The sequence below is a fragment of the Rhopalosiphum padi genome, chromosome 2 (assembly GCF_020882245.1).
Source record: "Rhopalosiphum padi isolate XX-2018 chromosome 2, ASM2088224v1, whole genome shotgun sequence".
NCBI classification, from domain to species: Eukaryota; Metazoa; Arthropoda; class Insecta; order Hemiptera; family Aphididae; genus Rhopalosiphum; species Rhopalosiphum padi.
Genome location: NC_083598.1, coordinates 43,228,437 through 43,372,615, shown reverse-complemented (window position 1 = coordinate 43,372,615; position 144,179 = coordinate 43,228,437). Strand labels below are relative to the sequence as shown.

The 144,179-nt window shown below is 27.0% G+C and overlaps 8 protein-coding genes across 17 annotated transcripts; 4 read left to right on the top strand and 4 right to left on the bottom strand.

Moving 5' to 3' along the window:
- The first annotated feature begins 25,782 nt into the window (after positions 1 to 25,782).
- Positions 25,783 to 32,807, top strand: LOC132919510 (uncharacterized). The gene is made up of 3 exons (XM_060981172.1): positions 25,783 to 25,927; positions 29,597 to 29,754; positions 31,349 to 32,807. Exons 1-3 carry the CDS (start codon positions 25,907 to 25,909, stop codon positions 32,406 to 32,408), a joined length of 1,239 nt encoding a protein of 412 aa, XP_060837155.1. The 5' UTR covers positions 25,783 to 25,906; the 3' UTR covers positions 32,409 to 32,807.
- A 4,416-nt stretch (positions 32,808 to 37,223) lies between these two features.
- Positions 37,224 to 42,344, bottom strand: LOC132921824 (targeting protein for Xklp2-like). Of its 3 annotated transcripts, none has more exons than XM_060985047.1 (9): positions 41,856 to 42,343; positions 40,708 to 40,849; positions 39,642 to 39,985; positions 39,238 to 39,337; positions 39,106 to 39,175; positions 38,878 to 39,045; positions 38,577 to 38,783; positions 38,313 to 38,512; positions 37,224 to 37,625 (listed from the first exon to the last, which is right to left on the bottom strand). In XM_060985047.1, coding segments are annotated over exons 1-9 (1,335 nt in total). In that variant the 5' UTR covers positions 41,959 to 42,343; the 3' UTR covers positions 37,224 to 37,624. The 3 variants fall into 3 exon arrangements, with proteins under 3 accessions (XP_060841030.1, XP_060841032.1, XP_060841031.1); XM_060985049.1 differs by having other exon boundaries at positions 39,765 to 39,985; positions 41,856 to 42,342; XM_060985048.1 differs by lacking the exon at positions 37,224 to 37,625 and having other exon boundaries at positions 38,312 to 38,512; positions 41,856 to 42,344.
- Positions 42,345 to 44,154: 1,810 nt separating this feature from the next.
- LOC132920391 (nuclear pore complex protein Nup153) lies at positions 44,155 to 58,040 on the bottom strand. 2 transcript variants are annotated; one of them, XM_060982751.1, is made up of 12 exons: positions 57,704 to 58,040; positions 57,312 to 57,528; positions 57,117 to 57,239; positions 55,219 to 55,347; positions 54,712 to 54,795; positions 54,142 to 54,248; positions 53,849 to 54,058; positions 50,297 to 50,451; positions 47,004 to 49,368; positions 46,804 to 46,931; positions 46,640 to 46,736; positions 44,155 to 44,295 (listed from the first exon to the last, which is right to left on the bottom strand). In XM_060982751.1, exons 1-11 carry the CDS (start codon positions 57,725 to 57,727, stop codon positions 46,667 to 46,669), a joined length of 3,612 nt encoding a protein of 1,203 aa, XP_060838734.1. In that variant the 5' UTR covers positions 57,728 to 58,040; the 3' UTR covers positions 44,155 to 44,295; positions 46,640 to 46,666. The 2 variants fall into 2 exon arrangements, with proteins under 2 accessions (XP_060838734.1, XP_060838733.1); XM_060982750.1 differs by lacking the exon at positions 44,155 to 44,295 and having other exon boundaries at positions 44,723 to 46,736.
- A 222-nt stretch (positions 58,041 to 58,262) lies between these two features.
- Positions 58,263 to 89,993, top strand: LOC132920392 (sushi, von Willebrand factor type A, EGF and pentraxin domain-containing protein 1). Its single transcript, XM_060982752.1, has 13 exons — positions 58,263 to 58,624; positions 65,261 to 65,470; positions 79,489 to 79,701; positions 82,315 to 82,538; positions 83,214 to 83,425; positions 84,110 to 84,342; positions 84,435 to 84,611; positions 84,677 to 84,856; positions 84,925 to 85,107; positions 85,198 to 85,355; positions 85,539 to 85,698; positions 85,776 to 85,857; positions 87,788 to 89,993. The coding sequence occupies exons 1-13, from the start codon at positions 58,582 to 58,584 to the stop codon at positions 88,170 to 88,172; spliced, it is 2,460 nt and encodes an 819-aa protein (XP_060838735.1). The 5' UTR covers positions 58,263 to 58,581; the 3' UTR covers positions 88,173 to 89,993.
- A 960-nt stretch (positions 89,994 to 90,953) lies between these two features.
- Positions 90,954 to 96,497, bottom strand: LOC132920390 (ATP-dependent DNA helicase Q4). The gene is made up of 14 exons (XM_060982749.1): positions 96,238 to 96,497; positions 94,908 to 96,150; positions 94,683 to 94,819; positions 94,518 to 94,611; positions 94,221 to 94,450; positions 93,900 to 94,154; positions 93,539 to 93,838; positions 93,345 to 93,456; positions 93,110 to 93,285; positions 92,735 to 93,046; positions 92,499 to 92,649; positions 91,951 to 92,137; positions 91,757 to 91,883; positions 90,954 to 91,693 (listed from the first exon to the last, which is right to left on the bottom strand). The coding sequence occupies exons 1-14, from the start codon at positions 96,328 to 96,330 to the stop codon at positions 91,448 to 91,450; spliced, it is 3,663 nt and encodes a 1,220-aa protein (XP_060838732.1). The 5' UTR covers positions 96,331 to 96,497; the 3' UTR covers positions 90,954 to 91,447.
- Positions 96,498 to 99,368: 2,871 nt separating this feature from the next.
- LOC132920207 (rhotekin-like) lies at positions 99,369 to 134,115 on the bottom strand. Of its 6 annotated transcripts, none has more exons than XM_060982396.1 (10): positions 116,157 to 116,359; positions 112,439 to 112,619; positions 102,963 to 103,144; positions 102,664 to 102,879; positions 102,419 to 102,598; positions 102,230 to 102,324; positions 101,920 to 102,140; positions 100,892 to 101,046; positions 100,719 to 100,831; positions 99,369 to 100,386 (listed from the first exon to the last, which is right to left on the bottom strand). In XM_060982396.1, the coding sequence occupies exons 2-10, from the start codon at positions 112,595 to 112,597 to the stop codon at positions 100,169 to 100,171; spliced, it is 1,539 nt and encodes a 512-aa protein (XP_060838379.1). In that variant the 5' UTR covers positions 112,598 to 112,619; positions 116,157 to 116,359; the 3' UTR covers positions 99,369 to 100,168. The 6 variants fall into 6 exon arrangements, with proteins under 6 accessions (XP_060838379.1, XP_060838380.1, XP_060838384.1 ...); XM_060982397.1 differs by having other exon boundaries at positions 101,920 to 102,137; XM_060982401.1 differs by lacking the exons at positions 112,439 to 112,619; positions 116,157 to 116,359 and adding an exon at positions 134,097 to 134,115.
- LOC132920209 (uncharacterized) lies at positions 132,461 to 134,874 on the top strand. The gene is made up of 6 exons (XM_060982402.1): positions 132,461 to 133,075; positions 133,508 to 133,754; positions 133,823 to 134,042; positions 134,110 to 134,360; positions 134,440 to 134,539; positions 134,662 to 134,874. The coding sequence occupies exons 1-6, from the start codon at positions 132,858 to 132,860 to the stop codon at positions 134,778 to 134,780; spliced, it is 1,155 nt and encodes a 384-aa protein (XP_060838385.1). The 5' UTR covers positions 132,461 to 132,857; the 3' UTR covers positions 134,781 to 134,874.
- Positions 134,875 to 136,016: 1,142 nt separating this feature from the next.
- On the top strand, positions 136,017 to 140,604 carry LOC132922177 (sugar transporter SWEET1-like). 2 transcript variants are annotated; one of them, XM_060985541.1, is made up of 7 exons: positions 136,017 to 136,426; positions 136,488 to 136,579; positions 138,545 to 138,622; positions 138,688 to 138,811; positions 138,882 to 139,037; positions 140,032 to 140,151; positions 140,209 to 140,604. In XM_060985541.1, the coding sequence occupies exons 2-7, from the start codon at positions 136,512 to 136,514 to the stop codon at positions 140,296 to 140,298; spliced, it is 636 nt and encodes a 211-aa protein (XP_060841524.1). In that variant the 5' UTR covers positions 136,017 to 136,426; positions 136,488 to 136,511; the 3' UTR covers positions 140,299 to 140,604. The 2 variants fall into 2 exon arrangements, with proteins under 2 accessions (XP_060841524.1, XP_060841525.1); XM_060985542.1 differs by lacking the exon at positions 136,017 to 136,426 and having other exon boundaries at positions 136,433 to 136,579.
- Positions 140,605 to 144,179: the final 3,575 nt, after the last annotated feature.

Here is a 144,179-nt window from a genome sequence, read left to right as displayed (position 1 = left end):
TATGATATATTTTAATATACTATGGTTTTACTTTAGTACAATGTTTATACGTATACGCACCAATAATAAAATATGTTTTGCTTAAAATCATGTTTGTTAGTGATTGGGAAAGGTACCTTAGCAAAAACAAATAGCAGCTAAAAAGCTAGTTGTAATTAAAACAAATTTAAAAATATAATACAATTTCGGGCTGCATAAAATTCTGAAATTTTATCACAATAGACTATAGAGTATAGAGGACTTCGACATTTGATCCTCCGCACTTCGCATGGTATCTACCTGTGCTCAGCAGTTTCTGTGTATTTTGAATAAATTGTCTTTATGATGTTTCGATTTTGTATAGCCAATTAATCAATAGTTAAATACAGCCAATCGTTTTTATACATTTAATAAGTGGAAAAGATCGGCGGTAATTGTTCGAAATTAAAATAATAATGTGATTATCCGCTAGTGAGTAATTCTTGATACCCGCTATAATAGGTGTTGGTGTGGAGTTGAATACACTGTCCACGAGTACATCAAGTGCAGCTATAATGCGGCGGAACACTTCTCGACGATCCGAGTCTTGTGTAGGTACATAGTGTATTTGCTAACTTCATTACTTCTGCAAAAGTGCAGACGAAACGCCCCAACCTAGGATTTTCTAAGTATTTTGAAAATTCTAATTTTTTATAGATGAACTAAGACTATATATTATTTTAAATACTAAACTAATTTATGTTTATCAGTGACATAAGGGATTATTGAATAACAAAATATGCCGATACGTTAGATATATATATATATATTATATGTATACATGTCATATGCGAAGTGAACTAAAATGTTAAGCATACAACATTCAGCATAAGATTATCATTGGTTATCTAGTATAATTAAATCTTGATTCGAGTTTATTTTTTTTTTATAATTAACACAATTGTATTATAAATAATATATAGTTAGCACATCATAATTAATAAACTAAATAATAATTAAATTTTAAATAAAATTTAAAAAAATATTAAATTTCTTTTACGTATATATGTATGCATATTATATTATTACGTGATTATGTACCTATCTAATTAGTTACTACTAATTAGATATTATTAAACTTCGTTGAAATAATTTAAATTTCATTATTTTTTAATTAAATTTGATATACAATATTATTATATTAATATATTTTATACATTTTTATTGCTCGATCTGTATTTTTACAACATCTTTGTTTTTAAATTATAAGTTATAACATACTGCATAATATTGAAGATAGATACTTAATATTGGGTACGGTATCTTTTAATCATTGTTTAATGATCCTTTCATAACTATATAAATAAGTTACTTAGGCAGTTATTTTTATAATTTTAAACCACGATGTACTATTTATGATCACTGTGGTTTTTATAAGTACAGTTGATTGGCTTGAATAGATAATAGTGCTTTATAAGGTCATCTAAGAAACTTTCTCTGGATACATTATAATAATACACAGTTTTTAAGTCCATCGAGTTAGTATTGTACTCCATTAAGCAATTCATCACTTGGTATATACGTATATTATTTAATATATGAAAAATATAAAATACTCTAATTTATAATGTTATAATATATTATAATATACACATTTGTGTTTGTTAAACGATTTAATTTTCTTTGCGGTATGTTAAATTATTTGACGGATGATTAAATATCTTTTGATTAAAAAATTATACGTAATTATAATAAACCGATAAAAAAACATTAATTCTTGTACAAATACTGTTTTTTCCAGTATAATTATACATTATATAATTTTTTTTAAATAAGAATAATATATAAGTATCTTCGAAGCCAGTTGTGGTGGTCAAGGGGTCAATTGTCTTACATAAATGATAATTATTGTTGGGTTTCATTTGCCCGAAGCTATTTTATTGAATCAGGAAATCTATGCCAAGTAATAGGTAACAAAAATGGGGTCACTTTGGTAAGCGGCTAACAAAAATGCAACATTTTATTTTGATAACTATACGTATTATACCATTAATAATTTATAATTAAATACCTTGTTTAATCATCATTTTATTCGGTTTGTATTATACTTTAAAACTTTATTATAAATATTGTGAACGCATATTTATACAAAACAAATACTTAACACAAAAACAAAAAAAATATGATTCTTTTAATGACAATTTTTGTACAAATTTAATTTGAGTATATCAAAGTATTTATTTTTCCTTTTTATTGTTTAAACAACATATACTATACATTTATTTACGCAAATAATTTTACAAAAACAATAGTTATTACTTATTAGTATTATAACTAATAGAGTAAAATTTTAAAAATCGCTTGAAAATAAATAAATATATATTATAATATCACATTGATTAAAAATAATGAAATATTAAATAAATATATTAAAATACTAAAAGCACAAAAACACGATCGACTGACGAAAGTTGATCGAAATATAATGAGTTCAAAAAACCACTGAAAATAGATCATTTCAAGAATTAAAAATATTTGTAGTGGGAATTGATGAAAAAAAATAACGATAATAATTGAATATGTGGTAGCTGTATGTAAATTTCGGCAAAATAACATCTTTTCTAAAATTCTATATTTAAACTGCGGTAAAAAATTTTTTAACGTTATACAAGCTGCGGAAATTTATTTTAAATAAATAATATACGTAACACATAAGTACTATGTGCATTGTGCCTATTGATATGATAACAAATATTAGGTATACGTATATACTATATACATAATACATACATCATATATACCTATAATCTATATAGTATTATGTTCATATATCGTTTAATTATTTATATTATGTTGAATACAATTATACAAATTTGTTAAGAAAAATCTAAATTTATTTTTAAGTTTAAACGCTATTTACTAAATATTAGTTCCTTTACAAGTAAAAGATCATTACAAGAGATAATACTACTTAGTAGGTACGTATTTACTATTTACTAGTGTTAATGTCAGTAGAAGAAATAGTTAAGGAATTGCTGTATCGTTTAATATTTGATTTAATATGGAACTTAAAACAATGTTTAGCTAGAATGTTAAACAATTAATAGTGTTGAACAATTTTAAATTTAAATTTAAATATGAATCAAAAATAAGTGGTTTTAACCCGTTGTTGGTACACATATAGTTCGTAACATGATTGCTACTCTATGAGCGCGGCGCTCACACTTTACTTTTTATATTATTATTAATTGATCGATTAACTTAAAAAATTAAACCATTCTAAGAAATATGTATATTTTTATCCTTTACAAAAAAGTTAATAAACACTTTTTATGTACAGTTCATAATTTATAAAATAAAAATAAAAAACTACAATCTTATTTCAAAAAATTATTTTTACTTTGTCATATGCTCGTCGTATGCTCCTTACATATTGACACGGTCATTTAATTGGTACTGTCGACTTTGTCTAACGATATCTGATAGGAAACAGCAAATAGCACAATAATTTATTTTTATATATATTTATAGACATGTTATTTGAAGGTATTTATAGTATCAGATTAATTCGATAATATATTTGTACGAATAACACTCAAAATGCTATCTGTGTGAGCGGCGCGCTCACATGTGTACCAACGACGGGTTAAAAACATAGGAATTCTCAAATAAAACACGTACTATGTACATAGTAGGTAGGTATATAAAATAAATTGCTGCAGTTTGTATAATGTATCTTATCAGTTTTGCCACATATTGTATAATATTAAAATTATTTTTCCGCAGTTTACATATCGAATTTTAGAAAAGGTGTAATTTTGCAGCAGTTTACCATCTTCCAAGTGGTAGACGGATGATTTATATAATATATAGCGAAAATTGTAAAAAACAATTTCGATATTTTAGATATCATTGTTTCGACCAATAAAGTTTCATTCTGTAAAAACTATATAGAAAATGAACGGATCGACGTAGTCAATCTTGATATCGGAGGAAGCCGAAATCGGCATACACCTACGGCAGCGATGGATATTGATTTTCATTTCATCAGAATCTATTTTCTATTGGTTTCTGTCGGGAAAAAATAAACGAAGATGGATACAGATAGCAAGTACGATATGGGGCGGACGGTTTGGTAGCGGCGCCAGGACTTACAGACAGCAACGTAGAGAATATTTTTTTCTCTTCTGATACGGTTGACCTTGGAGCCGGTTAATTTGTGTACGTCTGAAATGGAAAGTAATAGCGGAAGATGAAAATAATATACGTACATTATTCAACGGTTAACTACAAAGAACCTCGCGCATCTCGGATCTGATGGGCTGCCCGGACTTCCTATACATATTTTATACATTGAAACTGAACCTACTTCAGCTAGCACAAGGCTGCAACCAGCCACGGCGTTTCCTGTAACTACACTTAAATTATAGCCGATATGTGTATATCTGCGAGTTATATAACTGCAGCTGCAGCAGTAATTTGGTTATTTTATTTATTATTTTTTTTTATAGCTACGCGATCGTTAATATTTATGATACCAAAATATAGTAATAATATAGTGTATTATTGGTATGTTTGACTGAAGTTAAGGGGCGGGCGACGAGATTATAAAGAATCATCGATATTGCGCAACTATAATATTAAAACGCTATAATAATTAGACGTTTTTATGTACCTATTAGGCCTGTTTCAAAGCCACGTTTGTCATAAGCGAGTTTTTCAATCTACATTTTTTAAACTCGTATGCCTTAAAAGATTACATCGATAAGAGCTCAAACGCGCATTGATTGCAAACTATATCACTAATCAGAGCACCTCGGCGTACCATGCACCACGATAAATACATTCGTTAACGGCTCGGTGCCCGTTAGTATGTGTTTGTTCAAAATTACTACAGTTTTGCCAAATGTTTCATGAACATACAATTTATTACGAGAGCAAAATTGTAGAATGTTCGTCATGAGTGAAAAATAAAAAATACTAATCATAATATTAATGGATTTCAATTCAAAAAATGAGCGTGTCTTAAGGAATGTCAAGTTAAGTACATTATAATAATAGATATTTCAAGATTTTCCCGCAAAAAAAGCGACATTTGAAACCCATAAAATGATATATTATTTTAATACGATGATGATATTTAATTTTGTTGTTTGTTGGGGTATTAGTTCAATTTTGTAATTAGTTTTTTAATTATTGGTAGGAATAATATTTTACAATTAATTGGTATTGTCTAATTAAGTACTAAATATGTTTCATTGTTTAAACATTTTGACATATTTCATGTCAGTATTTCAATATTTTAAGGAATTATATCATTTCATTTCCTTATCAAAGGAAGGTATCCTTTAATATAAAAAAATTGGTATTTATACTTAGTTTTTAAATTAAGTTTTTCTTCAACTAATATTAACACCTGTAACAACCCAGATTAATCCAAATAATAATAAGTAACCAAACATTATTGTTTACATTTTTTTTCTGGTAGAATTCATCCAGCACCAGTAACCAGAAAATCAACAAATGATTCGAGTGCAAGGCCCCGGGTAAAATATTGGTCGTTGCATAATTTCCCGAATTTGCAGTGGACGTGGGTAGTACCTATAATACTATAATACATAATATATCATATATGAACTCGTATAATGTATGTAAAACGCGTAGAAACAAATAAAATGTACAAACTGGGAAAGAGCTTGTACTACGTCCGATAGAAAGTTGATCAAGAAATTCGCAAGGTCGCAATCCACCTACGAATATTCAATATCTTCCAGTCTCTTTCTCCGTCTCCCGGATAGGTTAGGTTTACGTAACATATTATGTTTTATTTTTAAGGAAAAAAAATATTTGTATACATATACCTACAGCCTACAGATATTATGGGAGATTACTTTACGTACGTGAAATTAATCATTATTTTCATTCACGTGGTAAACTAGTCGGTAATTATGTGCATGCAAATAATACAAGCAGTCCAAGATATCAATAGATTTAATATTGTTAGTTCCTAATTATCCTATGTTTATTTGTTTTCAGAATATTTTTTAACGATATTCGAGCGTCTATGAAACGTATTATTATTATTATATTTTCTTTTATTACCTACACGTGTTTTTAAGACTGTCATATTATTATTTAGTGTGTCTTTATTCATTTTGCAAATGTATATATGTATTTAATGCTGTAAAAACTGCAATACATTACAAGAATGAAACCAATTGTTTAATAGGACCCGACGGATAATATACGTTAAAAATAAACGTTATTTTATATAGAAATGATACATACGAGTATTACATGTACCAAATAATTTATAAGTACGTGATACTATTTGTTTAATGCTTACCATTACCTATATAGTTTGCGTATTTATTTTCAAACCATAAAATGATTGGTATACATTGAAATATCTAATACAAAACGTATTAAGAGTTTAGAATCTTATTAATCGAAAAACTTTTCAACATATTAATGTATATTTCATACAAGAAATATACATAAAAAATATATATAAAAATGTCAATCTCCACTAATATTCTTCTTTATCAGTCTAAAATACTAAAAGCCTTAAACGATCATGTTTAAATAGATTTAATTTATACTGACTTTCAAAAAGCTTTTAATAAGGTCCAACATCACTTACTGATTAAAAAAATATCTATATTTGGAATCCATGGAAATTTCTTAAATTGGTTATGGTCCTATTTAATAAGTCGTACTCACAGATATATATACTAAGCTAGATAGCCGACTACTTTCAAGTTTCAATAAATGAAGTCGGCCGCCATGTAGGTATAGGTTGGGCAATGTTTACAATCTGCTATCAATATAATGATATGTGATAAAGTGATAGTAACTGAAACGAATACTAACATAGAATTAATCTAAAATCGTTAAAAATTAAAAATTTAGCTATTTTAATGCAATAAAATAATAAATAATGTAAAATGCGTAATGATAAAAGGGCAATAGGTGCTTATTTTTCTAATACTATTTCATAATACTCAAGTACTATTTTTCAGTAACGTAAATTTGTGAAATGTGGAACATCACATTTGAATGAATGTGGTGTGAATGAATCAAAAAAGTATATAAGTATAAAAATATTCTAATTTATAATATTATATAAAACTCAAGTTTTCTAAAAAAAAACACGACACGACGGCTGAATGGATTAACAAAACGTTAAAGATTAAAATTTGAAGATTGGCGGCATTTGGTCTATTTTATTTATTAGTGTTATCATGAGAATTGATAAGATAAATTTGTAAACATAGCCCAAACTACATATGGCGGTAGGATTCATATTTGGTTGCATAGCCAAGTACATAGTCGGCTATCTAGTTGAGTATATATATCTGTGGTCGTACTCAAGCGGTAAAAGTGTCACATTGTATATTCACTTACTTCTCAGTTACTTCTGGTGTACCACAGGGTTCTCATTTAGGTCCTCTTTTATTAATAATATTTATCAAGGATTTACCCTCTATTTTTGATAGCATAGTCGATATACTGTTATTTGCTGATGACGCAAAAACTTTTTCTACGATTTATTATATGCAATAAAATTACAAAATAACTTGAATAAATTTGTAACTTGGAGTCATCAAAATATTTTATCATTAAATATCAATGAATGTAATGTTATTACTTTTTCACACGCAGATAATCGCATTAGTTTTGAATACAAAATTTACAATTGTTCCATCATAAGAGTTACCTCAATTAGAGACCTAGGGATTATTATTGATTGCAATTTGTCTTTCACTTCTCATATAAATGCTATAACTAAAAAAGCCTTTAAAATGCTTGGTTTTATCAACCGAAATACAATCAACTTTAAAAATATTAATGCATTGAAAACTTTATTTTTTGCGCTTGTTAGATCTCATCTTGAGTTTGGTTCGACAGCCTGGTCACCTAATTACATCACTTTTATTGGTCTTATTGAAAATGTACAACATAAATTATTAAAATTATTAAATTACAATTATCAAATGTTCCATTTACTTCAAATAACTTGTGTAATATGCGAATAATTGAATTGGGCTTTATATCTTTGGAGGTAAGAAGAAAAGTTGCAGATATTATGTTTATTTATGATTTGTTGAATGGTCATATTTTTTTCCCAGAATTGCTCTCTATGATAGAGTTTAATATAACAAATCACCGATTAAGAAATTCAAACTTATTTCATGTACCATTTTGTAAAAATAATAATAGCTCCACTTCTTTCTTCCCTACAGCATTAAAACTAGCAAATCTCATTACTGACCATGTAGATTTTTTCTTTATGTCACGTATTGTTTTTAATAGAAATGTATATTTAGTTTTAAATTTAGTTTTACATTAATAATAACATTATTATGTTATTTTTAATGTAATGCTGTTTTGTATTACTATTATTCATTTACCACTGTCTAGTTATTATTATTTTGTAACTGTATTTTCATTATTATTTTTTGTTTCAATTTTTATTTTTTATTCTTACTGTAAAATACTCAAAAATGTAAACCTGATACTGCTCATGCATAAGGGTTATTACCCGTTTATCATAAATAAATAAACTGAATCTGGGTACGACGACCCATATTTTTGTTAAACACTTTTTATTTGAAGCTAAAAATACATCAAACAGTAATAAAATATATTTTTGGTCATTCTGCAGTTTCGCTTCAAAAACGAGCATAGGCGTTTTTCGCATAGTTATCATTAAATTACATTCATAATATGATTCCTACAATAGTCCGAGTTAATCAATAGAAAAAAAAACGGAAATACTAAAATTCCTGGTATTGATGAACAAGGAGCAGATGCCATATTGCACCTTTCTAATTTCTAAACGTTTAATTTATTGACTAAGTAGTAAACAACTTATTAAATAATTCTGTATTCAGTTTGTTTGTAATTCGACAGTTTTCGAGTTAAAACAATTACCTTAAAATAAGATTGACATTAATGGCTTCTCAATACACCATTTCTACACGATCGTTTTATTCAAATAGTCTTATAGTTAATTAAACGTAACGACACGAAACGAAATTTATAATCTCATGAAATATTTTAAATAATTATTATTAACATCCAATATAATGTATAAACATCGAAAGCCCGTTCGCCCATCATATGCTCAATTGCACGACAATAAAATACAAATGTTAACGAATATTATAATACTGAGTTTCTGACGTTTATGATAAAACGGTCAGCAATACTTAGCTATATGCTACATATTATTATTAGGTATAACATATTGATTTCACTTTTCATTAATATTATTACATCCATTACGACTGTAACCGAAAAGTTTAATCGACCAAAACAAGATTTGGTGATAAATATCCGATTGTAAATGAACGTACCTATACATTATACGAAAGTTTTCTATCAAATACAGTAATACAATATATACATTTAGTTATAATGTATATTGTATAGCAATTTTATTGACAGTTAGTTATTGTGCGTGTAAACGGGGGAGGGGAGCAACTTAAATAATAATTATGTAAAGGGTCGAGTTGATAAGCGTCAAGTGAAATTTTTTGGAAAATCGTTTTTATTATATAATTAAAATTGTTGTAGTATAGTGCAGATCATTAACATTAATATTTTAATTCAGGTGAACCATTATGTTTTCAGGGATAGAAAATTGATAATTTTACTGCATAACATGGATAAAAATGTAAAATTTCTATCACCCCTAAAAGTTTGAAAATGTCACATTAACACTTTTATCTGTAATTGAACGCTAATACTATTTGAATAATAGATACCTATAATATACAGACATTGCAAATTTCAACTTAGCAGCAAATGTCACCGTTCAAGTGATTTGTTTTGTTTTTGTCAAACGCTATATTGCATAGTTAGAACATTGATTGTTATATTTTTTATTTCATGTTTTAAAAAAAATATTTTTTTCGCGAGTTTTAATACATAAAAATCGAATTTTGAACGAGTTATTAATTAATGTTAATTTATATTACTCGTCATTCAAAAAAGTAAAAAATGATATAAAATAATAGAAAAACAACATTTAAAAAAATATATGTTTATAATGACTTATAGTTAATTCTATATACATATAGGTATGTAAAAAATTTCCAAAAACGTTAATACTTTGAAAACAAGATAAGTGTTTACTTTTAAAAAAATCATCTTGTATAATTATAGGTATGTACGTGTATATAGTGGTTATTTTACATTCCCGCACTATAATATCATAATAATTATGTAAAAGAGTTCTTCCGGTCATCGTCCTTCCGACTTTTGTTTATATCTTACTCGCGGAAACGTTAATAACACGATTTACCTATTCATATTATATACTTATACGACATGATAATAATATAGTATATATATAGTGGCTTGTTATCACAATGGGACAGACAAATGAAATTCGAATCGTGCACGCAACCGGTTAAGCCGCGCGACGGCTTGTGCGACTACGATACGCGGTTATGTACCAGGTACATACGTATATAAGAACACACGTGACAGTTACGAGGGCAGAAAAACCGCACTGGATATAATACGTTCCTATATAATATAATATATCCACAAAATGATTAATTACCATTTATTCATAGGCCGTAGTGTTGTAACACTGGTCCATCTCGGGACAGCATAGGTATAAGGAATCTATATAGGTACCTATATGCAGTATAATAACATAATATAGGTAGGTACGCATCGCGTTTATGGCCGAGAAAGTCTTCTGTTGACGAATATTCTATACAATAATAATATAACGTGTAATGAACATTGCACGAAGTAGACTAGAAGTTGTGTTTCAACGCGCGTAAAATGTATATACAATATCCGAAACAAATTAAAACAAATTAAAACGTTGACACCTGATGGAAAATAGGCTACCCCATATATTAAATCTCGTGTGAAACGTGCGCACTGCGCGTATAACTATATATAATCATACTATTGATAAATGTATGATATATATACTATGTAGGACATAGGTGTTATACACTCCTGTTACATAAACAAGATTGTATCGATATTTACTATTTAGACAGGTAGGCACTCATGTTTTCGATCAAATATTCGAAAAACGTGACTTTAATATTATAACAGTTGTAATTATCTATTATAGTTATAAATAGTATATACATAATTAAAATGTATTATTTCATAAATATCCTAGGATCTATAGGTATAGGTACACTATAGTTACTTCATATTCTAATCAAATAAAACTGATAAAAATATAGAATATACAATATACTTAACTATATGGGTGTTTTATAAGCTTCCCATCATAGTTCACTGTCTAGTTACATCATGTACTTTAATTTTCGAATTTCATTCAGATAGATTAGAATTTTCAAATTGTATACCCATATAACCATTTTATCGTTTTCAATATAAGTTAATGTGACTGTAGAGCCAACCTATAATATCTATATGCGTAATTTTGTCTCTTATCAGTTATCAGTATGGGTATATGCTGCATAATACATAATGTTAGGCAGGCTTGTTTTAAATCTACAATCATCACTAATTTATCCACTAATCAATTTAAATGTCGTAAAAATGGCGTGTTATACAAGTCAAAATACCACAAAAATAAAATTAGCAAGAGTACTAATAGAAATATGTAAAATAAAGATAATATAATATTCATTCTAATCTTAAATGTACTTATTTTTAAAACAATAAAAACAATATAAGCACAATATATGATAGTTAGATATATATATTATATATATAAAAAAAGAAAAACAAAGAAGACTTGATTGACTTGATTGAAGGAACTATTCAATAAAAGTACTTCATGGCGTGGGTGATGGGAGTGATTAGTCGACTAGTAAGTCACGACATCAGCAACGCTTTAAACGTTGGCCAGGGCCACCTGGGATTGTTCGGGAAGAAAGGTTTTGGATGATTTTCTAGTTTCAGGTGGAAGCATTTGTATAGATTTTTAGCAACATTATTGACTGTCGGAATGAGGAGGTCCCTCTGGAGGATATTATTCAAAACATAGACGAGAGCTTTAGTTATCTGTCGGAGGCACTTGGATTGAAATGTTTGGATTCTGTTTATATTGAAGTTTTTGCCTGACCCCCATAGTTGAATTCCGTAGGACCAGATGGGTTTGAGGGATAGCTTGTAGATAAGGATTTTATTATGTAGAGTGACCTGTTTAGACGAAAGGAGGGGCGAAACTGTCTTTGGCGATTGTTGAGAACTAGTCGTTTGTTGCGTATGTGGGTAGCCCATGTGAGACGGCGATCCAGGTATAGACCTAGGTAACGAAAATTTCCGGTAGTTAGGAGAGGTTGGTTGTTGAGTATGATAGGGGGGGCAGGTTATGGGTCTTAGTTAAATGTGCAGTGGATGGATTTGAATTCGTTGAGTTTGAATTTCGTAGCTTAAATTTAACACTGTTTAAGATAAATTCTTTGGCATTATTTAATTTGTCATATAGGCAACGCCATGCAGCCATACAGGAACAGTTATATATAATAATATAAATAAGTACATCTACTATATAAAATCAAAACCCTAAAATGGATGACTTATATAAATTCACAGTTTTCAATCGATATTCACAACATTTTTGTCAGTAAATTCAACAAGATTCGTAGTTTCATAGGCTATTTATTACTTTTTAACACTTAAATGTGAATATAAAGTTGACTCACGAAGAACTATATTTTTTTTATAAGTATTGGTTATAATATTTCTGCAATGTTGCTATTGATTATAGAAAATAAAACAATTGTTATGATTGGAAATTATTTTATATCTGTATATTATAAAGGGTAAAAACAAACTAAATAAGCGTGTAAAAAATCTGTGCCGTTTACATGGAGTTTTAGAAGCGATAAATCCACGGGTAACGCTGTGCAGGATCAGCTTTTTATAATAAATTAACTAGTACTTATGTTGAAATGTTTTATAATGCTTTATTACTGTTAATATTATATCCAATATTAATTTTATAATACCATGTTTGTACAATTTTCGTATCAAATAGTAATGATTTTATTTACTTTAATTTATTAATAATGTAAATATAATAAAGTAATTTACGATTTTAAAAATGTAATTTATTATTTTTTTCATTTTTAGGATAAAGTATTTTTCTATTTAATTGTGATGTAAATATCTTACTATTTACATTATTACATTACTATATAATAACCTATATAATATACTTGCGTTACTTAACGGATTCAAAACTTTAACGGTAGCTATGTCGTAGCATAATATTAATATATATACATCAACCACGTACGTCGTACGTATACCACGCGTATTAAAAACGATGAACGCTCTATAATACTTACGTATAATATTGTAGATAATAATTATGTTTTATGAAAATATACGAAAAGGTGATGATGACAATACCTGGTATTTAAATAACTTAACTTAAATTATAATATTATATTATATTATGGTGATGTTTAATTTTTGCCAGACAAGATTATTGTTGTGTACACAGTATACATATTATAGTAAAATATGTAATGTGTATAATATTATGTACGTGATGTCATATTGTCATAATAGCTGTATAGTGTATAACATAATAGGTTATGAAATACAAAACGCCTAATTATCGTTTAATTTTAGAGCAAAGCGGATGATGGCGATTCTCCTTCGCCTCTAACGGTGTTATGTTTAAATTACGTAAAGTTTTTTTTCCCGAAATTTTGGTTTGGCAATTATTGTTATTAAAAAATTATTCCGAACCACCAAAACCACGAACTACTAATAATTGAATGCATCATACATGCGGTGGTCTAACAAAATTTGACGGGATTCAATATAAACATACATTTATACGCCATACGCGTATAATTATAATAATAATTTACAACATGAAAAGTATACACATACGGTTTTTTCTTAGCACTGACATAATATTTAATAATTGATCCCAACACGGAGTCATGCACTATGAAAATTATATAATAATTACATATTATTAACATTCGCTAAAAAATACTATCTGTATATGCGTAATAGGTGTTAAAACATTTAATTTTACGTTCACGTGGAATACCAATAATAATATTATTAAAATCATAAGTCATAAAAGATACACCTAACAATAATAATACGACTTTTTTTTCAAAATAATATATAGTAATAATAAGCCGACGTTTAAATTATTGTGAATGAATATTTTTATAGCTTATAGTTTAATCAGACCCGCCCCGGTCTGACCCGCCAAACTCGGTTGTTTGCCTACAAAAAAAATATACACTCCTCAAACATCATGTGTGATATATCACAACATATTAATAAATAGTTAGGTCTCATTTGGTCTGCTTGTGTCAAAGAGCAACGTAAGAAAAAATAATTATGTCCGCACTCATGAAACATCTTCGGCATTAAGTTTTATTAAAAATTCTACTCACAAATAATTTACTTTACTATTAAACTTTTACGTAAATCGACTGTAAACATCATTAATAAAAATAATTATAGACATAAACTAAATTATAATTATTATAATTTATAATTGTAAGTTGTAACTATTGGGTATAATTTACTAATGTATTTTATCATAAATATAGTAAGTATAGCCGCGGATCAAACGTTGAATGTTTTATAGAAAATCGCAACTGTGATTGATCTATCATCTAAGCATTTTATAATATGTACAATGTACATACTCTATAATGGAATGTCTCGAAGACATTGTTTTTCCGGAAAAATATATAACTTATAATATGAATTGATCGTTTAAATATCTTGTCTATACATAAAACGTTCTGCAAGTAGTTTGATTACACATAATATTATATAGTGTACTCCAGGTGATAATTTTAAAATTTAACACATTTTACATGATACCCCTGTACAACTTTAATCCATTCATTAAGACTGCAATTAGTTTGAAATTTGATTGTTATATTTATATTATTTTCAGAAAAATATTAAATTTAGGAATATGAAATTAAAAATGTATATTATTATACAAAAAAACTTATTTTCAAAACTATTGTTTTGTAATAATTACCTACTTAAAATAGTTAAAATTATGTGAAATTTTTTTAATAAATTATTCATACTTTTCGACATTTTGAGGTTAAAAGAATCACCATATTTATATAAGTATTCGGTATATCGTATATTATACAATAACCGATAGTGGGTTTGTTATTCCATCTAAAATATCAAATATAATATAAATAGTGTATACCAGAATAAATCCCATATCACTCATAGTAGGTATATTTATACATGGTAAATCAATATATTTAAACATGAGTTTTTTTTTTATAGTACTTAGAAAAATAATTCTTATTGAATTAGATACCTACATTTTAAAATATTTTTTTTTCAAAAATTAAAAAATTTCAATAACATTTCTTTTAACAATTTAATCTTTTAAATTGTCAAAATAGTCATTAGTCACTATTTTAATCGTAGTTTTTAACAGTTAAAATAAAATATTCAAATTAAGTGAAAATTAACTGAGTTAAAGAAAATTAAGTTTTTGATTTCATATAAAATTAAAAAAAAAAAAATAGTTAAATGTTAGAGAAGTACGCATAATGCTTTAATCAATCGCTGGTAAAAATTAATTTATCTATAAATATTGGATCCTAACCTACTCTATATAGGGCTCATTCGCAAAATTGTAACACCTTTCTTTTTCATCTTTATATTAATCTGTTGAAAAAATGTTATTTTAAATGGCTTTATTTTATTTTTCTGTAACATCCTATGAACAATAAATCTAGCCTCCATGCACCGATTTGCGTATAGCTACGGATAATGTTGAAGCTATATAACTACTGTCACTTCTTAAAACTCAATGACGCGGTCAATAATTGCTTTATTCTTTGATCCACCTGGCCTATTGACTATTTTAATTATTTACATTATTTAAGAGTTAAAATTAAGTTTATTATAAAATTCGAAAATAAATTTAATATTTCAATACTAATATACCATACGCTATCATACACTAACTAATATCTATGTGATTTGATCAATTTTCATTAAATTTAATATTTATTTTAAAATAAAATAAAAACTTTTTAAAAATATATTATAATAAGAGTGTGGGTTAATTTTTACAAATCTTGAACCACATTCGGCTAAATAGACTCTGTTGGACAATAGTTCAACGTGCACGGCGATGAGTAGAAGTTATTCGGAAACCAGCCACTTCCGGTAGTATAAAGGCACATAATAATATAAACATACGGTTATGCAGCATTATAAATAATCGTGTGTTGACGTAACAATTGTTTACCTGTAGCTTACGTATTACGCTGCACGCGGATTATTGCGGTACACACACACACAAACATTATATTTCTTACACGCATATACAAAGCACCTATCTAACCTAAGATGATGGGAATGAGTGAAGGAATGCTTAGAAACCACAGAAAAATTTGTTTATATCAGAATACTGCATCGGAGTACCAGCAGCTGTAATGATATGATAATAATATTATAGACTGTTGTCGATGTGTGCATTATGACGGAACATGTACAACTGCAGCACAACTGCGCAAGGAACTTGGGAGTTGGCGCTCACGACTGGTTAGATCAGCCGCACTTCCGGCTCACCGATTGGTCGCTTTCGCGTGTGATTTTTTTCCATTTCATATTTAACGAACATTGAACAACAATTAAAACTATGAGCTAGTGACAGGAAAATCCAAAAACCAAATGAAAAATTGGTACCTATTATACTATTTACTTAGGTGAAATAAATTTACTATTTATGAATACATTAATAATCTTGATAAAATATACACAAATATTACTTGACACAATCAATATGTAGATATATTTTATAAATTATAAACCATTCAAAAATAATATATCTAAGGACTAAGACATATTATTATAATAAATTAATTGATTTAATATATAATAAAATATATTTTTCGAAATTCAAGTATACGCATGTAAATTACTTAATTACACATAGGTTCATTTACATAAATTACAAATTTATATGAAATAAAAATATGTTTGGTGGCATCAACAGAACTTGGTTAGCCGAAAGCAACATAAATCGCATAAAACATATATTACAAAAGAAAAATAATTATGCAACTATAGTACAAGAATATACATAATACATTATTTATTATGTATAATAGGTACCTATTCAAAAGGTTAATTAAAAATCACTATATTTTTTTTTTTTTTGCTTGATGGGACTGAAATAATTTAATTATTTCAGATAATTTTGCTTTCTCCAGTGAACTACAGACGACAGACGCGAGACTATTTCGATACTTACCAATCTCATCTATAGATAATAAGATTATTTATCTATATTTATAACATTATTATGCGCTACAGCAGCTGCCGATAATTTAAGCTTATTCGTTATTACAACTATACGTATCATAGTATTAAATTTCTAACTTGCTAGTTGCTAGGCACAGTATATACGCGTACAACATTCATATCGATGTAAAATTTCTCGAAAAACCGTTAGGGGCGCCAAAGAAATTATAACAGCGCAGTTATTGTAGTTTAAATGATAATAAATAATAATATTTATGATATATGTAATATTATAATATGCAGTATAATGTGATTTAAACATTCCGATATAATATATTATAGCCGTTTGGTGTGTGGCACTGTTACAGAGTGTCGAGTAGTATACGCCGTACGCATATAACATACGATTATAATAATATAATATAATTATCGAAAAGACTTTAACGCCGCGAACTGTTCGGACAGAAGTCGACTATATATAATATATAATACCTATGTATTTTGTCCTGCTGTAGTAGAAGTGAAAGCGAATGCTCTAATAATAACAACGCAAACGATTATGTTTGATCTATAGAGACGATCGTTATTTTTTTTTCAAAACTATTATTACATTATATACTATTGTTATCAATATGTTATCATTATTCGTGATTATAATGAATAATAATATACGTACTCGCATTGTGTATAATAATGGCCAATTTTTTCGATGAGTGTTATATCGATGACCGCGATAAACGTTTGTAAACGGGCGCCGTAACTGCTGCCAGAGGCTTCCGCAAATTTTTTATTTTTAACGCGTCGAAAATTTATCAAATCGGCCATATTATTATCAATATGATTGAATTTTTCTACTTTGGAAAATAAATTATAACATTATTAATAAATTTAATATTTACTCAAATTTACGATGAAATACAACTTTAGTAGTATCCTCGTCCCTCGAAATGATAACTCAAAACAAAATGTTGAAGTTCGTTTTTATTGAAATCTCTGACACAAGTATGATGTAATTATCTATTGCTTTATATGCAGTCATCGAAATATTTCACGACAAAAATTGAATTTATTTATAATTACAACATTAATAAATAACTGTTCTATAATACCTTTGCTGCACTATTATAATGTGTAAATTTTTCCGAAAATAGGTAAAGATTCTATAGGTTCCAACATTAATACTTTTATTTGTGGCATTATCTAGTGACGCAGTTAATGTTTTTAATTACTACTTAACTTTTCACATATTATAGTGATTATGCAACCTTTATTTTTTTTTAAATATTATCTAACTACATATTTTGTTAAACATGACGTATTTATTATTATTATTATTTATTAAGTACATACTAACTGTAGTGGTTTAACCAAATAATACACGTTTGTGTCAAATCATCAAAGAATATAATATATTTGTTTTTTAACGATTTTAACTTAATTTGTTATTTTTCAAATGAAATAGAAAAATCCAAGTTTTATGATGGATTTTTTAACTAGTTAAGATCTTAGCTTATTTAGAAAATTTAACTAGTTAGTAATTTAGTAAATTTACTATGACAAATAATGTGCCCACCTTATTGGACAGATGTGTATACAACGAACGCGCCGCGCGTATGGTATAAAATAACAATAATATTATTATTATAATAATGTTTGGACAAAAATGACGCACACATTGAAACAACCCGAGGCACAAACATCATTGCGCAATCGCAGCAGACCTAAAAAACCCATAGGTATGTATGATTACGATATAACGGACATAGTTGTTAGACAATAATAATAATATATACGCCGCCTACATTACGTATAGATCGCCAAACTGGAAGTGGCTACTGCAGGATGGACAGTACTATTACATGGCACATGGTATACACGAACCATTATACATATATATTTTAAGTATAGCACGTGAGACGAATGCTCAGATCATATCGAACCCGAGTGCGCATTATTAAACAATAACATATATAATACGTCATAATATCGTACATCATATTATACCAACGGTTAACTATTACATATTTTTAACCCGACTGCCTTAAAAACATACTTAGGTGCATATATCTATAATACAAACGCTGTGCATGCAATAAAAATCCTATTTAAAAAAAATCACGATTTATTGGTTTGAGACGTAATAATAATCTAACCCTAACCTAACCACATATATATTGTGGAAATTATAAGAAAAAAAAATTACGATGGCCACATAGACACTCCGTGGTGATCGAATGTCTCATAAGAAAAATGTCGATGAATATTATTATTTAACATCATACATAATATACTATACAAGTATATAGACTATTTGTGTAAATATGCATGAATACGGATAAAATTAAGTGTTTAATTATAATTTAATTTTATCTGTTAATCATTAACCGTAACATGACTAAGAGAAAATAAATCATTTTCATAATTAAATTAAGTTTAAAACAAAATCAAATGCAAAAATGTTTTAATTGGTTAATCTTGAATCATAATGCCTTTATGATATAAGATTTATATTCATCGTACTATTTAAATTGAAAAATAACTTCAGAAATATCGTTAACACTGTAAAAATAATAATGCTTCCTATATACTACTAAAAAGTTATAATATGCACAATGCACACCTACCATCATTAAGATAAAGAATGAGATAATGGTTTTTTCCGCGTATGTATAAGTATATTATACAAGTATTATAATTATTTTTTATATAAGTAATTATATTCTTAATCAGTTAATAATCGACGGAAATGATTAATGGAAAATTATTAAACCATATAATGTCAGTCTTATTATGTTGCAGTTGCAGTTAAAATAATAATATTAAAATCGCACGAAATTAGATGAAAGTTAATTCATTTTTCGATGATTGAATCTTCGTATATAGGTATATAGCGTACATATTGCCGGAAACTTACGAAGCAAGTACTCAAATCTGCACCTACTTAGATACCACCGGTTAGGTTCTTATAGGTTAGGTAGCTATTATTTCGATTAACAATACGGATAATATATAACGTTTCCATTTGTCTGACTCTGGACGAATGTTGACGGCTCGTTTCGAGCTCAGAATAATGGAGTCTATCGTTTATGATTATGATATATTATATATAGGCACCTTCACCATACTCGTGATACGTGTCTTGTATCAACAGTGTGGATCACGACCCCGAATTGAACTTAATATTCAATAATCACTATTAATTGATATACTAAAGCTGCTGCACTGCTGTAGTAAATAATATACGAATATTATTATACGACCGCCATCAAACAATATATGATATGCACCTCAGGTGTCAACGGTAGTACCTATCAGGTCAGAGGTGATTAAAAGTTATATACCAATTGTTATTGTAGTTGTCTATGTAATTGTTCGGCTGCATATTAATACTGCAGTATAGTTGCACGTCAAAAAATTAATTCAAGAAAAAGTCTAATCAAAATTGCAACCTATAGAATTATTAATTTTTTGCATTATATTCGAGTTAATATTTCCCAAATCAAGATGTGTCTGTTATAAAATATAATATTAATTTGTGCCATAGAATTAATTAATAAAAAAACATTGTAACTATTTTAAATAAAAAGAAAACGAATGTCGAAGTATAATTAATAGTAGATGCAATATTAAATCTGTTTTATAATTTTGTAAATCCATTTTTAAGTATTATCTTAAGTATAAACATTTTAATAATTAAGAAATTACTCGTGTGAATTTTGAATTAGGTAAATCCAAATTTTCAATAAAATTATCTACTATGCATTAAAAAAAGGGTTCTCAAAACCAAATTTTGTAACATCACGGGACACTTTTTAAGTAGTATTATTAATCTACAATTTTTTTTTAAGTATGGTCTTTATATAAAAATTCCAAAATTCAGAAATTCAAGAAATTCATTATTAAAGGAAAACATTATGGTAGGTGAGCATATTCGTTTAGTAAATTGCCCTGTATATAATATAATATTATATCCATATTCCATATAGCTTTAAAATATTATTAAGTATACATTTTTAAACATTATTCGTAAATGTTAGGTTTTGAGGAAGTTATTAACAAAATACATTTCTTAATACGTATTTTTATACAGTTTTGTACATTTGATTTTTATCTGAGCTATTAAATACAATTAAAGACTTTTATTATTACCGAACAAATTTTAAAAATAATCAAAACGATACAAATATATCGAACAATTAAACTTCAGAGAATATCATATATGTGTGTATTTGAAACAGAGTATCGAATATTCGAATGAATTACATCATGTGATTCCGTGATGGGTAGACTAAATCCAATTAAAAAGCAAGTAACTAATAAGTATAGCTAATCTGGAAAATAGTAATATAGTAATTAACAATTATTGTATTATAATAGGTATAGCGTTATTAATATATGGCTACACAATATTTATACACAACACTGCAGTATCCAAACGAGTTATAATATTCTAAAACAGGATACATATTGGGTCATACATATGTGTTGGCGGAAACGAGAACCAACCACCCGGGGGTCAGACGTGTTAATAATTGTTCATTATTATTATGTTTTTATGTATTTATGTTATATATTTTAATATTATAATATATTGCCACGTTCCGTGGTCGTTGCAGGTATATTTTTAGTCAATTTAAACATACAACCATACTCATATTTTCAAAAGTAAATAAATAAAATGTAAAGCTGCAGCGCATTCTTAAGCAAAAAATATAGGTCGTTAAAATCGAATAAAATAAAATAAATTTTGCATTTAAATTACAAAATGCTTGGAGTGAGAGAACGTGAACCAATGTTAATTGTGTTAAATTTTTTTCAAAATGTTATGTATTATACATTTTTAATATTGAGTTAAACGAGAAACTAATACCAAATATTTTACATAGATAGGTATAACAATTGAGATAGAATCAAAAATGTTTAGTTTGAATCTAATGTGATTTACATAGTTAGGTACCTAATTTTATTGAACAAACATACAACACCGGAGTTTTGCTATATTATAGTTTTGACGTAATATAATATGTCAATAATATACGCACACATATCTTTACCTGAGTTATATTCAGGAATTCAGCATACAATCTAGTAGTCTTGTTAAGTATTCAAATACTTTTTTTATATTTTAAAATTTAAATACTTTTTTCATTCTATTGTTTTACTCCAAATTCTAATTACCAATATTTAAAAAATGTCGGATCACGCTGAATTTTTTTTCAGTCACGACCTTGTGATAAATACTGCAAAAGTATACTTATCCAATATCTTGTAGCTATTAAAGTATTATATTTATTAACTCAAACATTTATAAATAAGTTTAAATACCTATCTATTTGCAAATTATGTTAATAATATATTAATTATCAATGAAAATAAATATTTTAATATACAATATATTAATAAACTAAAAAAAAAAGTATTTTGAATACTTTTGAAAAATTATCTTAACAAGACTGCAATCTAACGTATGTAGTGTGTGTATCGGTTGCATTTACGCTGCCAAAATTCTATGCTCGCAACTGATAATATTTTCGAGCACATCATGACCATGCTTCTTGTACCGTAAACTTGCATAATTTTTTTAATGCGTTCAACGACGCCAAGAAACGTGAATTGTATTGTTATGCCCAACAACTGGAATATACTTAAAAATTACATACACTATACATTTATTATGCATCACATACAAGCATACGTGCACGATGCATCGGTACTTGTACTCAATTATTTATAATTAGATGCAGTTTACGAGTGCCCACCACGAAACGACAAATGAAATATAGTTCCGGAGCATCCTAACAGTCATCAAAATATTACAGCAGTCAATAACATTACGTATTTTTTTAAACATACTAAAGTTTTGTATTTAACAAAAAATTAAAGTTTTCTTTTAATAAATCGCATTAAACATATGTTTTTATATTTTATACATATATATGTATACATTTTAAACAAACGATTAGAAACACGAAATATTTCAAGTTTATATTTGATAATTACAAAATATAATATGATAGGGATAAGCTTATTTTATTATTATTATATATTATTACGGATAAATTATAAATATCGAAGTATAATTTTTATAAAAATAAAAGTATAGTTTAAGGTTACGTGTTCATAAATAATAATACTATAATAAGATTCAATTGTTGTGATAATATATCGTTCATTAGAATTAAGTATAGCATCAAGAAATATGTAAGTAACAATATTCTGCAACTGCCACGCATTTAGTGATACGTCTATATAAATTTATTTTTAAAAAAATCGCCACTCCTACAACTGATTTTTTTTGTATAGGTCTTGAATATTTATGACATTTTATAATAACAAAAAATAAAAATAAAAACATGCATCATCGCGTGGTATTTTATTGAAAATATTAGAGAGTGAAATGAGTGAAACTTGTCTGAACAGTAAACTATAATAAACTTACACCTATATGTACTGAAATAACGTTAAATGTTTTATTAAATATAGGGTTATATACCATTAATACTTACATGTGATTGATGACTTAATTTTTAATGACCAAAAATCTTTGAAAATTAAATTCGAAAAAACACTATATTTTATTTTGTCACACGTTTGTCGTAAACAAAAAACGTGTATGTAACTTTCAGATTTGTTACTTAAGCAAATCGTCGTATTATTATTATACCCACTTTTGTTGATTAATAAGAGTGTGAAATTTCAATTTTTTTTCTCCTTGTACGTGTTTATAATTTATTATTCTTAGTTCCTACTTACTAACCTCATAAAAATAATTAATTTTTACAATTAAAAATAGTTTTAAAATGAGGAATTATCTAAGTACACTTATCACAAAAACAAATATTTCTTAAGCATTTAAATAGAAATCTTATGTTCTAATCAGTTATGTATTTATTTATTTACAAATTAGTACAATATAAAAGGTAGTACTTATTATAGTTTCATAATTTACCAAGAGGTACCTACTCATAAACATAAAGTATTCAAACCATTTTTCGTCTTGAATAATAATATTAATTTTAACAATTTTCAAGCCCGACGTAAAACGATTTTCATTTGAGTTAAATTAGAATAATATATTTGTTTGATAATTTTTTACTATTCTAATTCTATTAAGAATATATTTAGATAATCGGGACATCCGTTGAGATACTTTAAACTTTACCTACCACGCATTAGCTTGTAATGAAAATAATTACAGAGGTGGTTAGAAACGGATTTACTTGATAACACACATAACATATTGTGTAACTGTGTAAGTAAAAGATATGTCTAGCACAGCATTGTTCTGAGTTGAGGTCTGGAAAAAAACATATGACATTTTGAAATAAAACCAAGTATGTTTAATATTAAGCTTGTTTAGTCTTAACAGCAGCTAATTAAAAATTAAAATAAACTTAGGTTTTATTTATTTTTAAAGATAATTATAATTTTGTTTTAGAAATATTATAAAATATGAGTAGTACGGTTAATTTTTGTAATTGATCATAATATTATGATGGTTTCTATAAATTAAACAAATTTGAATTTGTAATGATTGTACATTAAGCTAATTGAATTGTATTACTATATGGTCATTACTCATTAGTCATATATACATACTTATAGTAAATTATTTCGCTTAAAGATTAAACAAATACAATATTAACATAACTGCTCTAAAATTGTTTACTTTGCTGGCTCAATCGTCTATGTATAAGTGACATATTATTATATTATTGTTCAAATTGTACGATTCTATAGGATACGTCATGGATAATAAGATAAAATTTAAGATTTATTCTGTAGTCTATTGTACACTAAAAAAAAAAAAAACATAACAAAATCAAAGATAAAAATAATAAATATATAGGTACTATTATAAAAACTGTATATTTTTTAGATTTGAAAAACGGACGTATTTGACGTTTGAAAAATGCAATGCAATAATCACAATAAATTTAAATCACCGGAGAAAAAACGCAATATAACATCTGTGCACGTATATTTCGGTATAAGACACGTGGTCGTCATAAAACTTCGAAATGCCGCAAGAGCCGAAAAAACTTCAAAACACTGCAACGATATCGTATATTATGCGTGTAGTAATGATAAACAATTTTGCAGTATCACATATTACAATAAATAATATGAGATCGTTTGAAATCTCGTCGTCGACTGCGTATAGCACTCGTCCGCGCGAAAATGATCGATACAACGAGAACGCGAACTGATCGAGGAAGCGGACGAAATGAAAGACCGCGCGTCCTTAAACTCGTCGCGTGTACCATAAACTTGTGTCGCGATCGAGTCGTATATCTGCATATAGTATACCTATACAATTACCGAGTATTACACGATTAGCAATAATTCGACGACGACGACGACGTCACATCACAAACAACCATAATAATAATAATACATTTCGTATGTTTGGTGCGCTGCGAGTCTCCACTGTCCAGGTATACCTATACTCGCGACGCGCGCGTGAAAGTCATCATTCGCCTTCCGCAATAGCGGCGCGGGAAGAAAGTGCGTGCGTATTTTCGGTCTTCTTTTCGGGGGAGGATATGGTAGGGACAAACGACCTTGCCCCGTCGACGGCGGATCGACTCGATATAAAACGGTTCGGAGATCTGTTACTACATGTCAATCGGCAACGGACTTGCAGACATCGTGGTGGCTCGCAGCAAGTAAACACACACAAACGCACAAGCACTGAACACGAATCATTATGGATCGCCACCAAATAGTGGTTAGTAATATACATAATATATCATATTTTATTATATCACGATATCGATTAATAATATTATTACGCTATAATATAAACAATATTTTATAAAACTCATTTGATATAATCCGCGTTTTAAGATCAACAATATAGCCATTGCATGTGTTTCGGGGAAAAAAAAAAAATAATAACCGTTCGTTTTTTATATTATTTTTCGTTTATTGTGCGATGTCATACATTATTATTACGATCAAGTTTTCGGATTTTATTTCTTTGTACGACGCCGGCACAGTGGGTATATAATTATTATCAATTGACATTTTCCAAAACCGTGCGTCAAACTAAAAGTGATAACCGTTTTTTTTTTTTTTTTAAAGCGTAATACTTTTATTTGTTATTTTTTTTTAGTGAAACGATACTTAGTACATATCGTACCTCTTATTATTAATATTATAAATATATAAAACGAACAGAAGTTTTTGATTACCAAAGTTTTTCTAAACCTCTCATCACGCAAAGCATGCTTTTCAAAAATCACGTTTCATTATAAGTGCATTATAATTGTTGTCTATATAGTATACAGTATACACCACACTTATTGTTCTATATATTATATGTTTATTGTGCAGACATATTTGAAGAGTAGATATATTGTATATTATATCAGTACAGTAAGAGTAGTGCACTCTGAAAGCGCGTTTAATTATGATTTGATTTTATATTATAATATATTTTTTTTTTCGTTCACAATAGAACATCACGACACTATATATATATAATATGATATTGTAATATTTATTTCACAATTTCTCTTCTTCGCGTTTTTGTACACTTGTCTACGTATACATACAACGCATAATGGATATCCTTTTCGTGTAAACATCATTTCCCGAAATTCATGCGTACATATATATATAAATATTTCTTACTAAATAATAATAATAGTGTAGTAATAGCACTTTATATTTGGACTGGGCTCGCGCACAACACAATAGTGTTCTAGCTTGCAAATTGCTTTAGTCTACCGCGCGCATGCGACCGTTCTCACGCGCGCTTTCCCGCGTTCTTCCGGAGACTTTAACGCCGGGGTTACAGTTCTCTCTCTCTCCGCGGTATTCCTCGATAATACGACTTTAATGGGTAGAATATAATTTTATCGTGAACTAGCATCACCCAATACTATGTGCAAACTCTACGAAAAGAACATAATTTTCTCCAAATACTAAATATTTTCACCAAATATTCGTTTTTATGACTGTTACACCCTTGTTTTTCTATAATGTGGTAACTTTATGCACATATATAGTAGGCTAACTACCAATTTTTTTATTTTACAATTTCTTTCGTCATTAACTCAATTACTAAAAAACAAATCAAATTGTCTTTTTAACCAAGTGCGTTATATTTACAGAAGGATGTTTTTTAATAATGTGTTCATTATAAGTAACGCGCGCACATATTGTGTATACGTAAGCGAATTATTATAAATATATAAACAAACTAGATTATGTATACAATTTATAGTTTGACAGATGTAAACGAGGGCAATTTAGCGAAACTTGATTGTGAGCATTTTTTAGACGATTCATTTTGAACACGTTCAGGATTTTAGGTCAATGTGACTGGTTTTTCATCTGTTGTAGGTATATAATTATATAAATAGGAATACAGATTTGAGCACCTGATCGATTGAGTTCCACATACCTCCAGATATGTGGCTACCTATACGTAATATATAAACTCGGATATACTTACTCAGATTTTTGTCGAGGAACAACATATTATAAGTTATATATTATTTTGATCGACCCACAAAATTTCCAACAAATTATTCATATTTATATAGGTACATGTTTACCGTTAACCCTTTACATCAAGCCACCCGTTATATATATGTTGACATTGTAGACATAATAATATGGTATTATTATGCACACAAATTGTATTTATTTATATGCGTATATACTCACACCGAAATCGGAAGTTAATCGAACTGGACAAACTGCAGGTTTTCACTCAGATACGCATTAAACATGCCATTTTAAATTAATGACCTGTTAATTGTAAATTTAAATTAGCTTAAAACTAATTTTGAATTTTTTTATTTGTAACGGGAAATTGATTTCATACAATAGGAACTTCTCAAAATATTACTTTAGGCCAGATCTACAAAACTGTTCTATAAGCACACCCATGCCCGCGAATTCCTCAAATATTATAGGTTAAATTCAACGTTGGGGACTTGGGGTTAGGTACATCCGCGCTATTTCGATATTACTGCCCCGCTCAACCTGAGAGCCAAATCTTTATTTTAATATATTTTTGTCGTGTAATATATTAGTATAGACATCGGTGAATCGACAATACAGTATACAGCGATATTTTTGTTTTATAACATTATTATAAAAAGTATATAATTACCTATTATATCTATTCGCAAAAAAAAATAATAAAACATCGATACTCTATTATTATTTTTCAATCGGACACTGTTATATACTAAAATTCCTTCGTATACGATTATCCATATATTTTTACACATTTTATTGATGTCACTATGTATATCTAATCCATCGCCGACATATATAATTACACGCATAAAACCGTTATATAACGCGTGTTATGTGCGCGACTCGTCCGGATATAGCCGCAATATCTTAAACCGTGTACAATAACTACAATATTATTCAATTCAACTTTGCGGCCCACCGTTGCATGTCCGAGGGATAAATATACGATTACGAGTGTCGAACTTTCACCGTAAACATCGGATCTCGCTTCATCTACACGCGTTATGTCGATACGAATAAATAATAATACTATATCGGATATAAAATCGTTACGCAATGATGAAAAAAAAACTGCTCGCAAAGAAGGGCGACATTGAAAAACAAAAAAATTAAAACGCGTCGAAACACGCGCTTCTTTTTGCCCGGGATGCTTTCACCGGTTACGCCATACGCCCATACCATATACTACTATTACTCTCCGCGTTAAATTATGGACCAGATATACTTCACGTTTGACCGGCGCGCTTGATATTTTTTTTCAATTTTGTTCTACTACGCCATACCAGTGACGCGACTCGATTAAAATATTTCTCCGATAACGCATTCATATTAGGCATATCGTACATATTATGTAGTTATATATAGGTACATAGTCATAGGTACCTACCTATAGGTATATACTTTGACACGCAGATCTATTTTTGTATATTATATATAGAAACGATAATAATAATATATTATTGTTTATGTATACACGCTTACCTTTATCAATATAGACATAATAATATAATATGATATTATGTATAATAATATTATTATTTTGCGCGTAGCTCCGCCGCCGAATGAGTGTATATATTTCGAGTGAAAGTCGAGTTCAACTTTTAGTCGTGATTTCCGGATATTAAAAAAAACAGCCTCCTACCCGAGAGTACTTGAGAGTCAACTACTTATGTTGTTGTATATAATATATTTCCCTGGGACGTAAACCATATTATATATAATAATATTATAAACACGCGCATTCGCGGAACAGTGAAAGCGGCAAAACGCGTATACTTAAATGACTACCTATAATAATATATATATATATATATACTTATACATTGGCGGCGTCGTTACATATATTTATTATATATTAATTTTTAACACGTTTTCAACCCCTTTTTCCTTTCTTTTCTAGGTGTTCCTGGCGTTGTTCGTCCACGTCACCCTCGTCTGGTCAAAGGCGGTCGACTTGCCGCAACAGCAAGTGGCCTTCCCGAACGACGACGCGTCATCAACATCCCTCAAGCGTGAAAAAAAGTCGCCAATCAATGATTACGCACAAACCGGTCTGCAGTAAGTACACACATTCCGTCGGGAAAATTACCCCGATTTTTATACATAGATATACCTATATAAGAAGGTTTAATGGTTATAAGATGCGTCTTCGAAATACTTCAATTCCATAGATCGTTCAAATAATACGTATAAACGCGCCACAAAAAACTAGTAAAAAATTAGAACACGGTGTAGATTAGACGTAGTTTTTTTTGTTTTTTCTAATCCGACTCAATGTCGCTGAACCTTTGGTGACCTTAAAATCTGATTATCGGCTAGTCGTCGTCAACGTCTTCCGGGAACGATTCGTTTTTTCCAGTTATATTATTCTTTGTGCTCATTTTCAGCAAACGTCCTACTGCATATGCAAATCACGTTTTACTAAACTCGTTTTTGAAGAAGATATTGATAATAGTAGGACATTATTATACGTATTATATAATAAATTTGTGAAATGTAAACGTCGTCACAAAATGATAATCCGTTTTTAACGGTAATACGAAACAGTTATATGGCATGATATGTATAAAAATGTGTTATAGATGAAATACCATAATTTATTATCCGCGCAAATGCCGTGATTTCTTAATTCTTCTGAACGCGCATTTTTATAAAATATCACATACTCACTTAACAATTGAAAAAATATGCATACTATTACAATATATCGACGTTTTATCTGCTGGCATCAATAGTTATTGTATTTGCATCCACCCGTTACCCATAAAGCCGTAACTTACGTTTTCACCGAACGCATTTATCATGTGTTGAGTAACGACTATTTTAATAAGATAACAGGTGGGTGTTTTTTTATTACAACACTCGAAATTCATATACATATAATCTCCTAGGGAGTCTTACGATTGTTCTGCAGTACGTTCAAATCGAAATAATACAACCACGCGAAACGATGACAGTCCTTATCGGTTTTCGGCACAAAGAGAAATCCACGTGAAACCGATCCTCTGCCTATAGACGTCCCGTTTATTTTTATTATTATTTTTTTTTTTAATTCAATCGATTTATTATTATTATCATAATAAATATTGTTTGCCGAATAAATTACAAAGTGTATCTATAGAGAAAACTGTGAAAAATCGATATCCGCCATGTATGACTTTCAATGCGAAAACGATGACAATAAAAAGAACAACGCGAGTACGTATATTATGCCGTATATATACGGTACGACTATGGCGCCGAATTTTCATAACATTCGAACAATCAACAATGATATGGGAAATCAAACGCGGAAAACCTATTGTAAAATAAAACGCATGTGGAATATAGATTTTTCTAAAAAATGACTTTGTATTCGATGATGAATAGATGAAAGAAAGAAAAAAGACAGAGTTACTAAAGAAATTGACTATACCTACGCGCATATATTGACATATCATCTCTATCATAGGTATCATACTATCATATCATAATAGGTATGTTAAATAATAATAATTCGTTAGGATGACTTTTACCTCGCGGTATGACTATTCACTATATTTATATAATAAGATACACGCAACAACGAGCATAATATATCAATAGTATAAATATATATATATATATTTATATAGGTACCTAACACGTGTTTTATTTTGTACTGTATATATAGGCAACCGGCAGTCGCACAAAGCCGCATTGGAGTGCCAGATCACGGTTATGGCGTCGATGACCACCACGACCACCATCACGAACACCACCATGAACCCCTGAAAGGCTACTGGAAGAAGAAGCTCATCTGGAAGCCCGACTGGGTGAAAACATGGAAACCGGGTAAGAAACAGATCTGGAAGCCCTCATGGAAGAAAATCTACAAGCCGATATGGGTGCCGACGAAGAAACAAGGCTGGAAAGAAGTGCACGTACCGGTCTGGAAAAAAGTATACAAGCCCATCTGGGTGCCGATCAAGGTTCCAGCTTGGAAAGAAATACAAGTGCCGGACTGGAAGAAGATATACAAGCCAGTGTGGGTGTCCATCGACGTGCCAGCCTGGAAGGAAGTGAAGGTGCCCGACTGGAAGAAGGTCTACAAGCCGGTGTGGAAGCACATCGAAGTTCCCGCATGGAAGGAAGAACAGGTACCCGACTGGCATAAGATACACGTCCCCGAGTTGGTCAAGGCGTACGTGCCCGGATCCAAACACCTTGGCAAGGACTACCACGGATGGGAGTATGAAGCGCACGACCTATGGAAGAAGAAAGTCGTATGGAAGGTCCACTGGAAGAAAGTGTGGAAGACAGTGAAGAAACAAATCTGGGTTCCGTCCAAGAAGCTGGAATGGAAAGAGGACTGGGTACAGATTTGGAAACCCGCGAAGAAACAAATTTGGGTCAAGGATAAAAAATTAGAGTGGAAGGAAGACTGGAAACAAATCTGGCGCACCGAAAAGAAACAGATCTGGGTTCAAGACAAGAAGCTCGAATGGAAGGAAGATTGGAAACAGGAATGGAAAACAGAAAAGCACGAAATCTGGATCCCGGACAAGAAATTGGAATGGAAGGAAGACTGGAAACAGATTTGGATACCCGACTGGAAAGAAATTTGGCTGCCAGCGTGGAAGAAAATCTGGAAGCCCGTGTGGATATCCGAATGGTTCCCGATAGAGGAACACCATCACCACCACGAGGAGCACCATGATTCTCATGGTCATGATGGGTACAAGAAAAAATGAAGACTGAATTGTTTCGAATAATCGCATCACAGACTACCCATGTTGTGTACATATACCTAAATACTTTGTAAATATTGTTATTATTATATATTAAGTTGTTAAACTGTTTTATACTTCTTATCATTAGCATTATTATAAATGTAAATCAACATTGATTTTAACTGACGAATTCATTTATCATATTATATTATCATGTGTACCTATACATACTGTAGAAAAATTACCCTTCGTCTTATCATTGAAAAATATACTATGTTTTAAAAAATCCTTATTAGTGTATTAAGCCATTTAAAATCAAAATAATTGTTTTCATTATATTAATATTTTATATATTGTCATTAATAACAAATATATTACTGCATTTTTAGGAAATAATAAATTGACATGAGCAGTATTCAATTTTGAGTTTTTTTTTTATTTATCTAGTATCTGTGTCACCCGACATATCTATATTACTATTATAACAATTACTTGAATTACTAATTAATAACTAATTACTATAGTTGTGGTTTCTTTATTGAAAAGTTGTAGGTACCTACCTGCTATACTGCCTATATACTCATCATTAAATTAAATATTAGGAAATGATTTAAATAATTAATAATGGTAATACATAATAAATATATGTAATAATAATTATTAGAACAAATAGGTATTGTAATTTTTAATGTTAATTAATATTATAAAAAATTGTGAACATCTATAAAAATATTCAAAATAATAAGACAAATACCTATATTTTCAATTTGGCAACAAAATTTAACTAACACAATTTTTTTTATAACTGTTGGTACCTACCTACCTACATAAATGACATACAATATACATTATACAAATATTAAGTGTAACAATATAACCAACACATTACACATCGATACATAAATTTTTCATAAAACAATAATTATTATTAACATAATATTATAATAAAAATATATATAATAATATTATTATACTAATAAAATTAATCTACAAACTTATTAATATCAAGCAAAAAAGTGACACCACTGGGTATCTTCTTTCATACGGCCAATGCATGCTAATCATATTATGCTATATTGCTATAACCATATTGTACACACTATATCAACACAAACGTTTAGTGTAAAACAGCATATTATCATTTATATAGTTCTGAATTCATATATATCTTCCTACTAAATTATTAAAAATATATACATATAGATACGAATACCTATTATCATAAATTGATTTGTTCGTCTTCGCTCTTCCGCATATTTGGCAATTAACATCGCCTATACATAATATAGGTAACCACGATGTAAACGTGTATAGTGTATATCCAAAATTTCCTTAGGTATATACTTTCCTACGGGTGCAGTTTTTACAGCCACACAGGTTTAGGTACCGTTGCACGTTGTCGTAGTGAAAGTTCATTTAACTTTAATGCTCCAGACACCATTTCCGACGCGTGTATATTATATTATACCTACTCACAATGACAATAATCATATAATATACAACGTCACGGAACATAATATAATATACAAATACCTGGTGTTCTGGTGATCCAGCCAACAACTTATTTTATAACTCGTTTTTTTCTGAAACATAAGTGAATATTTTATGCACCTAATATAAACTGAATTTAGGACGACAAGCTCATCTCGGACACGTTAAAGGGACGAAAAATTATTGGACACATATAAAAGGATAATAAAGTGGTCTCTTTCCAAGGGTAATAAATTATTGAAGGTGAGCCACTGCTATATAGTGCTATACACTTTTGAATTAAAATAAATTTTATTAGTATTTGCCAGCTTGACATTACATATAACTGTATATTCGACTTTTGATACTGTTTATAACATAGTCGTGGTAACTGGAAATAGTTTTGCACGTGTTAATCATAGCATGTGTTTGTCTCCATCTTACAAACGTAGAAAAGGCAAATTTGATTTCAGTAAAAAAGATCTTGTGTTAACTTTGATATTAGAGAAAATTTAGCTATGATAAAACTTAAGGGAAAAAACATCTATTCTCTGTTATTTCTCGTTGGATTTTCACAATCTTTTAAATTATGATTAGGTGTACCTACCTACCTATGTAAATTACTAAAACGTGTAAAACATAAAAATAGGTATACTCATAACTAGCTTAAACTTCTATCATGAATTCATGAAACATGTTCAATACACATTATCAACCAATTTGCTTATTTTATATGTAGATTGTAGGTACAGATGGTAAATGTTCTATATTTAAAAAAAAATCGCTTAAAAATTAAAAAATCGTATAGAAAACCGACAAGAGATAACGATTAACAGATATTGTTCATTAAGTTTGATCATATAGACCAATAATCAATTCATTCAAATATAAAATCAGAAATACAAAAAAAATTAAATTTGTTAATAGATATATATAGGTATATATGTATATTATGTGCTCTTGTTGTTCCTAACTACCTACATTTGAAAGGGCTGGTGAAGCCTATAATCTGGACTTATTATTTTTACTACTTAGTATTGATTTTAATAAGTAGGTAAATAGGTACTGGTACTGGTAACTGGTTCCTCTACGTATATGTTAAATTTTACATAACACAGCCAGTCTCGATAAATCAAATCTCGAGGTGGATAAAAATAAATCGAACTAAGTATTTTTTTTATTTTTTGAATCAAACATCAATAAACAAACACTTGTAAGGAAAAGAAAATATTAGGTACAAATTAATTATGAAGATTTTTTTAATTGTTGACGTTCGAGTTACGGGGAATTGGCAGTACCTAATATTAAAGAAATGTATTTTTGGACAATTAGTTAAAGAAAATGAGCCGGTAAAAATGTTTGCTGCGCCCGACATGTAACTCTACACACGCCTATGAGCAATAACATATATAGGTAGGTATTATCTAATTAATACTTAATAAGTATGTGCATACAAGTATTCAACAGCTATAGGCACGTGTTAACGTGTAATGACTGTAACGAAATAGTGAAATACACGTCAATCACACGGAACAATCGTCGGAACGCGCCTGCTGGAGAGCATAATATAATATATAATGTAGTAATGTACATTATCTCATGTCTATAAAATATACGTATACATCTGAGAACAGACGTTTTGAAGTCTTAAAAAAAAATTAAACACAGTATTATATCTGTATGTCACTGAAGTGTACGTGTATAAATGTATAATAATACTATCACTGTAGTCTACTGTGTAATTGTGCTAGACGACAGTTAATAATAACAGACACGCCCTTGACGTTCAAAAACCAATAAAATAAATATATGTATATATATATATATATATTTATTTCATTTACACTTGGATCAAAACGATCGTTTATATACACACCCAATTACTCGAATGTTTGTAACATAGAACACTTATATATCTCGGTTTTATATTATGTAATAGTAATTCTATTAACTATTAGGTGCCACAGCTTAGATAAATAATAAATACACAAAATAGGGTGGTATTTAACTACATCAATTGATATCTTGTAAAAATAAATAAATATTTACTTTGGGAACCATGACTGTAGTTTAGAACTTAATACAAGTAAAGCATAGGCATGTGCTGACTCTAAAAGTGGGTAGTTCCCATATTTATCATCGGCCTTCTGATCAACCGTTTTGTAAATAAAACACATCTAAATGTTATATATATATAAGGGTATATGGAGGTATACCTAAATAATATTTATACACATATATTTTTTTACGAGCGTAACCGTTTTTCGTCAAATATTTTATTCCGATTTCCAACAAAAAAAAATTAATAAATTATTTAAAAATACCTAGGTATTTTTTGAGAACCCTCTTATATCAGTTACATCCCGCGTTATATATTTTATGGAAAAAATCAAACATAAATTACAGATTAGATATTATGATGAGTACCTATTAGTTGAAACTAAGGTCTACGACAACGTAAACAAAAAATTTTGAAAAAAATTGAAATTATATTAAGTAACCGGGGCATATTATGCTAATATACAATTTTTAATATTTTACTTGCGTATACGTCTAAAACCGGCATTACTCGGTGGAGGTGTTACAATAAATAGTGCGCTGCTAAAATGTTTACAAAAATAAATAGGAGTAACATAGGATATAGATAATAGTTTATGATTAATATCTGTGAAACAAGGTGAGGCGCATACATTATAATCATTACTATTTGATAGATTTAGATTCAGAGGTTCTCAAAAAATGTATCATTTTTTTTTGTTGCAAACATCAGTCATTTTAAATACTTTTTATTAAACAGGTACTACTAAATTAAAATAAAATATAACTATCTAACAAATAAAATAATTATAATTTATAAATGTATTTTATATACTTAAGAGAGATATTCGTCTATTACACATATTATTGAATTCATATACTACTGCATTTACATACCTTCAATACCTTTTCTTGTTCTGCGAAAAGCAATAATAATGTCTACAAACATTCATGACCCATTGTACTGCATAATTTGTTTTTTACTATGGTTAATTTTGAAAAACGCGTTCACACGTATAGCTAGTTACAGGAATGATTGTAAATTTGTAAACATTTTTAAAGTTTTAAAAACACAAGTATATATTGTGGAATTTCCAGTTGTTTTCAACCAATCAATCCATTCATAAACAAATTCACTAGTAGCACCATTTAGTTGCAAAGCATTTTGATACTTTTTTAAGTTTCAGTACTGTAATTAAATTTTCCATTGAAACTTTGGAAAATATTGACAAGATTTTTATTTACAAAATAATTTTAGAAATGTTAAATTATGTTTTATTAAACTTTCTGTAAAGTTTTAAACACCGGGTATGTTTCATAGTATAAAAATAATGTATAGTAATAAAATTTATTATAATATTATAAAAATATAGTACAAAATAAGTGCTACTTTATTAAAAGAGATAATTATGTCATACATCATCAAACTACATAAATAGAAAAAAAAATAGAAAATTTAGGTATACAATTTGGTATAACAAAGAAGACAAATTTTACTTAACAATATTCCTTATTTGTTTCACGTTTATACTATTTAAAGCAAAATGTTTTCCCTCAAACTTAATAATTTTGCTATTCCCAAGTCAATATATTCAATACATTTGATATTTACAATACATTTGTCTTACTATTTTTCACTATTAAATAAAAAGATTTAAGAATTTAAAATGAAAAAAAATGAACACTATAAAAATAAATGTTGGTATTCAGGTAATTAGATTTTTCAGTATTCTGAAAAAAAAAAGAAAATTTTTAATTATGTATTTGGTTATTTAGAAATATGATTTGTTAATAAACTATGAATAATAATTAAAATAAATTATAAATTATTATGGAGTAATCATAAGCATAATTCAATATAATAATTAGAGCCCAGATTTTTTAAAACTGAAAATATGTAAGTCTGTTATTTAGCCCTCCTTTTAACCAGTATATATATAAATTATATATATCAGATTTAAAATCCAGACCCTAAATTTTAACATATTATAGTAAATAATATATATAAATATGCAAACAACTAAATATGAGTAATTGAAAAATTAATTTTCAATAATATTGCTACATATTAAATGTATTAATAATATTTATTTGTATTAAGAATTAAAAGAGTATAATAAATATCTTTGGATATCTTGCAATTCTATTTTTGTGGTTTTAATTAAGAAATCGAAATTCCTAAAATAGAAGTAAATATTTGAAGTTTAAACAGTAATGTAATTAATTTTCCTTCTTCATTTTTAATGCATACGTATAATACAGACAAAACAATTAAAAAAAAATAATATAATTAACTTGCTGTAATGTCTTAAAACAAACAATATATATATGTATTAAAAACTGACTTATATATGCCTAATGAGTGATAAGTGATGCAAATTCTATAATAAAACTATACCTAAATATGAGTTAACTTACTAGACTTGTTCAGATATGGAGTTTAAACAATTCCTATTTGGACGAATTGAAAACCTTGGGCTGTGTGGTACAGTAATTGGTCTTCCAGATTTTCTTATTAAGACGGGCTTATATTTTTTAATTGGTTCTGGTTTATGAATAGTTTGTTGACGCATATTTTTAATCAAATCCATTTCTTTTTTTTTCATTTCTTCTTGTCTCTAAAATATAATAAATGAAAATTAAGTTAGATACAATAATACCTATATAGAGCAGCAATATTACCATTCTTGTATTTTCTTCATATTGAGAAAACTTCTCTTTTATTTCAAGTTCAAAAACCATCCATTCTTGAGCACGTCTTTCAGTATTTAAACGTATATTTTTTGGTTCAGTATATTTTTTTTCGTGTTTAGGAACAAATGGTTTTTTTTTTAAAACTGTAGCTGGTCGTGCTTTAAACGACCATGGTTGCTCTGTACTTTTCACAACCTGTAAGTTCATTATATATATATATATATATAAAAAATGTTTTACTTCCAGTCATCATTTCTCAGTATAACAGTTTTTATAAATATTATCATACTTGAGGTTTGGTAGCACACGATTTACGAGATTCAAAGCTAAATGGTTTTGGAACAGTGTGTAATTGTTTTTCTAGAACTTTTATACCACCATGTCCAAGTTCTTTATTTTCAACCACTTGAACTCCACCTTGGGAGTTGAGAACTTTTATTTTTTGAGTTTTATTAGGCTAAAAATTATAAAATATTAAATTTCTAACATAAAGTTAAATGAAAATAAATTCTATTACCACTTTGATACTGCTCGTAGGAATATTTATATTTAGGTTATTAAAATTCTGTTTGTTTTCATTACTGCTTCTAAATTAAATTGCACACAAATTAAAAAATAAAATGAAGAGTTTTAAGTTAAAAAAGCTTACTTTGTTGGTTTATTTTCAATAATATTAGTAGTATTATTTGAGCTTATACTTGGCTCAAAAGCACCAGGAAAAAGACTTCTAGATTTAAAAACCTTTGAACCTAAAACAAGTTAAAATGATCAAATCTATCATATTTAATAAAGGTATTTTACAAGTTTTAATTATTGTAGTACTAAAAGTAGTAAATTTAACCAAATGGTTGCATGCAATAGATAATTGATATATAAAAAAATATCAAACTAAGTAATAAATATATAAAAACTAATAGTTGTGAAACATATTATTTATTTTAATAAAGCCAAGTTTTTGTTACAAAATATAAACAAGAACTACCTACAACAGAATTGTATGGGCTAATAGAAAGCAAGAAGACACTAAACGAGCACCGGATGAAAGTGACTCACCAGCTGAGACAGTGGGTTTAGAATGAAACCTAGGCGGTGTGTTGTTGAAGTAATTCCTGACTTTTTCAGCAATACTCATGAATTTTTTTGAACTTTTATCTAATATAAGATTTTCTTGCGAACCTGATTTAATGTGTTCATATTTGTACTCGGATTTAACAACGGAACGAGTACGCAAATCTAATTTAGGTGTGCTTTCTAGTTCATCTAATCTAGTAATCATAGCATGATGTTTGATCCGCGGTAACTCTACTTCAATTCCTTCCACAGTAATTGAATGTCTGTTATGTAATTTTGATGTTCTTGTTTTCTTTGCAGAACGAATTAATTGATGGGCCAATGAACTGTTAAAATATAACTTATTAATATATATATATAAATAATATTTACGAATCTAATATTTAATTAGAATTAAAAACATACACACACAAACAAGGTGATTATTTAAACATGCTTACCCCATTTTTATGCTTAAATTATGTATATATTCAAATTCTGATTTTTACATAGTTTCAAGTTGTTAAAAAATAATTATTTTTTTACTTTTTTACTTTTTTGAGTGGCAACATAGTTTTAATTTTATATTCCAAAGCAGAATATTTTTCTGAGTATTTTGATACATAAAAATCAAATTTAAGGCGAGTAGTCTATGAGTTATACATTTTTAAAGTTTAGACAAGCGGAGTGGTGTGGTACCGGGTTACCCCACAAAATCTTTATCCACTGATCCCCATGTCAAAACTTTAAATACATAAAACTCATAAACTACTCACCCTAAATTCGATTTTTATGTATCAAAATACTCAGAAAAATATTCTGCTTTGAAATATGAAATTAAAACTATGTCGTCATTTAAAAAACTTAAACAAAATATAAGGATAAAAAATATTTAAAATAATTTTTTAATAAAAAAATTTTTTTTTTAACAACTTGAAACTATGTAAAAATCAGAATTTGAATATATACATAATTTAAGCATAATAATGGGGCGAGCATGCTTAAAAAATCACCTTGTATATACATAAAGAATTATACTACTTAAAAAATTGATAAATAAAATATTTACTTAATATTTTGATCATCAAACTGATCATCAGGTGAAAAATTTTCCTTATTCTCCTCTAGAACATCATTGCCATTCACAGTTGGTATTTTTATAATTCCCAAATTTGGTTCAGATTTAGCACTTTCCAATTTTTCGACCATATCTAATAAAATACAATTATTATTATTAATTATACATTTTAAGTGGATATACCTATAGAGTATTCAAATTAGAAAGTTTTTCAAGAATTAAGAATGTAAAGATAATGTTCAGTAATACTAATATCTATCAAAATAAATAATTATTAAAAAAACAGGATAAAAATAGTACCTACAATTGTTACAAGTTTGAAAATAAATATATAAAAAAAAGGTACTATTAGTGAAATAATGTATTGTTTAAAACACCCAGATTATTTTCGTCAAAAGACAAAATATGCAGATTTTCTTTTAATTTTTAATTTTTTAAATAAAAATTTTAAAGGATTCAGAGTACTATGTATCCTATTCTTAATTTCAAAAAAGAAAATAACAATTTTATGTGACATGCTTCAAAAGTTTACCGGCACATCGCTAATACAGTTGTCAACTGTTAAATCACATTAATTAAATAGCCAACAACCATTAGAGGCACGATAGTAAAATGTTGTTTAACCAGTAGTTGCTTCTTGGTAGAAAAAGAATTCAAATTGGCAGTCACTGTTAAGTATCTTATCTTTTAGACCAAAATATTGTATACCTAATATTTAATAACATAAGTTACTGTATAAGACTATGATTAATCTTCAACATATTTCATTAAGTGAATGGGTATAATTTAAATAATGAACAATGTATAGGTAGAAATAAAAAAAAAGTTAATACCAATGTTAATTGTCTATATTGTGTAACTATATTTATTTTTAAAACTATTGGGTATTTTAATAAATTATCTCGGTTAATTAAAATAAGAAGGTACTAGAATTTTTGTAGCTGACTATCATATGATAAAAACAGCTATAAACAGGTACGCACAACTTCAAACAGACATTTTATAAAACAAGAAACCCTACCGTTGTCTCATTTCCGATACGTTACAGGTTATAAAAAGAAAAAAATGTATTGTTTTCCTTTGAGTAAGTACCTACAGTCTTACGAAATTTCACTCAAAATCTACCTTGCCATACTTACCAAAAAATCTGTCGGCACCGTCGTCTTTGGCATTTGCAATCTCGTACAGATTGACGAATGTCTTGGGAGCGTCGAATTCAAACAAGTCATCGTCTTTGTTCATGGTTCTAAATGATTATATCGAATACTTACGTACAGAAACGTCTGCAGACTATTTGCCTACAGTGACGATGAATAAATTGTGCAAATTTAAAAAAAATAATAAAAAACACAGAATATCCAAGTGCACGTTAAAACAATATAATATTGAGAAAAGTGGACAGTGATGTTACGGTTAAACGAAACGATAACGTGAGATACACCAGACACATTTACACAACAACAAATGTTCAAAACGCAGTAAGCAACGTTTAAACGCTAACTTACAAGTAACAAGTGTTTTACTTTTACAATTGTAGTTTTACTTAAAACTTCTTTAGCGTACGAGACAAGAATAAGACGGTGTACAAGGTACGACACTCCAATGGAAATCCGTCAGTTTATCAATTTGTTCGTTTTCTCATAATTGGTCGTTATTACAAACGTACGAAAAAGTACAGGTGACCCGATTGGTTGTCGGTGCGCACTGCTACCAACAGACGCGCGTGATTTTAACGGTTCGAACCGGTGACAAGGAGATTACACATTTACACATTAGATATTGTATTTTAGTGTTTAAATTGTTTTTGTTGATGTTGATGGAGTTAGATCGAAAAATTTTATGTTTATAACTGAAAGTAGGCAAATATGTATTGTATACGAGCGCATTGCCATTGCGCAATTGGGACACCCATGCCCATTCAAATCGTCAACTATAATACTATAATGATTGAGAAATACTGAAAATGGAATTTTATTTTAACTTCGATAGGAGTTAGGACACACTAGGACTCTATCAAAAATGTGGCCTTTTATTCTTGGAACGCACTCGGGGAACTCCCATCTCGACGGTAAATTACATTTGTCATGAGGGGACAGATATGTTACGATATATTATTTAAGAATATAAAACACAATATACTTAACAGCTATAAAAACAGTACAAAGACGGTAGACTACAGTATATTATATACCTAAATTAGAATCTGATTTTACGACTTGACCTCTATTATAATTTATGGGTACCTATTTATGACTTTTTTAGGGTGTATTGAATTATGTATACTAATATGTTATAGATTTATAAGGCCCGATAAACTAGTAGATCCTCAAGATCCACGAGTGACGAAAGTGTATTGTATAATAATTGTTACCTATTTAATAATGACATACGTATTAGGTTATAACTTATAAGTTATGATATATATTTTATATTGTAAGATTAATATAAACTTATTGAAAAAGACGCCCCCCTCAACATCAAACCAATATGAAAATAAAATAAAACATTCCTTTATCCGGCTTATTCCTTATATTTTTAATTTTTTAGTTGAAAAAATAATTAATAACGAACTCCACGGGTACTAAGAAATTGATTAAATTACATTACAACGTAAATCTGCTTGGATTTTTATCATAATTATACACTAATTTGTCAATTTGTGCATATATGTTAAATTGTCAAAATTATGTTATGTATCAATGGTCCACATTTTCAACCGTGTATTTAATGTGTATATAATTATTATGTAAGTACCTAAAATTACATTTTTTTTGTATTATGGTGAAGGTCTTTATTGTACAACAATAGGTTAACTGTAGTAGGTATTTGTAACTGTCTAAACTGAAACATTTTTTTTAGCAGATTTAATAAATAATTATTATTGGCTAAAGTTATTGTAGTTTAGTGTAGGTAAGTACCTACTACCGGTTTTATTCGTTCAGGATAAATTAATATTTACATATTTTTGAAATCAAATAGATTGTTTTATCAATTATTTTTATTAAAATGTTTATGAAGATAATAGAGTACAGTAATGTTATTTTGGGTAAGGAATTTTATTTATTTTTTTAAAAAAATGTTTAATTAAATATAAATTAATTTTGCTGATTCAAAATAAAATACGACGTTTGCTCACACTTAGTAAAATTGACAATTTATTTTTTATATATTATAGATAATACTTTATAATTAAATCATTATAAAGCAATTGTGTATTAGTAATAGTATATTATTTACATACCTATGTATATTAATGTGTCTGGCATTAAGCCTCAGAAAATGGAATTTTTATCTACAAAACATAAACATAACTTTTTGATGTAATTGCAAATGAGCTTCTATATTTAAATTAGATTGTTTTATAAAATATTTTCAAATATTTTTTATGTGAATTCATGTACTTACAAAAATAAAATATTCAATATACATTTTTTTTTAATAAATACTTATTATTCTTTTAACAGGTCCAAATTTCTTCTCAATTAAAAGACAATATTTTAAAACATATTTATATTCATTTTGTTTAGTAAAAATTAATTAGTCTGATGTCTTTTGAATTAGCATAAAATGGAATTTAACCTGCAAACATTAAAATTTGTAATGGCAACTCGTAAGTATGAGTAATATTAAAAAACAATTAATTCAGTATTTTATGTTATGTAAAAAAAGCCACCTATTACGCAATTAAGAAAATATCATTGTTAATTGTTAAATTTTAAAACATTTCTAAAACACCCAACATATTATGAACCAGCGGCGGATTGGACCACCAGGATACCGGGAAAGTTCCCAGTGGGCTTATAGTTGTGATATTTAACTCTGGGCCGATTTACTTAGTAATTGGTGGGCCTGTTACACAGTAATATTCTAGGCCGGATATTTTAGTCAATCTGCCGCTTATATGAACATATTTTCAGAATGTCACTTAAATCAACAACTGAAATTAAATAGCACTCAAAGATACAGTTGTAAGATGTTAAATACTAAAATAAATAAATGAATGATGTTTAAAAAATAAACAAAACATATAATTTTATTATGTATTGTACCTAAATTACAATTTTTTAAGAAATGTAATGTTAACTATTATAAAATTAAATTTATAAAGACTTAAAGTACACTTATGTTAACTAAAAGACTGTACACTTTATAAAGAAAAATAGGCTACATGAAGCTCAAATTAGCAGCCTTACTCCTAAAATTACTCACTTGGACAAAAATAAATTATATCCTTACATCACAGTCAAATTAGTTTATTTCCACTTATCGGTTTACAAAATATTAATCAGCAACACTTTACAACAAATGTATATATATAAAAAAAAAGACAACAATATAATAATAACTACTTACTGATGCATAACTAAGTAAATGGAAATAAACAGTCTGAAATTTAAAAAAATTCTAAAATATCATTTTACTTTTTTTTTATATATAGCATATTAAATGTATATTTAAGTTTTTAAATTAAAAATACATTTATTTCAAAGGAGTGAGCCTGCTATAGTTTTCGATAATTATCACCGAACATAGCCTGACCCACAAGAATATCACAGACATCCAAGCCATTTGGCTAACTTTTAACTAGTAATGTAATAGTTATTTTTTACATTTTACTATACAAAAATAAAATATAATACCTGTATATTTAGGAATTATTTTGTGAAATAAAAATAAGGGACCATTTGAATATAAATCATACAGTATAACCACACTTCTGTTGCCAATAGAAATTCCTTGGGTCAGACTTAGAATATTACACTTAAAACAAATATAACCACTAAAAGAAAAGAAACATATTATTTAACATATATAATAAACAACATTTAATAAAAAATGTTGTGTTCTGTATACCACGAGAGTTATTAAATAATAACACTTTATAATTGTTTTGTATTATAACAATAAAATGGCACATAATAGCCATTAAATGATAATTAAATTAATTAAACTCACTAAAACAATATAGTTGTACATCCATTTAATAAATTTTTATCATTTTTAAACAGTTACATGTTTTTTTTTTTAACATAAAGCAAATATTTAACAATAAAATATGTTAATGTGTATCAATGTATTAAATTAACGAAAATAAAATATATACGTTACAAACGGTTTGAATATGATTTTAAAAGTGAAAAGGTGGCGCACAGTAAGAAGAAAATACTAGTATTTTAAATGTTGAATTAGTTAATGATATTTTTATAGTAAATAATTTTCAGATTTAATTTAATGAATTAATTATAAGTAACAAAATTAAAATGGCTAAAAAATAACTAGCAAAAATAAGAAACATAGAACAATTATTATGTACATAATTAAGATATAAAACATTAGCATATTCTTAATTGCATTGCGAGCTGTAGTGAATTATGATTTTTTTATTTTTATTTTATATATATAATTTTTAAGTTATACCTATAAAAATAAGTAAAATTTCAACTGTTGGAAACAAATTCTTAGAGAAATGCATACATTTATTTAATTATAAAATTTCTTTTAAATAAGTTACACAATTCAAAATATCAAAAATTAAAACATAGACAATAGTTGATTATAAATTTATTTATTTTTTACTAAAATAATATTTAAAAAAAAACCCATTTGACAGATAGTTTAATGTAGTTAGTAGATAGTTTGATTCAGATAGTTCAAATTAAAATTAAAAACTAATTCATTAATATGTTATTAACATATCTCCAAATTCTGTGCGCCATCAAAATATGTTGTCAAATGTAATTTTATATCCAAATAATAATTGTTTATCTGTTTAAAAAAATATTGACCTCAACCTGTTTTTAAATAAGCTATTGTTAACCACAGAATATTATTATACAAATATAATGACAAGAATCAGTTCAAACATTGAACAATTTTAATATTACATTTATTTTTGTTACACAATAAAAACAATGTAACTTACAAAATACACAAGCAGTATATCCATGTTTTACCGAATCCTTCTAACAGGTTTTAAAATTTTTCTTTTAGTAGGTGGCTCAGTTGTTTCTGGTTTGGCACTAATAATAGAAACTTTTATAGATAAAATACTTTAAAAAATAATTAAATAAAATGCTTAATACTTACGTAAATTGAGTAGTTGCTCCACCAGTAAAATTAATTGATATAGGTGCATTAGGATCTAATTTAACAGATGGTTTGATGCTTGGTTGATTGAATATATTGTTTGTTGTACATTTAGTCTGATCATCACCCTATAATTATTAATAAATTGGTTTTTAATGTTATGTTATCATATAATATACAACTTATGATGTGATTATTACCATTGCAGACATTTTTATAGGTCCTCCAGCATTGGGAACACTAAATACAGGTGGAGATTGTGCACCAAATGAAAACCCAACATTTGTAGAATTGAAAGAATTTGACGTTTGAGCTAATGGTTTTTTATCATTGTCATTAGAAGACTTTGAGAAAAAACTGCTTGGAACCTGAGGAGCTAATGAACCAAATGAAAATTGAGGTGTTAATGTAGATGAACCCAATGTTGCTGGAGCCGATGTAGTAGTACCACTACCAAAAATAGAATTACTTGCACCAAAAACTGGAGCAGTACTAGGAAAACTACTACTACCCATTATTGGTGAACTAAACGATTTGTTATCATTAGTTGCTGATCCAAAAGTAAACATTTTAGGACTTTTTTGGTCAACAGGCGCATTTTGATCTGGTTTTGCTAAAGAACCAAAACTGAATAACTGAGAAGTCTTAATCAAACCGGGTTGTTTTTGATCTTCATTCAAAGTTTCATTAAGATGTGAATGTCCATTTACTAACTGATTTGTATTTTCAGTAGCAGATTGAACAGGCTGAATTGAACCAAAATTCATTATTGGCTTAATTTCAATTTTTTTTACTTTGTTATCCCATACAAATTTCTCTTTAGATAGATCTTCATTTTTTTGACCAACATTAACTAATGAATTTGAGGTACTACTGTTAGTTGCAACAGAACCAAAAGATATTTTAGGACTGCTATTTTCATTTGTATCATTAACTTTACGCTTATTACTTTGGCTTTGTAACTCTAATGATTTTTCTAATTCTTCATTTTTATTATTTACTAATGATTTAAATTCATTTGTGGATTGTTTAATTATATTATTATCAACAACAGGATTTTGATGAACAGATTTTTCAATTTCAACTTTATCTGAACCAAATTTAAATTGTGCAGTTGGTTTATTAGTTGTGGCACTAAGCCCAAACTTAAACTGACTATCAGGTTGATTTGGTTTAGTTTCAACACCGAACTTAAACTGACTATCAGGTTGATTTGGTTTAGTTTCAACACCAAACTTAAACTGACTATCAGGTTGATTTGGTTTAGTTTCAATACCGAACTTAAACTGAGTTTCAGAATTATCACTTTTATTGATATTTGATTCCTCGTTTAATTTCTTTACTGGCAAACTTGATAAACTATCAGTGCCAAATTTGAATGTAGTAAGGGGTTGATCAGCTTTATTGTTAACTAAGCCAAATTTAAATTCATTGGCAGTATCTGATTTGGCATTATCAGAACTTGCAAATGGTGCAGCGCTTCCAAATTTAAACTGATTAGATGGTTGAACATTTTTACTATCAAATCCAAATTTAAACTGACTGGCGCCGGAATTTTCAAAGGTGTTGTTATTTAATCCAAATTTAAATTGAGTTGAAGGCAAAGATTTATTTTCAGGAGCAGACCCAGGCTTTGCTGTTCCGCATGAAATACAAGTAGTACAATCACTTTTATTTTTTACCCAACAACCATCACAAGTCCAAGTATTACTTTGTACCACAGTTTTCTTTGTAGTACCAGGCTTTTGTGTTTGGCATGCGACACATACTTCAATTTCATTTTTATTGGGAACCCAACAAGTTTCACAAGTCCATGTACTTGATTTGACAGATTTGATAACATTTAATACTGGTGTTTGTGTTTTTTCACACTTGGGAGTTTGACAAGCTATACACTTTATTATGTCAGCATCATTTGAAACCCAACATGCATCACAAGACCACTTTTTTAATTTAGATTTTACTGGTACTAATTTATTTGTATTATTACTTTCTAACTTTTTAGGTGAACGCTCAAGATCCATATTCACTGATTTTGTAGATTCTAATTTAGAACCAGAGCACGGCGGCAATGATATTTTTGAAGTATTTTTAGAATTATCATCAACAAACCTATCAAGTTCTGACACCTTGTCATTTTTATTTGAAATATCATTATTCGTGGCTGATACTTTAGTAGATTCATTTACAAAGGTTTCACTTGTAGAAATATTAACATTTGTACTTGGACTTTTGGTGCTAGGTTGATCTTTATTATTTACCTCTATATTAGTATTTTGTGCTTTCTTCAAAGTCATTTTTTGATTTTTTCTACACGTTTTCTCTGCAAATTGTGAACTAAACTGTTCTATTGTTAATGGTTGATTGAATGTGAATTCATTATCCTCAGCATTAGTATTTGACAAATTGATACTTGGCAATGAAGTCATTGCTAGAGAAACCTTAGGCAAATTGACTTCAGCGGGCATTTCAAGTTCATCAGACTTAAGAACACGGCCTTTTTTTGAAAGATTCACTCGAAGTTTTCTTGTAGTATTTGAATCAACTCGGCCAGAATAATTTGATCTATGAAAATAAGATTATCTTAGTTACATTTTATTTATTAATCAAAACATACAGTAAAAAAATGTTTTTACTGCATCAGTAACTGATAGAAGATAATATTATATTATAAATTTAATGTAACAGTATACAGTAGTCACAACTTATTGGAATTTTAACAGACCGTTCCTGATTTACAAAAATTAACAATTATGTTGTTTATTTCAACTTAATTACTGAAGAATAAAATGGGCAACTATTTTACTTAAATTTTGAACTAACATGAAACAAAATAATTTGTATAGATATGATTATATAACTCAACTCAAATATGGATGCTATAACATTGATTATAGGTTTTAACTTGACAAACTCTTGTATAGGAGATATTCATTGCAAATATAGAAATACATCTTTAAAATAATATTTACTTTTCATAGAAAGGTGCTAGTGGTTTTCAAACTGGGTGCCGTGAGTATCCACTAAGTTTGCCGCGGTTTTTCCATAAATTAACAATTGCATTGAATTGTGATATAAAAAATGCAGGTATGTGTCAACTATTCGTCCAAGAATTAAAAATATTTGTTAGCCTATCAATCACATATTCCTTATTAAATGTATATATAATTATAATTAATTCAAAACAATTTTATTCATCTAAAAATAAAGGTCAGTGTGCCGTGAAATTTTTTGAAGTGTATGGTGTGCTGTATATAATAAAAATTTGAAAACCACTGGTATATAGACTGTCTACTACAATTTTGTTCTACAGTGTCTATATTGTCATCTTATTAAACCATATAAGAAGTTTATTGCTGCTTATATTTTATTTTTTAATGTTTCATTGAATAGAAAAAATGATAATCAATTTGTTTTAATAAATATATGGTAATAAGCATAAGCATAAAATAATAGGAATATTCGTTTCAATTAAGTCAAATGTTTTACTTACGAGATTTCACTGGATTTGCAATCAACTTTCTCAGGTGTTGTTTCAACAATTTTGACTGTGGATTCTACTTTAATAGGTACGGTTTTTTGAACTGCTTTATGCCTTTGGTGCACTTTAGGTTGAATAATAAATTTATTTTCTTCAATTTCCTTGTTCTGAAACAAATAAGAACAAACTTAAGTTTAGCAGATTGTAATGACTGTTATTAGTTTTAAAATTACAGTAAATTAAATTATTATAAAAACTATAGATTTTACTTTAAAAAATATTATATTTATTTAGAACTACCATAAACTACTAAACATAAAATATCATTTTTCTCAAAATAGCATGGAGGGAAATTAAGGCATTCTTCCTTAAATTAATTAAAAATTAATAAGAATAATATAATAATAAAAATATTTAAACAAAAGAATTTAAATTTAAAGCAAGATAAACATTTTGTCTGAATACAAAACACGACATAGCAAAAAAATCAACATGATCCATTATACTGTTAGCCAAAGACAGAGCTCTGAGGAAAAACGAGGTGGAAGTATAATTATTTTCTGAAAGAGAAACATGAAAAAAGTTAGATTTTCTTAATACGTGAGTTTGTACATTAAAACCAATGTGAGATAATAATTCTGGAGAATAGATAAGACCATTTAATAAGTCATATAAGAACATAATATCCGCAAAATTTCTCCTCAAATCACAAGACGCGATCCCCAATTGGGAAATTTGCAATTTATATGATTCTCTTGTGATGGGTATAATTAATTTAAAGCATAATAGTTTTAAAAACTTATACTGAACATTTTCAATTAGACTGGTATATGAAAAATAATGTGGTGACCAGACAATTGATCCAAACTCAAGATGAGACCTAACCAGGGAAAAATATAAAGTTTTTAAGACATTGGTATTTTTAAAATTTATCGTGCTTCTATTAATAAAACCAAGCATTTTAAAAGCTTTTTTAATAAAGGTGTTAATATTGATGGAAAAATCCATATTAGAATTAAAGATAATCCCTAAATCTCTGATGGAAGAAACTCTTGTAACTATAAAACTATCAATCAAATAATTATAAATGATTATATTATTTATTCGAGAAAATGTTATCACACTGCACTTATTTATATTTAATGGAAGGTGATTAACACGACTCCATTCAATAAATTTATCTAAATTTGACTGCAATTTTAATGCATTATTTGGTGATTTAATAACTGAAAATAGTTTAGCATCATCAGCGAATAAAAGAATATTAACTGAGCTATCAAAAATAGATGGTAAATCATTAATAAATAATATAAATAAGAGAGGTCCTAAGTGCGATCCTTGAGGTACACCAGAGCTAACCAAAAAATCATTAGAAACATAACTATTAATTTTTACTACCTGGGTACAATAACATAGATAAGATTTTAACCAATTAAAAAATGTACCATGAATACCAAAACAAGATAATTTATATAATAAAATGTTGTGGTTAACTTTATCAAACGTTTCTGAAAGTCTGTATAAATAGTGTCCAATTGAACACGTTGATTTAAGGCCGAAAGGATTTTCTCCTGAAAAAGTAAAATATTAGTAGAAATCGACATTTTGGGTCTAAAACCATGTTGGTTATTAGAAATGAGGGGAGTCATAATTAAAGACAACTTTTTTGTAATTAAAGTTTCAAACATTTTCGGAATAATCGACATTTTGGAAATCGGTCTATAATTTGAAACATTATGTTTATCACCTGATTTATGCACTGGTGTTACAAATGATTTTTTCCATATGTTAGGGAAATAACCTAAGCCTAATGATTTATTGAAAATCATATGAAGTGGACGAGCAAGAACAGAGCTACAAGTTTTTAAAAACATAAGTGGAATACCATCAGGTCCAGTGCCAGCATGAGCATTTAAAGAATTTAAATAATCAACAATTTCATTCAGATCAATAGTCCAGGAGCATAAATTCAAATTATTAGATCCATCAGAAGGAAGAGGAACAACTCCATTGAACAGTGAATGATCTTTAGTACAGACACTGGAAAAATAATGGTGGAAGATGAGTTATTGTAATTTACACAATTAGGAACAGAATTATTAAGACTTCTTTAGAGAGTTAACATAATTCCAAAAAGGTTTGATATTAGTTTGAATACTGTTTTCGATATTGGAAATATATTGATCATGGAATATAGTAATCAAGTGTTTACATTTTTTTCTAAGATTAGAGAAGTTATTATAATTAGCATCCGAAGGAAATAACTTAAATTTTTTGTGGGCACATTTTTTTTTAATTATACAATCTCTGAGTTCAGCGTTAGCCCATATAAGTGAATATTTGTTATATATTTTAATTTTGGGCACAAATAAAGTAAAAGAGTGATAAATAATTTCATAAAATTTTTCGAAAAGCGATTCAAAAGATAAATTATTATTCAGATTAAGATCAAAATCAATACTCCGTAGAAAATGAGAAATATCATAAAAGTTACAGTTTTTAAAGTTATAAAAGAGCAGAGATTCAAAATGTTCATTAACCAATGCATTATTAAATTGTATTATAAAATCTAATGGTGGATAATAATTATCAATTATAGGAACAAGAGATTCTGACGAATGCAATATTAGTAAGTTCAGCATCAGCACTAATCATAATGCAATCAAGAGTATGACCACTACAGTTAAGTACATGGTTTACTTGTTTCAAACTTAAGTAATTTAAATAACAGTTAAAAATTAGAGTACCCGTAATATGATTTTGAGTGATTGGATCAATAGACCAGTCAAACTGATTTAAATTATAATCACCAGTTATAATATAATTGTAATCGGGGTACATAAGATATATAGACTCAATGACCTCAGTGTTTAGAATATACGTCACAAGAACTGTCAGGTGGAATATATATATAACCTAAAATTATTTTAACATAATTCAAAATAAGTTTCAAAAAAACTTACTCAATACCCAAAACACTAGAGACATTTAATATGTCAAAACTTATTATTTTATTTACTGCAATTAGAACACCACCACCTCGTTTTTTTCCATAAGACAAATTATTACGATCATTACGATATAAATTATAATTAGTGAAACCAAGTTCAGAGTCAAAAACATTATCATTTAGCCAAGTTTCAGTTAAACAAATTATATTATAATTAACATTCAACAATGCATTACGTAAAATTTTTACAAGTTTAAATAAATTTAATTCAATTTAATATCTTTTAAGTTGTTGAATATAATATTCTTGCACACCTCTCTCCACCCCGGTCATCCAGCATTCATTACATCAATTCGCATCAAATATCGTAACCTCACATCTCGAGTCATCCGAAAGGTAAGTGAAAATTCATATAATAGATATTTTAAAAATATTAATTTATTCAAAAGGAAAAACTCTTTTAGCCAACCCCGTAATTTATCTTACAAGGTGATAAGTTAAAGACAAACATTAAAAATAAATAACATTTAAAATACTATCTCTTAATAATAATTATATACCATATTTTTAACTCATTACATACATTTTCTTAAATTATTATTTATTTGACTAACCTTAGTAGAAATATGTTCCAAGAGAATAGATGAGGTTGTTCTAATTTCACTATTATTTGTAGAAGATATTGGTATCACTGCTTTTCTATGAATTGGTGGAGTATTACCTAAAATTTTTGATAAGCTTGAACGTGCAGAACTGCCCCCATACATAACTTGAGAACAATTTAAAGGTGACTTTTGGGCAAATAATTTTTGGCGCTCTGACAACTGAAAATGATAAACACATTCAATTAAGATAAGTACTCAATTCCTTAAAATAGAAATTGATAAATACAAAATAGTGAACTTACTTCTCCATAATTGACAAATGTATCCCATCTAAATGATGCTGAGGGTATGTGGTTTGTCGATGTTTCATGAAATTTTAATGAAGATTGTTGATGTGATTCATTTTCCCCTAAAATTAAATAAATGATAAAATAATTGAAAACTGATTTGAAATAAACAATGAGCAAAATTATTTTGTCAACAAATGATAGATAATTGGCTGGGTTGGCTTAGTGCTTCAGCAAGAATGAAATGCAACAGATTAGGATTAATTGATATTTTTATTTCAAATATTAACTTACAAGAACTTCATAACAATAAAGTATCACAGAAAATAAAAAGGTTAAGTTATCAAATCTGATGGTGAATGTGTAAAACTAATATTAATATATTACATAAAATAAAATGTAGATTCTTAGTAAAAAAAACTATGTTTTTAGTTTCCGAAATAATTTTATAATTTGTGATAATTTAAAGGACACATATTATATCTCTATGTTAAATAGAAAGCCAATTCATATTTGTGTAGTTATAACTTTATTAAAGGCTTATTTCTAGAAAAATATAAATAAAGCAACAATAAACAAACTTACTTGGCTTAATCAGTTTAGATGAAGTTGGTGTTAAAAATTCATTACAAGTAGATGATTTACTTAAATTTAATGATCTTTTTAAATCTAAAAAATAAATTTAATTATAGTCATAACATCATACATGTAAAATTATTAATTGTATTAAAATATAAGTAGCAAAACTTTTTTCATTATTATCAGTAACTTAATGTCATAATTTTGTATTATTAATTCCATGGTTTCATAAATTTAACTCAGCGAAATACATTTTCTTGAACATGGAATTGTTTTAAAGAAAAATCATCCTTTCCTAACCAATATACTAAAAAATAATTTTACATATTTATTGGAAAGTATTATTTAATATTTTAATATTAATTTATATTAAACTAAATAAAATTAATATAAAGTAACTTATCGTTTTTAAACATAATAACTATAGCATAAATTAGGTGAAGGATATATTTTTTTTTTTTTACCCTTCTCATGTATTTCATAATCAAAGAAAATAAAAACTATAATACTTACTTATTGTAACTGGTTGCTTATTTGCTGTAACTATTGTGGGTGTTGATGAAGCAAAATTGAAAGCTGTTTTTGAACTTGGTCTGTTAATATTTGACAAATCTACCACATCAGATTTTCTTTTAAGAGAACCTTTATTTAAAATGATACAGTAATTTTAGTATTACACATCAACCAACTCTGGGAGGTTACTTTGTATAAAATAAACTCTTGTACTACGCTAATAATAATAATAATAATAATAAAGCCAATAGTATATTAAAAGTGTAAAAGTATAAACATATCTATATAGGTAAATATAAATAAATTGGAAAGGTTTAAGTATGAGTGAATAAGCATATTAGTATAAAAAAATGTGCATTTATTTTTAATTTAATACTTTCAAAATATATACAAAAAATAGTATAATGTAAATGCAGTATAAATTATTTTGTCTTAATGATAATACATTGTTGGATCCTCTCTCATTTGTTGTTGCTTTTGGTAAGTAAATTAGAACTAAACTACTAACATACCAAATTACATTAGTATACTAGTAGTAGTGCCATTGGAGTATATAAATGGTCAATATTTCTCAAAATTAAAAAAATAAATAATGTTAAATATTTGCAATTTTAAAATAGTGATATCGTATAATGAATACTTTGTCTTTGAATATGTCAATTATAAAAATTTAAATGTGAATGAATCTAGGGATCTCTTAAGCATCCTCATAAATAGGTTCCTAAAATAACAGGTAACATTATAAAATTATTAATAAGTTATAGTAAGCTAATTCAATGATTAATAATAATATTAACAAAAAAATTATCATTTTATAACCCACCTATTTCAAAAATAAAATTGTATTATTAGTTTAATATAAATGCAATAAAATACCTAATTTAGACTATTTCTATTAGCTGGATTACCTAGTGTTTCATATTTTATCATAGGAACCAAATTGTACGCTACTCATTTTAATCACAATAACAAGTAAATGCATATTTTGTACTATAAAGCAACAAGTGTTAAAAACTTATAAATTAGATGTCAAATAAAAATAAAAAATATGAATGAAACACAAGCAACTATTCAGATATTGAGCTTAATTAAAAATATCATTTTTACAACAAAAGCCACATTGGATATAAGGTAAGAGCAAACCAATGTAATGAATGTATTGTACCTGTACCCAACTAATAAATATTATTAATTGTATAAAAATACAGTACAGTTCTAGTAACTTTATACTTTTGATTAATAAATGCATTATTATTATCAATTAAAAAGTCTAAATAAATTGAAATATTTTGATATTTTAACAAATTTATAACTATAATAAATAATATTTAATCCATTTTATAACTAATTATTATAAAAACCAGAAGATCTTTTATTTTGAGACCATACAAGGGAATAGTTGTACAATTATTTTGAGGTTTATAATCTAACAATTGGTCAATATTCATTACCAACAATTTGATTTAAAAAAAACTAAAACCGGCGTTTAAGGCTTTCTTTTTTTTATTGTAACTGGTTATCTAAGTAAATAGTTTTTTTTATTCTTTGGTTTAGTTAAACAAAATTTGTTTACTTAAGAGATACTTGCATAAACACTCATTAGGTGTAAACTTAAATGTGTTAAATAATGAAAATAATTTTTAGTTAGTAATAATTTATATTCAACACTTTTTCAAATGGATAATTATAATAAAATAAAATAAACTCTAGATATGACTTGTGGTGATGTAGAAGACACATTTTTAAACCTTAATAACCATCAAAATAGTTTATTTATTTAAATTGGAAATATAAAAAGAAAGCATATAGGCAATATATGGGTACTAACGCTATTAGAAATTATGTAGTTGTGTTGGAACAAATACTTTTATTATTTCTACTACAACAATCGCACTTACTTCTATTACCAACATCATGAGTTTGTAAGGAAGAACTTGATTGGCTTATAAATTTTGGACTTTGTTTACTTGTACTTGGTATACAAGTAACGGCAGATATTTCTGGTAAAAGGACATTCACATCTATACAGATAAAATTTGAAGAGTTAAGAAAAAATAGACAACATAAAACTAACATAATAGATCATAGCTTACTTGAACCCCTGTGGTTGTCAGTTGAATTAGTAGGCGGGTATTTGGTGTTTGTAAATGAGTTATTAGATGTGCACAGTTTCTTCACTGGGGGTTGATCGTCGTTTTCGGTCATTGACGTAGGGTCATCATCGGTCTGCGCATCGTTGATCAGGGTATTCATCCACGTCATTCCAGGTATGTATTCGGACACGCGTTTCGTGACCCTTTTCATAAAAGACTGGAAAACCAAAATTAAAATCAAAAAAATCACTCTAGAAAAGCACGTATCAATCGTCGTGCCGCGCGAGACCATGTGATCGCGCAGCGCAATCGGGCGGGAAAATCACTCGGAAATCATCGGACGTGACTTCGCCGATCGGGGGAAAGATTTGAGACTTTCGTCTTCTACTTACGTTTGATTTGTCGTACGGCTTCATGGCTTTCGGGGCCTGATCCCATCGACACGCACAAAAAACTGCACTGTTCAACGTACGCGCGACAAACAGCGGTCGGACAATCGCAATGAGCGCATAATCAACGGAAAAATAAACGAGATAACTAAAAACCGTACGCACTCCGTTTTAAAGTCACCGTCGTAGCAATTCGTCTTTTTAGTTTTGCGATTATTGCATTACCGTTGTTGTTATTATTTTTATATTTTATTTTTATTTTTATATCCCTAATCGTTGTTAACGGGAAATGCGATCGGCACACAAGCGTAGGGACGTGACGGCCATGATGGATAAACTAGATCAGTCCGTCGCGCGCGACCAAATACATTGTGACCAACCGAACGTACTGACAACCGTAAGGTCGGACGCACTGGTCGCGTGCTACCGTAAAAACGCCGATTGCAGCGGACAGAGCGCGGCACCGTAAAAAAATGCCGCTGCCGAAGAGTTTCCGTCTTTCCGAGCGGTTGATGGCGGCATCACACCTGCTGCTACTGACGCTCTGCCCTCTCGATGACTATATAGTGGCGGTAACGATGACGCCGATGACCGGTTTGGTCAGGTTAACCGCCGGGTAACTTTCGTATTTTTCAATTTTCTCCAGTCGCAAGTGTCACGCTGATTCGGTTAGTGCTGAAGCGTTCCGTTGCTTGTCCGCCGTCTGTTTTTTACGCGTCGTATCTATATCGTTGTAATATTAATTAAATAATTAATAATTATTATTATTTATTTCATCGATCGTTTTGATTTTATCCCTGCCGATAGTATCATAACTACACCGAAGTGTGCAATTTACGCAATTTATTCTGCAGGGGTGCTCTTCTTCTCTTTGCTGCAAGATGCGGCGATCTTTTCTTCTCGTCGTCATCTTGACGATTACAGGTTAGTTTAATTTACATATTCGTATATACCTACATATTACATACCAATGCAATCAGTGCCAAAAAACTACCGCGGGGATTCTAAGAAGGGGTTACTTCTCCACCATCAAGTCGTATGCTTGACGGATCGGTGTAATTTAAAATATAATATATTTTATTATGATTTAATCTACTGACAACTGACAATTTTATACCTGGTCAAATTGTGTTTTATAGCTACCAACCTGGTTTTTTTTTTTAAATTATATATTTTGAATGGACCGCATAAAATAGGCTTATAACTCCGCCAATAAATATTTAATTACCGCACTGTATGCAACGCATGAATTACTGCAGCTCTATAACTAATATTATATTTATATTATTAAATTATTATAATAATAAATTACACAAAATTATTAACTGGATATTAAATTAAATATTGTTGATGTTTTAATAAATTTTCTCAGATATTTCTCAGTATAACCTTTATATTACATTCGAGTCGCGATAACTCGAAAAATTTGACAACTTAATTTTTTTTTTTTATTCCCCAGGAAATATAAATTAATATAATTATATAAATTCGAGTTAGATGTCACGAATAACACATATCTCGAAGTGAATTTTTATCTCCCTTCAACTTCGAGTTATCGCGACTCAACTAAATAATAAAGACGGATCATGGATGGGGACAAGTCTTACCGAAACATTTGGAAATAATCTCGAAAAATAACAATTTTTTTTCCCAAAACTTAAAAAAATCTTACTGACCTCTCCCTCGTTATTTTTTTCTCGGGGAGTAAATATTTATTTATAATTATTAAAATAGACTAAAGTTATACCTAACCGTGTTTGGGGTAACTCATATAATTTAAAATCTAATAGCTGTTCTCTAGACTGAGGTCTGCATGAAGTATGGTTTATTTTTTGTCAAAATATGAAAACATAATATGCACTTCAACTTTAGGTTTTTTCATATTTTATCAACATCGTTGTAAATCGTATTTTATAATTTTACTTAGAATATAATTAAACTTAACTGAAATATCTAACGCCTAAGAAAGTATAAAAAAAAAATTATAGCTTCAGTTGCGATTTTTACATTTTATATACGTTTTTCATATCATATTATACCTCATAATTTTGTCATATTTATAAATTTGTAAAAAAAATGGTAGGTACGAGTTCAGTGTAGCGTCTAGGTGTAGCTGACAGTGGACATCACGACCTCCATCACGCTCTGTCACTGCGTCTAGACGTCATATTCCGAGCTAGTTATTGGGTCTATACTTCAGATAAAAATTCATATTTTATTGCTAATTACTGCAAAATATTATGTCCATGATCATTTTAACACTTGCAAAAATAAGATTTAATCCAGTAACCAGTGTCATCCATTCAGGAACTACGAAAAAAAAATGTTGGCTAAGAATATACGGACTACTTTATACGTTTTCCATTATTTCTAACTTATACCTAGTTACCTAAATTTATACATAATACTTAAATTTAATAAAAAAAATGCCTTTATATTTTTATATTAGGAACCTATATATTATTATATTATACAGGCTACATTATATTCCTATACAATAAGTCACAAAAAAAACCCAATAAAAAACATAATATTTATATCAATACAATTTAAAACATATTATTTGTGTGAAAATGTGCAGTTATTTACTTATATTTCACTATTTTTGTTATTGCAATACATGGCTCAGTACTCAATAACGTAAATATTGGTACAACTAGTGAAGAAATGAAAGAAAAGGAAGGTACTAAAATTAAATAACAATTATAGAACTGTTTTTCAAGTAGTTAAGATTTGATACATAAAAATACTATAAACTAGACGTCTTAGATCATTTACAAACTAACATTATCCATCAGAGATACCACTATCCACTATAAAGTATATTCAATCTTTCAAGCATTTTCTTCAACACATTTTGCGTGCAGATTAAATAAAGTTATATTTACTTAACGAAATTTTTATTACCTTGCCGGAGTCAGTCACTTATGTAAATTGTATTCATTTTAATTTCCAAACAATTACTAAATTCTTACAAAATATTTTAATAATATAAACCAAGTAAATGTTATTTTTTAGTTATAGTTTTAAATATAAAAACATAGGTATGCAGATTTTATATCATTTATATAATTACACAGATAACAACGAATTGACTAAGACTTATAACTAAAAGGTTACAATTTTTAACAGGGGTTTACAAATTACAGTAATAAAAATTATAAAGTAAATAAAATAGAATATGAAGTCACTTTTCATTCATTAGGTACATATGGACTTTAGTTTAAAAATTCAAATTAAACACAATTCTCTCTTACTTTTAAAAATAATGTGGAAATTAGGTACCTTTCTAATACCAGCAAAAATATCTAAATACGCTTATAATTATTTAGTATTTACCAATGATTATAACCTACTTGCTTATATTATTTCTTAAAATACAAATGTGTGGTTTTAAATTATATTAGTCTATATAGGTAAACGGTAGACTTGTACAATTCTTAATATTTTATAATTATTAATACTTTTAGTATAGTTATTACTATTTTATTTTATTATGGTAATATTATAGATAAAAAAATTTAAAAATATTTTTTTTTAATTTTTAACATTTTGGTACCTAAGTAACCAATAAAGGTACTAAAATTAGCTTATATCATAAATGGAATAGATGTATAGCATACCCCCTGCAAACAAAATCACCACCATCATTATTCACTAAATAGTATTATACCAATTCACTTGAATTGAGCCCGAACTTTATAAAATAAATGAGTACATGAATATACATAATTTATTAGGTACTGACTACTGCTAATTTGCAACAAGTAATAAACTTAGCATTTGTTTCATATGCATATAAACTGATAGTTTCCAAACACGTCCAACCATTTTTTGTTGAGATAACTGTTTTCATTATTTTATATAATGTACGTATACTGTTTATATATAAAGATAAAAGAGTTAATTTTATATTAATTTTTTTCAAAACATCATACCTAATTGTTATAAAGGGATGTGGAAGATATTGGATTTTCTTATCATTTCAAGGGGAAACTATTAGAATTGAAGAAAGTGCTAATGTCATTTTATCATATTAATACTATACAAAAATGTAAATAAAAAGAAATACAAAATTACCGAACATCCTATATTATACATTATTTGTTTATACTTATTGTACTTACTTATTTGGAACGATAAAAACGAGAATAATTGGTTTATACTTTCACATTCCTTTATTTAATAATTTAAAATTTTTTTTAATACTTTACTTATATAGTTATATCTGAACTAATTACTTTATGTTTAATTAATTAAAAAATGTATATTTTAATATTTACATTTCCTGAATAATGCTGTATATTAATATTTATGCATATATCTATAATGCATACAATTTCATACAATATATATATTATGTATATGTATATGTATAATAATGTGCTTATTGCTGTTATTATTATTTATGCCCTATAATAATAGACATAGGTACCTTCATAATATTTAACGTGTATATTCATAATGAGTAATGAGTAGGTTGTCTAAAATTGTAAACTGTCTATGGTCGGGGATGCTCTAGGACCTAGGTTAATACAATTTATAACTGTATTTATAATCAATCTTATATAATAAACTTTAAAAATGTATGTTATCACTTATTCATTTTTACCATAATTCATAAGTATGAAAAAAATTACTTTGTTTTCTAACTTCTATGCTATTTTAAATGTAAATACGAACAAATTGTTTTTTTTTTAATTTTAAGTAAAATTTAATTTAATATTTTATAGATAAAAATAATAGCTTACACTGGTTATTTTAGTTAATATTGCAATAATACATATTTGTACGTAGGACGTAGCAATGTTGATATAATATGTGATAAATAAAGAGTGTTTTCATAGAATCGAAAATCGAGATAAATTATAAAAATAATTGTAATGTATCAATAATTGTATGTAAAATTGGGAATTAAAAGCTACAAAATAAAAATAAATATAGGTATTAATTATTATTATAATAACAGTTAGCTTTTATCTATACCTATAATTTATTGCAAAAATTCATTAGTTTATACGTGTTGAAGATTAAAACTGTCAATCGACAACTATTAATATTTGAAAGAAACACGAGAAACAATAAGGGGAAACGCTTAAATAGATATTGATTATTATGATAATCACCATTCACTGTAGATTTAAATTCAGGTTACCTACACTAGGAAGTTCATAGAAATGTTAGTGCGATAATTTTGAAAATTGGAGGATGATTACAGCATAACCAAGAGCCACTCGGTCATTTGACACGGTTGTTTGTTTCGCTTATGATTAGCCCAGATCGTTTTTCTTCCGTAAGTCCTCCGTATTTGCTCCATATAACACAATATGTTCTATCACTATTTATTTTTATGACCTATGTAATGTGCTTTATGTGCTGTATAGAATAACAAAAATAGTTTTTTTTTTGTCGTTAAGAAGGAGTTTTGTGGTTACGTATTACAATTACCTAGTATTTAATTTATGTTGTACCTACAAACGTCAAACAAGTACTATAATTGATATAATCACTTTGTCGTAACAAAAATATTTTAAAAATAAAACGATTTAATTATTAACTTATAGATTTTAAATCATTACATTTCTGATCTAACTATAGTATCATTCAGGAAAAAATGTTCTTAATTAATGTTAATGTGTGTAGAATTAAATATTAAACAGAATCATAATATGTTCATTGATTGTAAATTATTAAATAATTTAAATAAAATTAAGGAGATATATTAGGATTCTTTATTATATTATTTATAATAATATTATTTTTTTTAGTAAGCCTATATACCCTTTGTAGCCTATATACTCGTATGTGGTTTTTGGTCGTATTATTAATGTATATAGCAATAGGTATAGCCGGTATAAGACATATAGTTATAGCCTTATAGGTACCTATACAGTAGAAGTGGCCAAACTTTTTTTCGTCACAATCTACTAAAAATATATACTTTACCTTTGAGGATTGACTCTCATAGAAAATTATACAGATAAAACTTATCGACAATTTGTTCACTACAACCTCGATTAATTTTCGTGCCCTAAAAATAAATCCTAACATAATCGACTTTGAAATTTTCCGTGATCGACCGTTTGGCCGCCCCTGCTATACAGTATAAGTGGCGAATCTAGGATTTTTTTTTTGGAGGAGGGGCAAAATTGTTCATATGAAAATGAAAAAATCATAATAATATATCATATCATTTTGTAACACAATATTTAAGATTTGATTTTAAACTTTACATACTATACATATATAATAAAAATAATATACATAAGTTATATTATAATAAACTATCAAAGGGGACGGCCTCTTCAGCCAAGCGTGGATCCAGGAATATTTTTTTGGGCGGGCCCGTAAATTTAACCACAAAAGATAATACAGTAAAATTATGATTTAATTAAGAATAATTTTCATTTAGTTATAAATATTTCAATACATAATCCAGTAATAATAATAGTACAGTAATAATATATTGAAATACAGTTACGTGGAAAAATTTAATCTTCTTAACCTTATCACGTGCAAATTCATTTAAAATTTCGTCTGAATTTTGTAGGGACACATGGGGCAAAGTGGGGACGCTAATGTCTGAAAGCCTGTAATTCACTAGGAAATCAACTTTTTTTTATTTAAATTTTGTTCACACAATCATTAAGTTATAGTAATTGATTAAACCTTTATTATGAAAATTTGATTTTTTTTTTAAGTTTAAAAGGATTTAACAAAAAAGTACAGTTTACCCCACTTTTCCCCACGTATAAGGCAAAGTAATGGGGACATAAAAAACTCATTTCAATTCCATATATTTTAATTAATTTTACAAACAAAACGAATTATTTATAAAAAAAAATATGAATTAACTTAAATTTATAACATATAAGAAATAAAAATATAAATTGTAACTTTTAATTTTTTTACAAAAACTTAAAATAATTTTAGGAATAAAATTCACAGTTAAATATAGTTTCATAATCTGTTTCATCGATCCCAGTACAAAGACAATGAGCCTATTCCTTACACAATATACACTGGATTCACCCACATTTCCCTAGACGGGTAAAAGGTAGATTATAATATTGTTTTGTTACTCTCCATGCACGATTACTATATACGAGTATATAATATATTTGATAAAAATCAATTTTAAACTTAATAATTACTTAGATGCCAATATTCAAAATTAAAATTATTTTTTATGAAAATGTTGGGTGGGCCCGGGCCCACCCGCCACACCCTCTGAATCCTCGTTTGATGCCTTCAGCTCCTTTTGAATCCGCCACTGTACAGTATATTATTATTGAATATTATGCATATAAGTTGTGACAGATGTATTTCCGTGTAAACATGTGATACCAATAATATTTTACGTATTACTTATCAAATAGGTATGTAATTAAGTTATGTGAGTACATTTAGGGTTTGGTACCTCCACATGCATTTTTAAAAATTTTTTTTTTAAATGTTTAAAAAGCAAATTAATTCATTATATAATAAGGATATTTTTTCATACATACTATTTAAACCGTATTACTTGTGAATTGTTTTAATATTAAATTGATTTTACAGGGTTTGTAGGATGTTGGGCAATTTCAACTGAAGCTCGATGTAAATTTCCTGGTGCACCAGCACACTCAACTGTATCGTTTTCTAATGATACGTTAACCATTGGTGCAATAGCTACGTATACTTGCGAAAGAGGATTTGAACTTCTAGGACCAGCAAGAAGAGTATGTGAATCTACTGGTGAATGGCTACCAGAAGGAATACCGTTTTGCGGTAAGTTACATCTTCTTTTCATAATTTGAATAAATATATATATTATAGATTTAGACGCATGAAATATAGTTGAATAACTATATAAACAAAGAATCTCTATGTTATTTATGATTTAGAACTATTTTTCATATATTTTGAGTTTTTAATTGATTTTTAATCGATTAAAAATGGTATTCGGCTTAGTGAAAGATATGGACATTGTATATTTTTAAACTATTTATGCAGCTAGAAAGTCTTCGAGCTTATTTTATATTCAATGATTACTTTTCTTATTATTATTTATTATTAAATTTCCATATAGTAACAATTGATTACTATAGAAGAACTGTTTTTTTACAAATAATATTTTTTCATTATGTTTTTTTAATAAACATTGTATCAATCTTTTGTTGTTTTTTGAACTTTCTCTCACGTTTAGTAAGCACGATTAAAATGAGATTTAATTATTCTTAAAAACAGTTATTTTTTTGGAAATAGTATAAATGTCAGTAATACTCGTATTTACAGAATATTTTATTACAAATTGATACGCTTATAACTCTTATAATGTAACTTAATATAGTGTGTAATTCATGTATTAACTGTATGTATATATTATAAAAAAAGTATATAAATCTATAATAAGTGAATGATGAGATTATATATGTATATCCTCCATTCTATGTTGACAAAAAACACAGTGATTTTTAAAAAAAATTAGTAGATACCGTTGGCGAAGATCACAAAAAAAAAATAGTATCATGATTGTCGTCAGTTAGAATCATACAAAGTGGGAAATTATGCTCATAAATTTAATGCTCCGTGAAAAAGTATATTTTTATGAGTAAAAAATATGGAATGTATTTTATAACAATAGTATACCGCTGATACTTCGACAGATTTTAGTACCGTAAAAAATTGTAGTATGTTATCTACAAGAATAGCAAAATATCGATTAAAAAAATATTCCCTAATATAGTAAAAATAATCTTTAAACCTTAAACATATATATTTAGCGTAACTATTTTAAGCAAACATTTAATTGAGTTCTTAGACTAGAGATTTAATATTGATAGTTTTATTTATAGCCCCTGTAAATTATATATTTTTTGATTAACATATTTACTAAAAACTAAACGCCTTATAATCTAAGTTTGAAAGTAAAATTGTTTTAAGATTATTCTTGAGTTTAAAGATATTTAAAGAATAATAAGTCCGTACAATGTCATTACAAAAGTTATACCTTCAACCTACTTGTACATAGATAAATGATAAATTGTTTGTATTTTTTTTTAATTTATTTTATTCTTACAAAGATATATATAATATAATATATATGTATCTCCTATTTAAAGTAAATTAAAATTAAAAGTTTAAAAATTTAAAATTCAATTTTTTTATTTAGACTTAGACGAAAAACATAATAACATAATAACCTAATTTATTTATGAATCACTAAATAACACCTACTAGATTTATTGTAATTTTATATAAATTAAGCAAAATACATTAATTCCGAATTTAAATATTTTGTATCATAATATATTTTATTTCATACCTGCCTATTGAAAAGAAGATAATCACGGAAAATCATATAAATGCACAGTGTACACATGAGAAATGTTGAAACAATTAATACATTATTAGTTAAGTGTTTACTTCTTATTTTCAATGTAAGAAGTGAAAAGCTATTGAATATGACCCGATTATAACTTCCAAAATGGGTGACGTATTCATTACTGTGACCCCTTCGATTTGTGGGGCCGACACCATTATAACTGCATTATTCTATCGTGGGACAAACCAATACATATACTCAATGGTATAACTTTATAAAATATACATGGAATACACACACACATAAATAAAGAACCTGTTTTTTTGACTTACAGTCACTATAATCTTGCCACGTTGAACGATAAATTAAAATAATCACAGTTAAGTAGAAAAGTATGTGTATTAGAAATAGTCGCTATAATATTTGAATCTACATACAATACTGACATATTGAAATCGAAAATGAGACACAATGAGAACATCGACAAAGGCGCGTGCGCTTATTATCTTATTGATATTTTATGACACATATAACATATTTTCTCGATCAAACACAACATTAATTTTATGTCACACACTCACACGGAAATCCTTTTGTCACCGTGATGAATTTAAACACACGTTACTATTATGGTACTTTGCGTGTTATGTACACGCTAATACGTGGCCCAATTTTTTCGGACATACTTCTACGTCTTCCCATATTATAATAGTCATAATACCGCTATTACAACGGTAAACTACACCTTCTCGCCAACGTCTCGTTTTATTCCATCGCACGTTTAGATCTTACAATCGGCACCCATCGTTGCATGATAATTGTCAATCGGCATGAGTAATCAATGAGTTTACCAAATCATTATCAAGGTAGCAATCATTCAAAATTCAATAGTCGTTTGTTTTTTCCTAACCTTAAATTCCAGCAATCCTTATAGGTATAGGGACTTTTTTTTATTATCAAATGAAAATATCAAATTCACATGCTACAATAATGGGTAAGGCCATTTAGGGATTATTGATAATTAACTTTTTATTGTTTGACAAATGAGAGTTTATAACTGTTTTAATTGAGAAAGTTTGAACCTCGCGATAAAAATGTTTACCTTTTATTTTTTTTTAAATTCTCATATAAATAAAAAAAATTTACTAAATTGTTGTGTTTAACCTTTGCAATTTTACGTGTTACAATATAAATTAAAAATGTTGTAATAATTAGGTACTCTTAAAAGTTAAAAGGTTAGGTACGGTAATATATACAACATATAAAACGATAAAAAAATATTAAACGTACATTGGCGAATATGTTAAATAAAAATGTAATACATTTTAGTATACTATACTGAACATAGTGGCTACATAGTATATTTAAAATTATATTGTATTTTATATTTTAATCGGTTTTCATATGTAATAATAATTTTATAATATGTTATTGGTAAATAATTAGCTAAATCAAAATAAATTATATGTATTGTTAATGTATATTAACTATGTCATTGCTTTTACGAACAGTTAGGTAAGGATAATAGACTTATGATATTGTGTTTGCATTATTATTTTTAATAATTGGTGTTATTTATTTTATGAATTTTTCTTTAAATTCGATTCAGTAAATTATGAAGATGTACCTTTATTACTACTACCTTCCTATTATTAAATATAATTGAGTAACAGAAAAATAGGTATTTTTATTAATACTTATATGATGCATATTTTCAAGATATATGGGCAGGCAAACAATGTTTTTTTTTTAGAAGAGTCATCTGAGCGTTATAAATCCGTAAGATTCGTACCATAATTGACCATTTAAATAGTACATGGATAATGAATTTACCTATGTCGGATAAGCGTGGTCTCTTAACCTCAATATATGCTATTGTGTAGTAGAAATGCATATAGGTAACCAATGTTATATATATTATACGCAAGATGAATTTAAATAATTGTTTTATATATAATAGGAAATATATTCTTAACAAATATAATATTTTTTTCGTAATAAATATTAAATAAATAATAAATTATAATAATATTTAATAATCCTTCATATTAAAAAAAATTTTAATTTATTCAAACGTAAAATTAATAATTATTTATGTTAACATAATTTGAAACACATGCAATCATACTCTTATACAGTTTAAATATTGGTCCTTAAAGATTTAATAATTCTGTGCTGGTAACAGATATAGTCTACTTATTATTACTTAGATTACGATATTTCCTTTTATACGTTGAAGATACCTATAGGCATATGATACATTGATACTATAATAGAGTATAAACAAAAAACATTTATGTGTACCCATGTAACGTTTCGATGAATTCAATTTAAAGGATTAGACTATACTAAATTATCCGTATACCTAGTTAATTAAATAATGCAATAAATCTAAATTACTATTAATAGATACCAATATACCATAGTACTTACTATATAGCTTACAACCTGGATATCGTGATTTAGTTTTAGAATATGAAATTGAAATAATTAGATAGGCAATTAAAATTAAAATAAAGACAACTAGATTAAACATAGATAAAGAATAAATAAGTAGGATGTTGGAATCAATATATACAATGTATGAATATAAAATTTACATTGTTATTGAAAATGCACCAAATGACAATGAAGATGGAGACATTTTTAGATTAAATCCCACAGGTTTTACTTATGAGTTATGTAACATATATAAGAAAAAATTAACAAAATATAAATAGATAAAACTAATAAAATAACGAAAACCATTTTAAAAATGTTATACAAAAAATAATGCCATTTAAATTACAATGAAATTATTAACTATTGTTAAGAGTATCAATACATTTTGTACTCAACCAGTAATTTTACTGATGTGAATAACCAAACAAAAACATTTTTTGGAATTTATATTTAATAATATATTGAATTTTTTTATAAAATCTATACATAATTTAATATTTATAAATAAAGTATGTTAATAGAATATGATTTTGCTTGCCTAAATATTAATAAATGTACATATTCTATATAATACATTTAACTGTATTATCTCTATGTAGGTATCTATATGCAAATACTAAGTATACTTGCATAACTATTAAAGTAAAATAAAGTGTACAACAAACCAAAATTATAAAATGCAATATAATTATTATTATGCAATAGTTCTTTTATGTTAAACCGGCTAAATGAGGCTGATAGTAATGTTTAAAAATATAAAGCTATAATAACAACAATGTTCCAGAAGTTTAAAATGCACGAGACTACTGCTTAAGATAAAAAAAATAATACATAACCATATTTGCATTGGGTCATTTTGTGCCAAATTAACGGTGCTTGGGAGACGAGCCAATATTACACAAACAATACGTGATCTTCCTATATTTGTGGGTGAAAATGTAGGTCCTGACCGCTTTTCAACTTGTAATGGGCAACGTGTATCATAAATTAAAAACAAGTTAAGCAGCCGCATTGTATTTAATAATAAATATATTAGACTCGTGATGGACAATACGTGCGAGAATTCATTTTTATAAACAAATGTGGAATAAGTATTTTTCAATATGATAGGCAACAATAACACATAAATTGGTAACGGTGTTAAAAAACAAAAAAGTCTAAAGGCTAGACAAAGAATAAATTTCGAGGGTCTTTGTCAGTCATACTAAAAATGTATTTCATGATTTTCTATTTTAATTTGTCATCAAAGTGTAGCCTGCGTCCATTGTAACATAGTGCTGATACGGTTTAATTCGTAATTCCTGGTTATAGTTTGTTAGGGCAATCCCAATTACTGAAAATTGAATTTTAAAACAAAAACTATTTTCGTTGGTTGAATTTTTATTAATTCACTTTCTAATAAAAATAATTTAAAGCTAACTAATAATGAGGTATTAATGCTTGAATTATATTATTAATTTAGCCACTCAATACTTACGAACAAAATTGATAATTGTATACATGTTACATGTATCTAAAGTTACATAAAATCAAAAAAATAATTTAATAATTTAATAATATCTATTTAAATGAAAGAATTTTAAACTAAAAAATGTTCTATTGTTTTTATTAATTGTTCAGAAAATCATAATTGATACAAATTGAAGTTCAAATTAATTTTAATTTACTAAGTATCTACTTAATTATATTTAAATTATTATTTTTTAGATACTTCATACTTATTTAAATTCACTTTCAAAGTAGCTAAATGTATCAGTTGAAAATGAAAAAAAATATTATGTATTGAAATCACGACATAGCCAATCGTATTTGCATGTAGAAGTTACTCGTGCACGATCTATGACATTACCTTCTCGTTTTTCGTGTGATTTTTCTTTAAAACGAAAGTTATGTACAGTTTTTATTGACCACAGTAGATTAAAGGTCATAGTCAATTTCAGTCACGTTTCTTCTCCAAATACCAGACTTATTCTTAAATTAGAGTCATCAATAGTATTACAAAATACTAATCGTATTTATTATTATTATTTTGTCGGTTACAATAACATCACAAATGAGATTTTTTTATAGAATTATAATTTTTAAAACGAAAATGTAAGAATAATAATTTTCCATCAATAATCATTGATCGATAATTTAATAATTATTAACTGTAACGATATATAAATTTTTATTTTAAAATCAATGTGGCATTATATTTATTGATAATGCCTACCTATAAGTTTTATCTGGTAGATAAAAATATTTGTAATCGTATATAATTTCTTTTTATTATTTAATAAATCTACTGATTAATTAAACTATATAAAGTTAAACAACATGACATTTAAGCGGTAATTACACTTTTTTGTATTTTATTAAATTGATTTAAAAATATTTACAATATCTAAAAAGAATTTAACACTACTGTCAAAAACTAAATTGAAACATTAAATATACATTTCCTGATTTATAAGTATTATTATTAACTAATAAGAATAATAATTTATTAATTAGACTTGTAAAAAAGAAAATTTAGTTCACTTACTTTTCAAAATCAGTTAGCTTTAATATGCCAGGCAAATTGCTATTGTAATACATTTGTTATGTATTAATATATTACAATATATAATATACATAGTATAAACCATATTATACTAGAATCTGTAAAAAAAATTGATATGCATGTATTCACAATAATTAGCGAATAAACATATAGGTAACTGATTTTTTTCGTACTAGTTTTCATACTTGTATATAAGTATAATTTTTTTTCATTCTTTAAAAAAACCGGAGTGCTAACTCAATTTTATAGGAACGTGATCGATTAATTTTCAATTATTTTGTATAGAAAAAATTAATGACAAAATGAGTTGTCTTTGAACATTTATTTAATCTTTTATATCTTGAATCTAAACATTTTTATTAATCATTATAATATTAAATAGTATTGACAGTATAGTCAATTATATAATGACTTATTATTAATTTATTTTTTTTTAATATAGTTGTCATGCTAATAAGATTGGCATTCGTCAATAAATTAAATTATGAGCAATCAACAAAATTGATTTTTTATTATTTAAAAATATATATACAATTAGTCACTATACATTTAGTAAATTTCACTATAATATGTTGAATTTACTTAAATCAAGTTAAAATGCTTTTGCATTTAGAAATTAACAAAATAATAAACAATGAATTAATAAATAAAATTATAAAAAGAATATTTGTACACGAAAATTATAATCATATAGAATATAGATGAATGGATTTTAAATTGTTTGATTTCACAAAATGTAACATAAGTTATATATAATACTATATATTGTTATGTTATAGTATTACAATTTGATAAATTTTAATTTTTAGTTATTAATGCAAATATACAATTATGGGTTATATGTTAGTATATAATATTTAATTACATAATAAAATATTAAATAATAGATATACATTATAATATTTTATGATTCAAATATTTTAGATACATTTTTTAGGGGACCGTAGTATCTACCTATGTATTTTTTTTAAATGTGAAACATTTCACACGAAATGACGAAAATACACTGATAGTATAATTTAAATATTGATTTATCTTTCAAATTTAAAATATTTATTAGTAGTACCTATAAGTGTATCACTCTATGTGTAATTATTTTTTTTTCACATTCATAATAGGGACGATGCGTAGGTATTGCATTTTGCCGCGTATGTGTAAGTTATTTCGTGGCCTCCAGTTAGGTGAAGGCCACGGTCGGCTCTCATTGGTTTGCAACCGGTTCCGCCATAGCATCTAGGTCAAACATTCCGTATCTATATAGCGCCTTGCATCGTGGTGTAAAGACGTAGGTACTAATATACTAGGCACGAAGAAATTTCACTGGAACTACTGAAAATGTGCGGTAGTATCAAACTCAGGGTTCTCTCTTTCTTTTTATAACACATACACAGCATGTGTGTCGTTGATATTGTTAGATCTATTATGGGTATTTTTGCGAGTACATGAATTAGTTTCACGTCTGATTATTTTAAACGACTTGATATTTTATTTTTAAATGTACATACATAGAAGACAGTAGTTATCAATTTATCATTTCTAAATGACAGTTTATAAATTTTAATATACAAACTTAACTTTTTTGAAACATTTTGATTCCAAATAAAACTTTGACGAAAAATAATTTAACGCTTTTTTTTAGATTAAGTATTTCTTAAAATTATTTTAGTGTGACAAATAATTTTAAGCTATTTAGTATTATACCATTATATTATGAGTCAGATCAAGATATATATATATATAATTTTTGCAAATTAAATTATTAAATTCAACCTTATTTTTACCTAATTAGTTCGACAATTACAATTAAACATGGTTTCGAATAACTATTATGCCTACTTTACTTAAATGTTGATTTATTTTTCTACATTAATAATATATACTGACATCATTATTAGATAGTAGATAAAATCAACAAAAATAGTTCAATAAAGTAAAAGTAATTCTAAAATAAAAAAACTAAATATTGATCATTATCATTTTATATTGTTTTTATTTTAGTCTGTGAACTTGAATATTTTAAAAGATGTGCAACGGGACCTTGAGATAAAATTCTTAATCTATTGTTACTGTCTTAAGTCGTGACCATTTCACATTAAAGATAGGTGTAATAACTATATAGAATATTTTATGATTTATTATTATGTATATATAAGGCCAAGGGCAAATATTTTAATAATCTACTTTCCTTTCTACATAGGTAATCAATACATTTTAACATTTTTAGTTTTCACTTTATTTAATATAAAAAATATTTACTGTGATCATCGAATAACTAATGCTTGAATTTAGATAGATCTAATTCAAACCGCATTTCTTAAATTGTCTAATTTTGAATATTTAAATTAAGTACTATACAAATATATTTACGTTCAACTTGAAACAATTGTTTTAATTTTTTTTAAATTTTGTTGATTTATTAGAAATTGTTAATTTAATTTTAACATTTAAAAATGTTTGCTGCTTTCTTTTTCATTAAATATACTTTCACGTGAATTTCAATGCATGTGATGACATTTAATCAATGTTTATAGAGATTAAACAATTTAATATAGTGTTATACATTACAAAATTATATTTATAACATAAAAGCATTACTCTCCTTAGTCCTTATGCTTCAATAGTCTGAGTATAATAATGGTGAATAACACTCCTGGCCTTTATATTCTCTAAAGAATAATTATATTATTATTATAATATTCTATTATATAAAAAATACATTATATTTGTCCCTAATTATTATATTAGATACACGTTTATATTGTAACAATCGTAATAACAATGATGAAAAACTTTATGAAATTCATAAACCACTTTTAAATTATTTATTTAAATAGTCGCCAATTATACTCCGATTCAATAAAAATGTATAAGACGTCTTATTCGACTATAGGTTAACTGTTAACTAAAATTTATAAGGATGTTTTGACTTAAATATACATAGTTTAACGCTAAACTATATTTACTTATTCACGTTAGTATTGAGTTATTTCCTACAGCAGAAAATGTTTAATTTTTGAAATTCTTATTACATATTTTTGAAATGTAAATAATATTATTTTAACATTTTGTTTTATATTATTACATTGACTCACAAAATAATTATTTTCGAAAGTAAAGAAATGAGCAGGTGCATGATACATCGTTGTTAAATTATACGTTTTACAGTGTACGTCTGTAGATAACTACCTTACTTTAATAGGGTTGGACCCTTTTAAACAACATTCAAAAACCAGTTGTTCCACTTTCTGGAAATCCACCCATGTTAAATTATAAACAAAATCTCCCCCGAACTATAGAAACACAATATATTTGTTGTTCTTTATAAAAAAAAAATACAAATATTTTTCCACATACCAAAGTTAATGTGTATGTTTATACGATACCTATATATTATATGATTTCAGTATATTTATTACGTAATTTACTGATATATTATTATGATTCAGATTTCGGAGCCACGGAGTTGAGTTAGTATAATTCGATAAAAATGATTATCGATGTTTGTTCATGATTTATAAACTATTATATTCGTTATGATGTCCAAATGCATTTAAATCTACTTATAAAGAATTAAAATATTTTTCAATTTCAAGTAAGAAATAAAAAATCATCGATTTAGTTAAAATGTTAAATAGAATATTGCAAACAATTGATATACTATTTTATTCTTTTATTTATCAAAATACATGTTTTTTTTTTTAACTTTAAATCTGTTTGTTTCTAAATTCCTAGTTGTTAGTTGATGTCAGATTACATTCGTTTTGTTTTTTAGTTATATGCTTTGTCAAGTGAAACAATAGATCACGCAAGTGAAACTTTTACCTAGGGGTCATAACATTATCTCCCAGCAGGTCATCTATATTTCGAACATTATTCAAAAAAAAAAAAAAACAACAACGTCTATGTATGAAAGTAACAGTAACAAGCCTATTTTCATTGTTATGCTCAGTAGCCTGTTAATACATATATTATGTACGTAACAAAAAAAAAAATTGGTCATTTCAATTACATATATGTATATATATCATATTTAATTTTTCGAAAGTGTAAATTAATTTAATTATAGTAACAATTAAACATTTCAAATACATTACTGTCAAACATATTTAGTAATACTTAAATAAAATAAAAATATATTCTAGTCAATTTTATTATTAGGGGTAAGAAGTAGTAAGAGTTGCATGACCTGAGGACCAATCATCGGGGTTTAAGGAGGGGTCGATCAACGATAGTCACAATAGTATAGTGTAATTTTCGTTTTTTGCTTGTCTGTCGGCGAGTCCACTCATTTGGAACTGCACAAACCACAGACGCTATACAAAAATTATGGTTTTCTTTATCGACTGAATAAAGCACGTCGGTTATATATTTTTCATTTGCCTCGTAGATTGTAGACGAGAATATTGTGGAGAAAAAAAATCGATCAAACGAATATACAACCGGTTCTACCTCACTTGAAACGTGCTCTAGGTTTTCCGACAATTCGTCTGTTCAGCCAATAACTGTTGACGATCACTTTGTTTTTTCGTCAATAAGTTTCTAACATAATCATCATCATTATTTTTGTTCGTCGTTATAATGGTTTAATACATTAAACAACGACCATGCGTGAGAATGTTATTTTTATTATGTGTAATTGAGTTTTTGATAATACCTCTAAACAATTTTTAATCATATCATGTTAGTGTTAAAAATGGTAGGATAAAGTGATTGATCTCAAATGAATTTATAAAATATAAGTATATGTGTATATCAGTATATACTATATACATATATTTATATGTATTTTTTTTAAATTACAAGTTGTAATAATTATTAATTTGTTATATTTTAATTTAAGAATACAATTTTAACTCTAGTGCACAATTATTTTTTGTGGAATATACATAAATTTTATTTTGATGAATTCGGCTTTGATTTTTTTTACCGATACAATTATATAAATTTTGTTAACATTACTCGATTTAATCTATAGATAAAAATTAATGTATCTTTATTATCGTGTACAAAGTACAAAGTCAAAATAAGTAGCTTTCCACTTTTTAAAAACACAAAAATAGCAAAGTATAAATATTTATTTGTTGATGAATTGATCATAAATATTATGTAGAATAAAGATAGCTTATTATATTTTTAAAAGCCATCTTATATAGCTACTATTTTGAAGAAAAACAATTGTATATTTAATAATATTAAATGAAAATCATTCCTTTATCATATATTATTCAGCGTCCTCGAGATTTTTTAAAAGTTTTAAAAATAAAAATAACTTATTTTTAAATAGATCTTTATAATACTTATATAATTTAGAAAATCAATACCCTGTTTACAATTGTTTACTATCAAAAAACCGGAGCTGAGCTTACACTCTCTATAGACTATAGGCTCTAGCTTATATAGTTTACACTATTTATTGTAAATAGTGATAATGGCTAATTATAGTACCTAATAAAACAGAAAAATAGAAATTATGCTTTTACTTTGAATTAGAGGCTATATATTAAACGTCTTCATAGCATCTAAATTTTTTATTAATTTTGATTTTTCTAAGCAATGATTGAAAAATTAATAATTACCCTAGATATAGTATGGATTTTATTACCGATTTAATACTTTACGTAATATACATATACATTAAACATATAAAGCATTTCAATTTTAAAACGGTTCAAAGTTTAAACGGCAACTTAAAATTACGTTGTATTGAATGATTCATTTCCAAGGAGCACTATCGTAAGGAACAAATTATTTCTTAAGTGCGTAGAATGTTGAGGTGCCTATAGCCAATTATGTGATGATTAACAGTCAGAATTCCGTCTTAATGTCTGTGCTGGCATGGTCAGGAATTCCATTATTAGAAAAATGATAGTATTTTATGTCTGTTGACACAACTAATAAAGTAGGGTTTGTGTTGTTGCCAACCGACGAGGAGGTTGAATCATACGGACCATGACCACTCCCTCCGCTTTCACTAGCTGCGTTCCATCCGGCCGGAAGACCTACATATAGGAAAGTTTCCAGGCTATAACGCCGTGCATACGCATACATTATTATATAAATATGTGCACGGTACTAACTATGTTATAGACACACACTTACATGCATTTACATGACGAAGTGTGTACTGGAAATTTCCTAAGTCGATTTTGAGTCATGATGGCTATGATAGATACTTAAACATGATCATGCGTTTACTACTCTGTTCTCTTTTGTATTTCTGCGACACATTGTGTTATATTATATTATATTATAACTAAAAATAACGAGCTCAAGTGATCCGGTAAATTATTACTATATAATATATTATAATACAAAAACGTTTAAGACAAAATTTCTACGCAGCCACCACACGTATAGGTAGGTATTTTATATACCTATACCTGATTTAGTGTTATTGTGTTAGTACACGTATAATAATTGCTCGACCGAAGCAAAACAAATTGAATTCTCCTTGGAGGATCATGCGCGACTTCTTCCGGAAAACTTTAATCGATGAACAGTTTAAGTATATATATATATATATATCCATATATAAACGGTCAATGCAACAAATACGACATTATATAGTTAAAAAAATATAATTTATCGCCATCATGATGTATTATATGTGAAGCGTACAAACATTGATCTATACTATTATAAGTATGTAATATTGATGAGCACTTAAAATATAATTTCGTGTAATCTGTATAGTTATAATTTATAAATATAGAAAACAAATTGTATATCTAAACACAACATCGTAACAAACAAATATGAACAAAAAAATTTTAATACTGGTAATTAAAAACCCATACCTAATTAAAATAACAGATAGAATTTCCTTTCCATCTTTCTTTTTCTTTAAACATATTTTTTATTGTTACTTTTATTATGATCGAGGTAAGAACAACGACGTTTACGCTGATCCATGTTCTTTGACCCACAAACTCGATCGTTTGATACAACCATGATGCTATAGTATCTTATGATTTTATATGGCAAATTCGTTTTGGTTTTCACGCACAAATTAAAAAGTGAAGTAATACGTCTATTTCGATTTTCAGTATTTTACACCATTGATAGATTTATTTAATTATTATCATATCTAGGTATATGTATATAGTATTTAGTTAGTATGTAATATCTGTTATATATCTTACATATAATATTTTAATAGGTTAGTTTTATTTAATTAAAATATATATTATAGCAATATAAATAAACATTATGTTTAAAAAGTTTAAATTCTTATGAAAGAAAGTAGGATGATAGAATTGCAGATAATATATGATAGTAAATTTTTTGGATTAAAAACATATAATTTTCAATGATCCAATATTTTTGCCGCTATAGTACTTTCGTTTTAAATATTTGTATAATATTAAAACTTATAAATTATAATATCTTATAATTGCACCAGTTTTACAAGATTTCTCTATGGATGACATACCTACATGTATACATATTTGTATTATATCGATAAATAATTTTTTGTCGTATTTTGTTATATAGTATTAAATGTGGCTGCAGGCAAAGCGCCTATGCAAATCAGTTCAGAGCCCGGCGGCCTACCTCAAAAAGCCATCGATGGTAGCACCAGTTCGTTTTTCAGCCCCGAAACATGCACACTCACTAAACCGGAACGTACCCCATGGTGGTATGTTAATCTGTTGGAACCATACATGGTTCAGTTAGTGAGACTGGATTTCGGCAAAGCTTGTTGTGGTGAGTATTTTAATTTAAAATTATTACTATCATAATTAAACGAAAATAAGAAATATTTTGAATTGATAAATTATTGTAATGCAAAATTATAAATCATAATATCAAAAGTTTGTAAAAACGATGAGAAAGTATTTGATAATATTATCAAGTACCTATAATGAAATAAAATAGTTTACAATTTATTAATTAATTGAATCCAGCGTAATGTCAATATATATCAATAATTGTATATACTATAATCAATATCTTGATTAAAGTAATGTATAAATTGAGTACATTATTTATGTTTTTTTTTTCATTAAGTTAGGTATTCAAATTTATTTGAATTAACTTTTTTAATAACATTATGTTAATGTCGTAAAAAATAAATAGCAAAATATAACAATTTATTTATTATTAAATACATTTACTTAAAACTTAATAGTAAGACCTACAAAAAACATATTTAAAAAATAATATTATCATGTTAATATCGTTTAATACAGGACATTTAACTTAATATATTATCAAAACGAAGTTATTTTAATGGTGTGCTGCAAATTTTGGGTTTATCAATAAAAATGTAATTAAACATTCGTTAAATTATTTCTAATTTATAATAATATGGATCATAGCTATTGAGGTAATTATACTAAAATCCTGAAAATATAACTTAAAATTGTTAAACTGATGAAATGGAATGTAAAATAATAATGGAGAACGGAGATTATTATAAATCTATATTGAAAAGTAATATTAGTAGATATATTAAAGTATTAAATAGGTTTTAAATTTAACATCTAGTTAATAAATATACTCGTTAAGTCGTAAATATATCATTTATACCATTATTTGTATTATCAATTCGCATCAGACACCAAAAGATTTTCTCCTACTATTATAATTATCGAATTACTTTTATTCTAATACATTGTTTACTCTTTGATAATACAACAACTAAAGTACATTTATTTAGTAGAATTTAAAATAAGCATATTATTATTATAAGAAATATTTCCATGAACTCTTAATTCTTTAATACATACTATTAGTACTATTAATTATAGTAACTATCTAATTATTTAGTAGTTCGTTAGGTCTGTAAAAATATTGTATAGTATAATTTATTAACAAATCCAAATTTACTCGACCTTAATAATAAAAAAATATCTTATTAACTATTAATGATTTTGTTGTAGTACCTATGTGAAATTAGATTCAAAATCGTCTAAGTTTTTATATAACGTATACGAATTATACCGAAATAATCAATTATCCATAACAGTTAGGTATATTACATTATTAAATATTAATACATCGACATCAATCACATTATAATAAGTAATTTAAACTCTGCAGTATAGGTATACTTACTTATCAACATTTATAACGAGATAATTCATTAGACACCATTGTCAAAATGCATCGAGTAATTTCTGATCACAGTTTTCTAAACATCATTATATAAATTTAATTTCAAAGTATAATATTAGGTCATTTGCAAAAAAATTAAAAATAATCAAGAAAATTGTATAATTTATCAAATGTCATAAATAAATAAAATTTCAAATAAACATAAATACATAAAATATATTTTTCATTAATGATGACTTTGTTCCCTTGTTAGTGCAATTAAACTACCTAGTAAAAAATGATATAGGCACTAGGCAGTAACACTGCTTAACCTAAATTTAAAATAGAATTTTATCTCTCTAGTTTTATTATTATAGAGTTTTAGAACTATGTTAAGTATATAAATTAATTTTATATAACAATACTATCAAAATATACTGAGTACCTACTGGCTGTTACTAAAAAATATAATTGTCCAAAACTGATATAGTTTTAAAAAATATGTTATATTCAATAATTAATTAATTAATATGCAGATACAGTTTTTAATTATTTATTAAGTTGATTTATCAATTAGGTGTTTTTTTTTATTAATAATCGTTTTAAATTTTTTAGTTTTTTATTTAAATTTTTAAGCTTGTATACAAATAGGACTATTACAAAAATGTTTTATCAAATGTGTTGGTTCCCGATATTATTTTATTATCTTATTTTTTTTTTACCAGACTTCATATTAGGTAAATGTTTAAATTTTGAAATGGAACAGGAAATCAAATATTTTAACAATACATTTTATTCTGTAAGCAATAAGGGCATTTTATTAAAAAGATAGGTAAATTCACGATTATTTTCACTTTAGGAGGATTTTTGTTAATCTAAATATAAATATAATATTACTTTTTAGTTGTTTGAATTCATAGAGGTATTTTTGGTAAATTAGTTACAATGAATAAAACCAATTTTATTCATATTATCATTCAATATTCTATTAGCACGTGCGAAAAACGTGCACAAAAAACCGGTCAAAGAAAGTAGTACCCACTATAATACTATAGTATATTATATTAAAGTCATTGGTCTAACTATTTATATTGTCGCTTCTATATAATAAAACAATGCAAATACATTTAATTTTTGAAAATAACTTTTCACATGGTCTAAAGATTTCTCAAGTAATAAGACTTGTCATAATGACACGATAAACACTATATATTGTTTACATTAAATTGTATAAATAAAATGTAAGTGTTGTCTATTAACTTATATCAACATTGCTTACAGGTAAAAACAAACCTGCTACGATAGTCGTGCGAGTGGGAAACAACAGGCCTGACCTGGGCACGAATCCTATATGTAACCGATTCACTGGCTTTATTGACGAAGGAAAACCGTTGTTCCTCCCGTGCAATCCACCTATGCCAGGAGCATTCGTTAGTGTCCACATGGAAACCGCTAGTGGATCTACTCAGTTATCAATATGTGAAGCTTTTGTCTACACCGATCAAGTAAGCTTATAGAACTTAAGTTATTGTAATATAAAAATAAAATATCTAGTTAATAAAGTATATTAGCTTAATTTTATTAATTCAATATATATTTAAATATTAATTTTAAATGTACAATGTACAAAGACATGTCATAGTTAATAATATATAATACTGAATATTATGTTACCGCTAAGGTTTTGAATTCGTATTCTTTAATTTAACATGTAATTATAATAATGATGCAGTTAAAATAACTACATAAAAATTAAATAAATAATTTATCTAAAAAAATGTATAGAATAACTAGTTATTATACTTGGTGCAATTAGTGTTGCCTGTAAATTTACAAAATAACTTGCATGTTCCTGATACGCACTGACAAGTGGCAAAAATATGGATAGTCCAATATGTAACTAAACAATAACTGTGAATTTATAAAATACCTAGATAAATTATATACTACATATTTTATCGGTTTGATTTGGTCAGAGTATAATTTATGAAGTATATAGATATTTTATGATATTACAACATTTAGATTTAGTATTAAAAATTATTATTGTAGAAACACACTTTATCTATATATTTAAAAAATATATTTATTGGTAACTCAAGTCACTTACTCCAATTTATAACAATGGTTATAAGTTTATGATTTATTATGATATAATTGATTATTCGTATTTATTTTAGGCGTTACCAATTGAAAGATGTCCACAATTCAGAGATCAACCACCAGGAAGTACTGCTACATATAACGGAAAGTGTTATATATTTTATAACCGTCAACCAATGAACTTAAGAGATGCGTTAGGATTTTGTAGATCAAGAGGTGGTACATTGGTTGACGAAAGTAACCCAGCGTTACAGGGATTTGTCAGCTGGGAACTGTGGAGAAGACATAGGTAAGTCTAAATATATTTTATAAGAATATGTATTTAAATAAAAACTCAATTTTATTAATCCCTAACGTATATTATACAGAATATTTCGCCAAGATGGCAAGATTTATCAAGCGTGCTCATCCCCAATTTTTCTTTCAGTAATAAATTTATTCAAATTCTGATTTTTAAGTTTTTTATATTCTTAATGTCCATATTATCAATTATTTAGAATTTTTATACCATTTAATGAGTGTCCTGTTTATCTCTATTTAAAATGAAAATCGCTGTTTTATCCTGCTAACTGATAAGCAGAAAACTTTTTGAAAATTTTGATGTTAACAATTGAGTATTTGAATAAGGAGTTTTTGGTTGTTTAGCTTTGTATACTAAGGATTATAAGGTCCGTGATAATGTTTTAAATATTTGAATTCTAATTTTAAAAAAAAAAGGATTTTTTATAAATAAAGGACACACTTTAAATGGTTTAAAAATATAAATAAAATATTAAAAATTGCGTAAATAAGAATTTAAATAAATTTATTATTATAGTAAAATATAGTACTAAGCATGCTTAGTGAAACACCTGGGTGTTGTATAATATGTATGATGCATACGATTATACGAACATTTATACTTTGACATTATATAATAACTCTTTCTCAATATTAAACACCTGAGTCACGTTATTATGGGACATATTTACAGGAGTGATTCACAAAGTCAATATTGGATGGGTGCTGTGAGGGACGCTCATAACAAAAATAATTGGAAATGGCTAAACGGTGATGATCAAACAGTATCGTTTTGGAGTTTACCGTCAAGTGGTTCTGAAACGACATCTATAAATGGAGGCGATTGCGCACGATTTGATGGTTCCAAAGGATGGTTATGGTCAGATACTAATTGCAATGCTCCACTAAATTTCATTTGTCAACACCGTTCGTATTAATTTATTTTTAGTATAATTAATTTAATAGCATCATGTACGAATAAATTGTAATTATCAATTATACAATTTTTTTTTGCGTAGAACCGACTGCCTGTGGTAGGCCAGAGCAACCTCCAAATTCAACAATGATAGCTGAAAATTTCAATGTCGGCACTGCGGTAGAGTATTCTTGTGATGAGGGCCACCTGTTGATCGGCCCATCCACTCGCACGTGTCTTGGAACAGGGTTCTATAATGAATTTCCACCCGTGTGCAAACGTAAGATAAAAGAAATATTTTTAATTTATTAAACGTTAAAACCAATCCGTATTATTCATTTAAAGGAATTCAATGTGGTTTTCCTGCGGACATTTCAAACGGCAGTTATAAGCTAATCAATGGCACCGTCAACTACTTAAGCCAAGTACAATATACTTGCAATGAGGGACATAAAATAATTGGCAGAGATAGATTAATTTGTGATTTAGACGAAAGATGGGATGGACCCCCTCCAAAGTGTACAAGTAATACAAATTATTTTCTTATACCTACCTTTTTAATTGTATATAATAAAATGTCTTTTTTCATGAAGTCCAAAAATGTGATGATCCTCCAGTAATTCAAAATGGCGAATACCAAATGTCAAACAATGATAGTATTATTGGAACACTAGTAGAGTATACGTGTGTGTCTAGACGATTCCGTTTAGTTGGACCTAAACAATTAATATGTTTACCAAGTGGTCAGTACGATAATAAGCCACCTTATTGTAAAGGTTAGTGTTGCCGTTTATATTTATACATTTCGTCCAATAAACTGTTTTCGATTATTTATTATTTATTTTCTATAAATATTTGCTATTCAGAAGAAACCAAAACACCGATTGTACCAGCCGTGTTGGTGACCAAGACTGTATCGACTAGTACTGTTCCCAGTAGCCGAGCGCCACCGACTCCTAATCGTGAAAAACCACGGCCGTTCACAACCAAGCCTACTTTATTAACGAAACTAGCTAATGATCAAGTATGTTAATTTACCTACTAAATTATTATGAATTCTACGATAAAGAAAAGTAGACACTTTCTTTGGGTTACAAATTTGAAGTAAGCTCGATATATATAGTTTATCCGAGATTATTAGTTCAAATCTGAAAATTCGGTGCTTTATCAACCGGAAACTGAGCGAATGTTACTTTCACTTCATTAGGACGATAGCGGCCAGACGTCATCCAATGTGGTAATTGCCTCAGCGCATCCGCATGACAACGAGATTCCGGATAGTGTTCACGTCCGAACAAACCCGAACGCGGCCAACATACCGTCTCAGGTGGAAAGCGAACACCGGATCGGCCCCAAACTAAATTTGGGTAAGCTATACTAAATTTATGTCATAAACAATAAAAACTATAATATATTTGATTTTTTTTTTGTATGTGTGAAACAGGAGCAATAATTGCGTTGGGTGTGTTCGGAGCATTTGTATTCCTGGCAGCAGTTGTGACCACAATCGTCATATTAGTGAAAAGGTAACGTGATTTTACTATATGGTGTGCTGCAGCAGTGTAGGACTTAAGTTTAAAGAAACAAAAATAATGTGCGCGTCTGAAATCCTTGTGTGTCTGTGCGACTAACAACAAAAATCGCTTGTCGGCTGCTATATGTGGGCTGTTTTGTTTTTGTTTACAGCAATAGGAACCACAAACTTCCGTCCGGTGCGCATAACATGCCGTCCCGATGGTATACGCTACTGGCAATGCCGTTCCCCGACCAGCAAGTCGGACGGCGTCAGTTCTCTAGGGCGTATAGAAGCCGAGCTGGCTATTTCTCTAACCCGTTATGACAATAACCGCGCACCGATAAACACACTATAATTTTAACGTGTACCCGTACCAAAACAAAACAAAAACAAACCGTATACCTACCCGAAACCCATAAGTCTAAGGTACGACTGATATATATCACCACAACGTTTTCTAATCGCACTGTTATTGTTATTATTATCATCATTATTGTTGTTGTTGTCGTTGTATTGTTCTCGTCCGACTATTGTAACAATAATATTGTATTATGGCGCACCGTTTTGACGCACGACATGCTTCTGTTTTTCGCACGCTTTTATATTTAATATTGGTATGGTACTATGGCAGCACGAGATTATTGTAGTTTCCATGATGGATAGTTGATGACCCCAGAGATTCGCGTTTAGCCGTACGCAAGTGATACTTTAATCTTGATGTAGCTCAAAATATCTTAAAAATTGTGGTGGAGGGAAGATAGCACAGAGTGTCTGAGTCTAAATAATTAAATTATATTGGAATACAAATTCAAGTTACTAAGTAAAATTTTCAAAGATAACACTAGTAAAAAAAAATTAGTGCGCACGCTTATACTTTTTATATGATGGGAATAAATTCATTAATTCACCAAAAAATAATTTTTGATTAATGCCAAAATGTAAAAAGGTTCGATTGTCATTAACGTCAAAAATAATATTACACATATTTTAAATACCTATTTATTAATTATTATATCAATCAAAGCAAAACATGGGATACAATGGGAAATTCACATATTTCAACTAATTACTTATACATTTTTTTGAATTAATAAAACCTGATAAATATTATTATTACTTCTATTATGAATCAAATATCAATAAAAAAAAACGTTAACTGCGACCTACCTATACAAGATTATATTTTTGATTTGAGAACAAAAATTTGTCTTATGGATAGGTATTTAAAATTGTGTAATAAAAAAAATATTAAACCATATATTTAATGTATAATATATTAGAAGTGTTTATTTGAATTCTGAAAGTGCCAAATAACCCCGACCACCCCTCTCCTACAAGTCCCAAAATGTGCACACACATATCACATATGGATAAATATACAAATTAGGTACACACCTAATCTAATCATTCTATGTACACATAGTAGACGTTAATAATTAACGTATGAACGATAGAAATTTTATGTATATTTTGTTGGTACCTATGTTTGATGACGTTTATACATAAGCTACTTATATCGTGTTTCTTTACGTCAAGAAATGATAAATACATTATAATCATAGGTATGATATACTATATGATAGTATTGAGATTATTTTTGGCGGCAAACGAAAATCGGACTTTTTTCAATAACAACTTACTGCAAGTCAAGGCCGTATCTGAGGGGGGTCTAGACCCCTAGTAATATAAAAGACCCCTATTAATTTTTAAAAATAGAAATATTTTAGTGGTGAATATAGTTAATTGACTAAATATTTTCAGCATTTATATTTTAAAAAAATGTTGGACACCCCCTGAAATTTTTTTTCAGTTACGGCCTTGCTGCAAGTCGTCGCGTTTTAAACGCACCACTTTATCAGCTACAATATACCTATCATGTACAATATACCTATAAATACCTAAATATTAATGGGCTATTTTGTTATCTTGTACTTCCGCAGGAATCGCAGTGCCAAACACTTCCGACACCGGGCGTCGCCGGATACCAACACGGTCGCCTCGCTGGACTCGTCCGGTTCCGAGAGCCGGGGCGGCCTGAACCGGTACTACAGGCAGGCGTGGGAGAACCTGCACCAGTCGGCCGCGTCGCCCAAACACTCGCGGCCGCACCATCACCACCATCACCATCACGCGGGCGGCAGGCGCAAGGACACCGCGGCCGACGGGTCGCCGCGCATCGAGAGCATGCGCGACGGGTCCGAGCTGGTCGTCAACGACGTGTACCACCCACGGTCGACGGCGGGGCCGATGGACCACAACAAGAAGTCGTCCAGGCATCACCACCACCATCACCATCACCAGAACAGGGCGGCCAACCGGTATTGATGACGGACGCGGACTGCTATATAGTTATTACGGATGAGATTTCGACGTCGCACGCCACTCGCACCGCAGTGTAATAATGTTACATATTTGCAGCAGCTGCTGCGGACGTCGTCGCGCGGTCATAATAATATTATATTATTTATATACACGTAAAGTTAAACGTTAGTTGTTAGGTGTATGCCTGCTTTTATCATTATATTATTATATATATATACTAATTATTATTGTACACAGAGCGATTGTTTCACTTTCAACCGCCGAATCGCTCGTTGTTTCGAAAATTATTCACTCTTTTTGGAAAACTTAAGGTACCTATTCTTACATGCCTATACGCAATATTATAGGTATATAATGATATATTATACATGGGTATTATTTTTTTCAATGTTGTCGACTGAAGCAGAATACTCTTGTTGGAAAAAAAATTGATTTACCTACCTACCTATAGGCTATAGTACTTACCTATTTACAAACATCGAATATCGTGAACCAATTTGTTTGTATTTATAAACATTTAAAGTTTAGACGAGCGGAGTACACGCAGCGGACCACGAAATATTTCGTCGTGTACCCATCGTAGCCTTTAAACTTTAAATGCTTATGGATAAATATTGTTGAGTTTACAAACGTTTTCAGTTTTCCAAAATGAATATTTTCAAAAAAGTTCATACTTTTCGTGATAATGAGTGTCAAGCACACTCGTCTCACTGCGATTCAGCGTGTCACATAAAACATTAACGGTTTTACATCCCTCAGTTTTATGAATGCCAAAGACTTAAATAGGTACTATTTTTTTTTATTAAACACGAGACACCGAAAATAATAATAAAATTATCGATATTTCGTCCGAGGAAACTTTTTCTCCGAATTATTTCTATTTTCTATTTATTTTTTCGAAATAATACTTTTCGGGTGATTGCTTTGATATTTGGTTGAACATATTCGTGTAAAAGATAAACTATGACAAATATCTTTTGTACAATCAAATCAATTAACAATGATTTTAAAGTATCATTGAAGTTGGTTTCTAATAAATTTATTATTGATTTAAACAGATATCAAAGTGTTGGTGATTGCTTTGTAAATACAAAATTATGCTTCGAATAAAAAAATCACTATATAGGTACCAAACCAACCTCCCGAATTAAACGATTTTATTTTTATTCAATAAAATTTCTATATGGACATTAAGTTCACACCTATACCTAATTCACATAGTTCTAATTAATTCACTAAAACAACAGTTAATTAATTTAAATTTACATAGGGAATCATTAACTATAACAAAATGCACTTATTACATTTACGTTCTTTGGATAAATTTCTAAAATTATATTGTAGAAAATTTAAAATAATTAAGAAAATAAAAATAATGTGTAAATAAAATATATTATAGGTACATTATAATAATATAGACATTCGACATAAATGGAAAATATGGCAGTTAATAATTTAAGCAAAAAGTCTAATATGTACCTATATTAATTATTTGACTTTTATTTCTTCAAAATATTTACTTCAATACTTGAATCATAAAATTTAGATAATTAACCCTTTGGCTATTGAAAAATTAAAAATTGTATCACATTATTTTTCTATTTGTTCATCTCTATTATATTAATTCATTATGTATAATATGATATAATATGATATAGTTGATTCTAGTGCCTACAAGTTATTTTACTTATAGAATGTAAAAATGCAATTATTAATGACTGACAGTTAAAAAATGAAGCTTTAAAGTTTCAGTTAATCGAAAAATTAAAATCATCATTTTTAGTCTCTTTTTATTTATAAGATATAAGATCCCCTAATTTATATTTGCCAAATTTTGGACGTATAAATATATAATAATTTATTAATAATATGTATTATTTTTAATGTTACCTTTTTTGACGTTGAAATTTAAGTCAATAATATTTAAGCTTAATTATTATTTTTATCATAACATTATACAATATTTATTATATATATTGTGAATTATTTATTTATTTATATATTATAATATAATACTATAGATTTTTTTTCAAGAAATGAACTGTTTAACCATAGTAGGTATAATATAATATACTATGGTTATAACAAACATGTTCAATTAGATAATTTGTTTCTTTTTTTTTATGTAATTAACAGAATTGTAAACAATTTAAACATATTATTTTTACTGCCAAAGTTGATTGAGTTTATATCTATATAAAAACATAATATTTTTATATTGTTTATTTTTAGATTATTTAAATTATTGAATTATTGAATTTTGTAAATATAGTAAACATAACCAAAGTATTGTAATATATTTTGACTTATAAAAAATTGTCTGTGTAAGTTATTCCTTGATAAATATATCTATTTTCACGGGTCCATAACGACCATAATCTATAAAATTGTGTGGAGTAAGTAATATTAATAGATTTTTAGGATAAAACTTAATTTTATTTATTTAGTTAGTTAAGTTTCTTTTTAACATTAAAGATAAATGGCAGTTTACAAATATTCAAGTGAATAATTAGAACAAGAAAAAATTGGATGTGGGTTAACCCCCAGGACACCCCCTAAATACACCACTGATTATTATAATGCAAATTATTAGTTACTATTAAAACCATAAAATACTATTAAATAATTATAATAGTCAGAAAGTTCACACATTTAAGAATTGTTAACCTTTTCCCATTGTCCATTACTCAGTAATTATTAGTCATATTTTCACTTTATTAATTAGTAGTAGGCAAAAATTAATACAATTAGTAATAAATATTTAATTTAAAAGTCAAAATTCAGTTATAGTATAAGAAAATATTTTATTTATACAACTTTACATACACAGTTATATCTATAACCTATATTATAATACAATATTCATATACAGATTTTTATGCTTAGCCAGTAGGACTCTTAACTATTGCCTATCACTACATAATGAATATTGGCAAATAATGAAAAAAAAAATCAAAAAACTCATTAAAAATTATGTCTTTGGAGTTTGCATATGTACTGTTTTTGTTCCGGGTCTACTATGTTGCATTATTTAAAAATATTTTATTTTACAGTATAATTAATATACAAAAAAAAATTATAAAAATTTAAAGTTTTGAATTTTACAGATTATATTATGAAACTTAAAAAAATAAAAATAACAAATATTTACTAAATGTATTTACTCCTAAAAATGTAAATTTGTCATTTATCAACACATAAAAAAAAATTTAATTAACTATAAAAAAGTAATTAAAAACCTTCAATACAATTTAAAGAAATAAAATATAAATACAAAATTATTTTAAATTAGATATTATTTGTTTCTGAGCAATTTTACACACAGCATTAAAATTACTTTTTATATGAATACGCCAAAACGGAGATCGTCCCCAAACATAAGCTGGAAAGTTTGGACTTTCAACACCATGAAATATTCTAGCTACAGCCCGAGCAGTAAACTTACAATCAATATAACTATTGAATATACGGTTAACATCAGACGCAATTCTGGTTTCATCGGTTTTATTTAAAACTATTTCATCCTAAAATAATAACATTTAATTTAAGTAAATTCATACATCTAATTATGAGATTAAATAACATACATTTTCTTTTAGAATAAGCATTGATAAATTGTCAATGGTAAAATATTCTCTCACGGAATTCTTTAATTTTTCACATAATTCTATATTAATCTCATCGCAACACTCAATATAAGTAGACGTTGAAGATCTAGACAAAAATAGATTCATAATTATAACAAATATTAATAAAAGTAACAATTTAATATTTACTATACCTCATAAATGTATCAAAACAATTTTTTAATTCAGAAAGTGATTTAGTTTCTTGTTGATGTGATATACTATATAAATTGCAAAGAGTTGAATCTAATTGTTCGACATCCATATTACCTGGGGCTAATACTCTGAAGCCTAGACAATAAAATTCAACTGCCACTCCACTTTTATGAAATTTTCCATTGGCTACAAAAATAAATAAAAATGTCGAAAAATTTAATATTTTATAAAACAAAATTCAAACACTAACACAATATAGCTTTTGTAGGCTTAATTTAAGACAGATGAGGTAGGTTATTAAGGGTTGGAAATTTTGTATTGGTTTATCAGTTCAATATTATAATTTGAATTTTGAATTAGATACAAAAGTCCAGAGCACTAACTGGTTATTGTTTTAACAATACCAGTGATGGAATGGATGGCTATTATAGATCTATAATGCCTCGCAACAGAAAACAATTGTGGTAGATAGTACCTTTTGTAAGCTTGGTTTGTTTGATAAAAGCATTTTTTATTAAATTTGGTATCAATGCTTAACAAAACTTACTGTTAGTCCATTCTAAGTTTTTAAGTTCTTTTTTGACAATACCACTGTCCCATCCTATGGCAGAAGCTACTTCAAATATTGAAAATTCAAGCTGATTTGATGGTTTAACAGATTTTCCTTTCAGGGCATAAGCAACAGCAAGAGGTGGACACTAAATATATTTAAGTGATTAATTATTAATACATTTTTATTTATTTTCTATGGTATGATATAGTATTAAGGACAATTTTACTTACAGTCTTTGATAGTTGTTTTAAAAATAATGGTCCTTTATAACTTGTTATTTTACAAGAAATATAAGATAATGGTAAATTTTTTACCAATTTCTTAGTATTTAATTCAAGGTAACATAATAGTGTTTGAATATTTTCTTGTTTCATATCTAAAATGGAAACAGTATCTTCTACTTCAAAGACTACTTCATGTTTAGTGCATTCTTTTTCTTTACATTTACACTTAACAAACACTCTTTCAAGTAATTTTCGAATGGACGCACGGTCAACAGAATTTGAGTAAATATGACGACTTAATTCAGCAATATCATTCCCCTTTAATAACATTAACATTTTATTAAATTATAAATATAAGGTACAACTAAATAGAGATTTTACTTCAGATTCCAAGAACATGTGACAATGTGCCACATTTCCATCACGTCCAGCACGACCGATTTCTTGTACATAACTTTCTAAACTTTTAGCCATGTTATAATGTATAATACCTTGAAGGTCAGCTTTATTTATTCCCATGCCAAAAGCAACAGTAGCCACAACAATTTTAAGTTGACCTACATAATAATAATAATTATTACAATTTGTTTATAAATTAATATCTCAATTCTATTACCATCCATAAAATACTTTTGAGTGCGTTTCCTCTTGGCTGCAGTTAATCCTGCATGATATGGCTCAGCAACTTGAGATAACTGACCCCGCTTACCGGTAGAAGTATGTTGTGACTAATTAATATATACACACATTAATATATATTATATATATAATTTAATCCAATTTATTTTAAAATTATGTATAAAATATTACCTGAAAAGTAGTTCTAATAAATGAAGCAATTCGTTCACATTCTTCTCGTCTAATACAATAAATAATTATTGATCTACAATTTTTAAAACGATTTCCATTCAGTAAGTTGATTAATGCTTTATCACGATCTTTATCTCTCGACACACTCAACATAAGATTATCAGGTAAAGGAGTATCTTTAATTATCGAATTTGGGTCATCGTCCAACATCAGTTCACCAGCAATACTTGAAACAGTTGAAACAGTTGCAGTCGCAGTTAAACCCAAAAACGTTTTAACACCAAATTTTTCTCTTAATACCTTAAATGAAAAACTTAATTAAAATTCTTAAAATAACATTTATATTATATATTTATAGTACTTGACAAATCATGAGATATGATGGTCTAAAATTGTGAGACCACTGAGAAAGACAATGGGCTTCATCTAGACATACGAATGCAATAGGAGGAAGTTTTGATAACCAATCTGTATTAAAACCAGAAACAATAGCCTCGGGTGATACTAAAAGTATTGATAGTTCTCCATTAGTTAGTTTTTCTATAATAATATCACGTTCTTTTGGGGTCTGATTATTATGCAAACATGCTATATTTACTGCACTTATTCCATCGACCTTAAATTTTTTTTACATTTATAAAAACTATTTGCATATTATCAATATATATTTGATAAAAATTACTTGATCTTCCATCAACGATATGAGAGGAGAAATTACTAATGTGATACATTTGGATTTTTTACCATATAGGTATGCTGGTAATTGGTAACATAATGATTTTCCAGAACCTGTTGATAATGTGACTAGAGTTGAAAGACCCGAAAGAACTCTCATTATTGCTTTTTCTTGACCCGGACGAAATTTGGTATGACCAAATAGTTTTAAGACTTCAAATACTTCATCTGGTGTATCTGATGATATTATTAAAAAAAATAAAATTATATGAAAATATCAAGGTATATATTAAAAAAAAAATACCAATAATATTATCTTCATGAAGTTGATATACTGGAGAAATATTATCTGACTTGGAAATATCTTCTAATATTGGAGGGTACTCTATTGAATGATTCTAAAAAATGTTATTATTATTATTAGTATACAAAGTTTAAATTTGTATTTGATTTTAAATAATTCATATACTTGATCTTTCGATTCCCGAGCCCATTTCTTACAATGAGCTTTTTCTTTTTTTTCAAGAGCTAATTGCTCAGCTTCTTCTAGAGTAAGATATGGACTGTCCTCTTCGCCGATATCTTCCAAAGGAATTAATTCAGTACCTATAAAAAAATAATAATAACAGATGATTATTAATCTTTTACTGAAATATAATAAAAATTACTTTATAAACTAATTAATAAGACTTACTTTTGATACAATTCTTAGAATAATGCCCAATATCTCCACATTTAAAACATTTTAATAATGTAGTTCGATCTGTGGCCGAAAAATCTCCACCAAGTTCCTTCTTTCTATTTTTCCACTGTTTTTTTTTGTAAGTAGTAGTTTTAACCGATCTTTTGCCACGACTATAAACTTTTCTTTTCATATCTAATTTTACAAAGTTTTCACTAGCTTTACCATTAGAAATTTTTGCTTCTAACATAATTTTTTTTCGACTGTCTTTAGTTGATAACTTAACACTGTCATGGTCATGGGTTTTTGATACTTTTGATTGTATTGTACATTCTTCATATTCTTCATCAGAATTGTAACGTTTTTTTGAACTTCTTGAAATTTCATTATCATCTAGTTTAGTTTCCTGGTTAATACTTTTTTGACTATCACTGAATTCTTGAGCTTTAATTCTTTGAGATGAATACAATGGAATATCTTGTGTTTCATTATCACTTTCATAGACAATATCTGTATCACTTTCAATTTCTTTTGTTTGTTTAAAATCAGGCTGAATAATGGTTGAATTAAGTATTTTAGAATTATTTTCATTACATCTTTCCAACCAACCTTTATCTAATTTTCTATTTACTGTCATCATTTTTGGAGACGCTTCAAAACTATTAGCTGATTTTTGCAGTAAACTTAGAGGTTGAGGTGTATAACTAGAAGTATTAGAAATTTGAATTGTACTATTTATTAATGCGTTAGAATCTGAAGTGATAACAGATAAATTAGAATCGTCATGAAATGCACTGTCCTCTTGTGTGTTAGAATCATTAGACGTTAGGTTGGTTATATTGTCAGATACATTTTGTGAACAATCAAGTTCACTAGTTTTCTTTTTTACAATACTTTTTCGAGGATTTCTTTTCTTAAAATCACAACCATCGAATAATTTCTTTGAAAATTTTACAGAAATGCTGTTTTCAATGCGCTTAACAGTAGCTGTAGTTGGTATTTCAGACTTAGGTTTATTATTCAAATGTTTACCCCAAACTGATGGTTTATTAATATCAACAGGTGGATCTTCATTAATTGGTTTATTTGCTAGTGTCTGATCATTGATATTGCTGAGAAATAATGTTTCATCAATTGTGGAATCATCTGCATCGTCTAATCCACCAGTCAAAGTTTTTTCAAGTAAAGAAGTTTTAATTTTCCAGTACATTTTGTAGGCATGTCGCACTTTTTGATCAGCTAACTTTATATCCTCCTAAAATGAAAGGATTTTTTGTTTTTAATTTTAACACATTTTTATATTATTATTTATAATATTTTATAATTTTACTATTGTTATTACCTTTCTAGGATTGCGACTGTTGGTCTTAATAAACTCATTTTCCCATTTCTTCACTATAAATTTGTACTTTAAATATGGATCGCTTATTTCCATATTTTAAAAATGAACATTAACTTAAAAAGGAATACTGTATAATAAACTGACAACAGACAATTGATAAATGAAATTGTGGTAAACTAGTAAAGTAAATTGTAAATAAAGACTAAAACGTAAAAAGTAAATAGTAAATATCTATTTAATTAATAAAATTCAGTTGTCAGTTTTTTTGAGTTTTGAAAGGCGCAGTATGACCATGGTTGAAATATTGATAACGTAACACATTATCATTTATCATAGAATATGATTATCAAGAATTGTCAAAATATATCAACCTATTCTTTCAAAGTCAAGGTTGTCGGTATCACAGAAGTCAGAAATACAAAATATAACAATTTAAACAATTTAATATTTATTGTAAATGTTGAAGGTTTTTACATTCTGAGTTTCTGACCATTCTCTCAACTGTTGTCTGTCGACTCGACTGTTATAGACCATATCATATTTCATACTTTCATAGCCCATACTCCCATAGGCATAAAATAAAGATAATACCTATTAACACGACCTTAAAAGATAATATTCTAACATCTTCCAACTTCCAACTAGTATAAGTATATGATCTAAGGTGCCTACCTTTTAATATAAAAGTAGTTTTATCATGAAGAATAGAATCCTAGATATTCTAGTCTTCATGTGTTATAGATCAATCATAGAATTAATTTAATTTAATCAATTCATTTTATTCAGTGATTCAAAATTTCAAGTTGTAAACTTGTAAATCGTGGACTATGATTTATATCTTATAGTCTGTGTTGTAACTTGTAAATATTATTATTATTATTTTCCATTAAATCAATAATAATTAGGTATTCATTACCATTTACCATAGACGTAGGTAAAAAACCAGTGTATTATTATTTATTTCATTTGTATCAATTCAGTGAGCAATAAGTAAAAGTGTTAAAAAACTCAAGTTATATTCAAATGACGAGTGTTGAGAACACGTAGATATCATAGACATAGGTAATATATTATATTTATTGTTATTTATAGTCATAAATCAGTAGTAACTTATAAGTGAAACTAGAAGTCTATAGAACCACAAGATAGATTAAATTATTACCTATCTATTTTGAGTTGGAACTTAATATCAAAAATGGCAGTGATTTAAATAGTATTCAACCAGTTTCATTTCTGTTAAAATATTATTGTATTCGTAATTTCCATTAACAATAAGTAAAAATACTATTAATACTAGTATTATGCAACTCTAAAACATAGTCTGTTGTTTTGGTATATTTTTAATGGAACAACTTATCAGGAACATTTTAATTTAACTAATTTAATAACTTGGTGTACACAACTTTAAATTAATTAAAATTAAAATTTATCAAATATTTTATGGGAAATGCAAAAAAGACAAACATTCAAAAATATTGTCATCAAGGAACTAACAAATGGCCCTCATTATTATATCAAATTATACACTACATTCAAATCTAAGACTAAAAACTATAAATGAGGAAGTCAAACCCATTTATAAGATTTCACAACTGACTAAGTTCACGTAAAATCTGCTTATAAAAACTTTAGCCTCTGATACCATACCTGGTAATCTCCCAAAACTCTTTAAAATAATTAAAAATCTGGTTATAGTATATGAAAGTGACATCAATGGGTGGTTCCTTTCTTCAACTTTTTTTCTCATGGTATCTTTAATTGTACCAAATATTTTTATTCTGTCAAAGATACAGATTGTATATTATATTTAATAAATAAAAATATATTTATATATTATTTGAATTATGACACAAATATTATTTAATAAAAATTGTGTTTTTATAATTAACATATAAACGTATAATTTATATTGTAACAACAATTTTTTGAGAGAAGCAAGAACATTTTTTTATCCTACTCAATATGTATTTTATGTTAGCCCTCCGATAATTTTGTACCCAATTTATGTTTGAGTCCACGGAATCTGGTATAATTAATTTAATTCTACTTCTCATAGTAAACTTTAGTCTGTACCCAGTTAGTTATAGTTATTATACCTAGTAGTCAGTACTTATAAATAAATCAATTTTATATAATAAAAGGTAGTAAGTACTTATTTCTATGCAAAGTACATCTACCTTTTGTTATAACTTTTAGCTGGAATAAAAATGGATGCATTATAGTTTTTGTATTTTAAATCTAAATGTATTGTTAATTATAATTATTACCCCAATAATGATATTATACAAAAATAGTTATAGTCTTATAAATTATATGTTCTGGCGTCTATTTTAATTTTTTAAATTATTAATCTGTTGATACAATTTTGTATAGTTCATTTTATTTCATATATTATTTTAAAGATCTTTATTTTTACCCTGAATTACTCAATTTTGCACACTTACCTATAGTCCCGTCAGTCCCTCATAGTACGCTGGAACTAACGGCTATTTTTTATTAATTTATTATAATTTTGATACTTTATTTTATTTTTTTTATATTTGTACTCAAAAAGTTATAATATATAAATAACCAGTCTTATATCTAGGTGTCAAACAAGATTTAATTTTTAAATTAATACTACATTAATATATTATATTTTTGTAATACATTCAATAAAATATAATAATACTTATTAAATATACAATACAAAATTAAATAATATTTTGAATAAATTATAATAAGTTTAACATTATTGAGATTGTACTATTTAGTACTCATGGTCATGGCTGTAAATGTAGATCTATATTTCATGGGAGTATGGGACCGTAGTCAATGGGCATTATATAACTTCTGATACATCAATCGTTCAATTGAAGTTAATAAACTCCATATTATTTGAAGATTAATAAACTCAAATTAATCACGACAGTTATAACATCATGCATTGCTACACGTTTATAGAAACCTAGTAGCTCTGGTAAGTAGTCAATCGTACACTACACGTTACCAAATAATTACTTGATAAACAACAACACACATAAGTGTGTTTACCTAACCATATGTACTTATTCTAATGGTTGATATTTTATTTGTATTTGTCAATGGTTCTAGAACTTAACAAGTATTGATTTAAAAACATCATGTTGTAATTATGGATATATAAAGTATATTTGTATATCTAATACGGATGTTCTTCGTTAGAGATGGCACTATATTCCACCCATGGTATTTTTGGCTTTAATTGAATAATATTTGATATAATACACCAGAATTGTACGCCAATATACATATATGTTTAATGTCCTTGTATGTGTACACAAGGTGTAAGAAAGAATGTATAGCCTTAACAAATATGGACTACTAAATTATACACACTTGACACAATCTAACAATCAGTAAAAAAAACATAGTTATTACTCATTATTATAATTATTACATCAATACTTTCAAATTATACTTAAATTTAATATAAAAGCTATAGAATTAACTTAGCATGAAAAATGGGATATATTATGGTGATGAATTTACCAATTGGACACATTTGAAATACAACAATTGTCATATTATTAAATAATGATAAAAATAAAAAATAAATAAAAAAAAGTTCTTGTTTTATAATTCTAAAATAATAATAAGTATTCATTTTATACAATTAAATTTAATACTTTTGTTACAAGTCTTAAAGACACTTGAATAAGAGAGGGCTATACTTCAAATGATAATATGCTTAAAAATAAAATGAATAATCAATGAAATAGTACACATGGGAATAGGTACAAAATAGATAAAAATGAGTAATAATAAAATTATTAGAATTTAGCTCTTTTAAAATTTAACATTAAGCAGGTACAAAAATGGTAAATAAAGGTATAAAACTAGGAATCTTAATAAGGTGTAGCCCACTCCAGTATGTATATCATAATGAAGAAATAGAAACTTTGTGTGCCAATCACGTTTTTCTAGAAAACGGCCAATGCAATCGTTTTTGAGTTCCACTACTGCTCACAGTTGATGATGACGATGAGGACGAGTTTGAGCGTAAATTATGAGACACAGAACTGGTGGATGAACATGAGCTAAGACTGCTAGTAGACACTTGGCCTCCGTTGGAAAACATATCCATTACACTAGGCCTGTTCTTATCGCGGCTGTTCTTATCAAAAGATTCTAAACATAGAAGATTAAATACTTTTAGTAAGTAATTAAGATTAATAAAATCATGCTTTGCATAAAATGTATTATAATATAGCAAACATTTAATTTGATTTTATAATATAATCTTACTACATATGGTTTTGATTTTATTAATACAAATTTAATATCTTTTTTTTTTATTGAATCAATTAGTATATTAATTATAAGTAGGTATTGAAAGTAATATGAACATTTAAAGATATAAATATTAGTTCCAATATTTACACTACTTTAAGTTTAGATATTTCATTACCTACGCAAGCAATATTCGAGAATATAAATATAAGTTTATTGAGTTGATTTACCTAATAGTGGAGTTTCATCATAAAGTGATCCTTGTCGCTCTGGTTTAACAAATGAATGCCTGTTAGTTTCTAGTAATTGTACTTCCATGACATTTTCAGCTGCTTTTTTCCATCTAAGAAAAGAAATTCATTACATTTAAAAATCATTTCATGACCATATGAATACACCTTACTTGTAATGTTCTTTGGTATGTTGTACTAAATATTTCAGCCAATTACCCTTCTCTTCACCGTTTTCCACTGAAAATATAAATGATACTGTTCGCTTCTCAGATTCATTGGATATTTCAATTTCATTATTAGTCTTTAGCGCTCGAATTACTGTATTCTAAATGAAACAAAACAAAATATTGTAATGCTATATTAATATAGTGGAGTAAAAAAACAATAATTAACCGATGGTAAAAGTTTATGAGAAAATTATATCTATAATTTTAAATACCTACGAGTTATTTTTACATAAAATTAATCCTTTGGTCGGAACTAAACATTTGTACTAACCAATACTTGCAACACCCATAACAATCTGAAGACTAAAAACCCATACAACCCAAACATTTTTTTCAAACACAACATAATTAAAATAAAACATTTAATTTTTACAACATAATAATCACGTGGTTTGGTCTTTGAGTGTATTTTTTAAATTGTATTCAATTTTATAGTTTGTTTTTAATAATAATTATGGATAGGTATAGATTATGTTAAAACTCTTAAGTGAAATAAACTGTTTATGGTCTAGGTACTATCTAAATGGACATTTTGTCTAACTATCAAATAATCGATAATTATAATTATGTATTAAATATTAATATGTCATTAATATTTTAAGAAAAATCCTCATTTAAAATCGAGATTAAAATGGGACGTTAGATATAAAGAAATAAAAGAAAATATAATTTCTAAATGAAATTTTGACCTGAAAACTTAACTTTTAGGTATCACCTAGGATAGAATAATGGTTATAAGCTCTAATAGAATGTTTATTACATGTTTTATTTCGGTGTATCTGAACATCGAAAACACAAATAAGTTATTCGAATACTAAACTCTGTTTTTAGTAATGGAAAATCTAATTGATGTATATTTTCAAGTTCAAATTATAAAAGTTATTTTTATGCACTTTATTTGTCGATCAATCGTAGAAGTTATTAAGCTTATTATTATTTCTGATTCGAACACACTGATTAACGTATTATACCTTATCAACGCGAAATGAATTTTGGGGTGGTTGAGATTTTGCTTCTTCTGCTGTTGACCATACCGATAATTCAAATGCTTGGAGACTGGCCCATGAGGTAGATGACTCGTTTCGTGGCCGTACACACCCTGAATATACCGGAGACGATATACATTGGGGCTGTGCAGCCAGCCGACAACAAAAATGACCAAATAGAGGTAACTGGTTATTACGATTTTCTGCTGGTATTAAATTATAAAACCATTATTTATCATTACAAATATAATATATATTTTCGGCAGCCTTTATTACATTGTTTTGTTTTACTTACGAGTGCTCTCGATTTTCATATCGTGCGTATGTACTCTGTCATCCACTTCTTCTAAAGTCAGTTTGGCTGATGCCATTAGTTCAAAATTAGGTCCACTAAAATGCGTTATAATACACTTTAATACAGAATACTGATATAAAAATAAAACATCTGTACAAAATTTGTACGTTATAAATGTTTGAGACTTACATTTTACCGCTATTCAGTTCGTCTCTCAGCGTGGCAGCCAACTTCTTACCAACCGTGCGGCTTATGGAACTGTGCAACGTGTTTTTAATTTTCCTCGGCGTGCTAGCAATCGAAAAATCGTCGCGCAGTACATGGGCATATACTTCTAAGTCGAGTTTGAAATCCGGTCCAACGTTTTCACTGCACCAGTAAATTAAAAAAAAAAAATAAGAAATATTCTTGAAACTTTAAAACACGTGACTTACAAGAGCAATACGTCGTTAAACGTAACGTCGGTCATGGATCTGTCTACCGGGAACATAAGGCTGGTATCGTACAGCTGTGTGCCGATTTTGGCCAAACAAAACACCGCGAATCGCCTATAGTCGCCTTTATTCTTGAAATGATCCGTATCCCGCCACATTAACGGGAGTCGCAAGTCGGAAAGCGACACCCGAGCCTTGCCACCGTTCCATCCGATTCTAAAAGAATACAAAATACCGATGGGTTGTATACGGTATAACCTCGTTGATTTTACAATAATGTATAATTCATTAATACATACTGTGGGGGTTCTCGGCTTTTCCGGTGTAATTCGGCGATGTAAGCAGTCATTCTTTCGTTAGAAGTCAACAAACTCTTGGCGGCTTGCAACGATTGAGTTTGGTGTTTGCAGGCGGCAAGGAGACGAGTTGTACCCTCGCGCATTTTCATTTCGAATTCCATTTTTTGTTCCAATTCGTAGTCCTGTTCAAAATAACAAAAATAAATCACAACAATTATATAAGTACAAAATAAAAAATAAATACACGCGTGCCAATGAACCCAACAAAATATAGAGCAATAATCAACAATGCTTGTGGATAGCGAGAACATAATATTTCATTTACCTCATGTATTTATGTGTTCCGGACTACTGAAAGTTTCTATAGTTAAAATTTATAAGACATATCCCAAATACAACACACAGTTATAGTTTAAATGGACGATAAAAAAACTGCGTATCTAAAGATTTGTGTCAAGCCAATTTTTAAACTACGTTTTTATGTCACCATAAATAAACATAATCACAGTAACACTATACGTATTTTAATAGGTTGAAAACTAATAAAAAGAAACACGAATAGCGTGTGCAAAAAATTCAATTTCTGAATTTCTCAGGTTCGATTTTACACAAAACCATATTTTTATAACCTTATTTTAATGATTTATACGTGATGTTTTTTTAGCATAACTACTTCAAGTTAATAGTTGTAAATCACTCATATTTCGTAAATTTAAAAAAACATATGTTATATTAATTAACCTCAAAAGGGAAGAATAGTACGTTTTCGAGTAACAATAAAAAAATACAATCACAATGACCATTGATGTATGTAACTATATTATATGTAACTATAAATTATACGTATATAGTATATACCTATATTATAAAAAATACGTTGACATCAGCTGGCCTACCATATACATTATACATAACATATCAATATACAGTGTTGGTACCTAAATAGAAATAATATAGCGTGATTTTTAAAGGTCAAAGGATAAAGTTACACATTGCAACGACAAATTATTGAGGATAAATTCAGCTGTATATTTTCATGCATAGAACGAAAAGGTCAGAGTAGGAAGTTAGCTGTTAATAGACGTATACTAAAGGCTATTTTGATATACTTTTTATACTTATATAACATAGGTATTTCGTATTTAACCAATTAGGTCATAAGTGTATAACAAATAATCAGTTCCAATGATGACTTCTGTGGAACATAAACCAAAAAAAATATGTGTGTATAATATTTATGTTTATATTTAATAATATAATAACACACACAGCGTAGAATTCACATTAGAAACGGTTTTATTGTAAAAGTGTGTAGTATTTAACAAAGTGAAATTAAATATAAATAATGCGGTATAATTTAATTATAAAATGGTTTACAATTACCTTATTATTATATATGTAACTAATAGTTTATAACCGAATAATTGTATTAGTTATAGGTACAGATATTTTTAAAATACCTAATTAATAAATATAGTTATGACGCTTATAATTTTTAAGTTATAACTTAATATATTACTATGGCCTACGATTAATACTAGATAAATATTTTTTTCAACAGGTACCTAGAAAACATTTAATTAATAAAATACCAATATAAAAATATTATATGATACATAATTTTTTTTTTATTGGTATTTAAAAACTTGAATACAATGAATTTTAAACAGCATTGATTTATAATTAAAATTGGAATGATACATTTATTAATTGAACTGTGATCGAGATAAAAATGTAAAATACAATAAATATATACCTAGGTACAAACAATATTCCCGCATTTTATCTTTCTGATCACAACGAACATCCCGTAAAAATGTAGTAAGGGTGGTCCGGGAATAAGAAGGATATACAGTTACAGGAAGTTAAAGAACCAACACCAATATCCTGTATCGTCTTGGCACGTGAGCACGTGGCTACGATAACATCTGTGGGCTTTTTGTATTTAGGTACGGCGCAGATGATAATAAAATTCAAAACACGTGTGACACCATGACTATATACTTCAAAAAAATAAAGAGTGAAAAACTACAGTTTAATCCATACAAAAGTATATTGAGAAAAAAAACCATACAAATTTTCACTTTTTATCCCTTATTTTTTTATAGATAAAGAGCGACAAGTAATAAATTTAAGTTAAACGATTTTAGCTCAAAATTTGTTGTCTTCCAGAAACACACTCAAAAACAGTTCTATGTATTTTCGTGACTATAAAAAAATAAATGCTGGTTGGTTTGTAATACAAATTATTATAGTAAAGAGAACTAATCTTGAAAAATTATCAACACATTTGTAGTATAGGCATATATTTAAAGATGAACAGAAAAAACAACAAATTACTTTGAACTATAATTAGCATACTTTATAGTTGTTAATTGAAAGTGGTGAATTGTGTTTATTATGATAATTTTAAGTATTTTTATTCAGGTTCAACTCAGAATAAAAAAAAATGGACTTTATTATGTGATTCAACACCAAATTCGTTTGATTGTAAATTTATTCAAATTATTTAAGTACAGCTAATTATTATTTCTAAATAATTTAAAACCATTGATTATATACCTACCTATCAAATCCATAACATGAAATAACATTAAAATAAGTACATTTTAATTAGCTCAGATTTATTATTGTTTATTATTAATATAGCTATATACCAGCTCATTGTATCTATATGATCATAGTCCACCTTAAAATAAGAAGAAAAACGGTATAAAACAAATGTGTTATATATTTTTGATGACTCAAAAAATGAAATAGTTTATTTATAATTTAATTTATTTTATAAAATAAGTTAAACTGAATGTAAAAAATGTGAAGGTAGACAAGATAAACACAATAAACTATGTTTATTTTCTTAGCAGTAATTTAAAAATTATTAATATGTACCTATTTAGGTTGAAAATCGACATACATTTGAGTTATTTGTATAGAAAAAGTAATGAATATAAGAAAAAGAAATAATAAACAAATTTATTTACTATCAATTGCCGCAAACTTGAATATAGATCGTAATAACAGTAAAATAATATAATATTGGGAAAACGTGTCAGATACAAAAACACTGAAGTTTTTTTCCACACAGACAACACATAAAAAAATATTGATAAAGCAGTTAAATGTTTAATAATAAAATTGATGACGCGTGCATATATTTTTGAACAAAACGGAAATTAGAATTTTGTAATAGGAGACAAAATGGTACTTTTAGAACTGATACTATTTGTTTTTTTTTGTCTGTAGTGAAGATGTATGTTTTTCCATTGTATCTATGCTTATTTGATGTCTACCACTGTGACTGGGCAATATGCCACACATGACTCACCGACATCAGTTGTTTTTTGATTAATTAATGCAAATGAGTGTGTTAATAATAATTAAATAAATATCAACGGCGATGGTTCGGAAACGGTCCATACAAATTTATTGTGAATACAATAATTACCTTCTTTTTAACATGCACGTACTCCACGAACCAAATTATATTACCATCTAATTTTATAATGTAATTGTATAAAATCTGTTATTTAATTACTGCAGGGTTGAACATTAACTAAAAAGTAATACATTTAACATTTATTTTTATTTTTCTAACATTAAAAGTAAATATAACGACAATTAAATAGGTAACTACATCTTAAAGCAAGACGTAACAGAATCATATGATGTATAGTTCAATACCTGTATAATGTCTTCATCGATTAAGAATATCACATATAATTCGGCACAATAGAAGGTTTACAAATGGAAGTGGGCGAATACATACATCTCAGTACCTAGGCTTATTCATTGCATGTGTTATTCAATGGAAAGTATTATAAAAAATAGTAGTGAGACTAGTTATAACAGAAACATGTAAAGAAATAAGTTATGATTTCTAGATGAGTAATTGATATCTAAAATGAATACCAACGACATATTGTTATAATATAAAGTTATTAGATTAACAGAAAGAGAAAGAGACAGACTACAAGCTTAGTTAAAATAAATTCTTAAATATGATATTTTTTAACATTTGAATTTTATTATTGGTACAAAAATAAAAATAAACATACATTATGTATATGTAATATTAAATGTTGATATTTTTTAATATAAATTATATACGTAAAGTAAAAATAAAGATTTGGCATATTATATAAGTTATATTTAAAGAGATTATTAATTAAGAAAATATTAAATGTTAACGAATATATTAATACATTTTTATCTTTTAATATGATACAAAGAAGACATTTACTTAAACGATAAATTAGAATAGTCAAATAAAGCTAATTGAGGCACAACATTAGCATATCCCCATATAGTGTTTAAACATTAAATAATACGTTATATCTTATAAATACCATTAAAATATTTAAAATTATCACGCAATTCTATAATCGGTTACATCGATTAGTATAAATGTTACAAGTCTCTCAAAGTCATAACTCAAAAGTAATTAGGTATCACAAGAGTTGAGTTTTGACTTAAGTAAAAGTAGAATTTCACAAAAATATTACCATAATGTCCTTAGCTATATAATATATTACTTTGAAGTATCTTCGTTTTTACTATTGATTACATTCAATTTTAACTGCTTTTGAAATCGGATATGTTGAAAAAATTTCTTATCAAATATTTTATTAGCTTGACTATTACATATTTGCCATATATTCGATACCGGTTATTACGACGGTGCCACTCTAGTTTCCGGTTTTTAATATTATTCGAACATAATGAATGACTGCGTGTTTTAACGTTTTTAAAAATATCTATACAACTATGTATATATCTGTATATTATTAACAATTTATACGTACAAATATAGTATAAATGCACTTTCTTCTCGATGCCAATTTTCTGTTTTTCATTATTTTATATATAACAATTATACGTAGGTATAAGATATGCATTTTGAAAACCTGATTAACGCCATGTCATGCACAAACAAATAGAAAAAAATTGGTTTGCGCCCAATACATTTAATAATATATGTATAGGAACATCAGTCCTTGTAGTAAATAGGTTAAAATATTTTGTTATATAGTAACGATAACGGTGCAGCAGAGACTTCAGCGGAAAAACGATATTATTTGGAAGTATTAATTAACGGTTGCGGAAATCGAATACGCGCAGTACATATAATATAAAATAATAATAACGGTTTGTTCGGGGACCACGTTATATACATATTACATATAATAATTTAATTCCGAGCACATATAAAAAAAATTATCGTGCCTAATAAACCGTATGATGTTTGTGCGATATAGGTGCAGAGTTAATGCATGTGCCTATATTGTGCCTATATATTATATACACAGGCCACGGGGTGGTTCTTTTACCGCAAACTATCGGGTAATATCACGAGTAAAGTAATTTTTGAATTACTATTTTTATGAAACGAAGATATGAGTACTATTTTACATTTTTCTACATATTATATTGGTTGATTTGAGATAAAAAGTAATCGCGATTACTCACAACCTGTATAATAAACTCCGCGATGGTGGAACAGTTTGAGTCATAATAACAACAAAAATAAAAATATAATAATAATAATATGCATTCGGCTGCAGCAAGTTGGTCGTCGGAGATTCCGGTCACGAGAGTTTATCGTTGAGGTGACTGACTATAACATGAAAAAGTACCTATATACTGCAATGCGCGTTGGGTAAATCGGCGGTGCATTGTCCAGCGCAGAAACCTTCCCATTGTGCCGATCGCGTATGGTGATGGACGACGATTATAATACGCATGTAGGTACGCATATTGTGTCCGTACGGGGGCCGTGGCGATCAACTCGTGTGATCGTATGTAACAATAATAATACATAATATACCTATAACGATGAAGCGTAGTAATAATAATGGTTTGTCGAATCATAACGGGTCTTTTCCATTATTATTTAACGAACTCTGCGACCGATGTCGACGGGCATGGCGAATTTTGCCGGACCGTACCCACGCGGACTCTAACGAAAAGAAAAAAACGGATCACTAAACGACGGTGTTACGACGAAAAAATAAAGATATTCTACGTTATAATTATAAAAATATAAAAAATACCGCAATCACGATGCATCCTATCATTAAGCAAAGGAACGGCGATAATATATATGTAGATATATATTAAAAGTTTTTTATTTCGAGAAGTGAAATTTTTTTTGTAGTTTAAGAAATATGCAAACAACGATGGGTATGGTTTTTTTAAACTTAAAATAAAAAAAACACTGTGCTATTTTACAGGTAAATATGCATAACCAACCGTCCGATTTATATCACGCAAAAAAACGATAAAAAAAAATATATATATATAAACATATACACAAGTCTTATTATAGGTTCAATTATAAATTATTACCCTTATTTCTAAATCATTATGTAAATGGAAAAATAAAAAACCGAACAAAAGCAAAAATCATCAATTATTTTAATAATCACGATAGTGACTATAATGATTATAATCTTCATAGACCCATAGTAATGTTTTTACTTGAAAATTTGTTAATTTGTAATAATTATACTACAAAGTATTTATGGTCAATAAAAATTGATAAACATTTTTATTATGAAACAATTATAAATAATGTATAACTATAGATTAGATACCTAGTACAAAATATAGCCTTCATTTGTAAATTACTAAATTCAGAAATTGCATAAAATAGGATAATGCAATAATTGATCCAGAAAAAACAAACATTAAATACGGTGCTATATCGGTATATTTCAGTTTAGTGTACCTATCGGTCACGGACAAATTGACATAAATAAACCTAGTATAGCTTTAAATTAACTAATTAGACCGAAATTGGACGTAGCACTTTTCTCTAAACTTTCCTGTTTTTAAAAACAGTCACCAAAACTCATCAAAATCATTTTTGTGTAATTTTAGGGTCTATAAGCTACAAAAATAAATAAATTCCCTTTGGTTGTATATTTGAAATTTTGAAAAAAAAAACTAAATCAAAATTATTATAATTTATTTAAAAAAAAAAAATACAGTTAATTTTTTTAAATTATATTTCTGTAACCAATGACAATACAAATAAGAAATTATTCGATCGTCATGAATCAAAACTAAAAAAAAGAAGCTACCTTTAAGGGTTTAAAAAAGTAGTTAAAACACCCCTGGCTCTCAAGGAATCTATCGATATAACTTTTAATTTTTATTAAATCGGTCCAGTATAGTTTCTGAGATAGATCATTTGATAATACAAACCATTTCATGAACAGATTAAAAACAATAAAAACTAATATCAACAAAATCATATGTCATTGTCTATATAATATTCTTACCTTTAAATTTGATAATAGGTAAATTTACTCTAATATTAAAGCTAACATTACAAAATGTATTCTGCTGAATGACAATTTGTTATGACTTATGATGTACGTTAGTAAGACAGGGACAACACATGCGGGTATGGTGTCCTCTTAATATCAAAATAATCATAAAAATACACAAATGGTATAAAAATTATTTGCAAAGATATAATATAAAAATTCGTATAGTTAGTGAAATACGCGTGTTTAAACCTAATAAGTAAATTAAATGTGTGGAAAAATAAGGTAATGACGATGACTGAATTTAAAAATTTTAATATATTTATATATAATAAAAATCTTGTAAAATATTAAAATAAATACCTACAATATGAACTAATATGTATAGTAAACCTTCCTTAGCGATAAGTTTATTTTTTAAATATGTATGTATTTGTACCCTGGAGTAGATGTAATAAGTGAATATGAAATAAAACAGCGGATTGCTTGACAAACGAAGCCACTAAAGTGGCGACACTACCTCTATATTGTTTTTATTTAATTTCTAACCGTTTAGGTTAGATTGTGTAATTTTGTGTGTTAGTTATTTGAAATTAATATTTTAAGCATAATTAGACATGCGTTTAAAGCTTTGGTTTTAATTTGATGTTATTAGGTAAGCCAATGATGGTGACTAAAAAGTATTTAATCAATTGGGAGGAGAAATTATAATATTATCCGAAAATATCTCAGCCCTCAGACCAAGAAACAACACGCAGGCGAATATGATGGTGTATGGTTATGGTATGGTCAATATGTTATGCAAGGACTTAAATTTATTTAGGTACTTTGAATCGCCATTTTTTTGTACTATAGACAGTCATGAGTTCAATGTTTATGGTAGCATATAAATGTTTTATGAATTTGTTTATAATAACCTCTTTAGTTATACAACAATAAATTATGATAATATATAATCCTATATATTATATTATATTATATTATATAATCCTTAATAATTATTTTATATTTATCAAAAAATATAACTATTTATGCAAAAACTAATTTAACAATAGTTTAGTAAATTTATTTGGGATACAGACCACATATTATGTAATACGTGTATTGTTAAAAATCATTATCATTAAGCACTTCCTATTAAAGTTGTTTATCATTATTTATGTAAAACGATTCGTGCGAAAAAAATTCGCAAATGATAATATTACAATCATTCATAAAAATAGTATAATATATAATATATTTGGTAATTATACTAAATATAGTTTAACACATTTTTTGTTTATTTTTTTATAAATATTGATGAGAAAATTTTAGTTTGGTCAAAAAATTTGAAAATATATATGTACAAAATTTATAAGTTATAACCAAATAACCTAAAAAAAATTTATTTTTTATTTATAAAAGATATTTAAAATTTGTATACACAGAATAATAGGTACAATAAAAAAATTAAAAAAAATAAGATAACATAGAATACTAGACATGGAAACATGATGGAAAAAAAGAGTCCATCGACACTATACCTACTTCCAATTACAATTTAGGGGGAAATATTTAAATATAACGATTTACTTTATTGACATAATAAGTTTAAATTTGGATGAAATGAGATGTTTAAACGAAAAATAATGATGTTAGTAATTTTTTATAATTAAAAAATATTATTCTTGATTACTTAAAACTTTTAACATGTATTATTATATATAAGTATATAACTACCTATATACAAATAATGAAATTTTCAAATGCAATTATGTTTTTGGCAAAAATTAATTCATTCTACCGTATTACCATGATAGAAAAATTGTTCACTATAATAGCAGTATAAATATACATAGTAGGTAATAGGTATATCGGCTGGCTATATTGTCTTCGCTCAAAATCGTTTTTTCTATGAAATGATTTATTATTGATTGTTCAAATTAAACATAACATTTAATAGTTACTTATTCAATGATTAGGTAAACACTACACCTACTGTACAGTAGGGCGATACCTACTTACCTCCTTTTTATACATGTATTTTAAATAATTATCGTGTATATCATCTAATAGACCTTATTTTTAATACGTATTATGTATAAAAAAAAAAGTATATTATATTTTCAATAATAGATAACAACGTTAAACTGTTAAATCAATTCCGTCACTAGAACAATATAATATACGCTTTAAATGTTTTTAACAATTTGTTTTGGTTCTTACCTTAAGATTATGAGCAATTTGTTTTATATAAAACATTTCCATGTCTTGTATAACATTTGGTTTTCCACTGGTTTGATTTCCGGTGGTCTCCAAATAAGCGGAATTTCGGCGTTTATCTTTCAGCGTTAGAGCGGCCAATGGCGGAAAACACGAATTCATGGCCGATGGTCAAATTTGACTACTGTAAAAGGGACGCATGGAATTTTACACTTTGGCAGAAACAAAAGTGGAGAGAAAATTATTAAGTCCTGAAGTGGATCTGATCCAAATCAGCAGTGTATCTCTCTATTTTAGTCGTCGCCATCGTCGTGCGTCGAGTCGTTGTAACGTCTAACATTTTATTATATCCTATCGGTCAAAACCACGGTGTATATGTACTTAAACGCAGAGAATAATGGTTCGCATGAATTACCAAAAACAAAAATTAGAACGTCGACAACAGAAAGGAGCTCATTCTTCTTTGATCACAAAGGGCACATGCCGTGCTTATTAATAAACAATAAACATTAAGAATAAGTTATAATCATTTTTCTTCCACTATTATGTACAAGATTTTTAAAACAAAGTCTTGAAATTCTAAACTACACTTTTAATTGTACAGCATCAAGATTATGGTTTTATTAGGATGTACAGACTACAGACGCATAAAATCATGTTTAGAATGTTTAAATGTACACAAAAGAAAATTTAAAAAAAACACGCGGTCCAAAAAAAAAAACGAATGATTAAGGGAAAAATACACAGAATTATAAAATTTAAATAATATTAGTTTAACGAAACAATCAGCCGTTAAAATAAAAGGTTAAGAAATATTATCCTTATAATACCCCGTAATGCAATATAAAATATCGGTTCTCAATAAATAACGTCATAACGAAATACAATATACATATTATAACTATTTAGTATGGCTACGTATAATATATATAAATTAATTAGATATGTATCAAACCCAACAATAATGTCTCTATTACATGGTGCACATTGAACTTGGTACACCGAACTTTAGCTTAGTAAACAAAAAAATTATTGATGTTAGTATACATTGTTTGCTTATTAAAAAGAGATAGAAAAATAAAATGTCACAATATCAGTTATTATTCAATAATAAAGTATGTTGTTGACATTTTCGGGTGACCTACATACCTATATATTAGGTACTTTGCCATTTCAGTACTGAAATTTTCATATTCCTAAAGCTTATAACAGCTGCTGAGCTGCATATCATAGCAATGTTTAATTTAATCTAATTTTGTTTTTAATTGATCAAATCATTTGTAGTTTAGGACTTCTAGGATAAACGGTTGATATTTGTTAATTTTTGCACGCAATTAATCAAAGGGGCCGTCCGGGGAATGAATCCTCGAGGAACAATACGTGTATCAAATTTCCTAGTCCAGCGTCCTTCTTGTTATTCATGAATTATTATTATGAGTACGACTTCGGACTTTCTAATTTATTTTTAAAAACTACTAACGACAATTTGAATGCCATTAAAATGGTATGAAATGAATAACTATTATTGTATTTATTCGGCCAAACGGATAAAATATATAAATGCTACAATACGAATCTTTTAAAAAATATGCAAGTTTTATAGTCCAATATTATTCATTTTCATTTAATTTAAAAAGATAAATATAAGTATAAATAAGATTATTACAGTTGAACGTAATTAAAAGTCAAAAGGATTAATATCAATATTATAATCAATAAATAATAGTGAATTGATGACTTTTTAAAACTATAAATAATTATTAATATATTATAACCTATTTATCTAACAAAATTATAATAAATATAAAATGTATCAATTCATGAAAAATGATAATTATATAAAATTGTTCAATAAATACTCTTGTTTCATATGAAATAAAGTTTAAAACTTGACTTTTAAATTATTAGTATCGATTATGTCAGTTACGAAGACCCTTAAGCCAATTTAATGATGTACAAAGGACGCTAAATAGTATTACACCGTGTACTATAAAATCTTTGTATAGTTGCATGTTTGGTTAATAAAAATGATACGTAAATAATAATTTTAAAAAACACCTAGTCCTCCAGACTAAGAAATATGTTTTATGTATAAATGTAATAGTTATAACTTATATTCATTGTTTCTATCTAAATTCCAACATTTATACTATTGAGCAGACAACATTATTTCATCAGAATACTAATATATAGCTAAGATGATACCTGCATTAAAAAAAAATACAATATGTTCTCGATAAACAGATAAGTAAACCAAATAAATTCGGAACAATCTCCTACACGTGTTTGCAGTTACTGGAATGATAACACGATAGTATAATATACACTGTGATAGGGAGAGAAACATAAAAGATAACATTTAAAAGCTTTCGGTCGTAAATACAAATGACTAGCAGTTGTAAGAAAACATTAATGAACTTGTAAACATATAAATATTATAAATCAAATATGATTCCTAAAGACAGCTATAGTAATGTTTTTAGGGTTTTGCCGCCCGGTTTCGTTCGCTATAGAAATGTCACGCGAAAACCGGTTCCGCACCTTTCACAGAGTATTGAGAAATATAAGCAAAAAAGTTCAGAACAATCAAATGGGGCCCATACAACCTTAAACAATATTTTATCATAATTATTAATTAAATTATAATAAAAAATATATAGTTTACTGTTGAAAACTTAAAATATTTGAGTCAAACGCGCACCATGCACCGCTTTGAAATATAGTTTATTTAATGTTAAACTATTCATATTGATTGACTTCGAGTATTGATTAACACTTAATACAATAAATTTGTTGACGGATGCATTATAAATTGTTTACAGTAATAAATTATGAAAAATAAACCTCTATCAAAAATAATAGTTATAACTTATTTGTTATTTGTATATTATGCTACATGATTTTATTTTATTTAAAATTTTAAGAAATTGATAGAATGTTTTACTTATAGGTGCATATATTTATACATGTATATTATAACAAACAAGAAAACATGAAGAATATTATTAGTTATTACCTTATGACTGAGCAATTTAATAATTCTATAAAAAAAAAAAGAATTCCAAATCCCAAATGTATTAAAATACTAAGAGATTGATTATTAAAAATTCGAGAAAACCTTATATTCACTTACGATTATCATTATATATATATATTATATAGGTACCTACTTAAAAATTAATTTTAATCACCTTTTCTCATACATACAAACACACGCGGTACACAATATATACAAACAAATATAAGTATACGAAAAAAGTATATTATGCAGCCGCAACGTATAAGTCACTCTAAAAACGCCACTTAATGTCTTACACACTTGAAATCTCAGCCTATAGAAAATGTTAACCTGCCTAGCTGGTTAAAGTAAAAACATACAAACGTACATCGTAAACTGTAAAGTAACGACCATTTGATCTTACCGCGTATCATATTATGTTCATATTTTACGAGTTGTTTTCGACGATAACGTCGAAACTAGAACGAATATTGCGAGGGTCGTAAATTTTTAGAAGAGAGTAAGCTGTTCATAGGTACACCGCGAATCAACTCTAAATCAACGGATAAACAGATGATAGAGGAAGACAACGTAAACAACGTATACGACTGATTTCGTAGGAGACTACGGCGACGACGCACAACAGATTATGATTTATATTAACCGAAATGCTGCAGGTGGTCATCTTCAAGATTTTATCGACCAAACTCGTGACAAACTTACATAATATTCAAAGCAGGACATCAATTAGTGAAACGACGGCGGCGAAGACGGTTTCCGTTTCTCGAATAATATAACAATATACGACACTATATTATGATACTATGCACTGCACTTTACTATCACTTATATCGCACAGGCATAAACACACGACAAAGGTGCGGCGGCCACTGGCACGAACGCACGACTACGGTACTACGCGCGAGGACCAATGTCGGACGCGGCGTGGGTTATTTTTATTCGGTACACGACACGCGACCTGCCGGCCGATGTAAGCACTAATCGCACAGCGAAGGAAACGATGATGTCATCGCCCACGATGATTGAAGACCAACAATGACGACTCGGTCGACTCGGATGCAAAATATTTTTTGTGGCATACTATCTAACTAGGGAGAAGATTCTTGCTGGTACATACGCGTATATGTATAATTTACATATAGCCTCCTCAAAAACATATTCACATTTTCACGTTTGGCAAGTAGGTCGAATAGGTCGATTAATTTTTGGAATGATTTCTCATATTTTTTAAATTAATTAAAAATCTAATTTTAATTTGGTCTTATTTTTAAAATGATTTGTGTATATTTTTGACTCAACTTGTCTAATTTAAAAAATAAAATATTTCGATAAATTATATCATGACTTATTCAATATAAATGAATAAGTTACAACATATTATCTTTCTGTCCATAAGCTTATTTTTATGATAATTGGTCAAACTCAATAAAATAAACACGACAATATTTAAATTTTGAGATAAAATAAAATCATACAAAAGAAGAAGGTGAAGGATCCTCTCCAATTCTGGTGTCCCGAAGATGTTCCAGTAATATATATGTATATGAGTATAATGAGTTAATAAAAAATACCTATATATTTATTGACCGATTTGAACTGACGACAAACAAACACAGGTTTTGATGATTTCATAAACATATACAACAGTTAAAATATATTTGAGTATACATTATACAGTCAAGTGCCCGTCATCAGAAGTCATATTATATTGGCTATAGATATACGGAGTAATATAATTCAAGAGAAAATAAGACACTTGATCCAGTGGCGTATTTAGGATTTAGGGTATATTATTATTTATTTATTTATTTCAGCAAAATCAATACCATTATTTCAATACAATAATCAAATTACAATAGTTAAATTATTACAATAATAATATATATAGCCATATATGCGTATTTAGTGAGAAGATATAACTAAAATTGTCGATGCCAAACGGTTCAAAATTGTATTACTTACTGATAGAGTGATAAATGGAAAAAATACATCTATAACTTTATAAAAATAACTAAAAAAAGGTAGGTTAAGAAGAGATGTCCCTCCCTCGCAAATACGTTATTATAACTTGAACAAATAAATTATTGACGCTTTAAAGTTAAGTCTAAAAGTCTCATGTACCTACTATTTTACTTCTATATTATACGACATTAAATCATACTGCTATTACTATCTACGTTTAATATATGTACAATCGTTCATTACCAGGTATTCGGGTTCAAACTAAAATTTTTGAATTTATGAAGTCTTTAAATTATTATTTTAAATATTATACAATCGATCAATTTAATACCATTATAAATTGAGTAAGACATTTCTAACGAAAAAGAATAAATTTAAAAATAATAATACAATATTAATTATAAAATATACCTAATATATTTGTATTATAATTTACTACAATATATATAGTCAATCAAATTATTGAACCTAATCGACATTGGATTTAAAATTATAACATAAAAATATGATATATATTTTATTATAAGATCGGCAGTCGTCTTTCTCCTTAACTTAAATTCAATAATATTATATAAATTTTTTCCAAAATGACCAGAGTGTAAAACTATAAAAGTAATTAATAAGTATGTATAATTTTGTGATACTATAATCAAGAATTGTATAAAGAACCACGAAAATATTTAGAAATATTTATATATTATAATTCTAAAATTTGAATCATTCTTATGATTAATGATGATGATTGATAAATGACCAAAAATTAACAATTATTATAACATTAACAGAAATATATTTTATTCAATTATAAAATTGATATATATTTGATATGATTTATAATAAAATAAATGTCAAAGTAGGTGGTACTATTGGTACTATAGTTATTACTAAAATTATAATTATTAATTATTAATCCAAGTACATAAAAATATACAATAATGGTAATAATATTATAATAATATTCATAATATTATCAAAAACATAAAAATAATTCTTGTACTAAAAGAAACATCAGAGTGACACACAATTCACATTCATATTAATAATTATTAATTTATATTTAAGTATCAAAATTATAAACAAAAAATATTCAAAATTTAATACAGACAATAAATTATATATCTATAGTGGAATGTGCGATGCAATAATTAGGTACGATTAGTGCATACGAATGAGTTTATACCTACAGCAATAAAAACAGAGAAACTCTCTAAACTAAACTAAATTGTCTTATCATAAATTTTTAAGCTTCAAGATATATTTTAGTTATATCGGAATGTTTGTGTATAAATAATAAATATATACCAAAAATTATATCATAATACATAGGAAAAAAACGAGTAAGAATCGTTTTATAATTAAATTACTACAAACTAAATGTTGCTTATGCCTGATATGCAATAAATTAATACCATTACATAATAATATATATATTTTATTATATTTGATAAAATAATCTAGACCTAATGTTTATATACGAATAAATAGTTAACTTCCTTAACTAGAATAAATTATCATAAAATAAATTTAAATAATTTAAATAACTTACATAAAAATCGTTGTGTAATACCAAACATACATATTTCATGTAAATTCATTCATTATATATGTAAAAATGTTCTTCTTCCCAAATACTTATAAAATCAATATACCTAATCAGTAATCAATAATATAATCAATGAATAATATACGTATATGCACCAGTCAAATCGTAATAAAGAAAGTTCTATCATTAATTTATGTATAATATATATTATATACACAAGTAAAATAATAATTCATTTACAATATGAAGTAGTTAAAATATATTGTATAAACTATATTTTATGTAGAATATTAAATTTTTAAATATTTATACGAAATCAATCAATTGTTCTTTGAAATAAAATGGATTTATAAGTATATAATACATATTTTAAAATTTTGATCGTTTAATCCATAATAATAAAAAATAAAAAATATATATATTTCATCATATTTTCAAAATGCAAAGATTAACCATTTTATTCAAGAATATATATTTTGTTCTGCCAAACGAACATTATGACGTTAACTTATATCATAAAGTATTAATCAATAGCGATGTAATCAATATAACTATTGGTAGTTTTTACCCTTAAACATGTTTCCTGATCATATTTCGTGAAAACTAACTTATACGTGTTCCATAATTCCAAGAATTAGGGTGTATTAGGGCTCCTATGAATCAAATAAATAGTGGCATTAGTAATATGTGCTAAAACAGATGTAGTTTTAAGAGAATTCTACACCCGCCTGTTGACTCCGTCTTACAAATATTAAACAACGCAAATTTGTGTTTAACAGAACGAATTTGGTGTTGTTAGCTTTGATATATTAAAAGTAAATTGATTTATGATAAAATTTAAAGGTTAGAACAACCCTGTTATAATATTATATTCATCGTCTGTTTTTTACGATATTTAAATGAATTTATTTAAATTTTAAATCCTGATCTTGGAATTTTTAAATATTTTAAAAATTATAAAGCCATATTATTTTCAATTACTTAAAATTTTATTTGATACTTGCGCTATTTAATAAATGTTTTATGACAATAAAAACTTCTTTTCAAAATAAAAGAACCAACGTTTTTACAGTAAATTAATAATTAATCTTATAATATACAAAATTCAATATTTTTTATTTTCAAATTACGAGTAAGTACACTGTAAATACATAGTGAGCATGCATGGCGGGGGTTTAGTAAACTCCCACACGAAGCAGAAAGGTGACGGTTACATATGTGAATTTCTACATGAACAAAAATACACCAAAATGTATTTTCCTGTACGACGATAAAATTAAATGCATTGCTTTTAGTACTGAGTTAGTATTACTATCAAGTGTCATATCTACTATCCAGCCACCACATATTATCTAGACTTATCTTTATTAGTTATTACCTATGATACGATATAGATATGAACAATCCATTTTCTTAAATTAAATACTGGTTGATAATTTAATTTTTACTGTGATTATTATTATTATTATTTATAGTATATAAAGTTTATACTACGTATTAAATGAGGATTATACCTACATATTATTATGTACGAACTGGATTTAATTAAGAATTGGATTAGATTTGTTTTTATGCATCACTGATACAAATAAAATTTAACCCCGCCAACTATACATTTAAGTTGTCAGTCATAATTCTGAATAAACTGAAAAGGAAATTTGTATTAGTTACAATTTGTTTTTTGTAGTATTTATTGCGTATCCATGAGTAATTTTAAGTAGTTATACTTATATCTCATGTATAGGAATTTACAATTTACATTCATCTGCATAGCAAATTACACTGAACAAACTTAAAAACTTAATTTAATACATTATAATTACTAACTTACAATATATATGAATAATAAAAATAATCTTTATTTTATTGAGAAATAGTATGTTGATTAAATATTATTTTAGACGATTATTTTTAACTACAAAAAAACATAGTATTTACTAAATCATAATAATCGAAAACAACTTGCCCTTTAATCAACATAATATATGCACAAGTGCTTGCTCATAAATCCAGTTTTACAGGCACGGACCAAAAATATGTATTTCTAAATTGCCATCAATCATAATAATAATACGGAATATTTTTCTGTATTATTATTATTGTCCATAAAAGCCTACATGATGAGTTGTAATAATGGACTGTAAAATATAATTGCTGGTATTTTAAATATACCTACCTACAAAAATATTTGAAGCGTTTTATCAAATATAAAACTTGTCAGAATAGAGTGATCTGTAATTATAAAAGACCGAAATACATTTATTTGATAACGGACAGAACCAATTTCTTCTAAAATCAAGTTTTCGTAATCACTCACATGCTATAGCCTCATAGTAAATAAAATTATACATTCTTTTTTTCTTTTTCATTTTTTTTTAGCCGTATTAAATACGATAAACAGTGATAATATTAAGTAAATCATATTTGATAGATTATTATTTACATTTTATATATTTCTCTTAGAGAATAATATATATATGAATGCACTATGTTTTTAAATTAGTTGAATATAGATAAGATATACATAAAAGATATAAAAGTACTCATTTTTATATGTTACATAAAAATGAAATTTAGTTACTAAATTTTAGTATAAGAATATTGTCTACAATATGCTTTTGATGTATCTAAAATAAGTTATATTACGTTTCAATTAAGGGATATAAAATTATATAATCAAAACAGAATTAAACTCATTAATCTATTTAAAAAAAGAATAATATGGTTATTTTTAAAAATATAAACTCATAAATAAATATATTTTTTGTTCGCTCGATAATTTTCAACCTATACTATAGAAATTATTAAGTATGTGATATTTAACTGATATATATAATAATTTAACCTCGAAAGTCGTGTCAGTATTAAAAATATAATTTTTTAACAACTTGAAACTATGTAAAAAAATGTTTATACTTTTTGAAATATTGAGTGTACAATGATAAAAGAATCACCCTGTATAACATACATTTAATTTAATTATTTTTTTTATAGTTAATACTTAAATATACATTTAAAATTTTAAAAACTAATGTATTTTCTATTATGTATATGTTTACATGAAATTAGTAAAGTAATTTTTATAAATACAGAAACTATAGATAAGTACTAAAAATATTAATAAATTGCTTGCAAATAAATTTTATTTTTAATGTTGAATAAATAACAAGAGTTCATTAATAAATATACAGGAAAATGGGTATTTAGAGACAAAATTAGATTTAGAATATAGAAGCATGTAATCTATTGCTTCTAAACAATGTTATTTCCTCTAAAAATGTTCGATTAAAAATTGAAGATTTGTATGTAGCAATATATTATTAATTAGTTAGAAATTGCATTAAGTTGATACTTTATTAAAGAGGTGTAATAACTTTTAAATTTTGGGCGGAGTAATGAATGTATTTATTTTACAATGATGTGATTTTTATTTTTTGCGTCTATCATCACTTTTGGAGGCATGACCAGAATGACAAGAAAAAAAATCACATATCATTGTAAAATCAATAGCTCAAGTCGCTCCACTCAGAATCTAAAATCAAAGAGAAATGAAAATTTTTATGAAAAACCAGTTTTTGACAAAAACGTTTTTGTGTTTTAGCGTAACTTAAAATCAAATAATAACTATATAGTTTTCTTTTCACTAAATGTTTGTTAGTATTACATAACAATACAATTTTCAAAATATTTTGTCTCTTTTTGAGCAATTTTAAGACACTATAATTATCTCTGTAAGCAATGTTTTGGAACTGAGCACTTCCTAAACCATTTTTTTGAAAACACTATCGTTATTGCTTTTAGTAGGAATTATAAATTATAGAAAATGATAATATACAGTTTTGTATCTAAGTATAACAATAGAAAGGGGTGCACTGTCGTGCAATCTCTATACTCTATATACAGCTCAAACAAAATATTTAATAGTATTAAATTTTATATAATTATCATATTATAGCCAATATAGCCTGTACATAGGTTTATCGTGTTTATACCTATAATAAATAAATCAATAATGCATTTTATAGATATATATATCGATGAAGAATTGAACTCTTTAAAACTAGTCTTTTCAATAAAATGTAAAACGTGTAATTCTTAGGAGTAAATATATAAGTATTAAAATATTATGTTCTTTAATAAATATAGGTACTAATTCAGAGTTAATCAATTATTACGCTTTCTTACGAATCGTGCGAAGCCGATTCAATTCACACATCTTAGATACAATAGATACATTTATAATTTACAAAAGATTTGGAATAAAATATAAATTTATAAATTTACCTTTATATGAATCTTAAATTACAAATCCTAAATACTAAATATTAAAAAAAATAATTAAGAATTTATTTATGTTGTAATAAATTACAAATGTAATTTGTATATAGTGTAAAGGTAGAGGTTATATATGTATATCAACATCAATTGAATTTTATGTATCATATGATGATATAATATTGACTATAAATATTTGGTATATATTTTATTACGTTTTAGATTCAAAGAGACGCAACAAATATAACAATATTTACTAAATTAGTTTTACAATAAATTAATAGATATTACTTTTTTTTTTAAGGTGAAGAAATTTAAAAAAAATGCCATATTATACCTAATAACTTATTAATGAAATTATTTTAATGTTTATTTAAATACGTGTTTAAAAAATTAAAAATATTACTGTTTCGTAATCAAGTTCCGATTCATAAGATATGAATTAAATAAAGTCAGATTCTCACTACCGTTATATAGGGTTGATTATATTCAACTTGTAAGTATAATATGTTGCCTATATTTTATCACCCACCTGTGTATTAAATATACGGTACACGAAACAACACGGTGTAATATGAACCCGGTCTATAAGCTAGAGTTATTAATAATTACCAATTGATAAAAAAAAACATCATGTGTAAACACTAAACAACTAATATGAATTCAGAATAAAAAATAAACACAATAGTAATAAAAAACCGGATATAAATATTAAAATATATAAAAAACAGTTGGGGAGGAAAATAAATAATTTAAACCTATTTATTTTAAAACGATTGTGTAAGAACATATTCATGCCCATTCAACAATTTATTAATAAAATAGAATAATAAACAATTTTAATAAACCAATTATTCAAACATATCATGTTATACACTTCTTATGTTTTTAATTTAATACGTTTAATTCAAATAAACAAAACAATTTTAAAAAGTATTTTCATACATAAAATAATTATAAAATAAATCTAACATTATTTCTCAGAGTATCCCTATAAATTTAATTATTGAAGATATATTCTATATACATTGTATAATATATATAATATAAAAATGGTATAATACATTAGTTTGATATAACGTGTCAATTAAAATAACGCAATAATTATAACTAGAATCAATAATACTTTTTAATAAATAACATATTATGTTTAGGTAATATTATCGATTGATTTCATGATACACAATTTTAAAATTAAGAAGCCAAATTGTAAATTACAAGAAAAAAAACATTTCATATAAATATCTGTGTACCGTAGATAATATTATATAATTAATATATATATATTATTCGTGTTGTGTAAATAATAGGTCTTCTAATCAGATTACAAACAGTTGTGACATAGAAAATGAATAACAATAACATTTTTTATGATCTTATAGTCAACAATCGGATAATCGATTACGTATATTTTTTTTATCTATTGTGTGTGTAATAAAAAAATAACAACTTAATATTAGTATATTAAAAATTGTATAGTACGACTTGTTTGTGATAATTAATAACTATTGATTAGTTATTTACTAAAATAGTACTAGGAAATAGTAACTAGTCTTGATAAAAATAAATAAATTCATTTTTAATTTTAATAACAACTAAACAACTATAGGTAACATTCGTTAATTGTTATCAATTAATAAAATAACTAATAAATAATACAATTACCATATATAACAGTCGTGAATTATGATGAACATTGGTCAATATTGATGTAAATAAATCACAACATTATAAATTTAAAAAGGCCGATTTAAAAAAAAATTATTGTACCTTTAAAAATAATGTATCTTGTGAGGGAAGTTATAACTATCTTTTACATGTTTCTTTTAAGATATTTATTTTTAGTTATACGTTTTTTAATAAAATGAGAATTTTAATAAATATTTATTCTTAATATGCGATCATTGTTACACGAATCTTTAATTTATAATGTTATATTGTTTTAATTTATATTATTGTCATATTTATAACAAACAGGATATATATATATATATATATATATATATCTTAGATGTATGATGTATCTACCCATAACATAAAATAAATATTTAATTACATAATAATATAGTGTATTTACAGTATAGTTAGATATTGCAGATAGTGATTGCGCATTGTATTTTTTTTTATATAAAAATACATTTTAATTATAAAATAAACAAACTAAATTATTAGATACATAATATAAGGTATATAGAATCCTCAAACTTTGATTTGAAATTACTCATAAAGGATTTTTTTTTTACCTATAGCTCAATCGGTCAGTGGACTTTAATGAAGATTGTCACACACGTATGTTGTTATTATTGTTTGAGTGGATCGTTATTATTTAATACATAACAAAAATAGAAGATGAAAACGCAGTAGTCAATTCAAAAAAGAGAAAACGTACACGTGTCGTTCACAGTGTTAACACTAGATAAAATTATACACAAGGCCATTTCTTAAAAAAATAATTTTATTCCCTTATAAGTTCTACCAAACATAAAAAATATAATATAATGATCATATTGACTAAAACTAAATTAAGTCATTGATTAATCGAGTTAAAAATGTATTAATACCTTTAGCTTATAACATATGTGTATAATGTGTATTATCGATAAGTTATTTACATACTTATAAAAACTATAAGATCAATTAAAAATAGTACAATATTTCAATTCAAAAAATATATTAGCCAGAGAAAAAACCCTAAATAAAAACATATACCTATTAAAAAAACGCATTAGTCTGCAAAAACATAATATTATATAGAATATATGTAGATATACGAATTATTATAAGCTTTAAAATAAAATAAGTAGATCAAATAAACATTTAAATGTAAAAAATTCAATTTTTACACGCTCTCATATACCTATTAAGAGCATTTATATCTCGGTAAATAAATGTGATTTGTCATGGAATATTGTGCGATTTATCCAATGCACGGTTGTATTAAAATAATATAGGTACATCGTATAGAATTCTAGATACTATAGTAGTATATAGTAGACTTCCAAGAGCCTTATAGGTACCATTACATAATGATACAATTTCAGCATTCCAATCATAATATTCAATTAAACACACGGATGTCATCATAGTTAAAATATTATTCTCCTGTTATATTTACAAAACTGTTGTTATTTATGTCAAATGATCAATGAATCGGCGTATCTAAATAATAAAATAAAATTTAGCACTCCTAATCTACTGCTGCATGACGACAGCTAACTCATTACCTTTCACAATATCCGTACAAGAAATACATACCAGCTACCTTCATAAAAAACAGATTTTAACAACCTAAAAATGCATTAAGATATTATAATAACGAGGAATTGAGACTAGGTAGTAATATATATTTATAAACGCTACAAAAATTAAATAAGTTCATTAAAATAAATACAATCTAAATTTAGATCTATAAAAACATTTTTTTTACAAAAGTTTTTCTACCTAGTCGGTTTATTTAACTATATTTATATATTGGGATATCGTATTGATTATACATATATTTATAATTCGATTTTTATCGAATCACAATATAAATAATTTAATTAGGAGTAACATTGTTAAGAGTTTTAGTATATATGTTGATTGTTGATGTTTATAATTATTTAACCTTAGTACCTAAACACACCTAGTTGTTTATTATTAAAGCACAAAATTCTACTGAGACACAAAATAATAAAAAATAAATATTATAATCGTTAAAACGGTATTATTAACAATAATATAATCGTATTAATTTATTGACTAAGTAGGCATAGTCTCGTTTTAAAGATATATATATTATATATATATATATATATATGATATATCTATACATAGAAGAAGGAAGTACAATGCAATATAATAATTCAATTGTTTAAAATGACCGATTGACTGTGAAAGGTTGATGGCACACGATTTTGCTACCCACCAACGTCTTGAAAATACATAATTATAATACTGTAGATACAGAGGAAATGGGCTCCAATCATATGCATAATTTAAAAAAAATAGTATTTCTTTATTTTACACTATGACTGACTGTTATGTCTAATCAATAATCATGGAAGAACTATACTGTTGTAGAAACAAAAAAAAAATATTTTAAAATATTCTACCTTAACCTTTATCAAAATAAACTTTAGTTAAGTTAAATTTAGCTATAGAATTTTTTTATATAACTTTAAACACTTTCCTTGAATTAATAACTATCCGATTTCCTTTTTCCTATTCACATTTTCATTGTTGGTACAATCGTCTATTATATTTCATTATTTTTATTTACCTATATATTAACAATTCTCAATTTTACACTTGTTATGGCGTCCATCTAAATGTTTTTCATCTTATAACCACTATTATTACTCCATATCCTATTGTCTAAATGAAAACTATTCGTTTTAGACTTTTCTCTTATCAAAATATACCTTCCGTTTTTTTTCTTTTTTCAATTTTTTCTAGTAAAATTCGTACTAAATTTCTTATAAATAATTTATCAAGACTAATTTTTAAATAAAGGTGAGATAATTCAATAATAAGGTATTTAATATCCATATGTTATTATAATTCGTTTATTTAGACACCTTTATGAATTTTTGCTTATTTAAAAAAAAAAAATATTTTAAACGTGTAACTTTATACAACAAATCGATTTTTGGAGATACAAATTTTAACACATACACAAAAAAAAACATTCAACTGTGTGTGTAATATTATACACATTTAGAAATAAAGATATTTTAAAAATTAAATACCTTGTGCATGTTCATTGTTTGAGTAGAGTTTTTGACAATTTGCATGCCTTGGCAAGTGTCTTCGTGTACTATGTACAACCGTATATTGTACATTCTGGACTCACAATAAACTGCATTAACGAGCACCAAAATTGTTTACTATTATATCATACTACTACGGACTACAATTCATATGAATTGGCCATAAAATGAAGTTAAATTTATAAAAAAGGTCTTATACGTATGTACGATTAAATTTTAATTATAGGCATAATAAACTACGAAAAAAGTATACATAAATTATATTGTAAAACATCAGATTTTATAAATTTGAATTATTTTTCGTTGAAAAATATCGTCTGCCAAGAATAACCTAGGCACGTGAGCGTAGATTACAAACTGAACGAAATAACGTTTACGCACGTTGCCTGTCGATTTCGACACAACACGAAAATACTACGTCTACAATAGATAATTGTTTCTATACAACCAGTTGTCGGTGGTCGGTGGATGGCACAGCTAGTGGTAGGCATAAAAGGAGGGAAACGTACTCTCATAACTCTCAGCATGATTCAATAAGAAAAAATTATCACGCATTCACTAAAATATCACTATAGGTACCTTCCCATTTTTTCATTTTTAAAATAACCATGAAAAAAATATTTTCAAAAATGAAGGACAATTGTTTAAATGTTTTTATTAAACATAAGAGTAAAAGAAAAAGTTGAGTTTAGAAAAATTTCAATTCTGGGAAAGTATTTATCAATCGGACAATGTCGAGCTTTAAACTATTTTTTATAAGATAACTCTACTATAAAAATTAAATTAATAATAAATAAGTATAAAAATAATAATTATTTGCACCTTATAAATTACTGTAACTAATTCATTTAATTATCTTTTAACTTGGCATTTTGTTTATAGGACCATTAGCTCACTATATTGATTCGATAAATGTTTAATGATCGTTCATACAACTCAGCATAGTATATGTACGTATTTACTATTTACCTAATATCTTAGAGTTCATGTAAATAAATAATAACACAAGTTATAAGATTATTAAAAGTATTAACATTGATTTTAAAACTATATATTTATATAATCAATGGTTTTAATGACGGTCGAGTATATTACCGTGACAATACTTTAACATAATATTCCTCTTTCTCATACTTAATCAAATATAAGGATAGATATAAATGAAGTTCCTTAAAATATTTAAGCTTTAGTATTAATAATATAGATTATAGATACCATTTCATTACTTTTATTCACCTGTATTACAATTCTTAATTGATAATTTTACGCTCGTTATGACTTCCATCTAAATGTTTCTCATCTCATAATCTTATGTTTTATAACTATTATAACTATATATTTTTGTCCAAATGGAAATTATTACCTATTTAAACTTTTTTCTGATCAAAATACACCTGACGTTTTTTTATTTGTCCTCTAAGCTTATTGTTTTAATTACTGTTTTATATAAATAAAATAAATTTAAAAACAAAAACCACAGAGAAGAAAATAAATTACGGAATTGCTTTAAGATTAAACTGATTTTACTCGTATCCCAAAAAAGTCCCGAACTTAGCTAAAACATCAATATAAATCCTACAAAGGTTTATTGCTGGAAATAAAAATTATCTAAAGAGACATTATACTTGCGTATAAGCATATTTATTTGCTGTATATAGTTTAATTATGTTTGTTGTTTGGTCAGGTCTTTCGTATAGGCACGTCATTTGTGGGAGGGAGTGCAAGATGTGTGTTTACATGCAGTTCCACACTTACTTTTTGTAAATTGCTTTTTTAGCCTACCAAAAATATAATAAAATATATGTACAATATGTTTTGAATCTGATATTGAGAATTTGATACAAAGAATAAATAATTTAAAATTAATTTATATTTTATACCATGGCACAATGTTGTTATTAAAATTAAAATTAAAATCACAAGTTATTATAAAACTAAATTTACGCTCTAAATAAAAAATTTAAAAATGTAGAGTAGAAACATTCAGTACTTAAGTTAATAGTAGTAAATTGTGACTTAGTAATGAATTTAAAATGACTTGCAAAATAAATAATAATGCACTAAAAGCTGAATTTACAGAATAGCTCTATATATCGGTAAATATTGAGCTTAACACTTATCTGATAAATGATAAGAATAACTATATAGATCCGGATTTCGATGTCAAGTTAATTAGACAAAAAATACCATAAGATAATTCATTCCAAGTAAATAATATGTTTCATTTCACTGATACTTCAAATAGATGAAACTTTTCACCATTTTTAAATATTTTATTAATTTAATGCATATTAATTACGTTATACACGAGTTTTTAGTGAAATTATAAAATTAAAATTATTACATCAATAGAACTACTAAAGTAGTTAATATATTATCACAATATTTGATTTCATAGTTTTTATGTATTTTTCATACGTTTCAAATATCAATAGTCTCGATCGTTCTATATACGAAACGATAACGTCTTTATCTATCTACATTCTATAGCAATTATTAAATGTAGGTACCTATAGTGTCTTACCGGGTCTCAAACAAATAACTGATTGGCGACTTGGAAGTTAAGTACCAATCTTGTTTATTTCGATTACCTTCAGGTTCACATATAGGTACTCGAATTAACGAGATTGTGAGTGTCAAAGTTCAGTATTTTATTTTTGTAATACAGTTACTTCAACTTCAGTTAAAATAAAGATGTGTTAAAAATTCTAAAAGTTAAACCAATTTAAGTCATTTTTTTTTGTCATCAAAGCTTTGAAAACTGAAAAGTCATTTGTTATTATTTTTTATTGTTTTGGGGGCATTTAAATTTCAGGCCTTATTGATAAAGTGATAACACATTTCTGGATGAAACGTCATAACAATATTTTGACTTTTAAAAGCAAATATCAAATATTACTCTTATCAATAATCACTTGCCAACAATTCGTATCAAATATAGTGATTATTAATGCTTATATTTTTAAATTTTATAAAATATTTTCACAATAATCCTGAAATTTTTTCCTTGAAACTTTTTAAAGGATTCATCCACAGTACGCTTTTGCAAGGTTATTGTATTACAACTAATAACGTAATTTTTTTTTTTGAGAGATGTAGACTATAAACGTCAAACATAATTACATTGATTCTTAATTCTATACATAAAAACTAGACAAATATCAAAAAGTAACTCACTGAATACCGATTAATGGTTATTGTAATACACATAAATATTATATAAACACTATCATGTAGGACAAATCACAAATATATATTAGATATTATATTATAAAAAATAATATTGAAATCATAATAGGTACAAGGTTATAAAATTAATTTGTAAAGTTTAATTTTATTGGTAACAAAAAAATACATGTTAACTTAATTAAGTAATACTTACATAGTGTATTTTATATGTAACTATCAGGTGCATATACAGGGGGGGTTTCACCCCCCACCCCAATTTTTTTTTATGTACGCGCCTGGTAACTATACTAATAATAATAAATAATAATTTATAATAATTCATCACTTAATCTAATTTAGTTATTCTCTATCAAATTATATAAGTTTTAGAGATAAAACCAATAATGGAAACGGAAATTTAATAACAGCAATAATTTAATAAAGTAATGTAAATAATTTTTTACCAAGGGATACCTAGAATATTTTCCATTTACAACAAATACTCCGATGTGATACACATCGAGTGGCCTATCAAATTAAACTACACGATTGTAAATTTAAATAATCTATTTTTCCAACTTGTTGTACTAAAAAATGAATAAATGTTTGAATTCCTCAAATAATCGAAAATAAATAACAAATACACAATATTCGTAATTATTACTATTTTCCATACACATACGTATGATGTTACGTTTAGACTTGATACACTTAGGCGTACTTACCTTATATTTGAGTCGTATCGATTCTCTCCGCCGAATTCTGCTATGAAATTCACTAACACTATGTAAGAACGCGTTTTCTTTGTCAATTGCCGTGCTACCAGGCAATTGGCATTTCGTTGACAAAGATTTTCTTGAATTTTTTGACGTGGGAGCCATATTGATTTGTTATTTTACGACGGCGCACAATTTTGAAATAAACGGGTGTTACGACTTATTGTTAAAACATAAAACAAATTTAAAAATATCAATAAAACACTATGTTATTCAGAATATACGACCAAAACGTTCGAAATGAAACACAACAAATTATACTACACTCAAATTATGTAAAATAATAAAAATATATCTGTCTAAAACCTTAACTAACGTAAATGGCATTACTATTATTTGTTATTAATAATTAATAATTATTATAATTTTTTATCACATAGGTAAATACACGTCGATAAAAAACAATGGTATAATAGTAACGGATTTTTTTCGAAATTTTCCTATGATAACACAGTTATCGTGCGTGTTACAGTGTCGCCACTGCTAGTGATTTCTCTATTCAGTGTTCACCTACGGCGATAAGAATAGCGGTAGATAATACAACCGTGGTTGTATTGTTGTTGTCTGTCGGTATTATTTTGAAATATTTGAAGCATGTTGATACTACCGGGCACCGGCTCAGCGGCTTGTAACTCGTGTATTCTTAATTCTTATTTTGTCTGCAAAATTCTAAATGTATACAGTGGAACTGACTGACTTTTATTTAAATGTTTTTCTCCATTTAATTGATTTCCATTACTTCACTGTTTAAGTTTATTGTCATCAGACACAAATACATAAAAGTGGCTACTGATTAAACTATTTGTTAAAAACTTATAAATTTCTCAATCGTTTTTCTTAGATTCACTTAAGCTATACTACATTTATGAATGACTAATTTTAGTTTTAAATTTTATTAAATAGTAATTGAAATATATTTTTTTTTAAAATGCGCATTAAATTAAACCTTTTGCAACTGACACCGAATAGGAATCCAGCCATTTATTGGCTTCATATAGACATGACTTACATTAAATTAATAAAACAACTTAAACAAAAAGTACAAAAAGTGTTAAATGAACCTCGTGATATAGAATTATGTTTTGATAATGTACCGTTTCTGGATGAAGATGATATCAATGCAATTAATGAAAATGAAGAAATAACGTTAGTATACTTTTAACCCGTTAATGATCACATAATATTTTTTTTTTAGATTTGTTTGTGTGGGTTGAAAAAATTTCACAATACAAAATATTTTAAAATTACCACTCAAAATTGCTATTTTGTAATTTATAATAACTATTAATGTATGTATTCATATAATTATTTTATTTACCTTGTATGAGTACATTGCATATTACTTTATAAATAAAATTTATTCAAATTAAAATTTGTTACCATGATTAAATGTTATGGTAATGGTTATGATAAGCTAATCGGTATTACTGACTTGTCTTACAGATAATGACCTAAAGCTAAATATTTATAAATACTCTGAGAGATTATTTACCCTGCTATAACCAGTAACAAACTAAAATCAGTAGCTTATAAATGATACTTATTATTAGTTAGTTTACTACCTAATTGTTTTTTTAGTGTTATAGTGAAAAAAAGAAATATTTATGATGAACCAAAATACACCCAAACTGAATCAATTATTATAGACGACGATATGATTCCTAATAATACCAATGGAGTTTTATCTCCCTTTCATAAAGTGGTTGTAGAACCTATTAATGATATTGAAAATTCAACTTCATCTGAACTATTAAAAAATCCTAAAAAAAGAACACGCAAGAGGACACATAAAAAAAATAAAAAAAACCTTAAACCTGTTGAAAAGGTAATTTTCTTAATTCGTAATATAATTTATTTTATACTTATCTTATAAAAAAATAATTAATTTTTCAGGATTATGTGGGTTCGTTATCTGAAACTTCTATTGTGTCCTCAAAGGAGACTTGTAAAATGCACAAACGTTTTAAATTAGATAATGTAGAAAATCTTAATCAAGAAGATAGTTCTCATTCCATACATTCTGAAGAAGAAAAACTTGAAGTAACAAGAGAAGTTTTTCGTTGTGACTCTCCAGCTCTGACTTTTAGAGAACAAAAAGATACAAAGCTTCCTAGTATGTTACATTTATTTAAAAAAAATTTACTTTAAATTCATTATTACTACTTACCATTTAATTTCAGTTTGGAAAAATGAAAAACCATTAAATATTAAATTCCACAAAGTTCCAGTATTTGTACGTGGTCAAACATGCACACCGATAACTTCTACACAAAATAAGAATTACACTGAAAATGAAAATGAAAACAATAAATCTAGTGATAGCATCACAAGTGAACATTGTGATATGTTAGTTGTAGATTGGAAGAACATGTCACAGATAAAAATAACAAATATTACTGAGTTACAAATTTATGATTTATTACAATTCAAAGCAAGTTTTTATTATTGTATTCCGCATATAAATATATTTAATTATAAGCTTAACATATTTTTGTTTTATATGATTACAGATTATGTCCATGAATGAATGCGGTGAACCCCATTTGTCATCAGTTATAACTGCACGTTTAGATCACATTTATAAATGTACATTACATATTCAAGTACTTTGTAAGTTGATAACTAAATTATTATTTGGTAAAATATGATATTATTTATTTATTACTTTACTTATGAACATAAATGTTATGGTTAGATTATTATTTTTTTATTTTATTATTAATTTGTTTTAGCTGGAATTAAAGAATTTATGACAATTAATCCAAAATTCAAAATGGATGATGAAGAAGATATTGGAACTCAGCGTGAAGTCGAATTTGATGATCTTTTTGAAATTTTTAAACTTGTTTAATCTGTTTGCTTGTTTTATTTGTATATTTTTATTATCAATGTATCATGTATGAGTGAATTGTTCATGTTTTATATAAATTGACAAATTATCTCTATTTTTTGTTTAAAATTATATTTTAAAGTTCTAACTTCTAATTTAAAGACTCGCACAATAACAAGTATATATAATATTAATTAAAAAGAAAAATAATTATAAAACATGTCCTCTTTCACATAGCTTATTATGTGTAGTACAAAAGGAAAACAGTGTGTAACAACAGATTTATAATAATAACGACATTATTTTAATCCATAACAAATATTTTCTTAAAAACATAGATAGTGTTTTTATTTTCTATTACTGTGTAAGAGCAATGGTGTAATCAGTAGATACTTTTATTTAGTGAATTTCATAGTTTTTATTTTAAAATTGCTATAATTTAAATTGCATATTTTTAAAATGCTCATAATAAAATTGAAATTTAAAAAAAAAGCCTATGAAATTTATTTGGTAATATTCATAATTTTAAATTGGAGTATTTGTATTCCTGAAAATCTTGACATCTTACTATTGTAAATTTTTGAATCATTTGCAACATTTTTATCACATAAATAAAATAAATCTACAAAGTCACAAATATTAGAAAAAACTAGTACCACTCATTAATTTTCCATTAAAGGACTGAAAAAAATAAAAAATGAACAATTTTTTAAAAATTAATCAAAGACTAACTTTGATGCTTTAGATTTTAAACATCCATGAAGCAATACCACAAGAGAAAAAATGGAAATAATGTATTATTTTCATCATAACGCAATTTTTAAAAATTTCTTTTATTTGGTTTTTTTGTTTTTTACGTTGTTAAGTTATTTCCTAATTCAATTTCCTTAACACTAAGTTCATACTAGAAAATATTTCTTAGATTACTTATCTCTTGATCAAATTGAATAAGTAAATACTAAATAACTATGCAAAAGCCCAAGTATTTCGAGGGGTGTTTGAACACACAAAACACCCCCGTGTATGATCATAGAATATAAATTGTGTGTCATGATCACGAATTAATCTTCATGATCTGTAGTACTATCACAGAATAGATTATTGTGGTAGTAGTGACGTTATGTAATTATGTACTAGACAGTAGTGTTTAAGAATGGTTGTAATATTGTAGATAGTACTATCTACAGCCGTTGCCGTCCGATTGGTGTCTAACACGATTAAAGATAAGTAAGTATAGGTGTCTAATCACTATTCACTAACCAGTAATAGGTATAAAAACAATAAAAATATATTGGTATTCCGCTTTTTTTATGCCTACATTCACATTCGTCAATCGACACAATCCCACCCGACTCTATATGCTTTGGATGTTCAGAGCATTACTCGTATACATTACACCTCCCGTTTCATAATCATCCATCAATTATTCCTACTCGCGGAGTATTTTAAACAATTTTTTTCCGGAGTATGAAAAAAACCTCACGACATTCGAAGGTCAACCACACAAGTGGTCCGGTGGCCACTTCAATAATTAATGTTCCTGTATAAATAAATATATAAACTACTATTATGAGTTTATGACGTTCATTTAACTATATTAATTTGATTATTGGCTCACTTTTTAATTATTTTGTATTAGCTTATTGTATTTTGAACTCTTTCTCTTGGTAGGTATCTAAAACCATAACTTTTTGTTTTTAAATTTTAAATATTATTCATAATTTTTAGACTACCTATAACTGGTATTGAAATATGAGTCTCACAGACACTGTTGGCAAATGTGCAGCAATTGCAACTATTGGAACATTCTTTGCTCCTGTGTAAGTACATAGTTTAATTTAAAATATTCAGTATTTTATAATATTTGATATTGATAATTGGATTGGACACATTTTAAAACCCTGTTGCCTATATTTTTAAATTATATTATTATTTTTTGAAAAAAAATTTCTCAAAAACATACAATGTTATACTTCACAGTGTTTTAAGTATTGATTGTTCATTACATAATTTAAAATAGTATTTTATTTCAATTATACTAATACTTCATATAAACCAATATAACATTTTAATTCCTATTAGGTTCCAGTTTATTACCTAAGTGCATATTATTAAAAAAGTTCTTAACAGTAAAATAATACATTAATTTTAGTATATTAGTAAAGTTACTCATATGATGATTCCTTTGCCTTTTTTTTTTGATTTTTTTCATATTTTAGTTGTTCTATATTTAAACAATAAATAAATTATGTTACGGACACTGGACAGTGTAAATTACCTGTAACATATAGAAATAATTTAAAAAAATAAAACATCTAAACATGTTTTTTAAATATATTTAATCGATGGTTAAATGGTTATGCATATTTGAACAAATTATAAGAATTTTCATCAACTACCTAACAAATATATTTAAAAATATTTCATATAGGTAATTTGACAGTTTTTTGTTCTTTTCTAGTACTATATGTCGCCTTCCTAAAAGCGTACAACACAAAAGTTATATTCAGTAGAATCAATATTGTATTGTTACCTTTAATGTAATAATATATGTAGATTTTAAATTAGTTGCCTTTGAAATCAATACTAGGCTCTAGAAAATATTGAGATCATTAACCTGCTAAATCAATAATAAGACTTAGATTAATATTTTAAAGTGTTGATAGTTAATTAAGCAATGAGCTAAGTATTTTAAATGAATACTTAAAAAATATTTTAAGCAATAAAATTGAAGTACCTAAATGGCAAAAATATGTGCTATAATACAGAGAATAATCTCATGACATCTTATGGGTTATTAATCATGTATTAAAGTATAATATTGATTAAAGAGGAAAACGTCATTTATATTAATAGTGCTATTACGTGGACTTGAACTTTGAAGACTATTTACAGTTGTTAACTAAAAAGGATTATAAAATAATTAAATTCATGTATAATCTTATTTAAAGAATCAAATTATTAGTATGTGATTAGTAATAATTAAAAATATATTAATTTGTTTATTTAACTATTTATATAATAGAACAGATATTGATAAAAAAAAAAAAAAAACTAAATTGTAATAATATCTTAAAAAGTTTCAAAATTAGCACAAAACTCTAAAAATTAAAAATAATCAAGAAAAAATTTTTATTCTTAAAAATAATTTAAGTTTCCTAGTTACGATATATGTTAATTTAATAGTAAATAGGTCAATACTCAATAGTAATAAAATAATTTTGAATATACTATAAACAATGACAGTACATAGATTAGAATTTCAGTAAAATAAATTTATATTTTTAAAAGAATATCTATGCAGTAAATGTTTAATTTAAAATATGTATGATATTTAAATAATAAATATTTGTTATTTTGTTGGTGTATTGGTGTCAACTAATTTTAAATATATTCCAAAGCATATCCATTTATATAACTTCTGACAAATACATATCCTTAACATAATTATATAATACTATATGATTTTATCAATCTTTAATTCTATTTAAATATAATTATTTTATTTAAAAACCTTTATCAAAACTTTAATGTGAAACGTTCAATGATAAATAAATTAGTCTAGAATGTATTTGTATTGCATATTATATATTAATTTATATAACTAATGTTATATTGTATTTAAAAAAATATATATTTTTTTAAACCTTTTTTTGTCCAGTTATACTGAACTTATCTTATTCTAATAGCTTACCTATTATAACCTTAATAAAATAAGACAACAATATTTTTATTGGTTGGCTATACATTTTTAAAATTCAATAATTTACATTTCACTTTTTCAGTCTTATATGTCGAGATATAATAAAAAATAAAAGCACCAAGAATGTTGATCCTACACCTTTTGTTGGAGGTATGGCTATGTAAGTATTGTATTGATAATTTTTATTTATTTGTTCATCTGTTCACTTTAATTTAATTTGTTTAGGTCCATACTTATGATCAAAAATGGAATACTCATGAATGATCCTAATATTATACCAGTTAACATTTTTGGATTTATATTGAACTTGATTTATTTTTTAGTGTTTTATTTTTATACTGCTGATTCGGTAAATAAATTACTGTTATTTTTAAACATTTAATGTTTTTCTAAATATTATATTGCTTTTGTATTTATAGAAACCATTATTTTCCATGTTAACAAAAGCTACATTGTTCACTGGTGTATTATGGGGATATTCAACAATTGAAGATGAAAAACTGATTGAATACCGTTTTGGAGTTATTCTCACTGTATTAATGTTAACACTAATTGGATCTCCTTTATTCTCTTTGGTAAATTATTCTAAGTGCTTTATTTAGAGGAAGATCTAGGATGTGTAATTGTGGGTAGGGAATGATCAAATATCAATATAGATTGATAATCATATGTTAAGAATAAGTTAAATCTTGTGTTAACCATCAGTGGTGCCCTAGATAAATTATATTTGGCGTCCTTAATCATAGGCAGACATTAAGGGGGAGCTTTAGGGGCTTTTTTGCCGCCCTGAGGCACTTGCCCTAATTGCCCCTCTCTTTGCACAGCTCTGCATGAACTCCTTCCACACTTATTATCTAGATCTGACTCCATTAATATTATTTAAGTAAAATTACCTCATAAAGAAACCTGTATAGCTATTTAAGTTTTTAGGTAAATTGTCTTATTATTATTATTTTTGCAAAAAATATCATTGTCCATGTTTATTTCTTGTATACCCTTTTTGCACAGTACATTACAAAATTAATTAATTTTAAATTAAAACTAGATTAATTATATTTTGATTATAATGTGTTTAATTGTTTTATCATGCAAATAGTTTTTGAGACTGATATCAATTTACCACCAGCATTCATAGTCAATTCTATATTCTGGCACACGAAAGAAGGAATCTGTGCTTCAACAAAAATGTGTCCGTTTTTGCATATATGTAGTAGCATGTTGACTGGTATGTCAGAGTTAAGGAGAAATAATACATCCCTTACTTAAAACTAGTTCTTCTCTGTAGGCTAGAGCAGCGGTTCCCAAACTTTTATGACCACGGAATCCTTGAAAAATAGTTTGTGTTTCGTGGAACCCCCTTTTTTTAAATAATATAAAATAATTTTCTCAATTATCACATACATCTGGCAGAACCTTCGAGATTGTCTCTCAGAACCCTAAGATTCCGCGGAACATACTTTGGGAAACGCTGGGCTAGAGAATGATACCTATTGAATATTAGTAATATTAGTAATTAGTAATAATTAATAAAAATTGATGTTTTCTTATATATTATCATTTATTTTACAGAATAATATTATTAAAAATAAAGATGCATCAATGCTACCTTTTCCAATGATTGCTTCTGGAGCTTTTGTTGGATTCTTGTGGTTAATATATGGGTTGTTAATAGACAACATTTTCATCAAGGTATAATTAAAGATCCTATTTTAACGTGCATTTATACTAAACGTCTTTCTTTTTTAGGTTCAAAACATAGTAGCTGTTATATTGTGTTTGATACAACTGGGATTAATATTCAAATATCCAAAACCAGAAAGCAAGAAACGTGATTAATGAACATAGTTACCTATTTAATGTAGCATGTATTTATGTGTACTGTGATTATCTTATGCATCCTGCAATATTACATTTATATAATATCTTTACATTTCCATTATTTTGAGTACTAGCTTATATAATTAATTAGTTAATTACAGGTTACCTATGTATTTTTCTTAAATTCCAAAATGTGATGTTAAAGTACTAGATATTAACTTTGTGCCAGTGTCATTTTTTGTTTTAAATATAATTATATTTACTGAATCTTATTATACAAATAATCAAAATCATTCCAATAAACTAAATTAATTTAGTTACCTATTTCACTGTTTTTTAGTTAAAATTATTAAAATCATGAATACAATTTTAGATATTATATATCTTTTAATAAAAATGTTCTCAGCAGTTATATCAAAAACATTTCATAAAATGTACCTACTAATCTATAAATAAGCTAACAGTTCAAAATCATTTTTCATATTTCAAATGCAATGATATATCATTAAATTTAAATTTAACATATCCGTTTAGTGACTTATTTGGTATCCACTATTCTATAGAGCGTTACTCACTTGACTACTTTTTTATTTTAATATTATTAGTTAAGGCAATAGCTCCAAACCATAGGCGTGAGCACAGGGTATGCAGAGTATGCGCTTGCATACCCTGCGGCCAGATGCTTGGGGGCACATGAACAATGTCTTAGTTCATTATTTGGACTGGTAAGTAGTTAAAAAATGCTAATACGATATCGAAATGGAGTATGGACTTGTTTTTTAAAATTAATTTTGAAAAAATGAAAAAGGGGGTGGGCAAATTTTATTAGCCGCAGACCATGCGAACAATGTCTGTGCACGCCTATGCTCCAAACCCACGGACAGCGTTGTTCAGGGGTCACAATTTTAATTTATGCCAATAGGTACCTACGCATCAACATTAAGATTTGTATATTATTATTATTATTACCTATTATATAATACATACTAGTAACATCTTTATTTCTAGTTATGCAATTACTTACCTATGCTTAATCAATAATAACCATTAACCCCCCACACCCAATGACCTATGTTGCTAATGCCAAGAGCCTTTTCTCAATAAAAAATAATAATAATAATAACCACAATTCTATTGCACTGCAATTTTATTTATTAGACTTTTATCATAAACAAACTGGGTCACTCTTTACTCGCTCGCTACCTTGAGACATGTTGGATAATGAAGCCAGAAATTATAATAATAAAATTTGATTTTTAAAAAAATGTAAAAAAGGCCCAACTATAATTTTTACGATATTCATGTACTATAATTATAGTCACCATTACAACAGTATCGCGAAAAAATAACGCCATAATATGAGATTTTGAAAAATTAAAAAAAAAATGTGGGGACAATAATTAATATTTAATTATTATTATAGTGTTTTTATAAATAAATAATTAAAAATATAAAATTAAATATTCCTCTTGATGCCGAGGAGATATTTAAATATTTTGAAAAACCTACCTACATGAGTGAAACTATTTATCTTTCATTACCAAATAGTTTGTTTATTTAAAAAATCAAATTTATATCAATAATTCAATATGTTTTAAAAATAATTGTGCAAGGTAAAGGAAAAATAGTTTTTACGTGGTTATAAAATTATGATAATGAATGAATAAAATAATAAAATAATAAATATTGTAAAGTAACCATATTTATAGCTAATAACGTCTGTATGACTGTATTTAAAGCTAAAAAGATAAAATTAATATAAATATAATAATAATAATACATTATGTTTTTAACATAATATTACTCGGCTTGTCCGGCGTATTGTACCAATGTACCTACCAGGCACGTAGTCAAGGGGGGAGACGGCCGGCCCACGCTAAATTCGATGTGGCCTTAGGTCGGCCCACCCAACTTAATTAAAATTTTAGCTCAATCTAGACTGCTCAACTAGTTTCAACACCTTTTTGGAGGAGTATAAAAAATAGTATACTTAATTTGACAATAAGTAATACTCGAATACAATTAATTATATTATTTTATAGAGATAGCCATTCTGTAATCTGCATTTTGTGGTAAATTGTGTCGGTACTATAATACGTGTATTGTTTACTAACTATACATAACATACCAATTTACTATGTCTATGTTACATTCTTATCGGCTCTATTCACGGTTATTATTTCTTATTAAGAGAATGTCAGTGCAATATTTATTTTCTCTATCAAACCAACGCGTGACACGGATAAAACGCTTTTCACCTAAAATCGTTTTTTTATGATTTTAGAGTAAAATCATTTAACAAAAATGATAGAGGACAATGTTTATGAGAGAATGGCATTTTGTTTTTATATTTTATTTTATATTCGACTTTCAAAAAAAAAAAAATGTTGTACATTTAAATGATGTTTAAATTGTTTTGAGATAACATTAATGTGCTCCGTCTAGTCCGTGACACGATGTCAGCGATGTCACCACACTACCACAGCATTTTGATGTATATAATAAATATATACATATTATATCACCATCAGAGCCACAGTCAGCAGTGACGGAACCAGAGAGGGCGATCGTTCCCCCCCCCCGTTCTGTCAAAAAAAAATAGTTTGAAGTCCTTGATTTTAGTTTTTGACTTAATTATACTTCAAGTGGTAGGTAATAAAATTATAGTGATATCATTTTTTTATTACTATTACTATAAAAAATATTTTTTTTGTTCTATACGATACTGTATGAACTAGAAAGTAACATATTTGCAATTCGCTTTGATTGGTCGGCCTGTGACCTATTTAGAGCACCAGGCTGAGCCTTTTCACTCTGAATGGGGTGTTACAGGATAGTATTTGTCAGGTTAGGCTAGGCGTGATAGGTGTGGGAATTTGCTGGTGGATAAACTATGTTGGAGTGTTTTTGCAAGACGGAGTGCCTCTTCTTTGAGTGGTGGAATATTAGTGGATTTTAAAAGATTTAGGTTTGATACTGTATTGTGGGCGTCGGTTATGATGCGTAGTGTTGTGTTTAAAAAGTAACATATATGTAGGTATGTACCTAAATAAATACTTTATAGTGGACCTGTCGATCGACCACATCGTCACTAGATGTCCTAAATACGCCGTAGCTCGGAAAATATTCAAAAATTCATCTTCTCTCCGACTTGCCCTCAGCGAAGAAAACACAGAAGCTATATACAAATTTTTTTACTTTATACATTTAAACAATAAGTTGTAAATATTTATAATTTTACATTGTTATAACTTTCTGTAGGCTAATAACCTAAGCTGTTGAAGCCTTATCATTAATAAAAAAAAAAAAAAAAAAATACTTTATCAAAATTAATGTGTGCCCTTTAAAAATCGCCCCCCCCCCTGTTATCTTGGTCTGAATCCGCCCCTGACAGTCAGGATATAATATATAATTATATTATAATGGACCTCGTTCAGTACCGTCGTTGACTCGAAAGACATGCCGAAAACGTTGTTTGTGTGTTTCCGTATAATCTCATTCGCACGATATTTGTTTTTTTTATATTATTACAATATCCCGTTGAGACGTCTCCGACACACCGACATAATATTTTTGTACGATCGCAAAATTCCATTTGCGATTTGGACGGGCTGCCGCTTTATCGGTCGCCGTATTATTTTTGTATAATATGCGTCCCCCCGATTGCGTTGGGCCGTTCGTCGAAAACGAATTTCGCGTAAACGTCGTACATCGGCCCGTTTTTACGCATTGACGTGCGTCCGAGTGTGCCACCACTTCATACACGGCAGCCCACTCGGCGATGTTAATAAACGTTTCGGTACGTGTTTAATATTCGTAACGTCGATGTACGGCTTCTTTGCCGGTTGTCCCGTCGCCGCCCGTCAACTTCTCTATACGCGCTCCACCGCTTGTCGTTA

Coding starts and splice junctions, on each gene's coding strand:
- LOC132919510 (XM_060981172.1), top strand. CDS start 25,907: ATGGATCGCCACCAAATAGTG. Junction 25,928..29,596: donor TGGATCGCCACCAAATAGTG/GTTAGTAATATA, acceptor TTTCTTTTCTAG/GTGTTCCTGGCGTTGTTCGT. Junction 29,755..31,348: donor TACGCACAAACCGGTCTGCA/GTAAGTACACAC, acceptor CTGTATATATAG/GCAACCGGCAGTCGCACAAA.
- LOC132921824 (XM_060985048.1), bottom strand. CDS start 41,958: ATGAACAAAGACGATGACTTGTTTGAATTCGACGCTCCCAAGACATTC. Junction 39,176..39,237: donor ATTGAAAATAAACCAACAAA/GTAAGCTTTTTT, acceptor AATTTAATTTAG/AAGCAGTAATGAAAACAAAC. Junction 38,513..38,576: donor ATGAAGAAAATACAAGAATG/GTAATATTGCTG, acceptor ATTATATTTTAG/AGACAAGAAGAAATGAAAAA.
- LOC132920391 (XM_060982751.1), bottom strand. CDS start 57,727: ATGAAGCCGTACGACAAATCAAAC. Junction 54,059..54,141: donor CATTTGTCAATTATGGAGAA/GTAAGTTCACTA, acceptor TATCATTTTCAG/TTGTCAGAGCGCCAAAAATT. Junction 46,932..47,003: donor CTATAAAAATGTCTGCAATG/GTAATAATCACA, acceptor TAATAATTATAG/GGTGATGATCAGACTAAATG.
- LOC132920392 (XM_060982752.1), top strand. CDS start 58,582: ATGCGGCGATCTTTTCTTCTCGTCGTCATCTTGACGATTACAG. Junction 58,625..65,260: donor CGTCATCTTGACGATTACAG/GTTAGTTTAATT, acceptor TTGATTTTACAG/GGTTTGTAGGATGTTGGGCA. Junction 85,108..85,197: donor TAAGCCACCTTATTGTAAAG/GTTAGTGTTGCC, acceptor TTTGCTATTCAG/AAGAAACCAAAACACCGATT.
- LOC132920390 (XM_060982749.1), bottom strand. CDS start 96,330: ATGGAAATAAGCGATCCATATTTAAAGTACAAATTTATAGTGAAGAAA. Junction 93,839..93,899: donor CATATCTCATGATTTGTCAA/GTACTATAAATA, acceptor TTTTCATTTAAG/GTATTAAGAGAAAAATTTGG. Junction 91,694..91,756: donor TGCTTATTCTAAAAGAAAAT/GTATGTTATTTA, acceptor TTATTATTTTAG/GATGAAATAGTTTTAAATAA.
- LOC132920207 (XM_060982396.1), bottom strand. CDS start 112,597: ATGAATTCGTGTTTTCCGCCATTGGCCGCTCTAACGCTGAAAGATAAA. Junction 103,145..112,438: donor AAATTGCTCATAATCTTAAG/GTAAGAACCAAA, acceptor TATTTTGAACAG/GACTACGAATTGGAACAAAA. Junction 102,141..102,229: donor TATGAAAATCGAGAGCACTC/GTAAGTAAAACA, acceptor ATTTAATACCAG/CAGAAAATCGTAATAACCAG.
- LOC132920209 (XM_060982402.1), top strand. CDS start 132,858: ATGCGCATTAAATTAAACCTTTTGCAACTGACACCGAATAGGAATCCA. Junction 133,076..133,507: donor AATGAAAATGAAGAAATAAC/GTTAGTATACTT, acceptor TTGTTTTTTTAG/TGTTATAGTGAAAAAAAGAA. Junction 134,043..134,109: donor AAAAGATACAAAGCTTCCTA/GTATGTTACATT, acceptor ATTTAATTTCAG/TTTGGAAAAATGAAAAACCA.
- LOC132922177 (XM_060985541.1), top strand. CDS start 136,512: ATGAGTCTCACAGACACTGTTGGCAAATGTGCAGCAATTGCAACTATT. Junction 136,580..138,544: donor GGAACATTCTTTGCTCCTGT/GTAAGTACATAG, acceptor TCACTTTTTCAG/TCTTATATGTCGAGATATAA. Junction 139,038..140,031: donor GATCTCCTTTATTCTCTTTG/GTAAATTATTCT, acceptor TTTATTTTACAG/AATAATATTATTAAAAATAA.